The 133,791-nt window shown below is 31.9% G+C and overlaps 7 protein-coding genes and 2 long non-coding RNA genes across 10 annotated transcripts; 3 read left to right on the top strand and 6 right to left on the bottom strand.

The window, feature by feature from the left end:
* Nucleotides 1-20,709: 20,709 nt before the first annotated feature.
* Nucleotides 20,710-22,100, bottom strand: LOC109818656 (uncharacterized). The gene is made up of 2 exons (XM_020384185.2): nt 21,942-22,100; nt 20,710-21,642 (listed from the first exon to the last, which is right to left on the bottom strand). Exons 1-2 carry the CDS (start codon nt 22,098-22,100, stop codon nt 20,710-20,712), a joined length of 1,092 nt encoding a protein of 363 aa, XP_020239774.2.
* A 15,879-nt stretch (nt 22,101-37,979) lies between these two features.
* Nucleotides 37,980-39,961, bottom strand: LOC145955714 (uncharacterized). Its single transcript, XR_014432372.1, has 2 exons — nt 39,311-39,961; nt 37,980-38,386 (listed from the first exon to the last, which is right to left on the bottom strand). It is a non-coding gene; the product is annotated as an uncharacterized LOC145955714 (long non-coding RNA).
* Nucleotides 39,962-45,035: 5,074 nt separating this feature from the next.
* On the bottom strand, nt 45,036-48,286 carry LOC109818661 (aquaporin PIP1-2). The gene is made up of 4 exons (XM_020384191.3): nt 47,771-48,286; nt 46,616-46,911; nt 46,336-46,476; nt 45,036-45,384 (listed from the first exon to the last, which is right to left on the bottom strand). The coding sequence occupies exons 1-4, from the start codon at nt 48,102-48,104 to the stop codon at nt 45,292-45,294; spliced, it is 864 nt and encodes a 287-aa protein (XP_020239780.1). The 5' UTR covers nt 48,105-48,286; the 3' UTR covers nt 45,036-45,291.
* Nucleotides 48,287-64,149: 15,863 nt separating this feature from the next.
* LOC109818658 (uncharacterized) lies at nt 64,150-65,625 on the bottom strand. Its single transcript, XM_083071770.1, has 3 exons — nt 65,459-65,625; nt 64,378-65,255; nt 64,150-64,286 (listed from the first exon to the last, which is right to left on the bottom strand). The coding sequence occupies exons 1-3, from the start codon at nt 65,623-65,625 to the stop codon at nt 64,150-64,152; spliced, it is 1,182 nt and encodes a 393-aa protein (XP_082927896.1).
* Nucleotides 65,626-68,291: 2,666 nt separating this feature from the next.
* On the top strand, nt 68,292-86,615 carry LOC109818666 (protein NRT1/ PTR FAMILY 5.5). 2 transcript variants are annotated; one of them, XM_083070777.1, is made up of 4 exons: nt 68,292-68,419; nt 68,611-68,828; nt 76,585-78,055; nt 86,238-86,615. In XM_083070777.1, the coding sequence occupies exons 2-4, from the start codon at nt 68,661-68,663 to the stop codon at nt 86,303-86,305; spliced, it is 1,707 nt and encodes a 568-aa protein (XP_082926903.1). In that variant the 5' UTR covers nt 68,292-68,419; nt 68,611-68,660; the 3' UTR covers nt 86,306-86,615. The 2 variants fall into 2 exon arrangements, with proteins under 2 accessions (XP_082926903.1, XP_082926902.1); XM_083070776.1 differs by having other exon boundaries at nt 68,301-68,516.
* LOC145955713 (uncharacterized) lies at nt 83,767-84,686 on the bottom strand. The gene is made up of 2 exons (XM_083070775.1): nt 84,247-84,686; nt 83,767-83,926 (listed from the first exon to the last, which is right to left on the bottom strand). Exons 1-2 carry the CDS (start codon nt 84,683-84,685, stop codon nt 83,892-83,894), a joined length of 474 nt encoding a protein of 157 aa, XP_082926901.1. The 5' UTR covers nt 84,686; the 3' UTR covers nt 83,767-83,891.
* A 6,320-nt stretch (nt 86,616-92,935) lies between the features above and the next one.
* On the bottom strand, nt 92,936-95,715 carry LOC145956541 (uncharacterized). Its single transcript, XR_014432790.1, has 2 exons — nt 95,488-95,715; nt 92,936-93,123 (listed from the first exon to the last, which is right to left on the bottom strand). It is a non-coding gene; the product is annotated as an uncharacterized LOC145956541 (long non-coding RNA).
* Nucleotides 95,716-102,704: 6,989 nt separating this feature from the next.
* LOC109818660 (uncharacterized) lies at nt 102,705-103,172 on the top strand. Its single transcript, XM_020384190.1, has one exon. It carries the CDS (start codon nt 102,705-102,707, stop codon nt 103,170-103,172), a length of 468 nt encoding a protein of 155 aa, XP_020239779.1.
* A 9,308-nt stretch (nt 103,173-112,480) lies between these two features.
* LOC109808483 (protein NRT1/ PTR FAMILY 5.7) lies at nt 112,481-126,986 on the top strand. Its single transcript, XM_029273341.2, has 5 exons — nt 112,481-112,761; nt 112,856-113,075; nt 120,139-121,576; nt 124,258-124,398; nt 126,641-126,986. Exons 2-5 carry the CDS (start codon nt 113,028-113,030, stop codon nt 126,655-126,657), a joined length of 1,644 nt encoding a protein of 547 aa, XP_029129174.1. The 5' UTR covers nt 112,481-112,761; nt 112,856-113,027; the 3' UTR covers nt 126,658-126,986.
* The last annotated feature ends 6,805 nt before the right edge of the window (nt 126,987-133,791 follow it).

Genomic DNA, 133,791 nt, shown 5'->3' with positions numbered 1-133,791 from the left:
ATGAAATTAACCATAAATCCTCTTATTTTTTTTATCATATATTTCATTTTTTTTAAAAAAATTAACAGTAAAGTACGAAATGACTATTTTTTTGTAATAGATAACAAGTGAAATGCAACTGCCAAATTTAATGGTGGTTTATTTTCTAAATAAAATTATCCTTTGTTGCACACAAATAGTGATAAGAATATATTAGACCTTGAACAAGGGATTTATGACCTAACCTATTTAAAGTTTATACTAATCTAACCTATTTAATAAAAATGTTTGATTTAGACTTAAAAAAGTATTTATTTAAAAAGACTAAGTTTAAATTTGTTGTCTATTTATTTATATAATATAAAAATTAATATACATATTATATTATTAATAATATAATTTAATAAATAAATTTGTAATAAAAAAATTAAATTATTAATATTTTTGACATTTTTCACTATATTTAATTAAACGTTTCACATTCTCTATTCATACAAAATCAGAAAATAGAAAATAGAAAATTTAATAGTTACATCTTCACCTATTTTTTTTCTCTCATCTTCATGGTTGCTTATTAAGAATATTTCAAATGGTATATAAAAATATTTATAAAATTCCTTTTTTGATAAAATTATCTTTTTTTATTACACCTATGCATGATTGAACATTAATGTATATATGTATGAGCTTTGGCTTTTAAAACAAGACAAAAAATATGGGATATTTCAACTTGCCAAGGCAATTAATGAGTTGTTTTTTTTTTTCTTCCTCTTACCCCATAGTTTACCGTAAGAAACAAAGTTAAGTATCATTTTTTCTTTTTAAATATGCTTTTAGTCCATCAAATTTAAAGTAAATTTATTTTTAATCTCTCAAATTTAAAATAATTATTTTTAGTCTCAATAATTTAAAATTTCTTGTTTTAATCCATACACTCAAATTTGTTTAGAGAATCTGAAAAATATTAGAGTTAATCATCTATACACTGCGAGTGTAAAGTTTTTTTATATTGACAACCAATTATATCTTTTAATTGTGTCATGTCAGTGTAAACACATTTACTTTTAATAGTGACATGACACAATTAAAAGATATAATTGGTTACCGGTGTAAAAAAACTTTACACTGGTAGTGTATAAGTGATTAACTCAAAATATTATTGCATAAAATCTATCTATTACTATCTTTATTAATGAAAATATCATATTAAATTCAAACAATGTTGTATAATTGTCCAAATCTGCTACTTTCAGATATTTTATTGTTAATATGAGACTAAAACAAGATTTTAAAAAATTATAAGGATTAAAAATAATAATTTTAAATTTGAGGGATCAAAACATTTACCTTAAATTCAAGGGACTAAAAACATATTTAGGTCTTTATTTTTTTAACCATAAGAATTATAATGATAAAAAAAAGTTAGAACCTATAATTCATTCATGTGCATACTATCTAACCTCTATCATTAAGCCAACCTTAATGGTATAGTTTTTTGTAAAATTCTAATGTATACATGAGAATTTAGGTTAAATCGTACTTTTTGGTCTTTTTATTTTTGTCATCTCATAATTTTGATCTCTTTGTTTTAAAATAGAGATATTTAATCTCCTATTTTTAAAAATATATAATTTTGGTCCTATTTAATATTTGTTGATCATTAAATTTTGGCATTATTCATTGACTTGTTACCACTTAAGTGACATTATATTTAGTGATGTGACATGTAAAAAAAAAAAAGAATTAAAAATAACACAAGAATATTTGTTTGTATATATTTTAATAAGTGATTAATATTTATTTTATTAATAAATCTTATTTGTATAATTATTTTTAGTTTATTGAATTTTAAGTATCATATTACTAAATATCATGTTATTTAAGTGTGAATAAATGTTAAAATTAAATAATTAATAGATGTTAATTTGACGAAAAAATTAAAATTTTATATTTTTAAAATTTAAAAAATTAAATATCTTTATTTTAAAATAATAAAATTAAAATTGTAAATTGACAAGAATAATTTAACAAAATTTACTATTCTCCAATTTCAATGAATCACCCCACGTGGGTCTCATGGCTCAAAACCTTTCATTTATAGCGTTGCTTAAAGCCAACTGTGGACACATTATTGGCTGAGCCAATAAGTGCAAACGTGATTTATTTATTGCATTTTAAGCTAATTAAGTTGGCAATTTATTTATGTGATTCTTTTGTCAAAGTCACCTTTAAAGACCAATATCCTATGAGAACTACGTAATTTACTTCTCTAACTTAATTTTCAATTTTGTACATTAATCTATACGATAGACTTCATTAATTATTTCCACTAGAAGTTTCTTATATGTAATTTGCAATATATTCTTCTACTCCAAATAATTAAATAATTTAATAATTTAATATCAACAAATTAATAAAATAATAATAATTTCTTAGTTTCTCTATCATAACACCCTTCGAGACATAGACAAATGACATATAATATTTCACTTGCTTGCATAAACTCACTATCACGGAAACAAAATATGAATACATGAACTTAACAATCACATTATAACAACACAATAACTCCCTAATTTGTTAGTATGCAACATTAAACTTATCCATCTCATCTCATCTCATCACAATACTCATAATAATATATATCATCACATCTCAACATTTCATCACATTAATTCAACCACCCCTCAAGATAATTTTTTAAACAACATCATTAATACTTGCACACTGGAAGTCATCATTTTAATAAACTATTCATACATTATTACACATCAATTGGTTCCCTTAATTCTCATTCTTAGTCTTTCCTTTCAACTCCTCAATTATCTTTTAATTCATAAAAATAATATTATAAGTAAAGATGGTATGGACCTTGGTGAGGTCGGACTCACGGCTAGGTCAAGGACCACTTTGCCAAACTTATGCCTGCTATATATGAATAACTAATTTTATTTGGTTATTATTTTTAAGAAGAGATAAAACTTCTAGAAATTAAAAATAAAAATAAGAGAAAATAAATGAAGATAATATGAGGACTTGGTCTTCAAAAGATATAGTAGTTAAGGAGTAGCTGAAAAAAAAGGTTATTATTGGATAAAAGGTGGTTAGTTAAAAAAAAAGTGAAGATAGTGGAGAGAGATGCTTATAAACAAAATCTCTTATAAAAATAACACATACATAGAAGGGGGACCGAAAAAAGCATATACATATAAGAAAAACTAAAGAAATTCTACTATGCTCAAAGGGATTGCAATTTTATATTGGTATTGGTTTTTTTGTCAAATTCAAGGTGTTCTCATATGCAACATCTTTTGAGGTTCTTGTATGAAGGTTCTCATTTTTTTTTCTTTTGTCACTTCTTAAATGCACCACCTTTTATTCTTATTCAATCATTTTGATATATGTTGCATAGTCTTATTTGGTTTATTGTGTTGCTTTTATATTTAGGTGAGGAGAACCCCATGTGGGTTCTCTTCTCGGGTGCATTATGTCTTGCTAGGTGAGCCAACAAAAAGTCTACCATAAAGGTTTTTTCTCCCTAGGTGACAATCATGTTACTAAGCAAGAATGCAACTCTAAGCAAATGTTCTTCTCTTATGAAGGAATGTTAGGCGCCCTATATCATTTCGCTGAACATGAACAAGGTATCCATCCTAAGAAAGTCATTTTCTCTTTTCAAAATCAACCAACATATGATCCAATCTTGACATTCAACGTGAAATATAACATTTATTATGTTATACAACTCATAATTTACAAGAAAAATAACATGCATCAATCATGCATCAAGGATCAAAAAATATCATCACCTTCTCAACAAAAATCTAATATCCAATTTCAATTCAATACATTTCAACTCAAATTACCATTAAAGGGTAAAACAACATTGAAATAAACACCCATATCTTAGATATATATATATATAAAAAAAAGCTTCTCATACCTCAATTGCTTCAAAAATCAACAAAAGAGGGAGGAAAATTGATAAACTCGAACACTCGTATGGCGACTTCTCTCTTTGGTTCTCAAATCCTTAGCTTTACTCAAGCAACACAAACACAACTTCAGGGAAAAATATGAATGCTCTTGTGAAGTTGGGAAAAGAAAAGGTCTCCTTTGACTTTAAAGCTTATCTCTCAAAAAACTCAGAGAAATGAACTTATGGCATTCAAATTCTTGAAAAATCTTATATACCTTCCTCTGATTTCAGTAAACTTTGACCTCAACAAAAAATAACTCTAAACAATTAAACTCTAAGAATTGCTTAATCCTTAGAGTTTTAAAAACACCAAAAAACAACATAGCAACACAATTCATCACAGATATCACATAACATGCAATATATAAAAAACATAAACCTTACTACACAATGTTACAAGAACACCTTCTACTTAGTCCATGTGAGAAATGTAGAGGGTGAGGTTTTGGTGTTAGCCATAGGTGGACGGGTTAGAATTTTGTGCCTTTCACAAAACACTCTAAGACTCCTCTTTGATTCTCTCTCTTAAATCTGCAAAATATTTTCTTGATTGATTTGTCCAAATCAGGCGCAAATGTTATCCATTTAATCAAATCATCATTTAATTAAATTTTCTACTAATTAATTAAAAATCATAGCTAATTAATTAATTGATCCTCTAAATTAAACCATGTTTACTTTAATGTTTTGTCTTAAGCGTTTACTCTATGTGTGTCACCTCATAGGTTCTCACTTAAATTTACAATAATATTCAATATCACCATATTAAATTTTATAGATAAAGATTGACATATTTCACATTCAACTTTATTAAGAGGCTCGTAGTACTTATCATATATGGGACTAGTTGTGAGCTTTGAGGAAAGCATGTAAGTTCTCTTCCTGGGGAGAGTTACTAAGTAAGGCCAGTCTATTAGGTGATCTGGAAGATAAAGTGCTAATCTAATCACAACTCTTCTCTTATCCTCTCTATGTCACTCATATCCCCCACATGATTCATCGTAGGCCCAATTAATTACCTTTATAGTTACTCTATTACATATGACATTTTATATCAAAGCTTACAACTTCTACATATGCAGGAATCATAATGACTTCAAGTCAAATGACTACTCTATATGGTATATATTCATGAGAAATGTTTATAACACTTGCATAACGTATTATGAATTCTTCTCATAGTGGGTCCATATAATATAAATGTCTACATCCAATGTTTATATTTGTATGCTTGACTTAATATCCTCGTATCCATGACTTTTTAGATACGGTCATCAGTCAACTCATATAATAGCCTTAATATATTATTGTTGTCCTTATTAATAATAATACTCCACTAATACTTTTAAGATTATATTTGTAAGTCTTAATTTGATCAAAGGGATTATAATTTTATATTGGTATTGGTTTCTTGTCAAATTCAAGGTACTTGATACAAATTTTAATACACAATTTAAATTTCAACCAATTACAACAATCATACATGAGACATCACATTATGTCACTAACGAACAAAATTTGAAATACATAACAAGTGAAATTAAATTATTTTTCTTACTCTATGCCTTCTTCAATTTAGCCAATCAACTTATTACTACAAAAGTTGGTAAATAATGAGAGTAAGATTATCTAGAAAAATGTATTATGTGTTGTATTGTGCGTAATATCTTTAATTTAATTTAATAATTTATTATAGATCGAATTGGTTTGAGTTCATTGAGTAACAAACCTATTGACCTGTTATCCAACACAATTGTAATTAAGTAACATAAAAATTATTCAACTTAATCCGATGACTCAAATCAACTTGCAAAAATATAATTAGGTTAATTTAGATAGGTCAAATTTGTGAATAATTATCCACTTACACATCTAAAACCATTGATGGGCCAAAATTTACATAAATGACACCAAAGTTTATTACCGGCACCATATTGATCACATACCTCAATTTGTAGTACTATATTTGTCATAACCATCATACAGGATAGCGGAAAATTATTGATAACCTCTTTGCAAAAGAAAATGTACTAGAAGGCTAGACCCAATAACGGATCTACAATTTTTATTTATCATCATAATAACAATATACATAAACTGTTTGTTTTATGGGAATAAACACAATCAGTTTTATTGCTCTAATAATTCCAAGCGTTTGGACTTTGGAAACAGACTGACCATTAGAGAAAATCAAAGGGGATTTACTTTGTCCCTGTCCAATTTCAAGCATTCTTCTTGGATGAAACGGTTCCATCTGTTCCTGTGAGCATGGCATACTTGTCCTTGCTTGTTAAATTGGTCGATTCAAACCCCAGTATCTCTGCAATAACCATTTGAATATAATTTGCAACTTCAATTGCAGATTTCCCTCCCTTGCAGATTCAATTTATAAGGTTGACTCCTAATTCACTATTCTAAATTGGTATCAAATTACTCATTATTACCAAATTTAATAGTGTTATAAAACAATTAGAGAACAACTTTCACTTTATAAATCTCACATTTCTTAAGAGACAAGATAATTAAAAAATATATAAATAAAATACAACCTCATTTTACAAATTCCAGATCGAGTAAAGATAAAAAAAGGTATATAAGTTACGAATTTAAAAAAGGAAATTATAGGAATAAATTATTTAAAGTAAAGGAGAAAATTGAAAAAAATAACTTTTAATAGCCTTTAAAATGGTTACTAGAATTGCTACTAAAAAAAATAAGTTTTTCCGACAATTTAGTAGATCTTTATCAGTATTTTATATAAATGTCGATAATAATATTAGCGACACTAGATACACCAGCCTTTATTTAAATGCTGATATAAAAATAATAGTCATTTATATGGTTGCTAAATAATAAATTAATTACCACAAAAAATTAATTTTGGTGTAGTGTTATGACTCTTATTCCCATAAGCTTATAGTAGTACCAAGCAATTCTTAGTGGCTAAAGAATGTTAAGGCAGACCCTTAGGAGAGAGAATATAATATGGCATCCATAGGAAGGTCAAGAGGGCCACTAGAGGAGTTGGCCTCCGAACTAAACGCCCATCATGAAAAATAATTGGGTTTAGATGCTTGTTTCTTGGTGGCTCACACTTGATCCTTTGCACCATATATCCTTCCCACAGGGGAAAAATACAGTTAATAATTAAGGGATTGTGCATCGTAAGTGACCTTTTCGTTGAAATTTTGCTTGGATTTGGATTTGGATCATATTATGATATTGCTATATGTTAAACTTTTTCATAAGCAACTTAAGAAGGTAAATAAGTTAATTTTTTTATAGATTTTAATTAATTCATATATTTCAATTTTTAAAACTTAAATTACACTTTTAGTCTTCTTATAATATCAAATCTACAATTTTAATATCTTTATTTTTAATTATACAATTTTTACCCTCCAATTTTATGAAATCCACAATTTTAGTCTTCACATTGAACATTTATCTGTTAATTGTTAAAATTGTAACGTTAGTCATGATTTAACATTAATTATATAACATGATAATAAATATTTAATAAGATTTTAGGCTAAATTTTATTATTAATTATCGATTTTATCTCATAAAAGTAATAAAATAATATTAAAACATAATAAAATGAGAACAAAAAGTAAAATTAGCCTAAATATTATTTAATATTAATTATTGTATCATCTACATAATATTATGTCACAATCAACATTACAATTTTAGTAATCAACGAATCAATATTTAATAAGAGAAAAATTACAAATTTTATATGAAATTGAGTAATTGAAATTGTGGATTTAATATAGAAAGATTAAAAGTATAACTTAACTTTCAAAAAGTGAAATATATAAAAAATTCTAAATTATGTAAATTTGATATACATAATCATGAGTGTAATTTATATAATTCAACAGTTAAATTAATTAAATTAAATTTTATTTAAAGTTTAATATATATATATATATATATATATATATATATATATATAAATACATTAGCGCAAGAAAATCTGAACTGTATTTTATATTACAGGGAGAGAATATTTTAAATAAATAAATAAATAACGAGTGACACTTAAAGGTGATGAGAGAGGTTTAAAATTGTATGTTACATTGAAATAGAAAAAAAAAGATAATAAATAAATAAAAGTGAAAGTTGTTTAGATATAGTTATAAAAGTAAATTAGGCCAAAATTTTTATATACACAAAAATGACACTCCTTTGTTCATTTATTAAGGATAAAGAAGCACTGCATACCTGACTATCAACTCGTATATATTAACTATGAATTTTATTTATGAGAGTTTTTTTTTTAGGAGTTTTTTTTTTTTTGCTAATAGAGAATTTGTAGAATTTTTTTAACATTTTATCTAATTTTTTTATAATAATAATTTATTAATTAAATTTTAATATTTTAAAATAAATTATTAATAAATAAAAAAATATTTTTTTTACAATACAAATCATTTATCATAAATTTAAAATATAATTTATATGTTTAAAAATATTTATATATACTTATTTTAAATATAATTCATATATTCAAATATAGTATTTTTTATATACAATTTTATTATAAATTTTAATTATCTCTAGCTGAAGAATTTGAATTTTAAAATAATTATAAATAAAATTTTAGGGCATCAATTAAAATTAAAAAAAAAATTGAAAATGTCACTAAACTTGGTCTTTATTTGTTAGAGTTAGCATTTATTTAGGAACGGACGTACGTTAACAACTAGGGGGCCTTGCCCCTGGGGTTTTTTTTTATATAAATTTTATAATATGTATGAAAATTTATTATTATAGTATGTAATTTAGTTTAAAAGTCTAATTGTATATATATATATATAATCATATATTAAGTTTAATTTATTTATTTATTTTCTTATTTTCATATAATATTTTATTTTCTTTTATAATTTTTATTTTATAAAATAATATTCTTTTTTCATTATAAGTGTATATGTTGCTTTGTAAACTGCAAAAAAATATAATTGTACCGTTCAAGGCTTTGGCCGACCGTGTTCATTAACTTGGCCTCTAGTTGATCATGATTCGACAATCGAACCTCTTGTGCTACTATTAGAACAAGACTTGGTTGATGGTCATCTGCTTCCTAATAATAGAGGGGACAAAGTATTCAGATTTATAGGATCATTCTTGATAATAGTCATAATGATATGATTTGAGATAAAAGTCATAATAACATAATTTGTAGGATATTTAATAGTAGTAAGTAACGTTATGCGATTTGTGAGACCACATTAAAAAATAATGGACTCATTCATGAACCAAAGAATAGCTACCCAAAATCATAGTCCCGCTTAGTGACATAAGTGTAGTTCATCGAGAAAATGATTTTGTTGGTAGGCTCGTCCAACGAGACATGGAGCGCTTAACATATGAGAGAACCTACAAGGGATTCTGCTCACTCAACGAGTTATGGTTACCTAACAAGAGGACTCATTGGGGGATCTTTAACTGCCCAATGACAAGCTCTAGAGGAGTTTGGCTACCTAGCAACCCAAAAGCCTACTGTTAAGTCTCAATTATACTTCTTTTTGGACAAGACTTATTGAACAATTCTACTCATCCTTTGCACCATTGCAAAATAATTGTTCTCTTTTTGATTTTGTGTGCAGATATAGCTAACCCAGAATTTAGCTAACAATACCCTAATACACCTCATTTTTGTGCAGGTATTGAGCTAGAGAATTGAGGATAGAAGACCATAGGATTGTAAATTTAAGGAGCTAAGGAGCAGGGAAGAGTAACTGCGCCGGACGCAAGACTACCCGCGCTGGGCTTGAGCAAAACAGAGTGCCACACCTCTACAAGTCATAACTGCGCCGGGCGCGAGACTACCCGCGCCGGGCGTGATCGAGACAGAGAGTAGCTCAAACTCTCTGGAAGACATTGCGCCCGGCTTAAAAGGAATTGCATCGGGCGTGTCCTGAGGCAGAGAGTAACTAAGCTATCTGGAAGGATCTACGCCGGGCGCAAAGACTAATGCATTGGGCGTGTAACCCTAATCTGACTCCCCCAAGCTCGTATTTGAAGAAATCTTCGAGGTTTTCTCTTCATTCGCACATTGGACGCATTCTAGGAGCTGAGGAATGGATTCCTAGAGCTTGGGACCGTTCGTGTGTGGGTCTTTCTTTCGGTTCTTCATTCTCTCTTCCATCTCTATTTTTGTTTTCCCCTCATTGTTTTGAGTGGTTCTACCCATTATTTTGTGGGGTTAGATGTAACCAACGAACTCTATTGTAATCCTTACGTTTTAATGATATATATACATGTTGTTTCACTCATTGTTGTGTAAGTTTCTATTCTTAATGCTTGCTTTGGATTGATCCTCCTTTGCATGATATAGGTTCCATTGGGTGTTGGAAAATAACCATTGAAACTAGCTCTGAAACAAATACCTAGTGGGAAATGTATCTAGGAATGGAGCTTGACCCATTAGTAGTCTTAAACCCTAACCTGTAATGCGAGTGTAGGTATTGGATACTCAAGGAATTGATATTCATTATCCACACCTAGGCTCTTGCTCTAAGGGATTAGGTTTGAGTAAACTTATGGGTTGACTAAGCAATGGATGTAGCAAGAGATTAAGGATTCATTAGTGTGATGTTCGGTGATATCTGACCCCACAACCTTACAAAACCATAATACCATTTCTACCCTTTTCCAAACACAAACAAATATTTTTATAGTTTAACATTCTAGTAGTCATGACCTTTAATTCACATTTGCATAACAAACTACTAAATTGAAATTATTCTTTAGTCACGAATAGTCAATAAATGCTTATTTTACCTACTAGTTCTTGTGGATACGATATAATTTACTACTTGAACAGCCGGTACACTTGCCGTGTTTGAGACCGTTGATAGACTTAAACTGATTTATAATGATAACAAAAGTAGTTTCAATGAAAATCTCAACACCTACCCAATGAGGAAAGCCATAAAGTGCTTCCTTCGTGAGAAAAAGTAGTGTCACCCAATGAGGAGCTTCAGAGAGCTCAACTTGCCCAACGAGAATATCTTCATCCAATGAGAGCCTTGTTTCATGACTCTTTATGTTATATGCTTCTAAATACTATATTGAGATTGCAAGTTGAACTATTAGGAAGCTATGTTGTACTATATTGTTATAATTAATAAAATCATGTTGTTGAAAGTGGAAATGAAGCATGTTAAGTTGTCTTAAGTTGAATTGGATAATTCTACGAGTGTTGTATAAATTGTTAAATAAATAGAGATGATGAGTTGAGTTGTGCTATTGAGTTGAATGGTGTTGAGATGTGGCATGATGCATGTTGTTGAGTTATGTTGTTAGATTTAGGATTAATATGTTATTTTTGAAAGTTAAAATATATCATTGAGTGAATGTGTTATGATACTTTGAAAGTCTAATATTGAAAATCCTTCTTGAGTAAGCAGCTTCTTGAAGTAGAGTGTTGAGTCTCCTTTAGGTCTTTAGTTTATACAGTGTGGAGGCAAGGTTGAGTCATTATTTATGAAGTGACCAATTGAGTAAGGTATGAAGTCCAAGGGTAAAATCCCTAACTAATTGCTAAAGGTGCTCAATATTTGGTGGGTAGTCAACTGGTTAATTACATATAGGCTTAATTGATGCATACTAATATTTGTGGTAGGCCCATATGCAAGATGTTCTATTCCTGACAGTAGTATTGAACTTTTCTAGTTTAAGTGGGAAAATCTGATAAATCATTATTGTGTTGATAATGGATTTATATCCAAATTATGTTATATGACTAAAGATGAAAGGTCTTTTTGTTTTGTTGATTCAATAAGATCAAGCCACTTAGACTGCTCACTTGTATTGTAAGATAGCTCTTAACTTATATGTGTGACGACACATTAAGATATGTTGGTGTTGTTAAGATGTTTGTTCTTAAGATGATATGTTATTAAGTTGTTGTTTTGCTAAGTTGTATGTTGAGTTGAAAAGTTGTGATTTCATATGAATGATCACATGTATTGTTTTTGTGTTGTTAAGTTGAGCGTATTGTTGTTCCTGTGTTAATTTTTGTAAAGATGTTTATATAATTAGCTAGTGGCTTTTATATTATATGTTGTTTCATGTTGTTGGACTATGATGATTATATTATTGTGCGAGCAAATCAGGATTAGGTTGGAGGGCGAGTAGGATGCTAGATTATGCCGGAAATGGCGTGTTTTTGGTGGAGATTATTCTGATACAACTAATTATTTTTTGACCGATAACTTAGGATTTTTATTGCTTTCTTGTTTTGGAACTTGTAAATATATGTATAGGATTGTGTTGACCGATAACTAATTATTTTTTGACTAATCTATGTACTATTTTTTGACCGATAATAGGATTTTTTGACCGATAAGCAGGGACTATTTTTAAAATTTTTGCTCTTATACATATATTGTTGTATGAATATCTAGGTACTATTTGCATAAGAATCTTAAGTTTGATGATATTTATGTTTTTCGTTGCCAAGTAGTTGTACTATAATAAGTGTAGTGACTTGTCAAATCGTTACATTTTCTATAATCTAAATTATTATTATAAATACTTATTATTATTATGATTGTTGTTGTTGTTATTGTTGTTATATATAGACTCATATGTTTATTGAATGAAAATAATTTTTTTTATAGTAACATCATTTGCATTCTTGAAAGTCCATGTCGCTAGCACTTTAGTCCTTAAAAATAAGAAAATTATAAATAAATCTTTGAAAATTATAGTTGTGTCATTTAAGTCTTTAAAATTAATCATTTATTGTCACTTTAGCCCCTAAATATACAATAATATTTATCATTTAAGTTTTTTTTTTAATTTTAGACTAAAATGAGCAACATTTTAAACTTTTAGGAACTCTTTTTTAGTTTTTATATTTTCAAGAACTAAACTAAAGTATCATTGACATATACCTTTAAGGACTCAAATGATGTTTTATTAAAAAAAATTATAATTGGCCCCTCCTAATTTTTAGGTCTAACTATGATAAACCTACATTATAATGCGAGTGAACAGATGCATTCCATGACTTTGTTCAACTTATTAATGAATGTTTAAAACTATTATATTTTACACCTCATAATTCTATATATTAAATCACTAATAATTGTTTTCGACATTTATATTTTGATTCTTTGAATATATGATGGTGGTGATTATTATTATTAATTATTTATAAAAAAAAAATACTCCCACCAATTTAAGGTCTTGAATCTGCCACTTCGCTCTATCACTTTTTAGAAATAAAAGTTTAGCATATATTATGTACTCACCTGAGATCGGTCTAGGGACAATCTCCTGATGAAGTTGGGAGAGCCTCCTCTGCTTCGTACACTGGTTGCTCCGAGATGAGGGAGGTACCTACAAAAGAGACTCTGATGCTTAAGTTAGTTCTTGTAGGTGTGCGAGTCTCGTATATATAATTCACGTACCTTAGTGTGAGCTAGGGTTTTTCCCTTAGGCGAGAGTGGGATCGGTTATGATCCGATAAGATTGTGGACTTATCTTTTTATCTTGTTAGTTAGGGAATGATTTTATCTTCTCAGCCAATTTGGCTTGGTGTCCATGTTCCGAGGTGAGTTTTGGCACTGATGTCGATGTGCGGTGATATTGGGCCAAGGTGGCCTCGGTACCGATGTGGGTGGTACACTAGCCCCCCGAGACTCGGTACGCCAAGTTAGGTGAGAGAGTCTTCTTAAAGGGTCTTTCTGAAGCGTCGCAGGTTGGAGCTCGCGTGTGTCTGACATTTAAGCTGGGTTCCTTGGTTTTTGAAATTCCGCGCCCCTTCACAGTGAAAGGCGGTGCCTTTTAATGAGTGGCTGTGGCTCGTCATTATGAGGCTTATTTAAGAGGGTTACGTTTCCAACAATTCTTGTCGTGTAATAACTCTTAACATTCCCATTAGTGTTCTCATTTCTCATTTAGAACCCTTGGCTCCTATTACCATTTTCCTGTATTTGCGTTTGTGTGCTCTCTTAGTTCCGCTTGTCCTTGTGTTCTCCATCGCCGTCATTGTGGGCTTGTCTTAGTGTGCTCAAGTACTATTCCTTCACCTGTTTCGTTCCTTTTTTTGGTGTTTTTGTGTCGTGGTTATGGGGGGTGGTAAAGAGTTAGGTTCCTCTACTGCCTGCGCTAGCCCTAGGACTTCGATGGCCTCTGGTTTCGGGCATTTGGCCAAGGGTAAGGCCAAAGTCATGGAAGAGGGGGGGTTGGCCCCTCTAACCAAAGTCATGGAGGATGAGGAGCTAGTTTCGCTAGGGGTCGCCGTTGGTGATGACGATGGCTAGAAGAGGAAGATGGGAGGTAATAACTGGAAAGATTCCCATCCGGCTATCTCCATTTTTGGGTATGAGTGGGTGAGGGACGACGTAGGTGAGTTCGAGAGTCGATATAGGACTTTCCTCGAGGTGAATGGCCTCTGGAAGTCCTTGAAGATCTGTTCCTCATCTGTTTCCAAGCTTATCTAGGTCGAGCCTTGTCAGCCCGATGAGCGTGTTTTTATGGCCGGTACTGTGAACACCCCTTTCTTTTACATGTATCATTGTCAATTTAGGGATCTTGGGGTTTCCATTCCCTTTACTCCCTTCGAGTGCTCATTTCTTAAGCACGTAAATGTCACCCGCTATCAACTCCACCCTAACAGTTGGGGTTTCCTTCAAGCTTTCCAGGTCCTATGCTCGGCATTAGATATAGTTGCTACCTTGCCGATGTTCTTACATTTCTACCAGTTAAAACTGGGTGACCCCCATTTAGGTTGGGTGTCTTTGAGTGGTAGCAAGGTCGGGGGGTTGTTTCAGATATACGCCCAAAGTTATAAGAATTTCAAGAAGGAGTTTGTTAGGATTCACTCTGTTATCGTCGATCTGAGCAAGGAAGAGGTCTTTCATCTCAACAGGGAGTCGAGGTTCCCCTTCTTCTAGCAAGAAAAACCTGTCAAGTTCAACGGATCGGCCTGTGTTCAGTTGTCAGCTTCCGAAAAGGCCCATATAAAGGGTCTCAAAGGGCTTCCCCTGCCTTTGGATAGCAAGGTCGTGCTCTCTCTGGCCGATGTGACGGACAAGGACAAGGGTTTAGAGAGTGAGTACCTTGTGAATTGGTTTTTTCGCCGCATTTGCTAACTTTGCCTCATGATTTTTTGTTGTTCTATCCTTGTAGATCTGATGGGGAAGAGTAAATTGCGCGAGCTCAAGGCCAAGTTCAACACTGAGGAGTTTGAGGTCTCAGAGCTTGGTGAGAGGAGGTTCCAGCGCTTTGACCTCACCATAAGAGAAAAAGGGCATCGAAGGAGGTGGTCGAGGCCTCCACTGCCCTTATTTTGGAGGAGGTGACGTCAGCCATGGCCGGGCATGCGGTGACCATTGATTTAATGAGGAGTCCTAAAGCTGGTGACTCGGTAAGGGAACCCGTGACCGAGGTTGTCCTGGAGAGTCATGACCTATTGCAGCGGGTATTGATCCATGTCTTTGCTTTGAGAAGTTTGTTATTGGTTTTTGGGTTAAGGTTAACTTTTAACTTCTGCCTTTTCTTTTGTTTATAGGTGGCTCCTTCATCTGCGCCTTCCGAGGCTACCAATAACACTTTTGTTCTAGAGAAGCCTTCATCGGTTCCTCTTGCCAGGACTCCGACTAGACCCAAATCGATGTCCACTCCAAGATCGCGCTATATTTATCAGCATTTCGATGTGAATCGCCCTTTGGCGAGGTTGGACCATGTTAGCATGTCGCCTGACGTGCCATCGTGGTGGAACCCCAACTTAACCTCTGAAGGGTTCTACAAGGAAGATCCTGCTTTGGTGGCTGACAAAGCCATAATTGAGAAGGTCGGGTCGATCGAGGGGTTGGATTCAACCGAGGTCTTCATGCAAAGGTCCATTACCATAGTGGACCATTGGAGGCGCCGATGGGCGAGGAATCAGGATGATCTGGAGAAGGCACAGAGGGATCAAGTTGAGCTCCGAGATTTGAAGAGGGATCTAGAGAAACTTCAAAAGTCGCTTGCTGTGATAGTGAAAGCAAACGAGTCCTATGCGGTCAATATTGGTGAACTAATGGAGATTTTAAAGGGCGCGAGGAGCGAGGTTAGGACCACCCAGGCCCATGTTCAATCTTTGGAGGAGGACAACCGAGCTTTGAAGGCCAAGTTGCGGGCAGCCGAGGAGAAGCACCTTTTTGATGAAGTTCTTCTCGTTGGCAGAGGCGAGGAAGTCAGGACTTTGAAGATGGACCTTGAGGCTCTCTCATCGTCAAAGAAGGGTATGGAGAAAGAGCTTCTAGTTACTCAATGTGTCGTCTTGGTTGAGCATAAGGGAGGCTTTGCCAAGGCGGCTCGTCAGGCCAAAGTGAACGCGTCCGAGGTGGACTTTTCTGTGATGCATGTGGAGAAGGACGTGTGAGATGGGCAATTGGTGAATGAGGATGATCTATCCAAGAGCTCGAGCGAGAATGCCGTCGCTTAGGCCTTGAATGAATTTTTCTTTTGCTCTGCAACCTAGTTGTTTTGTCTTAGAGCTTTGGAGTGGCCCTACGATTTGTTTTATTGTTATGCTAAATCTGAGTTTGCCTAGGATTTTCAGGCTCAAGGTTTGAGGTTCGAGTTTGACCTTTGATCATAGAGTTCAAGGTTCAAATTCGACCTTAGATTATAGAGTTCGAGGTTTGAATTCGACCTAGGGTTTTAAAGTGCAAGGTTCAAATTCGACTTTTGATTTTGAAGTTCAAGGTTTGAATTCGACCTTGGGTTTTAAAATGCAAGGTTCGAATTCGACCTTGGGTTTTAAAATTCGAGGTTCGAATTTGACCTTGGGTTATAAAGTTCAGGGTTCGAATTCAACCTTGGGTTTTAAAATTCAAGGTTTGAATTCAACCTTGGGTTATTAAGCTTTATGATGAACGAGAGATATTTATATAAGAATGGATTTGTTTTATTGGTGTTTTGGGTGTGCCTCATTAAAACCTCCTCAGGAAAAACCCTTTTTTTTTGTTGGAAAAAAAGCTGAGGGGGAAAAAGAGTACAACACCTAGCTTTACAATTTGACTAAAATAAAATTTGAGGTGGTTGGCGTTCCATGTCCTTAGGAGAGCCTTGCCCCCGAGTTCCTCCAGTCGATAGGTGCCATTTTTAAGATTGTCAATGATTCAGAACGAGCCTTCCAGTTGGGTGCGAGCTTCCCTTCGGAGAGTTCTTTCCTCGTGTCGCCCTGGAGTCGCCATACGAGGTCTCTGACCTGGAATCCACGAGGTCGGACCTTGGTATTGTATCTTATGGATGCGCGGATTTTGCTAGCTTCTTCTTTAATCTGAGCTTCTTCTCGGATCTCATCGAGCAGGTCGAGGTTGATGGCCAATTTTGCGTTATTTTGGCCATTGTTGAAGGTGATCCTCTGATGTGATGTTTCTCTGACCTCTACGAGGATCATGGCATCGAACTCGTAAGTTAATTTGTACGGTATCTCTTGCATTGTTGATTGTGGAGTGTTGTGGTATGCCCACAAGATGCTGGGGAGCTCTTCTGCCCAAAGTCCCTTTACGCGTCCCAATCTATTTTTTAGCTCTTGAAGGAGTAATTTTTTTGCGGCCTCGGCTTGGCTATTAGTCTGAGGGTGCTCGACGGACGTGATGTGGTGTTTGATGCCGAGTCCTTGGAGAAAGTTTTCAAATTTTTGGTTGACGAACTGCCTCCCATTGTTGGTGACGAGTGCGTGTGGTAAGCCATACCTGCATATCATATTTTTCTACGTGAACCGTTGTCCATTTTTAGCGATGATTCTAGCGAGAGGGTTTGCCTCGATCCACTTTGTGAAGTAGTCGATTGCGATGATTAAGAACTTGACCTGTCCCTCGGCAGGGGGGAAAGGACCGAGTATGTCCATCCCCCATATTGCGAAGGGCCAAGGTAATTGTATTTGATGCAATACTGTGGGGTATTACCGAGGTACGTGGTCGAACTCTTGGCATGTTTTGCATCGTTGGATGAAGGCTTTGCAATTTTCCTTCAAGGTCGGCTAGTAGTATCCTGCTCGGATAACCCGGGCAGCCATGGACCGTGCTCCTAAGTGTAAACCACATATTCCATTGTGGATTTCTGCGAGTACGTACTCAGCTTGGGATTTGCCAAGGCATTTGTGCAATGGTGTCGAGATGCTTCGCTTGAATAATTTATCTGATTCTATTATGAATTGGGATGAGCGATTCTTGATCATCCGAGCTTTGACTTTATCATCAGGTAAGATTCCATCCCTTAAGTACTCCCAAATGTCAGTCATCCATTCTTTTTCGGTTACCTCAGTTGTACAAGCGACTTCACTTTCTAAACTGGGGGAAATAAGGGTTTCCTGGATGATGGTTTTGTGTTGGCCGGGACGTTTGGTGCTAGCGAGCTTTGAGAGTAGGTCAGCCTAGGCGTTATGCTCCCGTGGTGCGTGATGTACGGGAAATTCTTCAAATTTTGATGTCTAGTTGGTGGCTACGAGTAGGTACCGTTACAGAAAGGGATCTTTAGCTTGGTAGGTGCCTTCCAGTTGTTCCACCACTAGCTTCGAGTCGCTGTTCCAAAGGATTTTCCTTGCTCCGACGTCATATGCCAACCTTAAGCCTGTTAGGAGTGCCTCGTACTTGGCCTGATTATTGGTGGCTTGAAAGACGAGCTTGAGAGATTGCTCAATGAGGATGCCGTTGGGCCCTTCGAGTATGATGCCTACCCCTCCTCCCTTAACATTGGAGGAGCCGTCCACATGGAGGACCCATGTTTGTTTTTCCTCCGAGGTGTTGGGTGTTAATTTTGCGACGAAATTGGCTAGGCATTGCGATTTGGGCATTCCTCTACTTTCATATCGAATCCCGAATTTGGATAGTTCAATTGACCAGGCGATCATGCATCCGGTGAGCTCGGGCTTCCTGAGAATTTGGCAAATATGGTAGTTAGTTTTGACCACGACCTGGTGGCTTAGGAAGTAAGGTCGGAGGCACCAAGTTGTAGTAACGAGTGCTAAGGTTAATTTCTCGATGGTTTGGTATCTTGTTTTCGTATCTTGGAGGACACGGCTGATGAAGTATATCGAGTTTTGTTTCTTGCCATCGTCTTGTACGAGAGCTGCACTGATTGCGTGTTCAGTTACTACGAGGTATAAGAATAGATCTCCTTGTGTGCTTGGTCGTGTTAGGATTGGGAGGGTGGCGAGGAAGCTCTTCAAGCAAGAGATCACCTCCTTGCATTGCTCTGTCCAGGCGAACTCCTTTGGTTTGCATAGAAGGTTAAAGATTGGCTTAGCCCTTTCTACTAGTCTGGGTTTGAACCGAGAAAGGGCCGGGAGGCCAGGCGACCTGCCAGCCTTTGCACTTTCCTTCAACGTCTGGGGGCTCCTCATGTGTATAATCGCTTCATATTTTTTGGGGTTCGCTTTAATTCCCCTGTGGGTGATCATGAAGCCAAGGAACTTACCTCCCCGTACCTTGAAGGGGCATTTTTCTAGGTTCAGCCTCATGTTATGCTTTTGGACCTGTCCAAACACTTCGGCAAGGTCGGCTACGTGCGATGTGGCCGACATGGTTTTTACAACCATGTCGTCGATGTAAACCTCCATATTTCTCTCGTTTTGTTGATAAAAGACCTTGTCCATCAATCTCTGGTATATGGCTCCTACGTTCTTAAGGCCGAAAGGCATCACACGGTAGCAAAAGTTGGCTTGGTCGGTTATGAAAGTTGTGTGCTCCTAGTCCGGTGGGTACATCATGATCTGGTTGTAACCGAAATAGGTGTCAAGGAAATTGAGGAGAGCATGGCCGGAAGCTCCATCCACCAATCTGTCAATGCTTGGTAGAGGGTAGGCTTCCTTTGGGCAAGCCTTGTTTAAGTCGGTGTAGTTGACGCACATGCGCCACCTCCTGGAGTTCTTTTTGACAAGTACCACATTGGCTAGCCAAGTCATGTATCGTATTTCTCATATGAATCCCGCTTTTATCAGCTTTCAGGTTTCGACCGCAATGGCTTCTCGGCGCTCGCCTCTGACCTTCCATTTTATTTGGGCTACCGGTTTAGCCTCTTTGTGGATTGCTAACCTGTGACAGATAAAGCTGGGATCTATATATACCTGGCATATCGACGCTTGACCATGCAAAAAAGGTCGGCATTTTTTGCAATTTCAGCATGACTTGCTGCTGTAGCTTAGGACTCAATTGGCGGCTGACCTTTGTGCATTGCCCTGGTAGTGGACCAATCTGGAAGTCTACAAGGTCATCAATCGGGCTTGGTCGACTATCGTCAGCTCCCAACCTTGGGTCGAGATCGGTTACCACATCTTGGGTTATGTGGGCTACGGTGGGAGTGTCGTCATGGTGTCGTACGTCGAATGGGGGCAATACTTTCAGACTCTTCGTGTAGCATTGTCGAGCTATTTTTTAGTTTGCTTTGATGGAGATCACCTTTCCATGACTTCCTAGGAACTTCATTCTTAGGTGTGGGGTGGACACTATGGCTCTAAATTGGTTCAACGTCGGTCTCCCTATGATGATGTTGTATGATGTGTTGGCATCAATGAGGAGATATCAGACCATTATTCTTCTCGTGCTGGGGGGTGCCCCGAAGGTCGTTAGCAATTCCACGTAACCACGAGTGTTGACCCGTTCACCTACAAATCCCACTAGGGGTTCTGTGTGAGGTTGGATGAGAGTATAGGGAATTTCTAACCTTAGAAATGTTGGCCAGCATAGGACGTTAGCCGAGCTCCCCTGATCGATCAATGTCTTGCGAACCTCCTAGTTGGCGACTTCCACGGCGATGACCATAGGGTCATCCTGGTTTGGGCAGATGCCGGTGTAGTCATCGTCTGTGAAGGTGATGGGTGGTATGTTGCGCAGTGGGCTTATTACGCTAATGTTTATATTGTGGATGCTGCGCAACTGTCTTTTTCGTGCTGAGCTGCTTGGGCCACCCCCCGCAAATCCACCGATGATCGTGTTGATGACTCCTCTTAGAGGGGCTTGTTCCGTTTTGATGGAGACATTCTGTCTAGAGCTGGATGGTTGGTCAGCTTGGAAGTTGGAGCCTCGTCCTCGCCTGTGTCTCCTGCCTGGCCCTTGGTAGCCGCCTATGTGAGGTTGGGTCCTTTGAACATATTGTTTGAGGTTCCCACTTTGAACGAGTTCTTCAATTAGGTCCTTGAGCGTTCTACATTCTTCCGTGGTATGGTCATAGTTCCTGTGATAGTAGTAGTGTTTGAACATATTGACCGTGTTGGGGTTATGTCCAGGTAGTGGCAGGGTGATCAACTTTGCGTTGCTAGCTTCTTCTAGGATGTGTACTCGGGACGTGTTCAGGGGGGTGTAGAATTCGTACCTGCTTCCCTTGCTTGGTCTATTTTTTTTGAATTGGGTTTCGTGGGAGACTTTCAATTTATCCTTGTTGTGGTTTTGGTCTTGTTTCCCCTGCGTTCTTACAAGAATTTGTTCGTGGAATTCGGTGTGCTCTGGGGTTCTTCGACAAAGGCTATCAACAAAAGAGCCTGGCTTTAAAGCCATCAGCATCGCGTGTAGGGCGACCTCAGGGTTGAGGTTGCAAATCTGAATGGAGACATTGGCAAACCGCTCCATGAATTTTCTCAATGGCTCGTTGTCGCCTTGCCTGAGGTTAGCGAGGGCGGCGAATGTGATGTGGTGAGGCTGGCTAGTAGCATATTGTGCGGTGAATCGCTTTACCAATGTGTCAAAATTTTCGACCGATCCCACTAGTAATTAAGTGTACCAATTGAGGGTAGCTGCCTTTAGCAAAGTTGGGAAAAATCAGCACATTATAGCATCGTCATTGGTGTAATGATTCATCTGTGTGACGAACGCGTCGATGTGTTCATCCAGGTCGGTCGAGCCATTGTAACGATCGATGTTGAGGGGTTTCCAATCAGGGGAAGGGGAACCTCCATGATTCTGTCTACAAAAGGATGGTGCTGAACGCCTGCCCGATGTGCGAGGTTATAGGAAGGTGCGCGACTAACCTCGTTGGCGGAATGGTGTGTGGGTGTGGGCGACCGATGTGTAACTGGCGATGGCGAGGGGGATTGATGTTCCTCCTCGTGGTGATTATTTTGTTGAGGAGGTTGATTGGGAGGTTGCTGGCGAAGTTGGGCACGGATGCGCTCGTTCTCTGCGCGCATGGTCGCCAGATCGGCTTGGTGTTGGGCACGCATAACCTCGAGGACTTCGGCGTTCTGCTATCGCATTTGTTTGATTTGTTCGATCAAACGTCAGAGTGTTGCCTCTCCTTCAATCCTATGTGCGTTATGTTCGTCATTATTCATTGATCGTCTATTATGGCTTCGGGTAGAAACCATCAGTTAGGTCGTAGAGAGGGGATTTCTCTTCGACCCCACGGTGGGCGCCAAACGTACTCACCTAAGATCGGTCTAGGGACGATTTCCTGATGAAGTCGGGAGAGCCTCCTCTGCTTCGTACGTTGGTTGCTCCGAGATCGGAGAGGTACCTGCAAAAGAGACTCTGATGCTTAAGTTAGTTCTTGTAAGTGTGCGGGTCTCGTATATATAATGTACGTACCTTAGTGTGAGTTAGGGTTTTTCCCTTAGGTGAGAGTGAGATCGGTTATGATCCGATAAGATTGTGGACTTATCTTTTTATCTTGTTAGTTGGGGAATGATTTTATCTTCTCAGCCGATGTGGCTTTGTGTCCATGTGCCGAGGTGAGTTTTGGCACTAATGTCAATGTGCGCTGATATTGGGCCGAGGCACCGATGTGGGTGGTACATATTAATTATTTAAAATCACTTTAATAAATATTAAGTGAAATGTACATTACAAAATTAAAGCGTGTTTATGTTAATCTAAATAAAATTCGTGAGTTGTAGTCCATCAACGATTAATACGTTTAGTTACGAATCACATGAATCATAGTGGGGCATTTGTCCCTATTAACATTTTTTATATTTAATTAGTTTATATGTATATATATTATTAAGGTTTAAATATGTTTTTAATTTTTTAAATTTAGCATAAACTTATTTTTGATTTCTCAAATTTAATCTCTTGAGTCACCAATTATATATTTGAAAATAACAGATTGAGATAATAATGTAATTTCAACTGGATTTAACATGACACTTTTATTAATATAGACATCAGTGAATAGATTTTATATAGACAACAATATTTGATAGATTTTATAACAAAATTTGAGTATAAAGACTAAAACAATATTTTTTTTTGAAATTACAGGGATTAAAAAGACCAATTTTTAATTTGAGGGACTAAAAACAAATTTACCTTAAATTTGAGAGATTAAAAACATATTTAAGCTTATTATAAATTTATAATAACGTACTCACACTTTCCATGTTAAAAACTAAGTGCTCCCACTCTTTTCTACATTTTTATTTTGTTAAAAAAGTCAAAGTTAATATATTAACTTTTAGAAGTATTTCTTCACAATATATATAATATTATGTCTTTGTAATAAGAGTCATATTTGAAGAAAAAATAAGTTTTAAAATAAGTTTCATGTTAGCTTTTCAATATAAAATTAATTACTTTTTTTTTTCATTTATACCCTTCATAATCTTTTTTAAAAAGTGAATATTGTATTGCATTGTCTATACTAATTATTTATCACAAGATTTCTTATTTTTATCTGCTATAAAACAACCTAGAACAATACTTATTATAAGACAAAGAGAATATTAATTATAGTTAAGTCAAAGTCAATAAAAAGATTAAGAAATGATGACGGACCTAAACTCATATTATACTATTTTAAAGATGAAAAAAGATCAAAATTTTGATACGAAATGTAGAAAGATATTTTTAAAAAATGTTAAAAATGAAAAAGTCATTCAATATTTTTTAAAAATGAAATCTCATATAAAATAATTTAATTTATATTTATATTTTAAAAAAAATATAAAAGTATACATTTAATACTATAAATTGTGTAAGTAATGTCTACACTACTTAAAATCTCTAAATCAATACGTTTGTTTTCGCTTTTAAAACATTACAAGAAAATGGGATATTTGAGGTTCCTCTCAACGTAGTTTGCTGTGTGAAACAAAGTTGCGTCTGGTTTTCGTAAAGCTCTCGTGTACTCTGTATAGAGCAGAAAAATTTACTATTTTCCAATGACTAATGAGTCACCCAACGTGGGTCTCAAGTCATGGCTAAAACCTAGCATTTATAGTGTGGCTTAAAGCCGAGTATGGACACATTATTAGCCGAGCCAATAGGTGCAAACTCCATTTATTTGTTGCATTTAATTAAGCTAACTAAGTTGGCGATTTATTTCTGTGATTCGTTTGTCAAGGTCAAATTAAAAGCCTAACACCCCATAAGAACTAATTGTGTTCTCTAACTCAATTTTTCAATTTTTTATTATTAATTTATTCAATAGACTTCATTAATTACTTCCTCCAAAAGCATCCAACAGGTAGTTATCAGTGTCAACTAACTCTTCTCGATCCTCCTTTATATCTCTCTTGTCCACAAGTAACCGTTAACTTCACGACATTGATATGCGTCATGACAAAACTCAACAAATTAAAACACACAAATAAATAAAGGCAAACAATGAATAAGATAAAATAAAAATATAATATACAGTTGATGCTACTGTGCTTGTTTTGTAAGTTGTAAATTTTTGTCACCATTATTAGGAAATATAGGAATACACCATCGAACAAGAATTCTACAATAATTATTATTTTCTCAGCAACCCTTAAAAGCATATGCTCATTGGTTGCTTGAGAATTTGGTCCAAGTATCTACCAACATTCACTCTCTATATCTATTTATCTACTTAAGAAATTAGTTAACATAATTTAATTACATAAATTTTATTTTAAAATTAATTTATTCAAGTCTTATAAATAAAATAAAATATATATGATTGGAATAAGAGATTCTACTAGAAGTGATGAGTAGTTGCACTAATATAATGTTTAGTCCAATTTTTCAACCGATACTAATTATCAACAAGATTGAAAAATACTTCTAAAATAATATAATTTTTAATAAAATTTAAAAACTGTCATTAGTATGATTTTGAAAATAATTATTATAAAAATTAATAAAATTATCGTACATAATAACTTATATTTGAATCACAACATATATTGTGAGTGTACAACAATAATAATATTAATTAAGCAACTAGGATCAAATTAGTGGTGAGAATTGGAATAGTATGCACAAGGTCCATAGATTCGAATCCTAGTGCTATTATTGTATTCTAATGGATAAAAAATATTAATATTAATTACATTATTTATATATTTTATTTATATATACTAATAAAAAAAAGGTATTTTAATTAATATAATTGAGGAAATTATATGAAAAGTAATGCAACTAACTAATAAAAGTTTTGAATTATTATCTAATCAGGACATATAAGATTTAGGTGGTAGATAATTGAGAATATTTTATTTTCTTATCTCAAAAGGAATACTTTGAAATTAATTAATTATTATATATTATAATTTAAATTTTAAAGAGAGGAGTAAATAATAATAGTTGACTAGCTTTTACTGCAGGTATGTAAGAGTTAGAGTTTCGTGTTCCCTATATGTAGATTAGTAGTCTAGGATTGTCTCTCATAATTAACACTCATTCTTGTGCTATAAAGAGGAGAGACTGTCTCATCATTGAGAGAGAATTAATAACAACAAAGTAAGAGATATGCAAAGCGAGAAAATTGATTGTTTAGTTCACATATCCACCAACATTTTTCAAATTGAAACTAGAGATTTGTTCACCATTGGATCAGATTGATTTTTGGACGACGGTTCATGGGACATGATTTTTGCAGTAAAAGCTCTACTTTTGGGTGTTGTCATATTCTTGCTTCTCATTATGAAGGGAGAACCAGAGATGAGTTTGGAGATTCACACCTAACTTTTGACGTTCATTGAGCACTACAAGAATTTCGTGGATTAGCGAGGGATATAAATCCAAAGTGAGTTTCAATTGTTGAGTGAGAAAGTAGACGTTTGGGAATATAGTTTAGACTTAAGAATGACATAAAAATATTAAGGAATGACTGAGTCTCATGAATTAAAAGATGAACCTCATGTTTTGTGCATAAAATGTAATTAACCTACGTATGTTGTAAGCCCTTGCGAGGAGACTTAAATGGTCGAATTAGATTTTGTTAATATTCATGATAGTTGTAACCCTAGATATTAGCTTTCCAACACCATTGGAATAACTCAAAAAAATATTTAGAACTCAAGTTATGATCAAATAAGGGAACGATGTCAAGTTGTCAAAATTAGGCTAAAATGCTACAGTTTTGTAATTTTTAAAATTAATAGATGATAAAATTAACTCTTAAGGTCAACATAGAAGTTTTAGCTAATTGTCTCATCTTTCCAATAAAATTTAGATCAACTTGATACTATAAGTATAACTCCAAATATCATTTTTAAACACTATAATGTCGTAGAAGCTTAAGATACGAAAAGATAGTTAATGAGTTATTTTATCCTTTAAGTGCTTAATCTGGGAAATAATTGGAGTTTCTTATATCAAATGCTAAGAAAGATAAAGTATGAGAGAAGATATTTGTAAATAAGTTATGAGTGGGTAATGATAAAGGTATGAAAATATGTCTGTAAAATCGTGTGGTTGAGTCTTTGTGTCTGTATGAGATATGAGATGTTTCCATGTGATGTGCACCATACGAAATGTTAATATTTGACTTGACAATGTTGTGTGCAATGTTCGTGATGTTGGTGAATGATGATAATGTGTGATACGAAAATGAAACAATAATATGGTATGTGAGTGACTTGAGTTTGTGATAGAGTTACATGATGTGTATTGGTGTGATGATGATACGATGAGAATTGTATACATGAAGTCTTGTGTGTGAGACACGCATCATATGCATGAAATATTTTACAATCGTATCAAGATTTCGCCTTCAAGTTGTGAGCCTTTAGGAAGTGACCTTCAAGCGATCAATCTTCAAGCAGTGTTAAAATGTTTTACTAGTGCCACATGCATATAATTTAGAAGAGTCATGTCCATTATAGTATCATATCATAACCATTGTATCTTAATTGTCTACAAACTATGAATGTGATAAATGTTGAGATGTATGATATAGTGATATTAATGTATCTTGATATTAACTATAAAGGCATATTTGTTGTTTATCTATGTGAGGCTACCCGACCATATAACTCGCATCAACAGTTAAAGTGAGATGTTTCTCACTCTCCTTTCTTGATTATTTGTTTTAGCGTATGCTTGCAAATGAAAACTAATTATGAAAATGGTGAGGAGGTTTAGACCTTGTGCTGGGAGTGCCCTATTAGGATCTGACATCAAGGTAGTAGATAAGAGTTTATATATTTTCTGTTGATTATTTTATATTAGGACTTAAATTTTGTTAGTTGAATACGTTTTAGTATCAAACTCTTTTTCCTTGTAATTGCTTCCAAATTTAGTTTTTCTTATTGATGAATTTTGACTTGTAATGAAATACTTCTATCCAACTAGTTTAATTTTATTCAGTAAAATATCCTTTTTAAGAATTATCGAAATGTATACTATAATAGTATGTGGGGTAGAGAGTATCTATTAATGTTTTGAGATGTGAAAGTTACAAAGTAATTATGATGTATGTAATTTATTTTTAACAAATGATAATTTTTATTTAGATTAATAAAGTCAAATTATGAAATTATCCTCCATGGAAAAAAAAAAAGAAGTGTGAAGTTATCGTAATATATAAAGGATAAAAATATTTTAAATTTTTTTGTCTATGCAAAAATAATGAATCAATTATATATATATATATATATATATATATATATATATATATATATATATATATATATATATATATATATATATATAGGGAGTATATCAAGTGAGAGAGAATTTATTATGAGAGATGAGAGGGTTAAAATATAACCCTTAAATTAATTTTCTCTCAGTTGATTAAACCCCAAATTTTCTCTCACTTGATTAATCTAAGGATTATATTTTAACCCTCTCATCTCTTATAATAAATTCCCTCTCACTTATGTTCCCTATATATATATATATTATCTCTATTTACTGGTAAGTGGTAATGTACAAAAAAATTTATACAGATAATCCATTAGAGAATTATTATTTATATAAAAATAATTATCTAAAAATCAACAATTTTATCATCATTACATTTTGTAATTGAATTATAAAAATTTATCATCATTACATTTTGTAATTGAATTATAATATGTAACTCTTTAATTATACTATCTGTGTAATTTATTCATTAATATTCATCTATCCTTTCACCCTCTTTTGCTAGTGGAATTTGGACCCAATTATCACAATAAAATGTACTTTGGGCTTCAAAGATATAAAAATTATGTGTATTTTGGGTTGGTACAAACTGAAACTCACTCAATGGAGAAGTCATAACATGATATTGAATCCAAATTATGAATCAAAAAACTTATAGTACATCTCCTGGGATCTTGATTTTATATTGGGTTTAGTACAGCAGACTGCGTAAAGTGAAAATAAGATTTTTCTAGGGGCTTTATTTTAAAAAAAAAAGTAGGGCCTACTTTTTATTTTTTATTTTTTCCCTGAAAAGTAGGGTTTGCTTAGAGCATGGGAAAAAACATATATTACATTTATATTTAAAAAAACCAGATAAATTTAAATTTTAACAAATCAGTAAATGTTTAATGTAGTTCTTAAAATTGTGACTCATTATGACTTTAGTCTTCAAATTTAAAGAGATTAAAAAAAAAACTTTTAAAACCGTAATTCATCATCACTCATTTTAATTGATCTCTAAAAATACATATATTTTCTTTAATGAAAGTATCTATATACATAATAAGTGCCACACACATCTGGATTTACTTTGTCATGTATGTCACATGGCATATGGATGAATTTATAATTTGAAATATTTTGACGTTATATCATTTTAATTTTTGAAATTATAACATGTTAGTTTAATTTAAGAGATTAAAATAACATAATATTATAATATCAACTATTAAAATGACATCAAATTGCCCTTATATTATATGTTACAATCATATGTCAAGTGACACTTTATTACATGGACTAAAAGGATCGAAAAAAAAGGTTAAGACTAAAAAAAAAATTATAAAATTAAGAAATAAAAAATAAAACAACTTTATTTTGTAGTGAATAAATTTATGTTTAAATTAAATTTATAAAATTTAAACCTTTAAATATAATAAATACACTTATACGGAGTAAAAAGTTATTTTGTGTTTAATTTTTTATGTTCATTTGTTTTGTTTATTATTATTTTTTTTTCACATTGTAAGGGTGATTGAGTTATTGTATGACTTTTATAATGTTGTGCATTTAATTTTTATAAATTGTTTGTCTGTTTACTAATCTATACGTTATAAGGTTATTTTTACTTTATAGAAATGCTTTTATTATATTTAAATATTTAAATTTTATAAATTTTACTTAAATAGATGTTTAGTCCATCTAAAGTAAGAATCATTTGAATTTTAAATCTCTTAATTTTTTTTAGTTATTTTCATTTTAACCATCTTAATTTTAATATTATTTTCATTTTGGTGTTCTTTCAAATTTTGAAATTTTCGTTGATCTCTTAAATTTTAAATCTGTAATTTTTTTGACTTTCTTATTTTAGTTTTTATAATTTTTAAAACTTTTCTCCATTAGATTTATTGGCCAATTTAATGGTAGGAACCAGAATACTAAAAAGAAAATGAAAGGGACTAAAAGAAGAAGAAAAAAAAACTTTTACACAGACAATAAAATTTGAAGTTAAAAATAAATTACTTATCTTGAAAAGATATATAAAACCCATTTAATATTTACTGTACTAAGGAAATAAGAAGATTGACATGATAAATTTTTTTTTAGAATTATAGGTAACATCAATATCTAAATTAATTTTAATTACAAATTTTACATTATTAAAAATTTACAAATACTTATAATTACATTTTATATTATAAAAAACTTAAATTTAAATTTTGATCCAAAATTTTGATCGGATTGATTTTATTAATTCAAATTCAATTAAGATTGAATCATATATAAGATAAGATCAATTAAATATGGCTTAGTGACATAATATTAACCCTAATATTATATATAACTAGTATTTTAGATTGTGTATTACATAAATTAAATGTTTATTATATATAATTAATATTTATATTAAGACAAAATTTAATTAAAATTATATTAAATTTTATTTTAATAATAGATATGAGAAAAATTTTAATTAAAAAATGATACTAAAAAATTTATATAACTGTATATTAGAATAAAACTTACATACAATATTATACGTATTATTAATATTATGTTTTTAATAAAAATTAGAATTTTACATTAATAATGTATATAATAAAAACTCTATTAAATGTCGATATGTATTAATATGATAAAACTCGATTTATAAATGGAAAAAATACCCTAAAAACACGTATTCTACTGTATGTTAAGTTTTTTTTAGATAAAAGCATATAACTCACTTATTTGTCTCTTGCCAAAAAAACAAAATAGTAGACAAATAACTAATTTGTCTCTGGTCACAATTTCTAGTGCCGTTCCTAACATTTGGCCTTCTCACAACTAATTTGGGTGCTATTCCAATCCAACTATGACGTGCATCACATTCGCCTTCAGACAAAAAATATCAAGTATGAATTGTCAATGTGTTTAGACAGTTTGAAATTCTCTTTCAACCTATAACAGCATGCATGGTGCACAAACCAAGTTAGACTTCGGAACTGGATTTTTTGTCATCTGAATTTGTGATTAGCAAGTTAAGCCATAGTTTGATAATTAATAATTTCATGATTTTTCAAAGCTATAGTTATAGGTAACAATCCCTTTGATTGAGTTGTCCCTTTTAATTTGGTACTGATGTAGGTTGCGTACATGCCTGCTGCATAAATGATCAATGATGTGTCATTTTTTTGTAAGTAGCACTATGCACTAGGATAATGTACCTAACACCCTTCATATATATGCTTTTGATATTTTAGATCTATGTTAAGCTTTGAAATAAAAATTGTTTTTTTTTAATATATATTGTTTTTCGTAAGTTATATTTTAATTTTCTGAAGGAAAAAAAATATTGAAAATGTTTTCTTATCTTTCACCTTCTTCATAAAATATATTTAACTTGTCAAACATAAATTTTGGTTAAATACACTTTTTTTCTTAAATATTTCTTTTGCCAAATAAGGTTCTAGATAAAGAGTTTTTCTTGCTTACTACAAACAAATTTTTTTTTTTTTTATCAACATGAAAATGTATACAATTTAAAGATAGATAAAATTTAGGTACAATTTCTTAAATATAGTTGATATTATTTTTTAATTACGATTGGTGTTTTTTTCCCAATAATATACGTAAATGTATATTAATAAAATTTATATTAAATACAAATGGATATTATTGATGTAAAGTTCTAATTCAAATTGGTGAACAACAACAATTATATTTAAGAAACTATACCTAAGTTTTGTCCCTTAAAAATATACAAATTAAATAAGGTAGGTTTAATTTTGAATGAAATCCAATTCAAACCAATTAAATTTAATTGGTTCCAATCGGTTTTGCATTTCATAATTTTTTTTTAATTAACTTGAAACAAACCAATCCGATATTTATTGAGTTGGTTAGATTTGGGTCATGATGTGACACCCTTACTACCCCAACACATATATTGTAATAAATCTTTCTTTTACAGTAAAAAGGGTTCACATGAGAAACTTCGAACAACCACGTTAGCAGAAATATAACATATAACACACAAGAGTTTTTACAAATTGTTTTTAAAATAATATTACAGTACCAAATTCACACGAATATTTCGCTCCTAAAAATCCTTTGCCCCGATGTCACAATATCATAGCATTTCCCAAAATAAAACTGTTGGCATCCTATATGCCACTTGCAGCCGGATCTTCTCCACCTAAAATATCCACAATTTATACGGTGAGAAAAGAAGATATCTATATGCAAAGTACATCCAAACACACCATGTTAAAATCTCATCATATTTTCTTTATTTAATAAAATATTTACAAGCATGTATCATAATTTATCAATCCATCACAATCCATTTAAATTTTATAATTAACACTATCATTTTTACCTTTCCTCATTCACATCAATATAACAATTATCTCAACATCTATAATTCATGCCAATTTCACAATTAACACTATGCCAAGACCTCGCCATATCTGACACAAGTGATACAGGTTAATTGCCTCACTCAACCCACACCAGACCAGGGTCATGCCCTCCCTGTAGCATCACTTACCCAGGGGCCATGCCATCCCTAGTCTTTTGGTGTGAGGAAACACAATCACATTACAATCAATACAATCTCTTGCAATTAACCCCATGTCAGGGCTGCCATAAACGACATAAGTGGTGTGTGTTAATTGTCTTACTCATCCCACACCATGCTAGGGTCACGCCCTCCCTGTAGCACCACATACCCAGGGGCCGTGCCATCCCTAGTCATCGATGTGAGACACCACAATCACAATCAAAATCACATTCATACATCAATATCATTAATTCTTAACAAGTAATATAGCAATAACTTTCATTAATATAATAATCAATAGAATAATTAATATAAACAGTAAAACCCCTCATTATTCCAAAATCTAGCTCACCGCATTTTCCTTACAATTCATTCTTCTTCACAGATCATCATTCCTACACTTAGGCATATTTATAAACCTCAACACAGATAATTTTAATAGAACCAATAATTCTCCAAATCAAATAATTGTAAAATCAATCATAATCCTAAGGAATTCTTCCTCTACCCAATTCCCTCATGTACTATACATATAAATAATCCCCTTTTCCCCCGTACCTGAATAGATAGGAACTTGGGCAGAACCTCCTCCTCTCTTTCCTTAGACAGTAACTGGAACTAGGGCAGAACCTCCACTTCTCTCCTTAAACAATAACCGGAACTAGGACAGAATCTCCTCCTCAAGATTCCTCTTTCTCTCCCTCCTCTTTCTCTCTCTCTCTCTCTCTCTCTCTAAAATTTGTCACCCTTCACAGTTATAATTTTTCACCCCCCCATGCCTCCTATTTATAGGCAATCTGGGTTACCCGGAACGGCCCGTACCAATTTCGGAACGGCCCGTTCTGGAACCTTCGAATCTGTGCAAAATTTTCAACTGGAACGGCCCGTTCTAAAATTGGAACGGCCCGTTTCCAAAAAGCAGAACGGCCCGTTCTAAAACCAGAACGGCCCGTTCTCACTCTCAGCAGAACGGCCCGTTCTCCCTCCGGAACGGCCCGTTCTCCTTCCGGAACGGCCCGTTCTAGGCCCGTTCCCAACTTAAAATTTCAGTATCTTTTTATTGCTTGGAACGGCCCGTTCCAACTTTGGAACAGCCCGTTCCAAGTTACCCATTTACCCCTCAAACTTTAATAAAACTGCAAAAATGCCATTAATATTTACAAAAATACCCCTAAAACTTAATAAATTTACGAAAAGACTCAATAATAATATTAAAATAATAGGGTGTTACAATTCTCCCCTCCTTTTAAAAATTTCGTCCTCGAAATTACCTGAAGTAAATAAAAATGGATATGACGCTCTCATCTTCTCCTCTAGTTCCCAAGTAGCACTTTCTGGTGTAGCTCCTCCCCAAATAACTTTCACCAAAGGAATTTCTTTACCCCTAAGTTGCTTTACCATTCGATCCTCGACTCTCACAGGGGTTGCTTCCACCGTTAGATTCTCTTTAACCTCAATATGATCCGATTCAATCACATGTGAAGGATCATGGACGTATTTTCGAAGTTGAGAAATATGAAAAACATCATGAAGATTTGACAGATTAGGAGGCAAAGCAATTTGGTAGGCAACATTACCGACTCTTTTTAGAATTTGAAAAGGACCAATAAATCGAGGAGTAAGTTTTCTAGATTTTAATGCCCTGCCAACCCCAGTCCATGGAGTGACTTTTAAGAACACATGGTCACCTTCTTGAAATTCCAAATCCTTTCTCCTCCTGTCAGCATAATTTTTCTGTCTATTCTGAGCTGTCCTCATCCTTTCTTGTATCAATCTAACCTTTTCAGTGGTTTGTTGCACAATCTCAGGTCCTAAGATGATATTATCACCAGGCTCGCACCAACACAAAGGAGTCCTACACCTCCTACCATACAAGGCTTCATAGGGTGTCATACCTATGCTAGAGTGGTAACTATTATTATAGGTAAACTCTATCAAAGGTAAAAGACTATCCCAACTTCCCCCTTGGTCCAACACACAGGCTCTAAGCAAATCCTCTAAAGATTGAATAGTCATCTCAGTCTGACCATCAGTTTGAGGGTGGTAAGCTGAACTAAGTCTCAGTTGGGTTCCCAAAGCTTGTTGTAGGCTCTCCCAAAACCTAGAGGTGAATCTAGGGTCCCTGTCTGAAACTATGCTAGATGGTATCCCATGTAATCTCACAATCTCATCAATATACAATCTAGCCAATTTTTCTAGAGAATACTTAATGTTAATAGGTAAGAAATGTGCACTCTTAGTCAACCTATCAACTATAACCCAAATGGAATCATGTCCTCTCCTAGTCCTAGGCAAAGCAACTACAAAATCCATGGAAATGCTATCCCATTTCCACTCGGGTATACTCAAAGGCTGAAGTAGTCCTGAAGGTTTTTGATGCTCTATTTTAGCCTTCTGACACACTAAACAGGCACTCACAAATTCAGCTATATCTTTCTTCATCCTAGGCCACCAGAATATCTTTCTAAGGTCATGATACATCTTAGTTGCTCCTGGGTGAAAACTAAGCTTGCTCCTATGACCTTCCTCTAGGATCAATCGTCTAAGCGTAGGATCACTAGGCACACATACTCGGTCTTTAAATCTTACCACTCCATCTACACCCAAGGTAAATTCTCCTTCAATCCCTTGCCCTATAGCATCACGTCTAGCTACTAGAAATGAATCCACTATTTGTGCTTCTCCAATTTCCTTCAACAGCTCACTAGTCACCCGAGTCATACCTAGTCTCACACTACTATGAGTCACCTCACAAGTCAGACTTAAGTCTCTAAATTGTGCCAAAAGGTCCATCTCCCTAATCATAAGAGAAGACAACTGCAAAGATTTCCTACTCAAAGCATCAGCTACCACATTAGCTTTTCCTGGATGATAACTAAGATCAAAATCATAGTCCTTAAGGAACTCCAACCATCTCCTTTGCCTCATATTTAATTCCTTTTGATCAAACAAATACCTAAGACTCTTATGATCACTAAACACTTCAAATTTTGAACCATACAAATAATGTCTCCAAATCTTAAGTGTGAACACCACTGCTGCTAATTCAAGATCATGGGTGGGGTAATTCCTCTCATGTATTTTTAATTGCCTAGATGCATAAGATACGACCTTTCCTTCTTGCATTAACACTCCACCCAAACCCATCTTAGAAGCGTCACAATAAATCACAAAAGTCTTGCTAAGATCAGGCAATACTAAAACAGGTGCACTAGTCAATTTTTCCTTAAGGGCTCGGAAACTATCCTCACATTTACTATCCCATACAAACATAACTCCTTTCCTAGTCAAACTTGTCAAGGGTAATGCTAACTTAGAGAATCCTTCTATGAATCTTCTATAGTATCCAGCCAATCCAAGGAAACTCCTGATCTCACTAACTGACTTAGGTGTCTCCCAATTAAGCACAGCCTCAACCTTAGATGGATCCACTGCTATTCCCCCACTTGAAATTACATGTCCTAAGAAACTCACCTCCTCAAGCCAAAAGTCACACTTAGACAATTTAGCATAAAGTTGTTTCTCCCTGAGGGTTTGTAGTACTACCCTTAAGTGTTCTTCATGCTCCTCTTTAGTCTTAGAATAAACTAGTATGTCATCTATGAAGACAACTACAAATTTATCCAAGTACGGATGAAGAATCCGGTTCATGTAATCCATAAAAATTGCAGGAGCATTCGTCACACCAAAAGGCATTACTAGGTACTCATAGTGTCCATAACGGGTCCTAAATGCTGTCTTAGGTACATCTTCACTCTTAACTCTAATCTGATGGTACCCTGATCTAAGATCGATTTTACTAAACACACAAGCACCTACCAACTGATCCATAAGATCATCTATCCTAGGCAACGGATATTTGTTCTTAATGGTCACTTTGTTCAACTGGCGATAATCTACACACAACCGCATACTACCATCCTTCTTTTTGACTAGAAGTACGGGTGCTCCCCAAGGTGATACACTAGGCCTCACAAACCCCTTTTTCAACAAGTCTTCTATTTGTTTCTTTAGTTCCACTAACTCTATGGGTGACATCCTGTAAGGTGCAATAGAGATAGGTCCTGTTCCTGGAACTAAATCTATGGAAAATTCTACTTCTCTTCTGGGTGGTAAGCTAGACACATCAGAAAAGACATCCGAAAAGTCACACACAACAGGCAGTTCATTTACCAAAACATTTTTCTCGGAATTCAGAGAAGCTAACAACATGTATACTTGGGCATCTTCTTGCAAAGATACCTTAACTTGGTTGGCAGTCAAATAATCCTTACTCACTTTTTCAACAGACTCCCCAAAAATAATAGATTTACTAGCACAATTCAAAAGGACATGATTGGAAGATAACCAGTCCATACCCAAAATAACATCTAGTTGACTTAGAGGTAAACAAATTAAGTCAACCATGAAATCTCTACCTTCAATAGTCAGAGGACACTTTGAACAGACATCAGAAGTGATTACCGATTCACTAGTGGGTGTTTCGACAATTAACTCAAAAGACAAGGAAGAGACAGGTAATTTTAGTTTAGACACACACGCATGTGATATGAAAGAGTGAGTCGCACCAGAATCATATAAAACGGTTAAAGGAGTTCCATTAATGAAACACATACCCTGAATTAAGTCTTCAGATTGAGTAGCTTCAGCACCACTCAAAGCAAATACTCTTCCTGTGGTTCGAGGTTTGCTAGCGCTTCCTCCAGCCTCTGTTATTTCTTTCCTACTCTGAGGGCATTCACTAGCTTTATGTCCCTCTGCTTTACATTTGAAGCATATCATTATCCTTTGCATCCGACAATCAACTGCCCTATGACCTGGCTTTCCACATTTAAAACAGTTGTTGTGTGGAACAAAACCCACACTTCCCCTTCCAGAAGTTTGGCTAACCATTGGAACTTGGCTTCTTTGTTGCGTAGAACCTTGATGATTCACCTTAGAACTTGAGTCCCCTACAAACTTGGTATAAGGTTTATTCTTATTAGCTGAACCAAACTTAGTATTTCTCATCGGTCCTCCACTCTTATAATGAGTTACCCTAGCTCGGTTGTCCTCATCAAATACTCTGCACTTGTTTACCAATTCATGGTAGTGAGTAATCCCTTGATAATTGAACACTTGTTTGATCTCAGGGCGAAGACCGCTCACAAACTTCACGCATTTGTCCTCCTCATTGTCTACACCATCATACATAGGGCAAAATCTAACTAAGTCTTCAAATTTAGTCACGTATTCAGCCACAGAATTCTCTCCTTGTTTCAATTCAAGGAATTCCACCTGTTTCTTATGTCTCACATCTCGGGGAAAATATTTCTCCAAGAACAGCCGCTTGAAGTTATCCCAGTTTACTTGAGTTCCCGCAGCCATCATTCTTTGCAAAGCACCTTGCCACCAGATGCCAGCCTCTCCAGAAAGCATAAAAACGGCCAAAGTTACCTTCTGTATCAAAGGACATCCCATAGCTTGGAATATCTTTTCAATTTCAAAAATCCAATCAGCAGCTCCATCAGGATTATAGCCTCCACGAAAGCTTGGCGGATTATTTCGCTGAAATCTCTCTAGCCAATCTATCTCTGGTCGTTGGTTCAGATTACCAATAGCCTAAGCCATCGCTTGCAGAGCATCAGCGATTGCACGATCGTTTCTACCTCCTGCCATTGTTTTTCTGTCCTCCCAGAAAAGTTAACAATCATACTCTAAAACAACAAATTTAATCAATCGTTTATATCAATAAATTCAACAATCAATTTACTACACCATTCATCTACCAAACAAGCATAGCAGACTCATAACTTACGGCCGATTGAATCGACATGCTCTGATACCACTAAATGTGACAGCCTTACTACCCCAACACATATATTGTAATAAATCTTTCTTTTACAGTAAAAAGGGTTCACATGAGAAACTTCGAACAACCACGTTAGCAGAAATATAACATATAACACACAAGAGTTTTTACAAATTGTTTTTAAAATAATATTACAGTACCAAATTCACACAAATATTTCGCTCCTAAAAATCCTTTGCCCCGATGTCACAATATCAGAGCATTTCCCAAAATAAAACTGTTGGCATCCTATATGCCACTTGCAGCCGGATCTTCTCCACCTAAAATATCCACAATTTATACGGTGAGAAAAGAAGATATCTATATGCAAAGTACATCCAAACACACCATGTTAAAATCTCATCATATTTTCTTTATTTAATAAAATATTTACAAGCATGTATCATAATTTATCAATCCATCACAATCCATTTAAATTTTATAATTAACACTATCATTTTTACCTTTCCTCATTCACATCAATATAACAATTATCTCAACATCTATAATTCATGCCAATTTCACAATTAACACTATGCCAAGACCTCGCCATATCTGACACAAGTGATACAGGTTAATTGCCTCACTCAACCCACACCAGACCAGGGTCATGCCCTCCCTGTAGCATCACTTACCCAGGGGCCATGCCATCCCTAGTCTTTTGGTGTGAGGAAACACAATCACATTACAATCAATACAATCTCTTGCAATTAACCCCATGTCAGGGCTGCCATAAACGACATAAGTGGTGTGTGTTAATTGTCTTACTCATCCCACACCATGCTAGGGTCACGCCCTCCCTGTAGCACCACATACCCAGGGGCCGTGCCATCCCTAGTCATCGATGTGAGACACCACAATCACAATCAAAATCACATTCATACATCAATATCATTAATTCTTAACAAGTAATATAGCAATAACTTTCATTAATATAATAATCAATAGAATAATTAATATAAACAGTAAAACCCCTCATTATTCCAAAATCTAGCTCACCGCATTTTCCTTACAATTCATTCTTCTTCACAGATCATCATTCCTACACTTAGGCATATTTATAAACCTCAACACAGATAATTTTAATAGAACCAATAATTCTCCAAATCAAATAATTGTAAAATCAATCATAATCCTAAGGAATTCTTCCTCTACCCAATTCCCTCATGTACTATACATATAAATAATCCCCTTTTCCCCCGTACCTGAATAGATAGGAACTTGGGCAGAACCTCCTCCTCTCTTTCCTTAGACAGTAACTGGAACTAGGGCAGAACCTCCACTTCTCTCCTTAAACAATAACCGGAACTAGGACAGAATCTCCTCCTCAAGATTCCTCTTTCTCTCCCTCCTCTTTCTCTCTCTCTCTCTCTCTCTCTAAAATTTGTCACCCTTCACAGTTATAATTTTTCACCCCCCCATGCCTCCTATTTATAGGCAATCTGGGTTACCCGGAACGGCCCGTACCAATTTCGGAACGGCCCGTTCTGGAACCTTCGAATCTGTGCAAAATTTTCAACTGGAACGGCCCGTTCTAAAATTGGAACGGCCCGTTTCCAAAAAGCAGAACGGCCCGTTCTAAAACCAGAACGGCCCGTTCTCACTCTCAGCAGAACGGCCCGTTCTCCCTCCGGAACGGCCCGTTCTCCTTCCGGAACGGCCCGTTCTGGGCCCGTTCCCAACTTAAAATTTCAGTATCTTTTTATTGCTTGGAACGGCCCGTTCCAACTTTGGAACAGCCCGTTCCAAGTTACCCATTTACCCCTCAAACTTTAATAAAACTGCAAAAATGCCATTAATATTTACAAAAATACCCCTAAAACTTAATAAATTTACGAAAAGACTCAATAATAATATTAAAATAATAGGGTGTTACACATGATATCCAATGAATTTAAAAGGAAATAAATTAAAAAAAATAACTCTTCTCTCTCAAAGTAAATAGATTTTCAAATATTAACTAAATTGATATATTGTCAGAAATTAACTAAATTGATAAATTTACAATATAGTTCCTCTTAGTTTTCTTTCTTAATTTACTTAAGGATTTTAAATGCACTACAATATGTAAAAATAGCGCAATATATTATAATATAATTACTTTTAGTTTCTTTAAGTATTGGAGAAAATAAATGAAAAAATGCATATATTGTAACACAAAAATATTTTCAAAATGATACATATATATTAATTTTTAATCAAATTATAAATAAAATAATAATAATATATAATTAATTGGTTTGGTCTGGATTGATTTGAATTTTAAATTTGTAAATCCAATACTTGAACAAATTAACATTGAATTTAATTGGTTTGGTTCAAGTTGAATCCGGAAAAAAAAAATCTGAACCAATTTAATTGATTTCGTTCAAATTAATTGTTAGTTTTGTCAAATTGATATGATTAATGAATACTTTTATTTAAAAATAATAGTTATTGATTATTTTGTTGATATCATCATATGGATGACTTGCACCTCTTTATTTAAGAATTTAAGAATTTTTGTGTAGAGGCATTCATGGACCAATTTAGTTTGGATTTTGAATAAACTAAAGTCCAAATCAATCAATTTTGATTGGTTTAATTTGGATCAGATTTTTCAAAAAAAAAAATTTGAATCAAGCCAAACCAATCAACAATGAATAAAGATGATAGATATTTATCCTTTTTATAACTATAAAAGTATATTATTTTATTCTAAAATTTAAATAAAAGCTTATTATTAAAAAGGTGTAAATATCATTCAAGCCTAAACAAAAATATAAAATTAAAGTAGACAAATATAATGTATCATAGTTTAACATTTGAAATTAAAGTATTTCAACATTTAAAATTGAGATAATCTTTTGAACATAACTAAATTATCTAAGTTACAATCATCATCCAAGTAGTTATCATGTATTCTAATAAAATCATTATGTGTTATTAATAAAATCACAATATTATAAAATAATGTTAAGATAATAATTATAATAATCAAATAAAACAACTAATAATATTTTTAATTAGTTTGGTTCTTAGATCATCAAATTTGTAAAATGTAAATCTATGATCTGAACCAACTAAGATCAGATTTAATTAGTTAGGATTAGATTTGATCTTATCAAGAAAAAAAAAACTTAACCAACTTAATTGGTTTGATTCAAATTATAAGTTTTATTGAATTGTAAAAACAAACAAACACCCTTACTTTTGTGGTGTAAATAAAAAAATTACATGTGTTTAGTCCATTTGGAGGACAATAGGCGTGGATTTAGAAGATATTTAAAATTAAATTGAATTAGATTAATTAATTTCTATATATTAAACACATGATTAATATGTTTTTAGAGTTTTTTCTTCTATAAGAGAGATTTTAAGAATTTTTATATTTACTTATCTAATTCAATTTATTTATTTATTATATTATTTATAAATTAAATTTTAATATTTTTAAAATAATTTATGAATAAATAAAATAATTTACATTAAAATATAAATCATTTATCAAAAATTTAAAATATAATTTATATGTTTAAAAATATTTATTTATATAAATTTTAATTATAATTTATATATTCAAATTCAATATTTATTTATTATATATAATTTATCATAAATTTTAATTATATATAATAAATATTTAACTTATGCATTAGAGAATTTAGTGTTTATACTAAAATATTAGTTGATTTAGGTTCTTCAAACTTTGTTGACAAGGTGAATCAATTCCAATTCAACCAATTCTTTTAAGTGGAATAAAATGATTGAGTGTACCAATAAATTAAATTAAATAAAACATGAAAAATAAGAAAAATAAAAGAAAAAAATATAAAATTATTATAAAATAAAAAAGTTGATGAATAGTTTTCAAAGTCAGAATTATAAATTAAACAACATAAAAATTATAAAATTATAAAACTTTAAAAAATTAAATTTTCCTACAATAAAAATATAGGTTGGGTTTTATATATCCATATTTGATACTTAAATTGATATCATCATTAAGTTTGCAATTTTAAAATCTGAGCATACTTAACGGATGAGAAATTTTACAAATTCAAGGAATTTGAAATTCTTGGTATTTGAATTACTTTGATTTTAATTTCTATCATTCTTAAAATATTTTGTTTGGATAAGTCAATTCAAATTTCTTAAATTTTAAATTGTTAATTTAGATATGATAATTTGATTCTACCATGATAAAATTGATTTTAAAAATATATTTGTGTATTGAGATTTTTAAATAAAATTTTATAAAAATAAATATTAGCCAATTTTTAAATATTTAATAATTTTAAAAATTAATATTAGATAATATTTAATAATTTTAAAAATATTTTTGAATATTCGATAATTAAAAACATGAAGAGATAAGAAATAAGATAAAATATATAAGTGAAATAAGAAGAAAAAAAATATATGAAGAATATCAAATTCTTACTTTTTTTTGGAGAATTTGAAATTCTACTATTTCAAAGAATTTCACAAATATTTGAATTTTAAATTCCTTATAAAATTTCCATGTAAACAAAGTATTTCACCTCAAAAAATTTGAAATTCTTCAAATAAATGAATTACTCTATTTAAATTTCCCAACCAAGCACACTTAGTTCACGACCTTTAGGTTGATTTGATTGACTTGGGCTCGTGCCCAACCTTGTTAAATGACTTATCATTTGTTTACTCTCTGGCTGACTCAGACTATTTAAGTGACATAATCCTTTCACACTATGCATATATATATATATATATATATATATATATATATATATATATATATATATATATATATATATATATATATATGAGGAGGGTTCAAATGACACCGGTGTAACTTTTACTAAGTGTTACACCGCTCAATAACTTTATATTAAATGTGAATTTTGTAAATCCAACCGTTAGATTGAAAGTTCATATCTCTTAGATCATATATGTCAAATTTTGTTAAAATTGAACAACAACTTGAAGGTAATCAAAGTGTTCATATTTTAGTATATTTTGAAATGTATATATTACGTCAATTTTGTTTTACGAGAATGAAGTATCAAATCATCTTAGATTAATATAAAATTTGATATATATGATCTACGAGATATAAACTTTCAATCTAACGGTTGGATTTACAAACTTCACATTTAATATAAAGTTATTGAGCGGTGTAACACTTAGTTAAAGTTACACCGGTGTCGTTTGAACCCTCCTCTATATATATATATATATATATATATATATATATATATATATATATATATATATATATATATATTTAAACATGTATCATTTCAATGGGAGACAATCCTTTTAAATTGGGTAGGATTATTTTGGTGGTAAAACTTTGTTTCTATGTATAAATTTTATAAACTTGTATCTTTAATAATATTTTATAAATGATAAATATATACAAATCAATTCTTATATGTTAAAATTTTATCGTTGTGATCCCTATTCTAATTTAGTTACTTATAAGTAGAATTGTCAAAATGAGTCAGTCCGATTTGCTTGACTCGATCCACCTCAACTCATTTTTTAAATATGTTGACCCAGTTCAAACCACCAATTTTAAAGTCCAAAATTTTTTAATTCGACTCGGCCCACCACGGGTTAGTGGGCTAAACGGGTTGATCCACCAACCCACCTATTTTTTAAATTTATTTAAAATAAATTTTAATGTAAAATAATCTCTAATCTAAAGTAAAAATTGTCAAATTAAGTATCATGCATACAACATTAAACTTAAATTAAAAAGTGTATAACTTTAAATAATAAAAAAATAAAAATAAAAATATTTTCATAAGAGTGATTATTCATCAATATTAAATTTCATTGGAGGCTTGAGTAGATAAATTTATAGCAATTTTATATTGTTTAACATTGACTTTATCTTCATCTACAAAAAATAATGGTATCTTGTTAAAATAATACATATATAATAATAAATGGTTAAGTGGATTGTTAGTAAGTTGGGTTGATGGGGTGAAAGTGGGTCAGGTGAGTAGTTTGGCCTACCACGGATTCAATCTGGGTGAACTGGGTCGAAAGTAGATCGGGTTACATTTTTTGACCCATTATGATTTTTTCCTCATTTTTTGACCTAGTCCAACCATTTTCAAGGTGTGTCAAATTGGTCCATGAGACAAAACTCACTTTGACGGCTCTACTTACAAGTAAATACAAAAGATATTTACACAGACATAAATGTGCACCTTAGTATGAAGGCCTATAGATATTTTTATTTTATTATTTGTATTTATTTTATGTTTTATTTTTTATTTTTATATATTGTTGTTGAAGGTTATATTTTGTACATGAGACTAGTATTTGTATTCTACTTTTATTTTTTAATTTCTTCTATATTCTCGATCAATTTATCTATATCTATCAAATTATTTTAAACAACTAACAATTAATTTAATAACTAATAATGAAATTCATTTGAAACCAAAATTCACTAAATGTATTACTAGTCTTTTTTTAATATACTAAAATGACATAATCAAGAATAATATCCTCCTCCATTTCCTTTTTAATCTTTTCCTTTTTTTTCTTTTCATTTTCTAAGCTGTTGAGAGACTACTGGTTTATGGGGGAAAAAAAACAAAAACAAACAAAAGGCAGGCACCATTTTTAACTCTTAGTTGCGTACATTGACCGGCTAATGTATGTAGTTGAACTTAGTCTTTCAAATTTCATATTTCTATACTTAACTTTCCAATCATCAATTTACGGTAATTCGATTACATAATTCATCTCATTACAATGTTGAAAAATAATTTATATTCAAAATTTATCAAGATTTTTGCTAGTAATTTGCCTCAACTGAGCCCTCCAAAGTATGCTGGACTTACGGACCCGTAAAACTTAATTATAACATAAAATTAACTTCAAACAACGGAAGGTTGATTATTGAACATGATAACACAATTATACAACTTACTTGCATACACTATATTATACTCTAGCAAATATATCTGTTATTTAATAAAGAAAAATAAACCATGCATATACCATACTATTTCGGTAATTAATGAAGTTGGATTGCATCTCCAAATACATAACGGGTAAATTATATATAAATTAATAATAGTAATGGAAAATCATTAGCAGAAGTGATAGGAACATCTTTTACATGGGAATCCTGGCTTGGACTCAATTAGTTTCTACTTTATTTTTCAGGCATTGATTCAAAGTCATCATAAATGTTGCATCACTTCGACGAGAAGGGAATGGCCCTAATCACTACTTGATGGTACAGAGCTGCAAGTGCTGCCCCAATGAAAGGCCCTACCCAAAAAATCCACTGCACCGCAATAATGTATTGTGCGAAATTATAAACTTTTATTTTTCTCTTATGAATAATCAGTGTATTCTATCTTACTAGAGCTATAGATAAAATATATGAATATAACAGTATTTTTGGATAAAAATTTAAATGAAATAATTTTATAAAATTTTAAATATTTTGAGGTAAAATATCTTATTTAAACAAAAAATTTACAAAAAGTTTGAAATTCAAATATTTATAAAATTCTATAAAATAATAAAATTTTAAATTCTCCTTAAAAAGGTAAAATTTTAAAATTTTTATTTAATTTATATTTTTTGTCTCTTTTTCTTATTTTTTTTTATCTTTTATATTTTTTCTCTCTCTATTTTATCCTTCATACTCATATTCTATATTTTTTCTCCTTTCCCTTCTCTTCTCTCTCTCCCTATTTCTTTTCTTTCTCTCTCTCTCTTTCCCCTCTCTCTCTCACACCTCTATTTCTCTTTTCTCTTCGTCTCTCCCTGTTTTCATTTTGTCATCTCTTCTCTTTTTCCTCTTACCTCTTTCACCTCTTTTTAAATATCAACATAAAAAATATTAATAATTTTTTATTATTGAATATTCAAAAAATAATTCTTAAGTTGTTAATTGTTATCTCTAATTAATTTTTAAAACTATTAAATAATTTAAAATAGATTAATATTTATTTTTATAAAATTTAATCTTAATATATATATTTAAAATTAATTTTATCTATTATAGAAATAAAATTATCATATTTAAACTAAAAATTTAAAAATTTGAATTGATTTATTTAAATAAAACATCTTAAAAATGATGAAAATTGAAATCAAAGTAATTTAAATTTTAAAACTTTCAAATTCTTTAAATTTTTTAAATTTTTCATTCAAACACCATAAAGGAAATTAAGAAAAAGAAAAGGAAGAGAAAACCTAAACAAAGTTAAGAGTGAAGAAGACTCACATGGTCATCCCAAGCTTGGTCCTTGTTGTATACAATGGCTGCACCTAGACTTCTAGCAGGGTTGATACCTGTACCTGTGATAGGAATTGTAGCCAAATGCACCAGAAATACAGCAAAACCAATAGGTAGTGGTGCCAAAATCTGATCCATTCAGATTTATATGATTAGATTTATTATCATAACACAACTTATATTATAGCTCATCAATAGAATAATATGATATAACTTGATGAATTGAGAAGGTGCATATTAAGAAGGAAAACAAAAACATTGTGCTTACTGGAACATGGGAATCTCTAGCATTTCTTTTGGCATCAGTGGCAGAGAAGACAGTGTAAACAAGCACAAATGTGCCAACAATCTCTGCTCCAAGGCCATCACCTTTGGTGTACCCTTTACTGAGTGTGTTTGCACCACCACCAAGCCTCTCATACTGGTGTGGCTGGAACCCCTTAACTACAGCGGCCCCACAAATAGCACCCAAGCACTGCATAATTATGTAGAAAATTGCCCTTGTCAGAGAGAGCTTACGTGCCAAGAATAGTCCAAACGTCACTGCTGGGTTAATATGACCCCCTGCATTAGCAAATTCACACAAACTATATTAGGAAATGAGTTTAGGGAGATTACTCCATTGTCCATAGTATTTTCTGGATAGGCACACATGTAATTTAGTCGTGTAAAGAGGAAGAAGATGAGACTAAAAGATACACAAGAAGTCGTTAAATAAGATCTTATGATTAGTATTATACTTAAAACTTTAGCTTTTAACTGAGTGAAATAGTGTCGTATATGATTAATGTGAGTCTTATGATCTATGTGAGCATGTGTCAATAGGATAAGGCTTTGTTGTTGTACTCGTAATTGAATTCACGTTACAATTTTCTTTTTGTCTATTGTGAAAATCAAATTTAATACTTAAAAATTTATAACAACTCACACGTATCATGCTCAATAGTAATTGAGATAGATCCCTTTTTGAAAACATCACAATTTACAACTCTTATTGATCTCTTGGTATATGAAAAGGTATGCCTTCATGTTAAATTTCACATACATGAAATCATGACAAGTTTTTGGTTTATTCCGTTTTAGACATTTTAAAAACATTGATAAAATTTTACCTATTTAATATTTATTCAAAGAAAAATAAATATAGAATTTTGACTACTTTATGTATTTTACTCAACACAACTCTAAAAAATGTGTAGACTTTTGTACCTATGTATAGCTATTTCACTTAGCCCTTGAATTTCATCATATAACTCAATCCGACTCCTCAAGAGAGAACAATTAATTAAAGAGTCAAACGAGTAATCTTAGTAGCTGACAACGGTTATAGCAACAATCAATTTTCTCATTAATAACAAATATTACTTTCCAAAAATGATCAACTAGAACATGTTATAAAAAAACAAGACAACATTAAATTTACCTGAGATGCCAGCAGTGCAATAAACAAGAGCAAAGATCATGCCGCCAAAAGCCCAAGCGATGCCTTGGACACCAACGGTGGAACACTTGGTCTTGGATTTGGCGACACCCATGACAGTTAAAACCGTGATGTAAAGGAACAAGAAGGTGGCCACAAACTCTGCTATGCCAGCCCTATAGAAAGACCACGATGAAAACTCGCGAGGCTCGAAGAAGGGCGCAGAGGGTGGCTCTCTGTAGTCTTTGGCATGTTGGCCCTGTGCAGCGGTTCCTATGGGTTGCCTCTCTCCGTACCTGTTGGCTCCAACTCTCACATCCTCTTCTCTACCCTCCATTTTTTGGTGCAGCTATAGAAGGGAACCTTTGGTTAAGGCTTTTTGGGAAGTGGGGTTGGATGTGATCGAATGCAATGAGATGGTATTCACGAGTGGTGGAGTGTGGAAGGGTATTTGTAGCGTGAGGTTGGGGCAATAGGTTGGGGTTTTCTATAGTGGGATTAATGCCGTGGGTGACTTGCAAGGAAAATCGAAAACAGCAACATGATGAAACTGTGCATTAGCGTGACACTCCACCGACCAAGGACAAAAAGGGGCCTTATTGAGAACTTCGCTTCTCTTTCGAAACCATGGGAAAGTGCACTTTATGTATTATAGCAAGAGGAAGACCACATGTAATAAAAATTGTACAAAAATTTGTAAAATATTATTTTAATGTTTATTTCTAATTTCTATCATTAATAATATATATATTTTTTATAATAATAAATGAAATAATAAAAAGATTTTTTTTTTAAAATGGCCAAATAAAATTATATTGTGGCACTGGAGGTGCCATAATCCCATATTAATTACAAGGTATTGGTTAGGGGTAATTTAGATTAACTAACCAAATTATCTACTAATCAAATAAAATCTTACTATCTTACTTAAAAGTAAATTTGACCCAACATTGCAAAGCAAAACCATGAATCCCGAATCCGCCGTTAAGATAAGAGTAGTTGGCATTCACTCTCATTTGTTTTCCACCAATCAGTTAATGCCCTTGTATAGAACCCTTTTTTCCACTCAACCACTCAGGTTGTTACCTCTTGTGTCGTTCCTGGTGTCCCTTTTGTAAGTCTTCCTATCATTATCCTTCATCTTCTGTAATGCATACCCATGGTGTTGTCTACCACTGCACATAATTGAATGGAAAATCTTTATCCATTTAGCCATGACCAAGTTGTAAATATGATTTTCTACTCCAATTGTTGTATCAATTCCCAGCCCTCTGAAGATATTATTGTTTCTTGTCATCCAAATATTGTAGACAATTACCATCCACATTATTTTCCATCTTGATGTTTGCTTATTTTTGTAGCTGTGTCTTGGAAGTTGTTGGAAGTGTTGAATTGCAGTTGCTGGTAATACCATATTAAAATTGGCTCACTTGTAACAATTTCCAAACCTGATCAACCTTGCTATAGTGAAAAAATAAGTGTGTTGTTGTTTCTGTTTCCTCAAGATAGAACATGCATCTTTCCTCATTCTGAGTTATCTGTATGTTCCTCTTTTTCAAGTTATCTATAGTTGGTAGGCCCTCAAAGTACATTCTCCATGTTAGTATTTTTGCCTTAAGGGGGGGGGGGGGGGGTGGGTTTAAGTGACCACCACTCTTTTAGGAAAGGTACCTCTTTTGACCCAACTTTCCAAGATAGTAATTTACCATAGGTGGACTTCACAGTATATGCTTGAGTATTTCCTGGCAACCATTTCCAGTAGTCCTTTTTATGACTGTCAAATTGTAACCCTTGTAGTCTATTTTGTAGATCCTCCCACTGCTTAGAGTCCTTCCCTAACCAGTTTCTTCTCCACCCAAAGTCCTAGTTCCACTCCCCATCATTCCAATGTCCCATTGAATGTATTCTGGTTTGTTTTTTAGTAGAATTCAAATAGATTCTAGGATAGATTGCTGCTAGTGGTTCCTGGTTCGACCATGGGTCTTCCTAAAATAGAGTCTTTTGACCATCCATAACATTCAATTGGTATAATCTTTCATACCATTGTTCCTCATCCTTATTTTTGCATACTCTTCTTAAGTCCTTCCACCAATATGATTGGAAGTTATTATCCTCTCCACTCATTAGATCCCTCCACCCTTCGTATTTAGATTATATATATTATAAAGAGATAATGAAGAGATATAAATATAAAAATATTGTTACACAAATTGTTGTATCTATAATATTATTCTATGCATTATATTCCGTATTAAGAGCATTACTTACTTAGGTGTAACAATATTAAAAGTAATTTTGATAATGTATAAATTTTACATCATTAACTAATTACGAATTGTTTTTAGGGTAGTGTTTACAAAATTTAACTAAAAGTTTATAAAGTATAAATTAAAAGTTAAAAAATTAAAAACCTATAAATTAACCAATTAATCGAAGATATTTAATATATTACTGATAAATATAAAATGATATAAAAAAATTATATATTTGATAAAAAAAATTATATATATATATATATATATATATATATATATATATTTTAATATTTGAATTTTTTTTATACTATTGGATTGTCCTAAAGTAGTTATTATTAAAAATTACCTAAAACCGAGTTCAACCTAATAAGATGACCAACATATAACATGTCTAAATGAGTTGGATTATACTTTTCATCCCTTAAATTCATATAACCTATTGGTTAAATGACAAGTTGATTTGTCAAATTGACCCATTTGATTGACTTTTGTTTTTCTTATACATATTAGTTGTATAATTGATTTTCTTCCTACACTATAAAAACTTTTAACTTATTTTGAAAGTACCAAAAAATATTGATTATTTCTAAATGATTTTGTGTTGAACATACGAAATTGATTATGACATAATTGATGGTGGGCAACAATGTTGAGAGAGAGAGAATGAAGATGAAAAGAAGAGGGGTCTTATTATTTTAACAAGACATATGAAATCAATTATATATATATATATATATATATATATATATATATATATATATATATATATATTAACTAATTTCGCATACCACATTTAAAATTGTGAGCTAAGATGAGTGGGTTATTAACTCAACCCTTCAACTCCCCATGGGTTTTTAATTCAATAATAAAATAGGTCCAACCCCCTCCCAACTTGTTTTTATGCAAGTTGGGTTAGCTCGTTTGACACTCCACTAACTTATATATAACATATGTTTAAATAAAATTCTTCATAAACACTTTTAAGAAAAGTAAATGAGAAGAAAAAAAGAAATAAGCTTGTCAATAAATTAATAGAAATTCTCTTATATTAGCATTTAAAAAAATTAACCTATTTATAAATTAATTTTAAGTTATAGAAAAACTTACTTTATTTTTTCTTCATATTCTCTTTTCTCATAATTGCTTATGAAAAAAAATTATCAATAGTTACGTAGTATTTGTAATTGAATGCCATTGTAAGTGTATATTTTATTTTCTCTTAAAATGTATGATTCTCTCTAACAGAATGTGTTAACAAGTTTTTTAAAAAACACTTTTTTATTGGTTTAAAGTTATAAAAAATTAAATATACTTTTAATAAGATGGGAAACCAGTATAATTTTGTAATTCCAAAATATTTTCACTAAAAAGAAAGAATTTTCAAAAGAGTACCAAAAAAATATATTGTTACCATTTTTGTCGTCCCATAGATAAATTAGTGTTCACCAAAACTTCACAAGGAGTCAAGGAGAATGGTTTCATTCTTATCACAAGATGTAATTGTTCTAGTAACTATAGCTGAAGTGATTCGGTGGTGGAAGTTTTAGCAGATTTGGTGTCTTGTGTGTTTCTTTTACGTCACTTTCAACTAGGTTTAGGCCGATTAGTTGAACTTTTGTAAAAACTCAAGTAACAAAGATAGATTCGTGATTATTATTTTACCAATCAAAAAATATTTATGATTATTTTGAGAAAATGTTTTAAGCAGCTTTTGAAATAAAAAAAACTGTAACTGTGACTATTTTAAAAAAAAACATTTTTTATAATAATTATTAGGTTAAATTACTCTTTTGTCTCTCAATTTATTCAATTTGATCTCTATAATATTAAAAGTTCTAATTTAATCTCTTAGTTTTTTAAAATGATGTAATGTGATTATTTTCATTCAATTGAGACTTGCGGTATTAACATCTAAACATGTGACATAATAAAAAGAATTACATGTATCGTTATATATCTATATGAAAATTTAACATTGTTAGTCGCATCTGAATGAAAAATACTACATCGCATTTTTTTATAGAAAAATTAAGGGATCAAATTAGACATCTTAAGGAATCAAGTTGAATAAATCATATAAAATGAGAGATTAAAAAAGTAATTTGACTTAATTATAACTAACAAATGAAATAATATAAATTTTTACTTCCTTAATTTTTTTCAAAAATAAAATAAATAATCCCATTATTTGAATAATCTAAAAGAGCAATTTTTTCTATGCTTTAAAATCATGGTTCCTGAAAATCATAAATCATAATTCTTAAAAATGATTAAATCTATTTGATTGTTTATAAATTTTTTTTTGATATTTATAAATATTATTTAAGAATAAAATATTTTTTATTATATTAATTAACTACATAAATTGAGATAATGCAATAATTTTATTACAATAAACAATTCATTTTAATACAAGAATATTGGATTCCCACCAACTCCTATAAAAACAATTTGAAGAAAAACCCTCATTAAAAAAATTCTCATGAAATCGTATTTTCTAGAATTATTATTCTTTACAAGATAAATCAATAACATGGATAATAAATATTTTTAACTTTAAATTCTTAAAAAAGTAAAAATATTTAGCATATCAATCATCTGTAAATTCGGTGGGAAGAGCAGTATATACACTAGATAAAGTTGTTGTTGAATAATTTTACTTTTTTCTTTACTAGGTTATCCACTTTTGAGGACCAGTTTCTTCTCTTAAATGGTCCAAATAGATATGTACCATAAACTATTAATGGACGAGTAAATGATCTTTGATTTTTTTTTTTTTTATAAATGATCTATGATCTTTAAAATTGGAATATCACGTAAGTTCTCAAAACTAAAAAAAAATCAAATAAATATTTAAATCTTAAATAAAAAATCATACAACTTCAAAATTTAAAACAAATATATGTAATAATTAAAATAATAATATTGATATATAATTAAAAACTAAAATAATGATAAAATAATTAAATTTAAAATTTATTTAACATTTTAGAGAGTTTAGATATTCTTCTAATTTTATGAATAAGTTGATAGCACTTACATTTTTTAGAGTCAAAGTTACAGTTACTTTTAATAAACTTATTGTAACGGCTGTAGTTTGGTGAAACAGTAGAAAGTCGGCACCGTAAAGGCAAACTTCTTTTAAGAAGTAAAAAGCAACAACTTGATGAAGCAAAAGTGTCACAGTAAAAATAATTCTAAAATCTTCCTTAGCATCCCTCCTAATACGTTTTACTTAATAAATGACAAAAAATATTAAACAAAGAAATTATTAATCCCATAGTAGGACTTGTTTAAGGTTATCTTTATCTATTCTCAAAAATATCAAGAATATTTATTCTTATGTTTGTTCAAAGGTCATGTAATAACATTTTTTAATATCTTTTATTCTTGAGAAAATATATTCCTATGAGTAGGAGAATTTTTTTTTACATGATAGAGAGGTGAGTAAATAATATTCCTATAAAAATACAATAATTTATTTTCAATAATTGCAATTTTTTTATTTAAATTATTTTAAAATTTAGAAAATACTCTAAAGAAAATTCAAATAAACAAATTTTTTTATTATTTATATTTCTTGAAATAACATTTCAAATTATATTATCCCTATAAATATGATTCTTGGAAATATAATGTTATTCATTGAAATAAACGTTCCTATAATAATTGGTGTAAAAGTAGATTGTAACTTTGACTAACTTTATTTGTAACGTTAGGTTTGAATCTTGAACTTGTTATTATGGTAGAGTTTTACCTAATCACTTCTTATTAATTAAGGGTTATATTTATAACTTTATATGTTTGAATTAGCCCAAAGTGATGTGTAATGGAGCACGATGGAATGAAATTTTATTATGTTACATAAGTGTTCGGATTCATCAATGAGATGGTACATAATAGAATGTATTTCCTTTCATTTCATCTACTAATTGAACTAAAATAAGTTTAATTTTTCATAAATAATTTTTTATTATATTATGATGGGATAAAATATTGAGATTATAAGTTCATACAAAATGAATATTTTTCTTTACACAATTTATTTTATATTTGAAGTAAAAATTTAAATTTTGAACAGTTTAATTAAAGAATACAAGTCATTATATGCTTGTATCATTTGTGTGTTGATCAACAATAATTTACTTTTAGATTTTTAAACATATAAGAATTGTCCCTCAGTAAAAGGAGAACGAGCTTGAGCAAATACATACGTGGATGTGCAAATGTAACTTAACCATGTTACATATCTTCAACGGATTAACTTAGTTTCTGGGTTGGTGAGTATGTGATGGTTTTGGGAAACCCCTAAAATGTTGGGGAATGTAGAATGAAGGTGACTAGGTTAACTTGTTATGAAAAATAATTGACCAATTAATTTGTTTAGAAAAAAGTGAAAGAAACTGACCATTTAAAAAATAATTCAAATAAACATGCTATAGTCAATAACAACTACATCTGTCATTATCAAGCAGTGTAAAGTGAGTAAAATCAATTTTCACCTAGAATTTTTTATTCTATATCTTATTATCGTATTTTAGCTTGAAATTCTCAACATAGAGTATTAGAGTTCCCACACTAACAGGAAAAACACATTTAACAACAATATTTGACTTTTTTTTAAATATATAAAAAAATAATTTATTTATTTAAATAACTTAATTAGGCTGATTTTTATTTATCCAAATAACTCACTTTGAAGCCTAAGTGAAAAATCGGTTACTGAGTAACCGATTTCTCAAAAGGATTTTGAAATTTTTTTCAAAATTTCTTTAAGAAATCGGTTACCCAGTAACCGATTTCTCACTTAGGACTTTTTTTTTTTTTTTTTTTTTTTCTTCATTTTTTTGGGTTTTTTTTCAGATTTTGTAAAAGAAAAATTAATTTTTCATTTTTTGATTTTCATATTTTTTTAAAAAAGTATAATTAATTTTAAAAAATATATTTAATATTTAAATTAAATAATATATAAATAATAATACTTAATAATAAAATTAATATTATATTTATTTATAAATTATAATATTTCTGATTTGAAAATTTTTTAAAATAAATATAGTTAATTATAATTTTCAAAATTATATATAAAATTATAAATTTTTTAATAATATTTTAAATTTATGTTAAAAATAAAAAAAATGTTAAAACTTATTTATTATACTAAATTTTAGAATTATAAAATTCATTTAGTTATTTAAATTAAATTTATTAAATATAGAAAATTGAAAACTGTAATATAATAATAAATATATTGATTTTGTATTAATAATTAAAGATAATTAAATTAATTATTACATAAATTTCAATATTATTTTATTAAATATTAATGACATTATATATTAAGTACACTAATTATAACGGTTACATAATTAAAATGAAATAATTTAAAAAAAGACACAATTTAAACAAACCTCAAACATAATAGATAAATAACATAAAACCTAAAGCATATAATATTAGTTGTCTAACTTCATTGCTTGGTCAAGATATCTTTCAATCGCTTCCATCTCATGCAATATTTCAATATACGTCATGGTAACTTTCATTATAATTCTGTTGTTGTTCATTTTTATTTGATCTCCTATTTTGTTGTTGTTATTTTATTTTTATTTAAAGTTTTTCATCTAAATTAAAGTTATTTTTATTTAAAGTTGTGATTTATCATAATATTTTCATTTATTTAAATATCAATTTAAAATAATTTTATTATATTTTATTCTTTACAAATTATTTTAAATAGATTTTTATAATCTAAAAACAAAACTAAATAAATTTTTAAAATATTTATTATAATTTTTTTAATCTGAATATTAAAAATTGAAAAAGAAAAAAATAACAAATCTTAAAAAAAGGCCAAAAAAATGAAAAAAAAAAAAAAAAAAAGGCCCAAGGGAGAAATCGGTTACCAAAGGGATTTTGAAAAAAAAAATAAAAATCCCTTTGAGAAATCAGTTACCCAGTAACCAATTTCTCACTTAGGCCTCAAAAATAGGTTATTTACGTAAATAATCTTGGGCCCAGATTATTTAAATAAATAAATTTTTTTTTGATATATTAAAAAAAAAAGTCACAATATTTTACATTTATTGTAAAATCATGACTTTTTTTTTCTTAATATATATTTTTTTATTTTTATAAATAACCTCACCCCCATTTTATTTATCAAAATGACCCACTTACTATTTAAGGTGAGAAATCGGTTGGGGGAACCGATTTCTCACCCTCTGCTCTTATAAAATATATAGAGGCATTATGAGAAATCGGTTGTTAAGAAATTGATTTCTCAACAGCCTTACTTTTTTTTTTTTTGGTTTTTTTTTATTTTCTTTATTCAGATTTCTAATTTTTTTATTTTCGTATTTAAATTTTAAATATTCAGTTTTTTTTTTAATTTTTTTAGTATTTTTAAATAAAATAATTTAGTTAAGTTTTAGAATAAAAATAAATAATGAAATAATTATTAATTAAATAAATAATTAAATAAATATTAAATAAAATTTTTAAAAAAAGATAAAATATTTATATAAAATAATAGAAAACAAAATACAATATTTGAAAGGTTTGATGACATTTTAAGTTTGGTGACTTGAACTCCCTTGACGCTAAGGACATTTCTTCCTTGAGTGACCTACATTTCTACAGAGAGTACATCTTTTTGGTTGTCCTGCTTCAACCATATCCATTTCATTGCGTATTCTGGATGACTTTGGACGACCTTTTTTATTTCTAATCTTTTCCAGATTTGGTATGATTTGCAGTTCTTCACAATCCGGCCAATAAGATTCATTGGGCAGTCACTAGTGCAAAAAGACGCTTTTACGTCACCTAAATGTCGTCGGAAAAAGGCACCACCGACGTTATAAAAACGTGGTGGCAGAATGGTAAATAATGGGAAGCTAATTTACGTCGGACAAAGGGGGTCCGACGTAAATTAGCCAATTAACGTCGTAGCTTGCACTGTCCGACGTAAATTTACGTCGGACCCCCCTTGTCCGACGTAAATTTACGTCGCACCACCCCAACCCGACGTAAATATTCCCCTAAAATGGCCAACCTATCATTTTTTATTCCTGTGCTCCTTGTTTACGAAAACTATTAACCTTTTCTCTCATTTTCTAAGTCTCCCAGTGCATTTGTTTCTACATTGGACGTTTGTAAGTCTCTAAGTGTTTGCACATTACACGTTTGAGGTTAGTTTCTTGTCTATGCAAATTTTTTGTTTATTTTCTGCTATTTGTTCATCTGGAACGGGCCGTTCTACAAGCAGTACAGGCCGTTCTGCAAGCAGTACGTGCCGTTCTGCTTAAATTTTTTGTTTTGTAAATTGTTGATCTGGAACGGCCCGTTCTGATTTTAGTACGGGCTGTTCTAGATGCATTAAAGATGGACTTTTTTAGGCATTGACCTTTAGTTTACCATCGTATTAGTAGAAATATTTATGGATTTTATCCGAAATTACTATCGATTTTTTAGGTTTGTAGTTTAGGTTAGAAAAATTATGAATAACTGAGTCAATAGTTAATTTGTGTTAATATATAGATAATGAATCGAAGTTGGATGAATGCAAGTCGCATTAGTCAAGAGTACAGAAATGGAGTTGAAGAGTTCTTGGAATTTGCAAGAGAAAATGGGAAACCCATCAAAGGGGCATATTATTGTCCATGTGTTCGTTTTTTGAATCAGATACGTCAAGAAGTTGGAGAAATACGTGATCACCTATTTATATATAGTATTGTGAAGAGTTATACAGTATGGACATGGCACGGAGAAATATTAGACATTCCAACAGTGTCAATAACTGAAAATTTTGAAGGGATGGACGATAACTTAGAAGAGATGATACGTGATGTTGGTGAAGAAAATTTTGAAAGAGCACATGTGTATGATACCTTAAAGTCTAATTTTGAGCAACCATTGTACCCAGGATGCAGTATGTTTACAAGATTATCAACAACTTTAAGATTGTTTAGTTTAAAAGCAAGAAATGGATGGACTGATAAAAGTTTCACAGAATTGTTGGAGTTGTTGAAGGAGATGCTTCTAGAAGATAACACGTTACCTAATCACAACTATGAGGCAAAAAAGATACTATGTCCAATGGGTTTGGAGTATAAGAAGATACACGTGTGCCCTAATGATTGCGTATTGTATACAAATGATTTTGCTACACTGAAAGTGTGTCCAACATGTGGAGGGTCATTATGCATGTCCTATATGTGAAGAAAACTCAAGTTATACCCAATTAAAACATGGGCAAAAGACTGCATACACTAGGCATCATAAGTTTCTTGTTCGTAGTCATCCATACCGTAGATTGAAGAAAACATTCAATGGATGTTAGGAGGATGAAATTGCCTCGACACCGCGCAATGGTGAAAAAGTATATCAGCAGGTGAAGAATATTAACATTGTGTTCGGAAAGACGCAAAAGAAGTCAACTGAGAAAAATATCTGGAAGAAACGATCAATATTCTTTAATCTTCCTTATTGATGCAAGCTAGATGTTAGACACTGCATAGATGTGATGCATGTGGAGAAAAATGTTTGTGATAGTGTAATTGGGACATTGCTAAACATCAAAGAAAAGACTAAACATGGAGTGAAAGCACGACAAGATTTGGTGGACATGGGTATACGTTCTGAGTTACATCCTCAGTCTATTGGAAGACACACTTACTTGCCTCCAACTTGTCATACTCTATCAAAAAAAGAAAAAAAAAGCTTTTGTGAATGCTTACGCAGTGTGAAAGTTCCACAAGGGTACTCCTCAAGTGTTAAGAGTTTGGCGTCTATGCAAGATTTGAAGTTAATTGGTTTAAAGTCTCACGATTGTCATGTCTTAATGCAACAACTTTTGCCTGTGGCTATTTGTAACATTTTACCATCTTCTGTTAGAGTTGCTATTACTCGATTGTGTTTATTCTTCAATGCCATTTGCAACAAAGTAATTGACCCTGTAAAGTTAGATGAGTTAGAAATTGAAGCAATCACAATCTTGTGTCAATTGAAAATGTATTTTCCACCTTCATTTTTTGATATCATGGTGCATTTGATAGTTCATTTGGTTAGGGAGATTCGATTGTGTGGCCCGATTTATCTTAGATGGATGTACCCTGTTGAGAGATACATGAAGATCTTAAAAGGATATGTCAAGAATCAATACCGCCAAGAAGCCTCTATTGTGGAGAGGTACATTGCAGAAGAAGCCATTGAGTTTTGTTTAGGGTACATGTCGAAATCAGAACCAATAGGAATTCCCAAGACTCGACATGATGGGAAACAATTTGGTAATGGTAGTCGAAGTTTAAAGATTAGAACTGTGAGTCGAACAGAAGTTGACCAAGCACATTTGTACATATTGAACAACACTGATGAAGTAATTCCTTACATATCTGAACACATAGATGAAATCAAGATAGCACACCCCCGGATGAATGAGAAATGGGTATTGAATGAACATAACAAGAGTTTCTTAGCTTGGTTCAAGAAAAAGGTTTATGGTGAGGTTAATGCTTTTGATACACTTTTGAGACTCGCGCGTGGGCCTAACAATGATGTCATTACATTTGGTGGGTATGACATTAAGAAATATTATTTCTATACAAAGACAGAAGATGACAAAAGTAGAGTACAAAATAGTGGGGTTACAATTCAGGCTGAGGCTGTGCACTTTGCTAGTTCAAAAGATAAAAATCACATTACAGCATCCATGAGTTATTTCGGAGTCATACAAGACATATGGGAAATTGATTATGTTACGTTTAGAGTGCCTGTGTTCAAGTGTAAATGGGTTGATGGCAATACGGGTGTGCGGACAGATGATTTAGGATTTACTTTGGTTGATTTGAATAAGGTCGGTTATAAGGATGAACCTTTTATTATGGCATATCAAGCAAGACAAATTTTTTATGTCAAGGATCCATGTAATGAGAAATGGTCAGTGGTCCTCGAAGGAAGAACCATGCATGGAACTCACGAAGATGAGTCTCTAGATATGCATGAGACACCGTCTTTCTCTACCAGATCATTTGGTGCTATTGCGGACAATGAAGTGGACAAAATACATGCTACTCGAAGTGATCTTGATGAAGGAATATGGGAAAACATTCCAACCTAATAGGTTTCTGTTTGTGTATTATTTGTTTTTTTATTAGTTATTTTGTTGCTATATTGTTATTATCTTTTTTATTTTATTTGTCTATTCAGTTAATTCATTGTTTTAATAATGAGAGTTTAATTTTTTCAGGATTATGGAGGATTCTGGGTCTGGTAGTGGAAGGAGGGAAGGTAGATCTGTCACCCGATTGTCTGGGTTGATAACTGGACACATTGCCAAGGAGAGGACACTGGTTGAGGTGGATCCTCGTTTTGGCAAGGCATCAGGCCCAAATGCTGCCAAGTTTAAGAGCTATTTGGGAGTCCTAGCTCGACGACATGTTTCTATTATCATTCCATCATGGGATGACGTTCAGGAGGCTGACAAGAACCTCATGTGGCAGAATATTCAGGTATATACTTTTACATCTCTTCAATATTATATAACTTAAATACATTATTTATTATTTGTTGTTATTTTCATAGCAAAATTTTGACATTCCCAACACTGAGGTCATGAGGAGGAAGATGTTATCTGCCCTTACCACCAGGTGGAGAGACTTCAAGACTTTCTTGAAACGAGAGTATGTATTTGGAGAGCGACAAAATGAGACTCCCTGTCTAAAGTACCAGATCACTGATGAGGAGTGGATGCAATTTCGTGCCACTCGATTGGACCCTTCGTGGCAGGTTAGTTATTGATAACTCTTACATTGACACAAATACTTAAGGTATATTTTAATTAATCTCATTTTCTTTTTTGTATTATTGCAGGCCAAAAGAATAGCTGCCCAAGAACGACAGGCCAAGAATGATGCACCCCATCTATTGTCAAGAGGGGGATATGAAAGAAAAAAAAGGAAATGAAGAAGGCTAGGGCAGAGGCAGCAGTGGTTGAGTTTGCTGACCGTGTGGAGTCACCTCCCCGCCATGAGATGTGGATAGCAGCCCAGACAAAATCAGATGGGCAAATGACTTCTGAGTCTGCAAGGGTCGTTGCTGATAAAATAGTAAGTAAAAATATACAAACTAAGACTCTTCATTTCAACTCATTTAATTCATAAGTGTAGTTTAGGGTATACTTATTGTTAATATGTTGCAGGAGGGTTTAGTTGAGCAGAGCACCCAGGGCTCATTTGTTTCCCATGGTCGGGACGATATCCTCACAACGGCCATAAGAAGGCCAGAGCACGCAGGCCGTGTGCGTGGTGTTGGTGGTTCTTGGAGCCATCGAGATTTCTTTGGTGCACGATCATCGAGGAGCACTGTTGACTCTTGCAGTCAAGAGGCTATGCAGAGAATGAAGATGCAGTTTGAAGAGAAATTGAAGAACATTCGAGAAGAGTTAGAACAGAAGTTTGAACTTTTGGCTCGTTCTCAGCAACAGACTGCAGTTGCTCATGATGGTATTCGAGTCAGCACTAAAGGGAGTTGTGCTGCTCCAAATCCCTCACTGGAACAGACTCATGCTGATGTACCAAACTAGTGTGAGTTATATGTTGAGGATGCCCCCCACGGTTAGTGGCTATTGGCCGAGTATTTGAGGGTGGCTCAACCATCCATGGTGTCCCTCTACAGCCAGACTGGACACGGGTTGTGGTTGACCAAGTTCAAGATGCTGCTGCTCCAGTGCCTTTGCCCAATACAGTGGCTCAACTAGTGGGCAAGCAACCGACACATTCTTAGCTTGGCCAAAACGTTTGGTCATGCCACTTTCAGCACGGGCAAAGGTAATTATATTATTGCTCTTTTATATTCTTATAATTCTATTATTGTTTAACTAATTTTGATTATTTCTTTAGGATTTTATCAATCGTGGTAAAGAGGTCATGAGAGAACCTCATGTTGATCATGCTAATATCGTAGAAGCTGAGGATGATCCCATATCTAAGCTTCTAACCATATTACCACGATTAAAGAAGAAGCCAATTCAATTGCAGTGGGACATTAGAGTTTTTGGAGTTGATAGCTCTGATGTTCCACTATACATATCCCTGCCTGATGCATTAGAGATTGTTGGGGGAAACTTCATGTTAAATATATCTATCATACAACTGTGGGCCATGTAAGTCATATTTTCTTTTATGAGTCTAAATTTACAATAATTACATTTAACTTATAATAACTATTTGTGTTAGGTACATGGAAAAATTGAGTGTGGAGCAAGCACAAGCACAAGTATATGGATTTATTGAGCCTCAATCCATCCAAAAATCAGGAAACACTTAGGTCCAGATCCAGCAATATATGCAAACATGGATGAGTGACTAGGGAAGAGATATATACATGGCTCCATACATTGACGGGTTAGTTTTTTAATCATGGTAATTTTATAACTATTTTGTTTGTCATACAATGTAGGTCCCATTGGCAGTTAATGATAATCATTCGTAAGGAATACACCGTGGTGTAGTTTTGTTCACTACATCAAAAACGAAGCCACGAAATTAAATGCCAATTACAAGGGTAACTAAAATTTTTCATTATGTTTTAAAATTGTAATTATATATATTTCCTAACATCTGTTTTTATTTCAATTAATTAGAATCGTGTCTGGAGCTAATATTTTAAGTGGAAGAAGCAGATCATCAAAGACATTGCACTTCATATACCCTAAGGTTAGCAAATTAATTAATACAGGCAATAATATTTAAATTTATTGACTTTGTAAATAATAGTTATTTGTTTCTCATTTTAGTGTAATAAGCAACAAGACTCGTTTGAATGTGGCTATTACATCATGTATTGGATGAGAGCCATAGTTTTTGCGGGTATTACTGATTCTTGGGCGCAGGTAATTCAAATCAAAATTTATTTAAGTATATTTACCTTTAGGATAATTAACATTGCATATTAATGACACTTAAATTAATGTTTCAGGTCTTTCAAGATCCATCTCCATTGCCCGAAGATGAGATCATCAAGATAAGAGAACAATGGGCAACTTTTTTTCTTCAAAGTATATATTAGTTAGATTTCTAAGTTTAGTTAGTTAGATATTATGTTACTAGTTTGATAGCATTGACAAACATATGTTTTATAGCTTTTTTAGGATTATAGGAGTTACATTGTTATAATTTATGTTTTTTAACATTTATATATTATTTTCTTTGTCATTCAATTTTGAAATATAATTTAAATTTCTATTATGGACTGCCTGGTTTAGGTTTTATATTCTGGACTGTCTGGTTTAAGTTTTATATTATGGACTATATATGCAGGTTTTGGGTATATCAATAAACAACCAAAATTTTAAAAAAAAGCATCAATTTACGTCGGACTATACCTTGTTCGACGTAAATTTACGTCGTACCTAGAACAGGCCGACGTAAATTTATGTCGGACAAGGTATAGTCCGACGTAAATTGACGCCTCAGTTTTCCCCTTTCAAAACCCTTTTTTTACGTCGGGCTAAAGGCATCTCCGACGTAAATTTACGTCATCTTTTCTAGGCGACGTAAATTTACGTCTCCCGTATTAACGTCGGAGCCTTTTCTGACGTGAAAGCCTCAAAATATACGACGTAAAAGAACCCTTTTGTACTAGTGAGTTCACCAAATAATTCGTTATACACATTTGAAACATATTGTAATGTGTATACCGGATCTATGTAAGATTTATATTTGTGGTGAACATGCTTACATGCAGCAACAACATGGGAGCATGGCATGTGTAGCTTCTGGAATTTCCCACAATCACACCACTTGTCATGTAGTCTAACCGTGAATGTTCTAGTAGGTCATGTTTCCCTTGGGTTAATGGTCTCTTGCACCAGGAAACGTGTACTATGACGATCAAATTCGAGTACATGATGACTATTAGCCTTTGATTCTGCATCTCTCATGGCCCTATTCATTATTTCCATAAAAACTTGGCCAACCCTAAGTTTAGCATCGACTTCCTTCCCCCTTTGGATGAATAAGGCATTACATCTCTTATAAGTCGACATGATGATTGGAGAAATTGAAAAATTTCTTTTTTTTTAAGAATGGAGTTAATTGCCTCAGCCAAGTTGGTAGCAATGTATCCCCATCATCGGCCACCGTCCCATGCAAGAGTCCATTGTTCTTTTGGTATGGTGTTGAGCCATTCAATTACACCTTCAGTTTCTGGTTCGCTCCTTAGCATGTTGTAGTAGTAATTGAATCTTGGCTTAGTCATCCCATAAGCTGTGAAATCAGATTAGCAAAAAATGAACAATTTAGTAATGTTGAAATATGGTGAAACAAATAAAAGTAATTAATGATGCTAAGTACATACCCATATTGATGATTAATTTTTTTCGTTCTGTATTCTTGAAATGCCTCGTGAAGTTTTGAGCTATATGGCAAATACAGAACACACGCACCGAATTCTCAGGTGTCCAACCACTGTCCTGTCTAGCGTAGGCATTTTTGATAGACTCGTGCCTGTCCGAAATTAAGCAAAGGCCATCTTGAGGGCAAACATGTCTTTTGAGATAATGTAGAAAGAAAAACCATGCTTCTGCTGTTTCACCCTCAATAATTGCAAAGGCAATTGGAAAGATTTTGTTGTTACCGTCTTGAGCCACGACCATAAGGAGAGTTCCTTTGTATTTGCCATACAAGAATTTGCCATCAACTTGAACAATGGGCTTGCAATATTTGAACCCATCAATACAAGGTTTAAATGTCCAAAATACTCTATGGAATTGAACATAATGATGAACCATCTCACCTTGTTTGTTGTATAGTGGCCTTGTTTGCTTCTCAACAACAAATCCATTAAGAAATCCACTCATGGCACTGAGCAACTTGGGTAAATCATGGTAAGATTGTTCCCAGTTGCCATGTAAGTCTTCAATTGCCTTTTGCTTTGCCATCCAAGCTTTGCAGTATGAGATTGTGTACCCTTCAGCATTTTTGATGTGTGCTATTAATGTTGGAATAGAAATGGATGGATCACTCTCCACCAAAGGAAGAATACTTTTGCTAATATATACATAGCCAAGGTTAACATGATCTTGTGTAATAATAGGTGATGAGCAAGAATGTTCATCTGATAGCTTACGAAGCTCCCATTTTTGGCTTTTAGTAATAAAAGCCGCTCTGCACCTCCAATCACATGTATTGTTAACACAACGTGCGACAATTAATGTTGGTGATGATTTCTCCACCCTGTATTACAAACCTTTCTTTATATGGTATGCATTTAGAACATGTTGAACTTCCTCCTTTGTGTTGAAAGTCATGCCTTGAAATAGGTTGTCAAGAGAGTACTCGACGTCAATATGGTCAAGTGCATGTCTATACTCTAGGTCGCTGAAATCTGTTTGCAAATCAACATTATGCATGTGTGAAAGAAAACTGAATGTGCTTACGTGCTGAGATTGTTGTACAAGACGATCTTGTTCATCGTCTTGTTGGAGTCTTGCATCATCTTCCCCCTCACTAAAAGGACCAACTTCTTCTTCAGGAACTTTAGGGACTCCTTCTTGTTGTTCTTCTTGTTGGACTCCAACTGTAAGGAGGTTGGTAAAGGATCCATGTGTATGAAAATTGTCTAACGATGGTTGGTTTTCATGACAAAAAGGTTAGTTTTCATGGGAAGAAGGTTGGTTGTGATAGGAAGAAGGTTGGGTTTGATAAAAAGAAGGTTGGATTTCATAGGAAAAAGGTTGGTTGTGATAGGAAGAAGAAGGTTGATTTTGATAGATAGAAGGTTGGTTTTCATATGTAGAAGGTTGGTTTTCTTCTTCAAAAATAATTGGTGTGAGATCTGCATATAGTTGAGCAGAAGTAAGATGTTTAAGGGAATGAACCATTTGAATCATACCATGAACGTCTTCATCGTCAGTAAGCTTGACAGCCCGGAAATTAAGCATTCCTCTGCCTACCACTTGTGGATACCGAAAGTAAAGTTGATCAACTGAATGTGGTTGTGTTAAGTTTAGTCTTCTTTGGATCTTAGCTTTCAATGCATTAAGTGTGATACGTGAACTAATTGATAAAAATATTGGGTCAGAGGATACAAAAGTATCCCCTTGGTTTGTTTGAGTGATTTCACCATTGAAAAAGACTAACACAGGGAAAGAAGAGGAAGACATTGTTGTAGACAAAGACTAACACACAAAAACAAGAAAACTTTGCTCAATTGCACTTTGCATTTGAATCCAAGAATGGTATCATTTAAATAGAATATGGAGATAGGCGTCAATCAATTACACTCAACAACTCTAAACACTACATCAATGACACTTTGAAACCCTAAGCACTGCGTCAATGACATGCATGATAAAATGTAGTCCGTGTCCATCAATGTGTATTGCTAGCGACAATATGCCATGTGATGTTTTACTGGCGCCACATGCATGATAAAATGTAGTCCGTGTCCATCAATGTGTATTTTAATGTTATATGATAAATTAATATTTTTATGTCTTGAATGAGTGAGATGTGATATTATTACTAATTTATCTGTGTTATATATGTTTTGTTTGTGTTTGGCTATCCGGTGTATATTCCTATACTGTGAGCCAGAGTGAGATGTTTCTCACTCCCTTTTCTTGTGTTGTTTTTCCTTGACTATCTTACAGGTGATTATCAGCATGAGGCTGAGGATGTTGGTGATGAAGCTTAGGCTTCTATGTTGGGATTTGCTCTGATAGGACACGTGACATCGGGATGTAGATAGGATTAGATTAGTATGCTGTTTCTGTTAAATTATTTTGAAAATCTTATCCTTATTGCTTTTGTGATTATGTTATTTGTTTAAGTTATGAATATGGTGCTCTCTATCTGAACATGTTTGGTATATTAAAAAAAATGAAAGACTGTGTTATTTAAATTTTATTATTTGTATTATGATATGCAGGATAGAGGGTGTCACATAATGCACAAGAACACCAAAGGGAAATTGGAAAATTCATTGTGTGATTGGATCAACAATGGTGCAATTATGGAAAATTTCAAAAAGTGCACATGTCATGTTCACACGCAATTGCTACATGTAAACACGTAGAAATTGATTAAACAAGATACACACATCCAATGTACATGTTGGACTATACGCCTCTAATGCATACAAAGGATCATTCGGCCAAATACATCACCCAAATTATTAGCCAACCTATCACGCGAACCATAAATGTGTCACAATTCAAACATGTGAAGAAGTTTAAAAGGTCGCCCAAAATCAAGTCATATACGCACTATGGACTTAAGAGGAAAGGGACAATCCAAATGTTGTTCCCTTTGTCAAATCCCAAGACATTCAAAAAACAAATGTCTTCATCATCCACGGAGCTCTAATTCACTCCAATAATATTCACTTTCATTGTTGTATTTACACATTATTTTATTATCAAAAGTAAAAAAAAATTAAATTATAAAAAAATTAATATTAATATTTTGTTACAATATATGATTTATTATGTTGACAAATTATATCATCATTAATTAATTCCATTGTCAAAAGTATACAAATTAAAATTAGTTAAAATATAAAAAAAAATATTGACAAAAAATAGATATATTTTAAATAAAAATAAAAATATCATTAAAATACCAAAATATAATATATATATATATATATATATATATATATATATATAAATTTTTGTTAATTCAAAATATCAATTAATTCCTTCATCAAATTTATACGATACAAAAATAATTATATAAAATAAAAATACTTTTAAAAGAAGTGTTAATCTTTAATTTATTTATAATATCTTGTATAAATTATACTACAATATTTTGAAAAAATATATATTATGAGATGCTTAATTAAAATAAACTAAAAATATTTTATATACATATATATAAACTAAAATTAAATTAAAGTCATTTGATTTAAAATTGGAACACAAAAAAAAATTAAATATTTTTTTAAATTAAAACATATTTTATATTTTATCATTTAAATACTAAAATAACTATTTAAAAAATATTCTTTATTTTAAAATTTAAAAGTTATAATATAATTAATATATATATATATATATATATATATATATATATATATATATATATATTAATTAAAGTCTATGAGGTCAATCAAGAAAAAAAAAAATCTCACCGACGGTGCTCTATGAGTATGATGTTGAAGTGACGGTCTTCAAACGTTACAGCCCTTTTCCTTGCATGAGGTGTGTGGACTAGAGTTGGGTTGACTTGACTTGTTTTGTCTTTGCTTTGTCATCACCGCACTCAGTCTCAATAATGCACTTAAAAGTAGCATTCTGTTACCTCTATTTGCACTTTAGCTTCAAGATAATTGTCATTTGATTGTTGTATTCCCATCAAACTTGGTCATGGCACAGCAAGAACACAGTTCAGAAGTAAGCACCAAACCTCCTCCTAAGTCATTCTTGCACTCCACAAAAGCTTCACTCCGTAATCTATTCCTCTTCTCAAAGACCATACCTTTTATTGGCGGTAACCACTGTTGAAGAACGCAACTAATTGTGTTAATAATTTATGCATGGGAACTTATGTTTAACTTCACTATTTTTGGCGGATACATTTTCAGGTTTGGTTGTAAGCTACAATTTTTTGGAAATAGCGGTGCTGTCTACATTGATGGACTACCTCACAGATTTTATGGATGGTGACCAGCGGATAGCTGCTGTTGTTGTTAATCTGCAAGATGCTCTATCGTCTTTCTTTTTTCTTTTTGTTTCTCTAATCGAAGAAGCATACGTGGATTGTTTCACTCTGATCACATTATGCACTGCAGCTTCCATTGAGGTAAATTCATATTTCTATATTATACTTTTACTTTTTTTCCCCTCCCAATTATTATGCTTGCCTTGTAAAGTTGAAATCCGTTTGAGAAACCAAAAGTCATTCTAATTCTCAGCAAAATTGAAAAATCATGATAATTGAATAAAGGAGTGATGTAGAAGAAAGAAACATCCAGTGATATTCAGTAATACAGGAATTGAAGGATCTTTTTCATCGGTGAAATAGGACATACTGCATAAATTAAAGAACCACTATTGATGTCATTGATAGCTTTGTATAGTACTTAACTATTTTAGGTGTAGGTATATATATATATATATATTTTTTCTTTCAAATGATAATTTTATTTTTAATTATTCAACTTTAAAATTAATTTTTTAATTTTTATAATTTCTTTTTAACAATTATATTAGTCCTTATACTAAAATATATTAAAGAACAGTCAAATATAATTATTAAAAATTGTCTTATAGTGATATATACTCTATAGTGACATAATATATATCATTAAAAATTATTTTTATTCATACAATAAATATAACATACATTAATATATTATTTAAAAGTGTGGATATAGGCTATAATGACAGATAAAATATATAGTTAAATCTCATTTAAATTAATAATAAAATTGTGTGTAATATTTATATGTCAATTAAATATACGTTTATATATATTGTACCTGTAGGCTGTAGTAACACTTTTTTCAGGCTAGTGTATATAATATTTCTTATAGTATATTGACTCACAAAATCTACTTATTAGTATCCTTGTTAGTAAAAATATTCCATTAAATTGAACTAATAATATTATATAATTGTCTCAATTTATCACTTTTAAATATGTCATTAGTAGAGATGATAATAGGTCAAATCTTAAATAAAGGCTCATGGCCTAGCTTCTTTAAAGTTTCACCTGTTTAATAAAAATGTCAAGTTTAAACTTTTAAAAAAATCTATTTATATATATATATATATATATATATATATATATATATATATATATATATATATAAAAGTTAGACTTAGGTTTATAAAAAAACCTTGTAAAATATGATAGATCAGCCTATTTATTTATATAATATAATAATAAAATACTATATATATATATGTATATATATATATATGTGTGTGTATATATATATATTATTAAAAATATACATAAACAAATAAATTTATAAAATAAAAATAAATTAATATATAAAATATTCTTTATATAATTTTTTTTTTCATAATAGGTTTATAAGCTTACGACCTATGCATAAGTGTGCATCAACATACATGATTACACATAATTGTTCCTTCAATAATTTTAAAAATAATTTTGTTAATTTTTAAAAATTAAGTTTATTGACCTAATTAACATTAATAATTTAAATTAGTTTTTAAATAGACTAATAAGTTAAGTCGAGCTTTAAGAAAGGCCTATAAAAAAACCTATGAGAGATAATAGTCTACATTTAAACTTTTATTTTGTAGAACACGTTTGACATATATATTCAAAGTTTGGTTTGACCGGACTTATTCTCAATATCCCAAGTTATTGGTGAAAATTACATGGACTAAAAAGAATTTAAAATTTGAAAAAATCAAAAATAATTTTACGATAAGTTTAAATGTCTAAACATATGTAAGCTTATAAAAAAAATATATATATATATATATATATCCAACCAAATCACAATAACGATGGATAATAATGCAAAATCTTTCCACGTGGTGCACCCTCCAAAAGCTACCTCCTCTTCCCTTATTCTCGCGCTCTCCTTTACCCCCTCACATTTTCCTCCTCCTTATCACATGTTCCCTCCTTCCCTACCCCTTCCTTAGCCCATTGCTACGCTAACTCCTACCCATCCCAATCACTCCACAACCATCCGAAAACCAGAGTTTTTAACAATCTAAATACGATTTGTTCGTTATGCAAAAGTGAGGACATTATTACAAAATATCCATACAAAATCAAGATTAAAAATTGATTATAAGAGAATCGAATTAATAGAAAAGATGATGACATGTTGTAAACATTTTTATCACATTTAAAGTCAATTTCCCTTTAACTAATTTTAAAAACATTTATGAAATTGGTTATAAGAATAACCAATTCCATAAGCGACACTTACAAATCAGTTCGAAAGAATCGATTTCACGTAATACTCACAAAATTGGCTCTTAAAGAATTGATTATATGTTCCTAAAATTTCTAATTTATTGACTCATCCAATATAACGCCTAATTGTTCATTCCAATGATTTCGAAACACATTCATTTTGAACGCATATCTGTGGAGAAAAGATAGATACTAGAAGAAGGTTGAATAATGTGTATCAAAAACTCACATCTTTTAAAGTACATGAAGTAGTATTCTTTTATCAAATCATTTATGGCTCAAATAAGTGTTCTTTGATAGGCTTTTTCAAGCCACTACCCAAGTATTCTTTTTACAAACAAGCCTCTCTAGGCTTAACTCCAAGTATTCTTGTATAGACAAACTTCTCTAGGCTCTACCTTATAACAATGATTAGGAAGGTATTACAAGGTTGCAATTGTCGTCTCTTTTAAATGTGATTACAACAAATAATTTAAGTGCAAGAAAACTCTTGAAGAAGATTTTCTATGAGATGTATATTGTATCCTAAAATTTTTCTATGTATCACTATTACTTCTTCTTTTGAGTTCGAAAGTTTCTTATATAGTAGCTTTAAAAGAGATGACCGTTGCAACTTATTGAGTTTGATTAATAGAATTGTTTCATATAGAGAGAGGAGAATTATCTGTTTGTGCATTAAATGTTTCAATTAAAGTTTTTCACCTAAACTTACTCCTTATCTTTGATAAATCAACTACTTATTAGAGCAAAGTAGAAAAATGAGAACAACAAGAAGCAAAGTTAGCGTACAATAAGGATGTAGTCCTTTTCCAATGCCTTTTCTGTGAAAATTTAAAAGTGTTAGCCACAATAAATAATGATCGTTAAGAACAGTTTGTATGCTTCATCTGATTTGCTTCATTTTACAAACATTACTTCATCTTACAAAGTCTGAAACAACGAATTTTATAAAGTGTTTTCTTACTAAAATATGCAGGGTTTGTTATTATTAAAACTTATAAAAGCATGAGAGATCTAAGGTTGTCTTTTGAATTAACAATATCTTTGCAAGGTTCGCAATGTGTAGAGGGGTGTTCATAATGTATTTAGGTTGATGTCATTTCTCCATCCATATCCACACCTTATTTTCTTTTCTATTTTTTTTTTTGAATAAAGATTTGTTTTGGAATGGAAACAAAACTCAATGGAATATTTTTATTGTGTCATAGGAAGGTAGCTAAGTAAATGCACCTTCAAAGAGACCCTCCGCCTCCACCTACTAATCTCGCTCCTCCTCTATGAGACAGAGGAGGAGGCGATGGTCGCTGAATACTTCGTTTCTGAGGAGGCAGATACAAAGCATTATCTTGTCATGTGAATAGAGTGTCATCATTCTCTTCGTTTCTCATTCTCTCACTTGTCACTACATTAAGGTGTTTCAGACTTGGAAAACCATGAGATCTAATGTGGTCGTGGTGAATAGTTGTGGTGAAAGTGTCAAAGAAGTCTGAGCAATGAAAATGACCTGGTTCTTGGGGCAAAAGCTTTGAAAGCCCTTTGTTGAGACATGATTCTCTATTTTTTTTTTGAAGCTTGGATTGTAGAACTAGAACACTAAGGAAACTTGGAAAATCATTGGAAACCTCTATTGGATTCATGTTCACATTTCTAGAACATGCAACGGAGAACATTTGATATTTTGTAAACATATAAAATTGGTTGTTTTAACTCATTTTTTACATGTTATTTTCAAAATTAGTTGATACTTGATTTTAAATGTAGTATAATACAACACCAATGATAATAAAATTGATTAGACACCCAATTTTACAAATCCCCAAATAATCAATTTTGTATGTTTTTTTTCACTAGTGAGTGTTGTTGCACCACACATAATCTATGATTGTACAATCTCTGAATCCCTTTCATTACAGTGTATTCGATGACAATTTACAGAATTTATCGTTAGTTAGAACCCTCTATGAGTAGTCCTTTCTAAGGTGTCCATTCACTTTTTAGGATCCACGATTGATCCCACAAATCAACACAAGATTTTTCAGCGTGTTTTGTCATCACCTACATGTTTTTCGGGAAATTTTTTAGAAGGTCACCCATCCCTAAATTACTCTAAGTCAAATATGCTTAATTATGGAATTCTTATGAGATGAGCTGCCAAAAAATAGATGCATCTTATTAGTATAGATAGTACAAATTAATTATTTTAAGTCACTCATAACTATACAATCTCATACTTGTACAATCTCTGAAACTCTTTCATTAGTGTATTTGAATGTTACAAAAAGCATAAATGAAATAATTATAATAACATGAACAAAAAAAACTTTCTTTTCAGCTAGCATTGCCTTTTTGTATTCAATTGTAGCAATACTTATTTTGGCAAATGAGGAGATATATGATTTTATTTTTAATGCCACATATGTCTTAGATGAAATCTTCCTGACCAAAGATGAAACACACTACACTAGCGTAGAAGGAGGATTCAACATTGGTTAAAATAAGGATTCTACATCTATTATATGGTTGGCAAAAATCACATTAACATAAAATGGAATGCAGTTCTACATTGGTTAAAATTTAATCGAAGTAGAAATGAGAACAAAATAAAATAAAAATAAAAAATTTAATGCAAGTCACCACTTCACATCACTCCACCCATTTTATGCCCCTCCTTGCAGAAACACATACATAAAGAACGACCTCCATACAACAACACAAACCACACCCTATTCTCCCCAAAACCTCACAACAAACAAACCCACAAAATCCCAACCCTAGCAACACCTGCACCTTAAACCCACCTCACATTTTTCATCCCTTACTCATAAACCCAAAAACTTTGAATACACCACTTGCAAAAAAAAACTCAACACAACCCGTTTTACCATTCACCTCTTCCACAAACACAACCTCTTCAATTTATTGTGCGACTTATTCAACAAAACAAAAGGAGTTTTTATAGTCAAAAAAGAAAAAAATATAGAAAATGATACAAATCAAAGAGATGAAATTGAAGAAAAAAAAAAGATGAAGATGAAATAAAAGATAAATGCTATGTACATAGAAACTAAAAAGTTGATATTTAATTGCATCAGTTCTAATAAATTGCTATTAGTGTAAAATAGTGCAAGTAGTTTTTTTTGGGAAAAAGGGTAGTAGGGTTTGAAAGGGGTGCAGGAAATTTGTTGTAGTGGACACCAATCAAGATGTCCTTCGCTACCTGCAGATCCATTATCTTCTCCCCTGGAGCTATGTAAACAAGCATCGAGAGAATGGGTTGGGTATGTGTGCAAGTAAAAATTGTTGCAACTTCCTTCTCTATAAGCAACTTCACGGCCTGTTCAAAAACCATGGTTGGTGACCTCCAAGATGCATCCTCCAGTGGCAATGACATATGCACTAGCACTGCAGGTTACCTCTCAACCTTTGAAGGATATATGGATGGGGATGTTCTATATGCATTTATCGATGGGTGATTGAGTGTTGAGAAAATAAGGTGGTGGGGAGACAATGAGGAATGGTTGCAAAACTGATTTGTTTAAAGTCTAGGGGAGGCAATAGTGATGTGTGCAAGAGCGTGAAATATTTGTTGTTTGAAAATTTTGGAAGATAAGTTGATGAAAAGGTGTAAGGGGTTGTTTAGTGAAGGTGGCAAGGTGTTTCTTGGTTAAGGAAAGATTGATGGTAAGGAACTTATGGATGGATTTCATGGTTTGTAAGAGGTGAAGGTAATGTGCATCTTCTAGTATTTGTTGATTTACCAACCAAGTTTGCAAAGCATCTAGTTGAGTGGATATGACGCAAAGGTGGTCTTTCATGGGAGGTAGAGTTAACTAATGAAAATACCAATGTTAAACTTAGAATAAGAAAAAAGAGAAATAAGACTACAAAATAAATAATTAATGCTCAAATTTTTCATTCATTGGTAATCATTTTTAGAAGGAAAATATATTTATATAGACCTAAATTGACTCTAATCAATGGATAGTTATATATCCATGTGGCAACATCTCATTATTTTAAGAGAAATAAAAATAAACATTTGACTTCATCCTATAAAATCTTTTAACTAATTAATTTTTCTTCTTTTGGTTTTTTCTAAGCCCATCTTATCACATATGCAACACTAAGTGCAATAAATGGAGAAAGGGAGTTTAGGATCAAGGAATGTATCAAGTTGCATTGTTCCTAAGCTTCGAAATTGGGCTCATGTTGATAAGGTACCTTATCTTAATAATGTGGGTTTGGAGTCTAACTCTACATTATAAAATCAATTTGAAAGGTGAAGATTGCTCTTTATTCCCACTTATACACTATATTATGATCATATCTCATTATACATCATTCTCATGTTGATGATGTGACATCCTAATCAGCGAATTGCTCCTCAATCCTCGCTTATATACTATGCTATAACCATCTCATTAAACAACGTAGAATTTCTAACACAAAATAACTCAAATTTACAAAATTAGCTTGTAAGTTGAGAATTACTTTCCACTTTTATACTATATTATGGCCATATCTATAGGTGTTCATTGAATTAGATCAACTCAATGAATCTGACAATCCAAATAGAATCAATTAAATTATTTTGGATTTTTTGATTAATTTAAGAAAGAAGTTATAATCTTAATCTCAATTTTTAAACGACATATCAGAATAAAACTAAATTAACCCTAACCACAAACTAGACAACGTAGAATATCCAACGTGTTGATTGTTCCATCCACAAAATTGATACTTACTTTTCAACATTAAAACTCAGTTTCATAACTCTCATCCAGACATGATAATTAACTGCCCTTTTAACTTATTAAGTAGTTGAATCTAGTGTTGTTAAATTTTAACTCGAAAACTGTAACCTTTACTAGTTTGATTCCTTTATTATATTTGAATTGCAATACGACTTCGCTCATTTAAACTCATGTGACCTGGCTTAAATGGTGTCACAAATACTCTATAATCACTTTTTTGAGCACACTTTGTTGAGTATGTAGAGTTTGAAGAGTTTATTGGACACTTGACCCTTTTTTTTCTTCTTATAAATACTCATGTAATTATAAACATAATGATGAAATAGAAAATATCATCTAGTAAGATTGTGAATATAAATTATTCTGATTGAACCACGTAAATCTTTGTATCTTGTAAATTTACTTCTTTTCTTGTAATTATGTATGTGAATATGTTTATGAACCCTACAACATTGTGCGTGTAAATGCGTTTGTGATTACCAACACACTTACCAAGCAAGCTATCACTAAAGTGTGAACACCTCTGATTAGGCTGCCCAAGACCTGATCCAAGTGGCGTAAGACGGCTAAAATGCTCATTCACCAGCTTGCATCCTACCATTTGAATTTATAACAAAACAACCGTAAAAAAAATTTGGGTGGCAAAGCTCAAAGCTTACTACCATGCTAAAGTGATTTATTATTAATATTATGACAAAGTTAACTTATATATAGTATATTTTCTATAAAATTAACATATTAATAATTTAAACATACCAATTTAATTAATAATTCAGTGATTCGATTATTGATCCGCAAGTGCCTAAATTGAGTTAATGTCCGATCCTGTATTATGTAAATCAACAGCATTTATGCACTAACACGTCACTGTTTTTATTTCTCGATACTAATTACAGGGCTTAATGTTACTATGGACGTCTACAACAACTTTAGAGAATTTTGCATGCTATACAGCGATATTCCTCCTTACATTGGGGAAAAGCGGGCAAAAGCTTTCAGAAAATTTCCTCGAATATCAGGTAAAAGAGAAAATTGAGGAGAAAAAAGAAAGAGAAGTAGAACATGGAAGCAGGCAAAACAACAGAGCGCAAGACCACGTTGGTAGAAGTCATACAAATAATATATGGCTGCTATTCTTTGTTTCAATTGTTGGATATGTCATAACAGTTTGTATGGCCTTTACCATGAATGATGCAAGCTACGATTACACCTTCAGAGTTGCGGCACTTCTTATGGGGGGGACTCATCTGTTTTTCCTCTTTGGTTGTGTGGGGTATAGGCGCAAAGAATTGAGAACTGAAAGCTATCTACACATGATCTATAGAATCTGCAAAGCAGCTTTACGGAAGCGAAAATCAAAGTATCCAGCCACAGCGAATTCTTATCACTGGAAGAATTATAAACAGAAGCACTTGTATAAGCATGGAAGAGGACTAAGGTTATCCCCGAAAGTTCCACGGTTATTCAGGTGGTTGGACAAAGCAGCTATAGTTGAAGTTGAAGGAGAAGAGTGTAGTGATCATGAAATGCAAGAAAAGAAAGGGAAGCTTTGCATGGTAAAGGAAGTGAGGGAAGTGAAGAGCCTTGTTCCTATGATCTACCTGTACGTAGCCATTGTTGGTTACAGTTTACTCCTGGCCACCAAGAACACGTTCTTTGTTGCACAAGTAAACATCGTGACCCCTATTACAAAGAGTAATAGGGATATCTGGATTCTCTTTTTGATCTCGGACTTCATGATTTATGTATCGGAAGGGATCTGCTTTATTACTAGATTTGCATTTGGACGCTTGAAAAAATTCAAAAGTATGGATGGTAGGTCCAAAAGAAAAGCAGGCACACTTATAAGGATTGGTTTTGGCATGCTTTGTGGGGTTACTTGCTGCCTCGTAGCATGCCTAATGGAGACTCGTAGATTGTCGATTACTGATAATGAGACAGGGGACCTGAAACGAGGAGGAAGGAACTCGACAACGGCCTTAGTGCCACAATTTGCATTGGTAGGAACCACGGAGGGATTTGTTGAGGGGGGCTTAAGCAGTTTATTCGAGTGCCTCGTAGCAAATTCAATGTGGTCTTTCGAGGAATCGTTTACTGAAATAGTGATCGGTACTGGCAAACTCCTAAATATACCACTTGTCTTATTTTCCAGAAGCTGGATCCAGAAAACTATCGACACTAGCCATTTGAACAGATACTATCTGTTGTTGGGAATACTGAACGCTGCGTTCCTTGTCGTTTTCGGATACTACTCCATCAGATATGCATACAAGGAAGCATGGCCGGAAGATGAATTGAAACATCCTCCTCATCAACCACATTCACATCATGAAAATAATGATAATGAAGCACAACTGGTGGACCAAGGTAACAAATAACTCACTGTTTCCTCGGTTTTTCTTTTAATTAGCAAAAGAACTTAAATTAAAGAGATACAACGGTAACAAAACTCATACATAGCATAGAACATAGAACATAGAACATAGAACATAGAACATAGAACATATCATAAAGTAAATACTAATTCACTGTTTCCTCTGTGTTCTTTTATATCCTATATTATTGTTTTCAATTGTTTTTTTTTTTTCCCGAAGTTATCGGTAAGAGAGAATGCAAATTGTCAAAAACAATGATATCGATAAATTATCGGGTGATTTTTTGAAATAGTTCTTAATTAATCTTAACATAACACAACCAAATTTCAATTTTTTCTTACATTAAAAAATTTAAATGTATGTCATTATAAACACCATAAGCACTTGACAGCCCTGAAGTACATGATTATTTCTCTGCACAAACACTACATGAATAATATTATATATTAGCTAGGAATATGATCAACGTAGACACCATTTTTGAAGTAAAAGAGTAATAGAAAAAAAACTGTCAATTAAATTTAATAAATAATATGATAAGAAATGAAAAATATATTATATTAAATATAAATTTATTTTATATTTATTTATACATAATTTTAGTATTGATTTTAAATAAAATTTAACAATATGTTTTTTTATCATTATAATCTATATTTATATTTTTTAACAATATATAAACATATATTATACATACAATATTGATAAAAGTAATTTTTAGAAATAAGTATTGGTCACTATAAAGTGTGTCATTCATGACAATATTTTTATAGTGATCATCTTTGAAATTAATAATTAATAAAAGCAAACCTATGTATATGAAATGTATTGGCAGTTTGGCCATAAAAAAATATTAAAATAAATTAAATAAAAAAATATTTATCAAAATAAATTATTTTAACGACATAGAATGGAAGAGATGAAAAAAACGTCACTGTATATGACATTTTACATTAGGGGAGAGAGAAAAATTGAAAACATCATGATAATTGACATTTTTTTCATGCCTTTTGACTCTTATGCATGACCAACGACCAAAAATCATTAAAAATAAAATAATAGAAACGTCATGTAATTTGACGCTTTATATGCATATTTAGGGGTTTTATATGCATGGCAAAAATTATATGCATGTTTAGGGGTTTTAAACAATTAAAAAAAACTCCAATTTTTAATTTTCAATTTAATAAATAAAAAAATAAATTTTAATAAAATTATATTTTATACCACTTAAAAAATTTAATTACAAATTAAAATTATAACTAATAATAAAAAATATTTCACAAATATTTCACATAAACAAATCTATAATCTAAAAATATATGCAAAAAATCAAATATTATATAACCTAAATATATATATATATATGCAAATCATAATAATAATATATTTTTAGGTTATAGATTTATTTATGTGAAATATTTGTGAAGTAGTTATAATTTTAATTTGTAATTAAATTTTCTATGTGGTATAAAATATAATTTTATTAAAATTAATTTTTTTTGTTAAATTAAAATTTAAAAGTTGGATTTTTTCTTAATAGTTTAAAATAATTATATATTATTTTTTCATGTAAATTGTAAGTTTAACATTTATATACGTTAAAATTTGGTGATATTTAAATTTTTATATATGTAAAATACTTATTTTTATCATAACTTTAAGTCATTATAAACTAATTCTAATAATTCAATTATACTCATAAATTTTTATTTTTTCTATATTTTATATTAAAACGCATATTTTTTTTTCGTTAAACATAATTTTTTGCCATCCATATAAATTAAAACTCTTAAATATGCATATAAAGCATCAAATTACATGATGTTTCTATTTATTTTTAATGATTTTTGTTCCTTAGTTGAGGAGATCAAAAGGCATGAAAAAATGTCAATTATCACGACGTTTTTTATTTTTGTCTCTCTCCTAATGCAAAATGTCTACATAAATATTTCTCAAGGAATGTAACATAAAGGACGGAGTTATGTCTAAGGTGTGTAAACCGGTGAAGTCCCTCTTTGGTCTAAAACAAGCAAGTTGTGAGTTGGTACTTTTTTATTTTTATTTTTTGAACCAGAAAGTAATATATATTAAATAGGTAAAGGGTACCTAAAATCCATTTACAAAATTAGGAGAATTTAAGAACATAATATATATCTCAAGGTTAGATGTAATTATGTGTACTTGTATAAAAAATTGCTAGCTAACCTTGATTAATATAACCAAATAATATATAGTGAGCCTAACATTTTCACACATTGCTTAATTATCTCCTCCTTGAATACAATCCAATCTGCTGTTATATTATATGCATGCATCTCATGAAGTCTCCCAAACCCAATCAATTGTTGTAATTCCTCATAATTAATCATACTCGTATCCTTTATTATGACAAATATGACAATGTGACATACATAGTCATAAAATGTCGTGTATTGACTTGTTATAAAATGTATAAATATTTTATATCATCAGAATTTATGTCGTGTTTCAAATTAATATATAATATTCAAATACTCATAATGAGATGTTCATCCTATAGTAATGCTAGCATAATTCTTCAAATAATTTAAGCTATATTTCGGATATATATATATATATATATATATATATATATATATATATATATGAGGGGTATTATAACACAGGTGTACAAGTGCTGTTGCTGGATTTTCACTTGGATGAAGGTAGAGGTAACTATGCATATTTGGAGCTTGCTCTGATGCATCATTCATGGTGGTAAAGAATAGAAAGAACACCAAAATAAGAGTGCGCAGCAGAGCTCTTCAATTGAAGAGCTCTGATACCATAATAAGAAAAGTGCAAACACGGAGAGAGAAAAATAGCACGTAAATGATCAAAGACTTGCATGCTTATTATTAACCATCTGTACAGTATTTATATACAAACCAGCTAACAGAGGTGAATAACAGAAATGAAACAGAATAACAAAAAGGTCTAACAGAAAAGTCAGTGCAGGTTAACAATAGCTAGTTGAGTAAAAACTAACTATAGTAAACAATAGCTAGTTGGAACAAATGTTATTAAAAACAGCGGGAGAAAGAGCCTTCGTAAAAATATCAGCAAGTTGAAGAGAAGATGAAATGGGTAGAAGTTTGAGCAGTCCAACATGAAGCTTTTCACGAACAATATGACAATCTATCTCGATATGTTTCGTGCGTTCTTGAAAAACTTGATTCGAAGCAATTTGAATAGCAGACTGATTGTCACAATATAACAAAGCAGGTTGGACAAAAGAAACGCCAAGATCAGTCAACAGATAGGTAAGCCATTGAAGCTCACAAGTAGTAGTTGCTAAAGCACGATATTCAGCTTCAGAAGAGCTGCGAGAAACTGTGGATTGTTTCTTTGAACGCCAGGATATTAAAGAATTCCCAAGATAAACAGAAAAACCAGTGATGGATCTTCTAGTGTCAACACAGCCAGCCCAGTCAGAGTCACTAAATGCTTTTAGTTGAACAGAACTATTAGCATCTAAAAATATGCCAGAACCAGGAGCACGTTTTAGATAGCGAAGGACACGAAAAGCAGCCTGATGATGAGCTGACGTTGGGTTGGAAACAAATTGACTCAAATGTTGAACTGCATGTGTAATGTCTGGACGAGTAGTCGTGAGGTAGATGAGACGACCAATTAAACGACGATAAGTAGATGGATCCGAAAGGAGTGTGCCAGAAGAATCATGAAGACGTGTGCCATAGTCCATGGGAGTCGAAGCAGGACGAGATGCCAGCATCCCATTATCAGAAAGAATATCCAAAACATACTTTCGTTGAGATAAATGAATACCTGACGCATTACGAGCAACCTCTAGCCCAAGAAAGAACTTCAAATCCCCGAGATCCTTGATCTTAAAGGTTTGATCAAGGAGAGAAGTGATATGAGTAATTTCATGAATATTGTTACCAGCAAGAACAATATCGTCTACATAAACAAGGAGAGCTGTAACCGTAGTGGAGGAAAACTTGAGAAAAAGAGAGTGATCAGACGTGGAGTGTTTGTACCCATGAGAAAGCAAGAAGGAAGAGAGACGAGCATACCATTGACGACTGGCTTGCTTGAGGCCATATAGAGAACGCTGTAAACGACAAACTTGACCTGGTTTCGAAAGAGATAATCCAGGAGGAGGCTGCATATAAACTTCTTCATGAAGGTCACCATGAAGAAAAGCATTGTTGACATCAAGCTGTTTAAGATGCCACTTATGTATAGCAGCAAGGGCAAGAAGAAGACGCACAGTAGTAAGCTTAGCCACCGGAGAGAAAGTATCAAGAAAATCAAGGCCTTCTTGTTGGGTATAGCCCTTGGCAACGAGACGTGCTTTGTAACGTTCAATGGATCCATCTGCATGATGTTTTACTTTATATACCCAACGACACCCAATGGCTGTTTTGTGAGGAGGAAGATCGGTGAGAACCCAAGTCTGATTGGCTTCAAGAGCAGTGATCTCGTCGTGCATGGCTTTAAGCCAACAGTCAAGCTTGGAGGCCTCAGCATATGTTTTAGGTTCAGAAATAGATGAAATAGACATAATATACTGACGAAAAGATGGAGAAAGACGATGATAAGAAAGAAAATGATGAAGGGGATAACGAATACCTGGAGCAGAAGTGATCCCAGTTGATGTAAAGGCGGTATGAAAGTCTCTAAGGTAAGCAGGAGGTTGGCGTAAACGGGTTGACTGACGAATTGGAGAAGGAGAAATATGAGATGAGTCATCTGAATGAGACGTAAGGGGAGAAGAGATGGGTGACGGGTTGGGAGAGGAAGTAGAGTTGTCTAAAGGATAATCAGGTATAAAAGAGGTAGATATAGGAAGAGAAGGAGAGGTAGAACAAGATGTGGGTGAGGTGTCGACGTAGGGAAAATAATCTTCATAAAAGATTACATTTCGGGAAACTGAAAGGGTACGAGAATGTAAATTATATATGAGATATCCTTTTGTATGTGGTTTAAAGCCAAGAAATATAGAAGGATGAGCTCGGGGATCGAGTTTTGTACGATGAGCAGTAAGGGAACTTGTGTAACACAGACATCCAAAAATGCGAAGAGTAGAGATATCACATGGTCGAGAATATAGTTTTTCGAAAGGAGAAGTATTATTTAAAAACGGAGTGGGAATGCAGTTTATGAGATACGTTGCATGCAAAAGAGCGAAACACCAAAAGTTTAAAGGTAGATTAGATTGAAAGAGCAATGCGCGTGTAACGTTTAAAAGATGCTGATGCTTTCGTTCCACGATACCATTTTGTTGAGGTGTTTCTATGCATGTAGTTTGATGGATGATCCCTTTACTCATGAAGTATTGATGCATGGAAAATTCAACACCATTATCAGTACGTATGATCTTTATAGGTTTTCCAAACTGGTTTTCTATTTGGTTAATGAAACTATGAATGTGAGTACGAGTCTCACCTTTTGAAGACATAAGGAAAATCCAACAAAAACGTGTATGATCATCAACCACTGTGAGAAAATATTTATGTCCATGCATAGAAGTTGTGGAACATGGACCCCATATGTCCATATGCATAATTTCGAAAGGTTGAGATGCATGCGAATTACTTAAAGGAAAAGGAAGACGTCGTTGTTTAGCGTGATGACATGTGTTACACATAAAATCCTTATTACTTATCAAACAGGGATAATATTGTTTCATGCACTGCATACGATCATGAGATATATGACCTAAACGAAAGTGCCACAAGTCAATAGGCATTTTATTATATCGAGGATGAACAACGCTAGTACAGACAGAATGAGAAATGACAGGTTTAAGTGTAATTTGGTAGAGACCACCATTTACATCAACTGTACCAATCTTCTGCTTGTTGGTCATGTCCTGAATGACACAGGAATTGAGAGAAAAAATTAGTTCACATTTGAGAGAAGAAACAAGTTTAGAAATTGAAATGAGGTTAAAAGTAAAACTAGGAATGTATAGGACATCAGTCAAAAAGAAAGACTCTGTGAATTTCACCGTTCCAGAATGAGTAGCAACAACGTGTTGTCCTGTGGGAAGTTTAACTACAATGGGTTTTATAGTAATATATGAAAGAAAATTTGTTAATGATGAAGACACGTGATCGGTGGCTCCTGAATCTAATATCCAAGAAGTCGTGTGTGGTGTAATTGCAGAACAAACGACGGAAGATCATTTACCTGGATTAGAAGAGGAAATAGAACTGATCTGATTAACATGTGAAGTGTGTGATGCTGAGTTTCCATTACTTGGCTGTTGTATTAAAGCTAGCAGGGCTTGAAACTGCTGAGATGAGAAGCGGAGATCTTGGTTCTCAGAAGTCTGTTGATCATTATCAGTGACCTTGCCATCACCAGTCACAGTGCTATTCACACTAGCGTTCTTAACATTATATAGCCTATGTCCAGGTGGGAAACCATGTTTACGGTAACAAACGTCTATCGTATGCCCACTTTTTCCACAATGTGTGCATACCTTTCCGTTGCGATTGAACATTCCTTTACTACCTTTATTATCATTATTCAAAGGAAATCCGTGTTTGCGATAGCAGACGTTTTCATTGTGACCAGCTCGTCCACAATAAGAACAAGCATTTGAAGAGTTAACTGCATTGATCATTGTTTCTTTCTTTTCTGAATTAACCTGTATCATAAAATTGTTTCCAAGAAGTTGACGTTCTTGTTGTGCAACATATGAGAAAATTTTAGAGAGAGGAGGCAATGGATCCATGAGTAAAACATGTGATCTGACATTGCTGTATTGATCGTTCAAACCACGGAGAAACTGCATTGCTCGGTCTTCTAATTTGCGTTGAGCAATAATCGAAAGAACATTACACGTGCATCTTGTAGTACAAGCACAAACAGGATCTGGCCTAAAATTTTCAATTTCATCCCAGACAACACGTAGCTTAGTGAAAAACTCAGTTACAGAAAGATCACCTTGTTTTATGGAAGATGCTTCAAACTGTAAATCTGAAACTCGAAGAAGATCTCCTTGTGCGTAGCGTGACTACAAATCTTTCCAAATCTCATCAGCGTTTTCCATCCACAAAATACTATGACGAATTGAGAGTGAAACTGAATGAACGAGCCATGAAACAACCATGTTATTGCAACGGCGCCATGCAGTGTAAACAGGATCCGATTTCGATGGCTGTGGAGCACTTCCATCAACGAATTCAACTTTGTTCTTTGCGCTGAGTGCAGTTAATACCGATCGACTCCATGAATGATAATTCGTTGAGTCAAGTAATGGAGATACAAGTGCTGTTGCTGGATTTTCACTTGGATGAAGGTAGAGGTAACTATGCATATTTGGAGCTTGCTCTGATGCATCATTCATGGTGGTAAAGAATAGAAAGAACACCAAAATAAGAGTGCGCAGCAGAGCTCTTCAATTGAAGAGCTCTGATACCATAATAAGAAAAGTGCAAACACGGAGAGAGAAAAATAGCACGTAAATGATCAAAGACTTGCATGCTTATTATTAACCATCTGTACAGTATTTATATACAAACCAGCTAACAGAGGTGAATAACAGAAATGAAACAGAATAACAAAAAGGTCTAACAGAAAAGTCAGTGCAGGTTAACAATAGCTAGTTGAGTAAAAACTAACTATAGTTAAGATATATTAAATGCAAATTTTGTAAATCTAACTGTTAAATTAAAATTTCATATCTCTTAGATTATATATATATAAAAAATTATATTCATTTAAGATGATTTGATACATCATTTTTATAAAATAAAATTGATGTAATATATTCATTTCAAAATACACTAAAATATGAACACTTTGATTACCTTCAAGTTGTTTTTTAATTTTAACAAAATTTGATATACACGAATAAAGTGATATGAACTTTCAATCTAACAGTTAGATTTACAAAATTCACATTTAATATAAAGTTATTGAGTAGTGTAATATTTAGTAAAAGTTACAACAGTATAATTATAACTCCCCTCGTATATATATATATATATATATATATATATATATATATATATATATATATTATAAATTAATTATTGTTAGATGGTTGAGTACATTGATTTGTCTTTTTATTAATTTATTTACTTAATTCTCTATTACCATATACTATGAAATAATAGTTTACCTTACCCCTCTCTTTTTTTGTTGTATACAAATGATTATCATCTATGAAGAACCATATGAAGAAAACAACGAGAATGTAGACGTTTCATGGGTTGATTTTCTAACTCTTGATTCCTGATCCACTGCTTGTATTCTAGTGTTTGGACAAAAAAGTCGGCTTGACTTTAGTATATATTTCAATCAACGATCATATAATATATGGATTAGATAATGTGGCACAGACAAACAATGTTGTTAGATATTTATGTCGCTCACCTTGAAACTTAGGTGATTTTGTAAGGATCAACGTGTATTTGTACCTAATTAACTTACTATGTATGTATAATACCTATCTAATTCTAATCTATATATCTAGACCTTACTGGTCTAAAAGTGCTGCTAGATCTGCTTCAATTAAGGTGGTGATTGGCACCGTTACTTTAGAACAAGTATTTGAAGGTGAAGTAACTACAACAACATATGGTATAAATGTATAATATATACTCAGTTAATTGCACGAATCAATTAAGTGACAATATATAGAAAGTGTGTACGTACATAGTGACTCTGAATGTTTTATAGGGTCATGTAAGTGATCCATAGCTAAGGCATCTCAACATGGCCATGATGTAAATCTTCTAAAACATGAATTTCCTTAAGCATTGAATAGTCTACAACATGAATTTAACATAAGGGGTGTGATTGGATGTTGGGAATTTTCTAGCTGAAGTCTATGGAGTGCATTGAATAGGCCTAGAGAGGCTACATAGAAATACTTACTCTTTTGTAGGCTTGGAGAGGTCGCGTAGAAATACTTAACGGTCAGTGAGAACCGATAATCCTCGTCCTGCCTAGAGAGACTCAGCTCAAGAAATACTCAATTTTCTAGGCTTGGAGAGACCGCGTAAAAATACTCACCCCCTTTGTAGGCCTAGAGAGGCCGCATAGAAATACTAAACGGTCAACGAGAAGCGCTAATCCTTGTCTAGCCTGGATAGGCTGAACTCAAGGAATACTCAACTTTGTAGGCTTGGAGAGGCCGCGTAGAAATACTCACCCCTTTGTAGGCTTGGAGAGGCCGCACAAAAATACTCATCGATCGATAGGAACCGCCAACATCTAGCCTATAGAGGTTGAGCTCAAGGAATACTCAAACCTTCAGTAGACTTGGAGAGGCTGCATAGAAATACTCATCGGTTGACAAGAACTACTAATCCTCGTCCAACTTGGAGAGGCTGAGCTCAAGGAATACTCAAACCTTTAGTAGGCCTGGAGAGGCCGCATAGAAATATTCATCGATCAGTAGGAACTGTCAATCCTCGTCCAGCCTAGAGAGGCTAAGTTCAAGGAATACTCAAACCTTCAATAGGACTAGAGAGGTCGCATAGAAATACTCACCGATCGATAGGAATCGCCAATCCTCGTCCAGCTTGGAGAACCTGAGCTCAAGAAATACTCAAACACTTAGTAGGCTCACTACAAGAAAAATGCTGATTTCTGACAGAAATTTCTGACAGAAATAGGCAAATTTCCGACGGATTTTTCTTTTTCTGACGGATTTTCGACGGATTTCAATCCGTCGAAAAAAGTGGCGTCGGAAAAAAAAATCTGTCAGAAATAATTTTCCGACAGAAAAATCTGTCAGAAAATTCTGTTAGAAATTTCTGACGGAAAAATTCGTAAGAAAATTCTGTCGGAAATTGCTGTCAAAATTTTCGACGAAAAAATCCGTCGGAAATTGTAATTTTTTTTTAATTTTAATAAATTTATTAATGTAACAACTCTCATATTTAGCCTCTCAAGGGTTCTATTTCACAATATTTCATTGTTTAGCATGTTTTATCCTTAATTGTGCAATTTCTGAGAGACTTCCCAGAAGGTCACTCATCCCAGTACTACTCTAGGTCAAGCACGCTTAACTATGAAGTTCTGATGAGTAAGCTACCGAAATGTCTATGTATGTTGTTAGTATAACTTGTACAAATTAATTCATTTAAGTCATCCTCAAATATACAATCTTATATTTGTACTATAATAATAATATATAATAATTTTATATTACAAATAATAATAATAATAATAATAATAAATTTAATTATTCTTTATTTATATGTACTTACTTTTATAATTAACATCTACTTATTTTTATTTAAAATTATAATTTAAATTATTTAATTTTATAATTTATAATGATAATATAATTTATAAAATTATAAATATTTATTTATTACATACTTATAAATTAAATTTTAATATTTTAAATAAATTATTAATTAATTTAACATATTTATTTACCTTAAATCAAACATATAAAATTCAAAAAATGTATTTATCCTTTTTTTTTCTTCTTCTAATTATCAACTATTAATAAAATACTAACTTAAAATTTTATCTAATTATATATAACATTTTGTATATATGATTTAAGAGTAAAAGATTTTCAATTTAACAGTTGAATTTACAAAATTCACATTTAATATAAAGTTATTGAGCGGTGTATATTAAATGTGACTTTTACAAAGTATTACACCGCTCAATAACTTTATATTAAATGTGAATTTGGTAAATCCAACTGTTAGATTGAAAGTTCATATCTCTTATAGATTATATATGCAAAACTTTATATTAATCCAAGATGATTTGATACTTCATTCTTATAAAACAAAATTGATGTAATATATTCATTTCAAAATACACTAAAATATCAACTCTTGGATTATCTTCCAGTTGTTGTTCAATTTTAACAAAATTTGATATACACGTATAAAGTGATATGAACTTTCAATTTAACGGTTGGATTTATAAAATTTACATTTAATATAAAGTTATAGAGCGGCATAATACTTAGTAAAAGTTACACCGGTATAATTATAACCCCCTATATTATATATATATATATATATATATATATATATATATATATATACATACATATATATACATGGACAGCTGCACGTTTGGAATAGTGAGGCACTTGCCCTCACTACTATTTGACATATACAAAATTTTTTATCTAAAAAAATAATATATTTTAAAAAAATAAAATTATATTCTAATAATAGATTCAGAAAAAATGTTTATTTATTTGATATCTGTCAAATTTTTGAAGAAAATTAATTCTCATGTGATAAAAAAAATTTCTTAATAATGAATTAATTTTTTAAAAAAATTTAATTATAATATATATATATATGTATATATATATATATCTTAATATTCACATATATAATGTAATATATTAAAAAAAATAATTTTTTGATAAAATAAAATTTGTAGCATGCATGTTTCTCTTTTATTTTTTTTATTTATTATATACGTTGATTGAAAAAATCAAAATAGTAAAATTGTATACATTGATTAAAAAAATCAAAATAAGAAAAATCATAAGATTTATATTCCATTTAGAATTGTTATTATAAGATATATTTTAAAATAAATTATAATCTAAAAATATATATTAGATATTAAAAACATATTTATATCATAAATAAATTAAACTTTATTTTTATAAATTTAGCATATTTATTTTTATATTTTTAATAGTGTTAAATTATTATAAAATAAGTATTTATGATTGTAGTTTTACCCAAATATTTAAAAATTGTTTATCATAGATAAATAAATCATACTTAAAATATATGTTTTTAAAGAAAATTAGGTTCAAACCAAGTAAATTATAATAAAATATAGTATGACCTAATTTATTTTCATCTTCAATACTAATCGTAGATATAAAAAACTTGTAATAAATAATTATAATATATATTTATACCTTTAAAAGATATATAAAATTTTTAATACTACAAATATATATAAGAAATTAAAAATAAAAAAATTAAAAAAAGAAATTAAAAATAAAAATTAAAAATAATAATTAAAAATAAGATTTTCGACGGAAAATTCCGTTGAAAATTTTCGACGGAATAAATCTGTCGGAAATTTTTCGTTAGAAATTTTTGACGGAATTATTTTTCCGTCAGAAATTTCTGACGGAATTTTCCGTCGAAAAGTTTCTATAAGAAATTTCTGATGGATTTATATTTCTGGCAGAAATTTCTGACGGAAAATTTTTGACAGAAAATTCTGTCAAAAATTTCTAACAGAGATATAAATCCATAATAAATTTCTGACGGATCCATATCCGTCAAAAATTTTCCGTCAGAAATTTACGTTTTTCTTGTAGTGGCTTGGAGAGGCCTTATAAAAATACTCAGCATCCTTAGTGAGCTTGGAAAAGCTCGGTAAAGATGAACTCAATCGCTCAAGCTGCAAGACATCAATAGATCTTGCTGAGCAACATCTACACCCAGCCTAAAGAGGCTGCACAAAATACTTAGCCTTTAGAGACCTGCTAGCGTCAGATATTTGAAGGGTTGAATGAATTATACGTATATATCTACATCTTTACATGCCTTCCCAAAAGAAAGCACATGGTATTTTCTATCCAAAGGACAAGTAAAGAAGGGCATCTATAGACACCAATTTTCTTCCAAGATGTAAATCTGAAAATGGGAAGCTTCTAAAGCAAGAGCAGTGGCCCATGGAAGACATTAAAGACTCTAGAATGCGTCAAGCTGGAGCAAGAAGCCTCTGTAAGACACTTCGGGGTCGAAAAATCAATAACTAAGAAAAATGGTTTGAGAATGGCCGTTTTGACCATGAGAACAACCGTTCCTGTGCCAAACCAGAATAATCATTCTGAGCATAGGAACGACCGTTCCAAGCTATTGTTTGCAATGCATTTTTAAGGCTGAGAATGGTCGTTCAAAAATGAGAACAGTCATTCCACGCCTCTAACACCTAATTAAGCATGTCAACCCCTCTCCCCATTTAGGAGGACCTCATTCTCTCTTTCCCCCTTGACTCCTTTTAGAGCATTCTGAGTAAAAACTCATTGGGAGCCTAATTAAGAGATCTCTAGTCCCTTTGGCTGAGATTTTGGAGTTCCCAATCAAAAATTTATTCTTGAGTGTTAGAAAGACTCTTGTAGAGCAAGGAGCCTACCAAAAAGTGCCTCCGTACGGTTCAGGAGAAGATAATATAAAAGTTTGCTTCATAGGTTTCAATCTTTTTTGCATATTTATTACTTTCATTGTATGCTTAGACTAGTCACATGTAGACAATAAAGCAAAATGCAATAAATAGGAATCATGTAGAAATAAATAGCCATGTATCCTTAATAAATAAAGGGGTAAAAACTTAACTATGTCGTTATAATGCTAGAATTGTCATAGGGTACCAAAATCGGACGTTATGGGATACCTAACACCTTCCCTACACGTAACCAACCTCGAACCCGACTTTGGTTGTGAAGGCTAAAGTGAAATTTGCAAAAACACTTTTCTTTTTAAAGATGTTTTGTGTAAAATATCATTAATGACTCCTTCAAACAATTTTCAAAACCATGACATAGGAGACTAGTCTAGTCTTCGGACAATTCGAAGTGATGAGATTTTCAAATGAAGGTCCAAACCATCTGGTGGTTAATGTCAAAATTTTTTTGGGTTTCGACAAATATTAATTTTATAATATATAACTATGTTAGTTAGTTAGAAGAAAAGTTTTTGTCATTGATTATATTAATTATATTCGATTTAAATAAGAGATTGAAATTAATGATCCAAATAAACAGCATTAATATTTAACTCTTTAGTAACATTTTATTTCTTACATTGTTAAAATGTTACTATATATTAAATAAATAGGTTAATTATTTTAAAACATTTTTTTTAAAATGTCATTATAGATAGAGTAACATTTTTTAATGTTATTTTTTTTAATTATTTTTAAAATCAAAGTCTCATATCCAGTCAAAAAAATATCACATAGGTTATTTTGTAACATTTTCTTGAAAAATGTTACTATAATTGCTTCTAGAATCAAAGTTTCACATCAAGTAAAAAAAATTATATTTCTCTCATCTCTAATTGTTACCTATAATTAAAGTCTCACATCGAATAAATGAATGACTCATAAAGAGTATATATAATCATATAGTTATACTTAAGATAAATGAACTTTGATATTTGATATATAACTAACAGTGATTAATTAAGAATGTCTTTAATCTTCTCTTGAAGAACTCCTAGGGATTTAGGAACCATAAAAATATAGTAATTTAATTTAATTTTAAAAGAAAATAAAATATTTTCTCTCTCTTATTAACTTCATTCACTAAGTCATTTTTTTTTCTATTAAATTCCTTCTCCAAAATTTTAAATATTTTCTCTCTCATATTAACTTTATTCTCTAAGTCATTTCTCTCTCCTATTAAATTGTTTCTCCAACCCATTTCTTTTTCCTATTAATTTCTTTCTCTAACTTATTTTTCTCTCTCCTATTAAATTTCTTCTTTAACTCATTTCTCTCTCATCTCTCATGATGTCTCTCCTCTCTCTCTGAAAAAATAAAAAATTAATTAATAGAAAAAAAATTGGAGAATGAAGTTAATAAAAGAGAGAAAATATTTTATTTTTTAAAAATTAAATCAAATTACTGTAATATCCTTTATACAAATTAACCAAATCAAAAGAAATGAGTGGTTTTCTTGTCCTAAAATTTTGTAGGTTGCTAACATACTCCAATTAAAAAATAGGTGGGAGTATATTAGCATTCTCCATATATATAAGCATTCCCCATATATATATACACTACAAGAATGTTTCAATTTAGAGTTGGCCAAAAACCGACTCTAAATCATAAAAGCCGACGCTGTAACGACCCAGCTGGTCACTACACTCGGCACAGCACACCGGAAATACCAGACAGATAGAACAAGTATATAGATATAGGATCTAGAATATAAATATATACAAAGTTCCAATCCGACTAGAGTTAGAGTGTGCACAAAATACAACAAAGCTATTACACCCAGTAGCTAAAACAACAAAACATCTACACCAATCAGCTCCGTCTGCCAGCTACAGACCTACCGCCAGCCACCAACCTATCCCTGCTCTGCTCCCATACATAGTATGATTATCGCAGTCCAAACATCATGGAAACAACAAAGGGTAAGCTAGTGTGAAGAAGTCAACATACATATATAAATATGTGAATAAAATAAAATAATAATAAAAAAACATCTACAGTTATCAGCACGTCTGCACAGCTTACATTACACCACAACAATTCAGCAATATCAGCACGGCTCAGCGGCTACAACAGCACCACAATAGTGGCTAACAGCACCGACTTAGCGGCTATAACAGCACCACAATAGCAGCTAACAGCACCGACATAGCGGCTATAACAGCACCACAGTAGTGGCTAACAGCACCGACGTAGCGGCTATAACAGCACCACAGTAGTGGCTAACAGCACCGACGTAGCGGCTATAACAGCACCACAATAGTGGCCAAACACAACATATAGCTCAGCAATAGACAGCACAACAAAACACCTCACAACGCAGCACAACAAAAAAACAGCATACGGCACAGCTAAGTAGTATTCAAAACAGCTTACTACTCACAACTCAGCTCATCATTCTAGAGCACAATCATATTATAAATCAGCATTTAAAATCATCAATAACAGCCCAGTTCAGCACAGAGATATACATATATTACAGCTTAACATCATTTTTCAGCTTTTACATCTAGTCAGCACAACATATTTATCAATTACATCTCAGCTCAGCAATTTCAGCATAATTCAACAACTATCAGCATATAATTCAGCTCGACTCAAACAATAAAGTTCAGCATTAGCATCACACAACACAACTCAGCGTTACATCATTAACAACATACAGCACAACACAACTTTTCATCACACGACATTGGCAACATTAATCAGCATAAACAACATTCAGCACAGCTCAGCTTGATAACACAACCTATCAACTTACAGCACATCTAAGCATCTTACAGCAATATACACCTAACACAGTTCAACATCATCAAACAACAATTTCAGCTAGTCATCACATCATATTCATCAATTTCGGCTTAGTTCAGCATAAAATAATATTATCATCAAATTTGGCATATAACTTCACATCCTCATAGACGTCCGGCGCACTCATGGTCGCGCCCGGCGTGGCACAACCAGAGGGCTCCAGGGCCAGCGCGCCCGGCGCAAGCGTGTCTGCGCCCAGCGAGACTTATCCAGAGAGTCCAAAGCCCTCTCTCGCGCCTGGCGCAATACCCAATTGCGCCCAGCGCAGGCCAGGCAAAGACTCCAAGGACTCTCACACGCCCGGCGCGCCCCAACCCGCACCCAGCGCAGGTAAGGCAGAGACCTCCCTTGGTCTCGCGCCCAGCACAAACCAAATTGCGCCCAGCGCCCTCGAGGCAGAGACTCCCAAGGAGTCTCACGCCCAGCGCGACAAAGGTCACGCTCAGCGCAGCACATCAATATCATCATTCAGCTTAATAATCATTCATCACTAACAGCTTAAAACAACATGATCAACACCTAATACGGCCCAAACATCTTGTTTACAACTCATCTATCTTGTCAAATTACTCACCCAAACAACAAGAGTACACCTAAGCACCTAAAATAACTTTCAAGTTAACCAAATTCACTAAATGTGAAATGGCAACCATCACAGCAAACAGCGCATCAGGAGTTATACTACTCCTATCATGCTCATCCTTATCTCATATGAAAGATAATCAAATTTCCTACAACTCTCATGAAGACACCAAGTCTTAATTCCTTCGTCTACCATGCTAAAAATGATAAAAACTGCAACAGCTATAAACAAAGCTAGCAGCTCGACCCCTCTTCACTAAAACAGCCATATCTAGAGTTCTAAAACTCCTTTTTGAGTGATTCCAGCGCCATTGGAAAGCTAACATCCAAGGCTACAACTTTCATGAAGACTATAAAGTCAAATTCTGAAAACAAAACAAATTCGCGCCCGGCGAGTTAAAAGCGCGCCCGGCTCAATTCTCAACCAGAGACATATAAAGGTCTATTGCGCCCGGCGCGGTTCTCCACGCGCTCGGCGCGATTCACCCAGAAATTACCCAGTTCAAGTCGCGCCCAGCGCGAAGAACTGAGCCCAGCGCAAATTCAAACGGAACCCTTACCAGCTTCAAAAATTTCATCAAAACCTGCGAAAAATACTAGGAAAACAACATGCAAACCATCCAAAAGTTTACACTTCCATCAAACCTCAAGAAAAACAGCTCATTTGCAACATGCATCCAAAATCAAGGGAAAACCCCAAAATTTCACCCAACCCCGAAAAACCCCGAAAACTAGTTTTTCTCAAATCACAGCCAAAGATCAACCACCAACGAACAACGGATGAGTTTCTAAGACACATTCTCAACCAAAAACAGCAAAGTAACTAGCTTCCCTTACCTCAGTGCGAAGATCCGAGCTTCCGGGAAGAGAAACGGAGAAGAAGAAAAGAAAGCTCCACGAAGAAGAAGGAAAGAAGCTCCGCACAGTTCAACACGAAATCTAACCTTCACTCAGCACCTTCAATCCAAAAGAGCACCACCCAGAGAACAAAATCAGCCACAGTAGAAGAGTAAAGGAGAAATGGGTGAGAGTGAAAAGGAAATCCGGGAAGGAAGAGAAAAGGGGGAAGGGTCTCACAGACGCAATATTGTCGGTTATTCGTCGGTTTTTGGCCGACGCTAAATAAGTTGACACAATTTTTTTTGTGTCGGCTAAGCTCTCACTAACAAATTTATTTATTTTAATTTTTTATTGTCGGTTAAGCCGATACTATGTTGACACAAATTTTATTTTATTTTTTTCTTTATCTTTTTTTTAACGCTTATCATTTATTCGTTCGTATTTTTAACATTCCTGGGACTCGATCCTTGAACATTGAGGTCTTAAGTGAACTTGATAACCAAGTGTACTAGAACACATTATGCGTATATAACATTGGAAAAATTATTTTTATCTCTCTGAAAGCACGTATATTATTTAAATACAGTGTCGACTTTTCCGACGCTAAACTTAAAATAAATTTAATTTAAATTTATTTTAAGTTTAGCGTCGGAAAAGCCGACGCTATTCTTTAAATATAGCGTCGGCTTTTCCGACACTAACTATATTTAAATTTAAATTAAATTAGTGTCGGAAAAGCCGACGCTATATTTAAAGAATAGCGTCAGCTTTTCCGACGCTAAACTTAAAATAAATTTAAATTAAATATTTTAAGTTTAGCGTCAAAAAAGCCGACGCTATATTTAAATAATAGCGTCGGCTTTTTCGACGCTAAACTTAAAATATTTAATTTAAATTTATTTTAAGTTTAGCGTCGGAAAAGCCGACGCTAAATCTTAAAAAAGCCGACACTATTTTCGTCAGCTATTAGCCGACGCTTATTTTTCGCCGCTTATTCAGCGTTTTCTTGTAGTGATATATATATGAGAAATGCTAATATACTCCCACATATTTTTTAGTTGGAATATGTTAACAACCTACACTAAAATTTTAGGACAAAAAAATCACTCATTTGAAAAAAGCTAACTAGCTACGACATACATATTCCTTGGCCGATTATATACAATTTCAACATCAATGAAAATTGCTAACTCTGAACACAACTAATTACTTAGAAGCATTGCGTGATACATGCCTCAAGAACTGAGAAATACCCTCACCAATTTGGACCAGACCACACCTGATTAATTACATAACAGATACTATACTCTAATTAACCTCAGTTTAAGTAGAACCTCAATGTAGCTTAATTACTTCATATCGAGCAAGAAATATTCTTTACTCTTGTGCTGATATCATTACGAGGTTTAGCCGGATATTAATTAATTAATAATAAAATACAATTATTTAACTTATTATATTCACTTGATGAGAATTGTATAAACATATAATAAAAATTGGATACACATATATACAAGTAACTAATATAATAAAGTTTTGAATAAATTTAGATTTAATCATTTTAAATAAAAATAAAAATACCTGAGTAAATATTAGTGAATCTGTTTAATTTATTGCATATATATATATATATATATATATATATATACTTTTTAAATATCAATAGACAAGACTAAAAATGTATTAATATTAGTGTAATTACATTTTTAATATAAAAAGTGTACTATATTATTTATATTTCATTTAGAATTAATATTTCATATGAAATAACTAATCTTTTATAAAAATAAATAAAATACAATTAATTAACTTATTCAATTGAGAATGAATTGTATAAACATATAATAAAAAATAGATACACATATATACAGTTAACTAATATAATAAAGTTTCGAATAAATTTAGATTTAATCATTTTGAATAAAGTTTCAAAGTTAAATTTTGTGAAAATAAAAATCTAAAAGGTGGTAAAAATTTTGCTATAATTGTAATGTTTCATTTAAAATTAATCTTTGATAAAAAAAAAATATATTAAATTTTTATGTAAAAATTAATTTATCTAGCGTTTTGGAGAGGTCCCGCCCGCACACTTCCACTCTTTCTCAGTTCTCCTTCTTTTGTATTTGGGAGAAGTCCGTACCCCACATTCTTTCTCCTTTCTTCACTCTCTAGGGTTTCGCTCTCATTGTCTTCACACTGTAGCCACCTCACGCTAGTGCGCACCGTCGGTCACGCACTGTCGCCGCCTCACGTTGCCACACTGCCAACTGCTTTTGCAATTGTAATTTAATTATATCCATTTCCTAATTGGTCGAAGTTGTGGCACTCTGTTGGTCTAATTGTAAGCCTTTTTAATTAGTTTTTGAAGTTCAATAATACGTATGATTTTCAAATGTTTTATATTATGCATGGGAATTCTATATTCTTGAATTTTTCCTTTCTTATATCCAGGATCACTACTCTTTTTTATGCACACATAGGTAGTTCCTACTTCTTACCCATGTATTTTTGTTCGGCATATTGCTAGTTATTGTGGCACCCTTTATCCCAATATATATATAAAAACATATTCTTGGTTTAAATAAAATCTTTATAATTAAAACAATAAATCCATTAACATAAGAGTAAAGAATCCACATTCGTATACTTCAAACATGGTCAAATGTGAAATTTATAGCAAAATGAATATTTTCCAAAACAGAATAATAATTAGAAAATCCTAAACTAATCTAGTTATGCCCCAATATCACATATCTTATTAGAGTATGCCCAACTGAAGCTTAAGCCTCGTCACCAACATCCTCGTGATAATCATCTACAACACAATTTAAACATATACAAAGAAACAACAAGGGAGTGAAAAATATTTCACTCGGTTCCAGGTGTAGAAATAACAGTTAGGCAACACACACACGAATCATAACAATCACAGTCATAGCTACACATTATTTAGTGTAAATTTAAATTATACATACAATAGTAACACATGCACAGTCATTCATCATGCAATGATCTGATAGACTTGACTCATAAATGCATGTGGTGCCAGTCACGTGTCTCATAATCACATTTCTCATCATTTCATCACTGGTGACCCAAGGTACACCTTGTTAGCTTGTTACATCACTTGGTGACCCAAGGTACACCTAGTTAGCTTGGTACATCACTTGGTGACACAAGGTACACCTGGTTAGCTTGTTACATCACTTGGTGACCCAAGGTACACCTTGTTAGCTCATAAATGCACATGATGCATGTCACACATTCACGATTTCATTGACTCAACATTTCACTTATCACGTCTCATCATATCTCATGTCACATTATTTCACAATATCATATCACAGATCATACGTTCACCTTTCACATTCTCACATCATGTTCATATAGTCTGATGCAAGAAACTTCTCGTAGTCATATACATCAAAATAGTACATAAATCATACCAAGTAATTATCCAAAACATGAAGTGATAAGTGTCTGACTAGTCTGATGAAATATAAATTTAAGACACTTATCTAGCACAATTTTTGTACATATTGATATAATTTTGACCAATATACTTAGAATCAAAGAGAGACTCTTAATTTACGTTATTATAGGGAGTGATGAGTCTTTTGATAAGATTTTGTGCTTATTTTGTAGGTTTTGAAGTCTGGAGGCAAAGGCTTAGCCCTTCAAAAGGGTTGAGCACTTTCAAACCAAAGAGCTTAACAAGAGCACCAAAGGAGAGGCGCTCAGCCACTCACAAGCGTTGAGCGATTTTGGCCTTGGAAGAATGAGTGCCCTCTACCTCCTAGGTGCTCAGCGGATCTGAAGCGCCCATTCCCTTTTGCTTGCTTAATGGTGAAGAATCATCTCAGGCGCTTAGCGGATTTGAGGGCTCAGCCCTTTAGATTACTTCATGTTGAAGAATTATCCAAATCGCTCAACCATTTCAAGACGCTGAGCAGTTTCTTCTCTTTCTTGCCTACTCTATTTTAATTCCAGTACCTATAAAAGGGCAGAGGTGGCACAAGAGAAGAACAAAACGAAGGAACAAAATAGAGCACCTTGGAGCTCGCGGGAACACGGTTCTTCGGAGGATCTCTTTCTTCTACCTTTCTTCTTGTTATTTTGTGATTTCTTGTACCATGGAGAGCTAAAGCTTTAGGGTTGGGATTGATGTAGTCATCGAACTCCTGTGTATTCCCTTTTGATTCTTATATATATATATATATATATATATATATATATATATATATATATTATCTATTATTCAGTGTCAGTGATTTATATTCTGTTCTTAATGCTTAGATAAACTGATCATTTATCTTTGATCTTGGATTTAGAATTTGGTTGGAAAATGTTTTATGAATCTTGATTTGAAACAAATCACCTATTAGTTTTGAAAGCCAGGGATGGTTTTGAAATTAATAGTTGCAACAAGTTCTGATTCTTAATGCAAGACATTTAACTGAATGAAGTGAGGAATCATTTATTGAGTTAAATATCTTAGAATTTCTTATGCCAAGGAATTAGGTTTGAATGAATATAGAGAACTCAATGGAAATGAGTAATGGAATCATTTGCAAGAATCATTAGGAATACATAGGAGAAAGATTGATGAAATTTAATCCCAACTCTTTCTCATATCTGTTTTCTTAAACTTTTACTATACTACAGAGACTTGGGTGCACTTGCTCAGAAAACTAACAAGTTTCTTGGCGTCGTTGCCGGGGACTTGTGTCAAGATAGTTTGTGATTTCTATTATTCTTGTTGTAGCTTGTTTGTATATATTTATTTTATTTTCTTTTTGTTAAAATATTCTTTAACTGATTGTTTTAACTTTTCTGTTTAAGTCACTCTTTGTATGTGAGGTAAAGTTCTTGCTGAGCATTTGCTATTTGATCCAGAGATTGAGAAAACAACTAGGAAAAATAATAGTAAACGAAGGCGGCAAAGGAAGCTTGAAGAGGAAAGGCAGGGACAGGAAGGTACCTTCACCTCAGTTTCAGCTCAACATTCTACTCCTGAATTAATGGCTGAAGAAGGACCAGGTGGTGATAGACCACATCATCATCCCCCAAGGAGACTCTTAGGAGAATATAATCATCAGTTGTGTCCTAGGCACTTCTCTAGTATTGTCAGGCCAACCAAGGGGGTGGAAATGAAACCAGCATTATTATCTCTCATAACTGTCAATCAATTTGCAGGGATGGATCATGGAGATCCCTACACTCATCTGTCTATTTTCTATGAGCTCATTAGCACTATGGGCGTTCCTGGAGAAGATGAAGAAGCGGTATTTCTACGATTGTTTCCTTTTTCTTTGACAGGTAAAGCCAAGACATGGTTGCAAGCCCACCCAAATCAGAGTTTGACCAGATGGGAGGATGTAGAGCGGAAGTTTTTTGCTAGATTCTTTCCTCTGTCCAGATATATAAGTGCCAAATCAGAAATAAAAACTTTCTCTCAAGGCACTGATGAACCTTTATGTGAAGCTTGGGAGAGATATAAGTCCTTATTGAGAAAATGCCCAAATCACGGGTTTGATGATGTTGCACAACTTAAGATGTTCTGTAATGGGTTAATGCCACAAACAAAAATGCTATTGGATGCTTCTACAGGTGGTTCTATGATGATGAATGATTCTGAGGAAGCAATCACTATTATTGATGCTTTAGCAACTAGTGATTACCAAGCCCACCATGATAGAAGCCAGCCCACAAAAAAAAGAATTCTGGAATTAGATACTCAAAATGCAATTCTAGCTCAAAATAAACTTCTTTCTCAACAGATGGAAGAATTAAAGAAATAGATGTCCAAGCTTCAAGTGGGATCATCTTCACACCCTCAACAGGTAATGAGATGTGATTTTTGTACAGGTGATCATCCAAATGGACATTGCAGCATAACTGAGTCAGACTAGGAGGAAGAAGTGAATTACATGAACAATCCAGGAAGGCAAGGGAATTTCTCTGGCAATTACAATCAGAATCAAGGTTGGAGGAATAATCAAAATCAATATTCTGGTTGGAAGCAAGAAGCAGGGCCATCAAAAAGGCAACCTCCACAAAAGCCATATCAGAATCAACATTCTTATCAACCGGATAAGCTAACAAAAATGGAGGAAGCCCTTACACAATTCATGCAGGTTTATATAACTAATCAGAAAAATACTGAAGCTTTTATTAGAAATCTGGAAGTACAAATAGGGCAGTTGGCTAAGCAATTGGCAGAGCAGCAAAGCAATAACTTTTTAGCCAATACACAGGTCAATCCTAAAGAGTATTGTCAATCAATTACAACCAGGAGAGGCACTATGATAGAAAGAGGGATAGGTGATAATTTGAGAGAAAATAAAGATGAGCAAGATAAAGAAAACAGTGTAGTTGAGTTTGAAAGTGAGAAAGAGGTGGAGTTGAATAAAGAGGCAGGAAAAATAGAAAATAATAAAAAAAAGAGTGAAAAAGATGAGAGGAGTAATGGAGCTGTGAGGGAGAAGAGTAAGAAGAAAAGGAAAGAAGTTAATAGACCTCCTCCTATGAAGAATTTACCTTACCCACATGCTCCATCAAAGAAAGATAAGGAACGACAGCTTCCAAGGTTCCTTGATACAATCAATAGGTTACAGATCAACATACCCTTTGCAGAGGCCCTAGAACAGATGCCATCTTATGCAAGATTCATGAAGGAGCTTTTGATAAAGAAGAGAAAACTTAGTGAGGATGAAACAGTGGAATTAGAGGCAGGTTGCAGTGCTATAATTCAAAGATCACTTCTGCAAAAATATAGAGACCTAGGGAGTTTTACCTTGCCAGTCACCATTGGCGATCTCTCTGTGGGCAAGACATTATTAGATTTAGGGGCTAGCATCAATCTTATGCCCTTATCTATGTTATAGAGGATAGGTGATGTGGAGGTGAGACCTACTAGGATGACTCTGCAGCTGGCTGACAAATCTATTAAGTACCATCATGGTATTGTTGAAGATCTCTTGGTTAAGGTTGATAAATTTTTCTTTCCAGTTGATTTTGTTGTCATGGATATGGAAGAGGATTCTGAGGTTCCTCTCATTCTAGGTCGACCATTCATGAAGACAGCTAAGGTCATTATAGATGTTGATGATGGCAAACTCAAGGTCAGGGTGTAGGATGAGGAGGTGAATTTTAATATTTTTGAAGCTATGAAACACCCAAATGAAAAAAAAAATTATTTTAGAGTGGATGTGATGGATGTAGTGTGTTTGGAAGCTGAAAGAAAATTTTCATTAGCCACACCAGTAGAGAAGGCATTAAATTTTGATATGAAAGCTGCAGGTGAAAAGAGGAAGCTTCAATTACATAAACTTGAAGAAATGCATTTGCATGCTTGTGAATCCTCAAAATTTTACAAGAGTAAGGTAAAATCCTACCATGACAGGAAAATTGTGCAGAGAAACTTCCAACCAGGCCAGCAAGTGTTATTGTTCAATTCCAGGTTAAGATTATTCCTTAGAAAGCTCAAGTCCAAATGGTCAGGTCCCTTTGTGATCAAATCAGTCAAACATTATGGGGCAGTAGAGTTCGAAGAGCCAAATTCTGGAAGATCTTGGATGGTTAATGGTCAGAGGATTACGCCATATCTGGGTGGTGAAGTTGAGAAACTTACCATTGTCATTCATCTTAATGACCCACGATTGAGTGAAGTGTCAAGCTAATGACAATAAAGAAGAGCTTACTGGGAGGCAACCCAGCCATTTTGGTTTGAATTCTATTTTTCATTTTAAGTTTAATCCTTTACATATGTAGTTAGGCTTTTGAAGAGTTGAGTTTGTGATTTGATGTTTTGATTGTGCATTCTATCAAATGTTCCTTCAACATTCTCCTCTCTTGTGTTATGTTTTTTTATAGTTTATTGAAGGTAACTAGAAGTGGGAGTGTGAAAGGAGAACAAAATGTACTTCTTCCATGTACGTTCACAAAACTAAGAAAAAGGCTCAGCCCTTTGGCTGCCACATCTAATTGTTAGCTACATTTTCCTCCCAGGGGGAAAACGACTCAGTCCTTTTTAAGGGCTCAGCCCCTCATATCAACAAAAAAATTTAGTTGAGATTTTTGCATCAAACGGCTGAGCGGTTTCAAAGCGCTCATCATTTTTCTTGATATTGCTCGCGTCACCCAAACAGATGAGCGCCTAAAAAAGGCCCAGCGCTTCATGAATGAATTTTAAAAGCAACTCCTGGAACAAAGGGCTGAGTGCCTAAAAAAGGCTCAGCATTTTGAGTGGAATGCTCGAGGTGGCTAAAGCGCCCAGTGCTTTAAAACCGCTGAGCGATTCAACACGGGCCTTGAAAATTTTTTTTGAGAAAGCCCGATCCAAGAACAGTTTTAAAAAGAAATTGTCCCTCTATTTGTCTTTCATTCTCAATGCTTTCAAGGTAAGCCTTCAAGTTTTCTCCTTTTACTCTCTCTCTCTCTACTTTCTCTTGTTCTTCAATGCAAATATTGTTATGCATGCCTTAAGTTCATGGATCAATTTTTATTATTAAGGGTTTATGGTTGAATGATATGAAAAATTCTTGTTTTTGCTTCATTGATACAAATTTGTTGTTGTTGAGAAAATTAATTTGGGGACTGTAGTGAATAAATATGGAAAATCATTTTGTGACTTGAAAGGAATGATTCTGTGAAAAAGAGAAAATTTTTAGCCCCTACACTCAAAGGGCTCAGCCGTTTTAAACGGCTGAGCGGTTTAAGGGCCGCATTCAATTTTGGCCAAAGGGCTCAGCCCTTTAGGTCGAAGTGACAAGCCTTAGCCAAAGAGTCTGTTTTGATCTGAACCTCGATCTCTATATTTTACTTACTCATCACAATACAAAAGATAAATCTCCTATATAAATAATAACTATTCGTAACAACATCACACTCTTTAGCTGTCGTTAAGCGGTTAAGTAGGAAGGATCTTGAAAACTAGCTCACATGGAAGCTCGAAAAGGGTAAGGGTCAATGCAACTATAGGGAAACATTTTCTTGCAGTCACATGTACTGTTGTTCAGTTTTATTTGGCCTTTTGTACTGCTTTCTTATTCCCTGACTTCTTGTCTAATTTTTGGGTCACCTCATGTAGATGGTAAAGACCAAAACCACCTCTCACACTCATGAAATCCCTACAAAGAAGAGGAAGGTGAGGTAGAGGAGCAGTCAAAGCAAGAAGAATAAGTTAAAGACGATGAGGAAGAGAGAGATGATGAAGGAGAAGATGATTGAAGGATCTTTTGAAAACTTACTTTATTGCATTTCAGTACTTTAAATTCTAGTTTTACTTCTTTTGCAGCACTTTACTTTTTAGTCTTTTGGTTGTTCTCTTATCCACTATTTGGTAAGTACTTTTGGTGGCTTTGTTAATTAGTTTACTTGGATGTTTTTTGTGGTTAAACTTGTGTTTGGTTCATGTTTTTGAAGTAAGGTCTTGTTGGACTAGTATTCTCTTGTTAGTGTTTGTTGTGCAATAGTCCACTAATGGTGATAAAAAAAAATTTGGAATTAGCATTTTCATGGTTCAAGTTTTCAATGAGCATTGTTTTCTAATCTGGAAGTTTACTTTGTTGCACAAATGGTTGTACATTTTTTACTTAAATTGTGTGCTTCAAGCATGTTCAAGTGAAATTGAAATAGTATGAAGTTGTTGATATCTAGGGAACTTAACCAAACCATGTGAGTGAGTGGGCCAAACAGTTAAAATTCAATCATTGGGAGTCATCACTGATTCATGCAGTCAGTTTTGTTTGAGTCTCCCATGAGTTATAGTTAAGCTATATATGCATGGAATTTACTAAGGCAATTCTTCATTATACTTAACCCTATAGCCATTAAGCTAACCCATGAGTTACATTGACCCTTGAGCAAACAAATTTGACCCTAAACAGAACCCTTAAGCTTATAAAGAAAAATCATGATTGTCCTTTAGCCTTGTTGGTAAGAGACATTCTCATGAAACAAGTGGGTTTAAGCCAAGTTGGGGGTAAATGTATGTAGTCTTCATGTGGTTAGAGTTGTACAGGCAAAGTATTGTTCTCTGTATATATATTACTAAAAAAAAGGTTATAATCAAGGTTCCTTGTTACCATTTTATCAATTGAATGTAATATTCTAAAAGAGAAGGAACCAGTAAATACAACCAAAAGAGGGATGAGACATAAGAGTCAAGAGAATTCAAGAAAATGCAAGAATTTGGTATTAACCCATATGAGTGAGAATGTTCTCTTGTCAAACAGGCCTTTAAATTCCCAAAGGAAAACCAAGTCTCTTATAGCCAGGCCACATTAAAACCCTCTTAAAGTCCTTAGTGATCCATCTTTAGTCCTAACAACAAACTTATGGGAGATAGGTAACAAAGCAGACTTAGTGTGTTTTGGTGCATGAAAAGAAAGAAACACTCACCCTTCACAGCATATTAAAGAGAGATACACAATTGTGAGAAAAATTTTAGTGCTCTTGATTGAAAGCAATGGAAGAGACTGGATATTTCCCTTGAGTATACTTGATGTTCATAATTTTTGTTATCATGTGGGCACCATTTGTAGTAACATGTAAGCACCGGATTTTGCAAACAAGTTTTCATTGGACTCCTTGAAACCATGTAAGTGCATTAGCATATTTTTTGGGTGAAACTTGAAGTGATTCACTGGGTATATAAGTTAAGTTATATTATTTTTTCAATCAAGACTTTTTGTTTGACGACAAACAAATTTCCAAGTTGGGGGTAGCTTGATAAGTGTCTAACTAGTCTGATGAAATATAAATTTGAGACACTTATCTAGCACAATTTTTGTACATATTGATATAATTTTGACCAATATACTTAGAATCAAAGAGGGACTCTTAATTTACGTTATTACAGGGAGTGATGAGTCTTTTGATAAGATTTTGTGCTTATTTTGTAGGTTTTGAAGTCTGGAGGCAAACGGCTTAGCCCTTCAAAAGGGCTGAGCAATTTCACGCCAGAGAGCTTAACAAGAGCACCAAAGGAGAGGCGCTCAGCCACTCACAAGCGCTAAGCGGTTTTGGCCTTGGAAGAATGAGTGCCCTCTGCCTCCTAGGCACTCAGCGGATCTGAAGCGCCCAACCCCTTTTGCTTGCTTAATGCTGAAGAATCATCTCAAGCACTCAGCAGATTTGAGGGGCTCAGCCCTTCAGATTACTTCATGTTGAAGAATTCTCCAAATCGCTCAACCGTTTCAAGGCGCTGAGCGGTTTCTTCTCTTTCCTGCCTACTCTATTTTAATTCCAGCACCTATAAAAGGGCAGAGGTGGCACAAGAGAAGAACAGAACGAAGGAACAAAGCAAAGCACCTTGGAGCTCGTGGGAACGCGGTTCTTCGGAGGATCTCTTTCTTCTACCTTTCTTCTTGTTATTTTGTGATTTCTTGTACCATGGAGAGCCAAAGCTTTAGGGTTGGGATTGGTGTAGTCATCAAACTCCTGTGTATTCCCTTTTGATTCTTATATATATATTATCTACTATTCAATGCCAATGATTTGTATTCTGTTCTTAATGCTTAGCTAAACTGATCATTTATCTTTGATCATGGATTTAGAATTTGGTTGGAAAATGTTTTCTGAATCTTGATTTGAAACAAATAACCTATTAGTTTTGAAAGCCAGGGATGGTTTCGAAATTAATAGTTGCAACAAGTTCTAATTCTTAATGCAAGACATTTAACTGAATGAAGTGAGGAATCATTCATTGAGTTAAATATCTTAGAATTTCTTATGCCAAGGAATTGCGTTTGAATGAATATAGAGAACTCAATGGCAATGAGTAATGGAATCATTTGCAAGAATCATTAGGAATACATAGGAGGGAGATTGATGAAATTTAATCCCAACTCTTTCTCATATCTGTTTTCTTAAATTTAATCTAACTTTTGGGTACTTAACTTTAAAGCACTGCTCATCTCAATTATTTAACATGTGTGAATACTCAGCTTCTGAAATTACAAGTAACAATTAGCATAATAGAAATCAAGATCTACTTCACAAGTCCCTGAGAATCGATAACCTTTTACTATAATACAGAGACTTGGGTGCGCTTGCTCAGAAAACCAACATGAAGCCGTCATCAATTTTACATATATTGCCTCAAAATCATCCAAAGATCATATTCCTAATTTTACTTCATAGGGATTCCCACAAGAACCCACAAAGCACTCTAATTCATATCAAAATTTGTCTATTTTCAAAATTAATCACATATTCATACATCTCATTCAACAAGGAACACAACAGAAGAATCAGAAAGAAAAACAGAAAATATTCATATTTTTCCTGTTTCTCATAGGGTTCTCTCAAGAACCCACAGAACACTCTAATTCATATCAAAACTTATCTATTTTTGAAATTAAACACATTTTTACACTCAACATCACACAAGGAACACAACGAGACATTCAGAAAGAAAAACAAAAAACATTCATATTCACTACAAAAAAGTGGCATTTAGTGACCACCAAAATTAGTTGCTAAATTGCTAAAATCGGTATCTATTTGCCTTAGCGACCAAATTTAAGTAGTCGCAAAAATCTTGGTCGCAAAGCTATATAATGACCGAAAATTTTGGTCGCAATATAACGACTAAAACTTTTGATCGCAAAATAGTTGCAATGATTTTGGTCACTGATGTGTATGGGGACCAAATTAGTGACCCAATAAATCGGTCGCTAAAGATTTATTTTTTATTATATTAAATTTTATAGACGTCGCAAATTTGGTCATTATGAAACACTCATATTTGGCCTCTCAAGGATTCTATTTCACAATACTTCACTTTTTAGCATGTTTTGTCCTTAATTACACAGTTTTTGAGAAACTTCGCAGAAGGTCACCCATCCCTATATTACTCCAAGTCAAGCATGTTTAACTATAGAGTTCTGATGAGATAAGCTACCGAAAACATATACATGTTGTTAGTATAGGTAACACAAATTAATTCATTTATGTCATCCTCAACTATACAATCTCAACTTATACTATCTTTGGATCCTTCTCATTTCGATGTATCCGGACCATTATAATATATAATAATATATATATAATAATTATATTACTAATAATAATTATATTATATTTAATTAATATTTATTTATATATATACTTAATTTTATAATTAACAATCTACTTATTTCTATTTAAAATTAATATTATGATACAATTTAAATTATTTATTATAAATTTAAAAGTTTAAATAATAATTTTTATATTTTAAAATGAGAAGGGTTATAATAATACTGGTATAGCTTTTACTAAGTATTACACTACTCAATAACTTTATATTAAAAGTGAATTTTGTAAATCTAACTGTTAGATTGAAAGTTCATATTACTTTATATGTTTATATAAAGTTTTGTTAAAATTGAACAAAAACTTGAAGGTAATCAAAGTACTCATATTTTAGTATATTTTGAAATGTATATATTACGTCAATTTTATTTTACAAGAATGAAGTATCAAATCATCTTAAATTCATATAAATTTTGTATATGATCTAAGAGTAAAAAACTTTAAATCTAACAGTTAAATTTATAAAATTCACATTTAATATAAAGTTATTGAGCGATGTAATACTTAGTAAAAGTTACACGTGTTATTATAACCCTTCTCATTTAAAATATTATTTTTATAAATTAAATTTTAATATTTTAAATAAATTATTAATTAACTTAATATATTTATTCATCTTAAATCTAACATATAAAATTCAAAAAATATATTTATCTTTGTTTTATTTTCTAATTATCAACCACTAATAAAATACTAATTTAAAATCTTATAAAGTTATATCATAATATTTTCATATCAAGTTTAAAACTAGATATTAATTAGTTATAAAATATGTTAATTTGTGTTGGGATTTTATTTTAACACGAAACTTTAAAATAAATGTGCAAATAAAAAAAAACTGTTCAAACGGTCACATATTCTATTTGATAGAGAAAAAAGCAACGTAACTCATTGTGATGTATTAAAAACTGATAAAAAGGAACAAGTGGGTGGTTTGCCCAATTAGTTAAGGGGGAAGACTTAAGATTTTCTCCACGTAAGTATGTGTGTGGATTCAAGCTCTATTGTTAGCAATTTTAGCCTTTTTAAACAAAGGAGATGTATATATCATAAGTTAAATATTATGAACATCTTTGAGTAAATTAAAATCAAAAGATAAAATGTTTTTAAAATTACTAAAGAATATTTCATTTTATAATTGTTTCACAAATTCTTATTAATTTTTGTATAAGTCAATTACTTTTAAACGATGAAACTAACTCGATTATATCAATTGAATTGAATGGTTAAGTCTAACTTTTAAAATAACAATTGAAATAAAATAAGATTCATGAAAATAATTTCAAAATATATTAGGTAAATATTTTTTATATATAATAAAACTAAAGACAAGGATTAAAATAATCAATGGAGTTAATGTAATATTCATTTATAAATATTTAAATAAATTATAAGTAGCAAGGTATTATTTAATTGATGTTTAAAATAAAATATTTATAATATCTAAATGAATTGTTTTTTAAGATAAACTATTATATACATATTTAATTAATATAATTTTAAAATATATATGTATAATTAGATATATTTTAAATAAATATTTTTATATTAAAAATTAATTTATCATTAAACAAAATAAATATATTTCAAAATATGGTTGTTTTTGAATTAGTTTCCCATGGTGGGATCATATTCATATATAATAATAGAATCATGTCTCTTCAAAGAAGCGATATCTACCTCAAAGTAGTACGAATATAATCGAAGATAGATGGTATAACGTATTTTAAGTAATTGATCTCATGTGTTATTGGTATATATATTTATATATATAATTTATTTATAATTTTTATTTATTAAACTAATGGATTATTAATTATATTTTATCAATTTTAGATTTGTTTGATAAATTTTTATTAATCCTTATATAAGCCAATTATTTTTAATTTGATGGAACTAACGTGTTTATATCAATTGAACTAGATGTTTAAGTCAATTTTAAAGTGTGAGCGTGTGTGCGTGTGTGAGTGTGTGTGTGTGGGTGTGTGGGTGTGTGTGTGTGTGTGTGTGTGCGCATATGTGTCTGCGTGTATGTCTGTGTTTGTGCGTGTGTCTGTTTGTCTATGTGTATTTGTGTGTGTCTGTGTGTTTGTATGTGTCTATGTGTGTGTGTGTCTGTGTTTGTGTGTGTGTCTGTGTGTGTGTCTGTCTGTTTGTGTGTGTCTGTGTGTGTGTCTGTCTGTGTGTGTGTCTGTCTATGTCAGTGTCTGTGTTTGTGTGTGTTTGTCTGTGTGTGTGTCTATGTGTGTGTCTGTGTGTGTCTGTGTCTGTGTCTGTCTGTGTGTGTTTGTGTCTGTAAGGGGGTCGGGTGGAATGCTAATATACTCCCACCTATTTTTTAGTTGGAGTATGTTAGCAACCTACACCAAAATTTTATGACAAGAAAATCATTCATTTCTTTTGATTTGGTTAATTTGTATAAAAGATATTATAGTAATTTAATTTAATTTGTGTCTGTGTGTGTCTGTATGTGTCTGTGTGTCTATGTGTGTGTGTCTTTGTGTGTGAGTGTCAATGTTTGTGTGTGTGTGTCTCTATGTGTGTGTGTGTGTGTCTCTGTGTGTGTGTGTCTCTATGTGGGGCGAGGGAGGAGAATGTCAATATACTCCTACCTATTTCTTAGTTGGAGTATGTTAGCAACCTACACCAAAATTTTAGGACAAAAAATCATTCATTTCTTTTGATTAGGTTAATTGGTATAAAAGATATTATAGTTATTTAATTTAATTTTAAAAGAAAATAAAACATTTACTTTTTCTTATTAACTTCATTTGTCTGTGTGTGGGTGTGTGGGTGTATGTGTGTGTGTGTGGTTGTGTGTGTGTGTGGGGGTGTGTGTGTGTGGGGGTGTGTGTGTGGGTGTGCGGGTGTGTGTGGGTGTGCGTGCGTGTGTGTCTCTATGTGTGTTTGCATGTGTGTGCGTGTGCGTGTTTGTGTGTGTGTCTGTGTTTGTGTGTGTGTGTTTGTGTGTGTGTGTGTGTGTTTGTGTGTGTGTGTGTGTCTATGTGTGTTTGTGTTTGTGTATGTATCTGTGTGTGTGTGGGAGGGGGAATGCTAACATACCCCCACCTATTTTTTAGTTGGAGTATGTTAGCAACCTACACCAAAATTTTAAGACAAGAAAATCATTCATTTCTTTTGATTTGGTTAATTTGTATAAAAGATATTATAGTAATTTAATTTAATTTGTGTGTGTGTGTGTGTGTGTGGGTGTGTGGAGGGGGGGGGGGAATGCTAATATACTCCCAGCTATTTTTTAGTTGGAGTATGTTAGCAACCTACACCAAAATTTTAAGACAAGAAAATCATTCATTTCTTTTGATTTGGTTAATTTATATAAAAGATATTATAGCAATTTAATTTAATGTTAAAAGAAAATAAAACATTTTCTTTCTCTTATTAACTTCATTCTCAAACTCTTTTCTTTTTTTTATTAATTAATTTTTTATTTGTATGAAGATAAATAAGAGACATCATGAGAGATGAGATAAAAATGAGTTAAAAAAGAAATTTAATAGAAGAAAGATAAATAAGTTAGGCAAGAAATTTAATAAAAAAGAGAAATAGATTGGAGAAAAAATTTAATAAAATAGATAAATGAGTGTAAAAAATAATGTTAATAAAAGAAAGAAAATATTTTATTTTCTTTTAAAATTAAATTAAATTACTATAATATTTTTTTGTATAAATTAACTAATTTAAAAGAAATAAGTGATTTTCTTATTTTAAAATTTTGGTATAAGTTATTAATATATTTTAATTAAAAAATAAGTCAAAATATATTAACATTATATATATATATATATTAAAGTGGGTTAATCGAGGAATAAAAAAATTCACCTATGGTGCTCTATGAGTAGATGTTAAAGTGACGGTCTTAAAAAATGATTATTGGCGATAACGTGATAGCCCTTTTCCTCGCACAACGTGTGTTGACTTGACTTGACTTACCTTCTCTTTCTCATCGCCTCACTCAGTCTCAATAACGCACTTAAAAGTACCATTCTGTTACCTAATGTACTTTAGCTTCACTATCATTGATTGTTGTATTCCCATCAAACTTCGTCATGGCACGGCAAGAACACAGTTCAGAAGCAAGCACCACAGCTCCTAAGTCATTCTTGCAGTCCACAAAAGCTTCATTCCGTAATCTATTCCTCTTCTCAAAGACCATACCTTTCATTGGCGGTAACCACTGTTGAAGAACGCAACTAATTGTGTTATTAATTTATGTAAGGGAATATATGTTTAACTTCACTATTTTTGGCGGATACATTTTCAGGTTTGGTTGTAAGCTACAATTTTTTGGAAATAGCGGTGCTCTCTACATTGATGGACTATCTCACAGATTATATGGGTCGTGACCAGCGGATAGCTGCTGTTGTTATTAATCTGCAAGATGCTCTATCGTCTTTCTTTCTTGTTTTTGTTTCTCTAATCGAAGAAGCATATATATGGGTTGTTTCACTATGATCACATTATGCACTGCAGCTTCCATTGAGGTAAATTCATATTTCTATATTATACTTTTACTTGTTTTTCCCTCCCAATTATTATGCTTGCCTTGTAAAGTTGGAATCGATCCGTTTGATAAACCAAAAGTCATTATAATTCTCAGCAAAAATGAAAAATCATGATACTTGAATAAAGTATCGCAGTAGAAGAAAGAAACATCGAGTGATATTCAGTAATAAAGGAAGGATCTTTTACATCGGTTGAATAGGACTATGGTTGTCATTGATATACAATAGAAGTGGCTTTGTATATTACTTAAATTTTAGCATACGTAGATATATATAAAAAGAGTTTAAATATATTTTTTTAAAAATTTAAGAAAAAAATATTTTTAGTCATTTAAAATTATTTTTTTAATTTTTGCAATATTTTAAAAAATTATTTAGTCAAATTACTCAAAATTTATTAAAAAATCTGTCAAATATCAATATAAGAAAATTGTCATATAGTGATACATATTTTATAGTGATAATATATGTTACTAAAATCTACTTTTATCCACACAATAAATATAATATATGTTGATATATTGTTCAAAAGTGTGAGTATAAACTATAATGCCAGATAAAATATATCGTTAAATCTCATTTAAAATTAATAATAAAATTGTGTAACTATATGTGAAATAAATATATACTTATATATATATTATATTTATAATGATATTTTTTCTATGTCACTATATTATATATTATATATATATATTATATATATATATATATATATATATATATATATATATTTCTTATAGTGTATTATTCCATAAAATTTATTTATTAGTGTTCTTGTTAGTAAGAACGTTACATTAAACTTAACTGATATTGTATAATTGTCTCAATTTATCACTTTTAAATATGTTATTGGTGACCTGAAAGACTAAAATTAATTTAAATTTAAAGAACAAAATGTAATTTTACCTTAAATTTAAATCTAAACATATTTAAGCCTATAAAAAATAAAAATAAAAATCCAACCAACTCACCATGACTCCCCACTCTACCTCCTGTTTCCTTGCCCTCGCACTCTCCTTTACCCGATCCCACATTTTCCTCCTCCTCCTCCCTCACACACTCCTTCCTTCCCATCCCCTCCATATCCCATTGCTTCGCTAACTCCCACCCATCCTAATCACTCCACAACCATCCCAAAACAAAATTTTTTTGACCACCTAAACACGATTTGTTCATTATGCAAAAGTGAGGACATTAGTACAAAATATGCATACAACTTCAAGATTAAAAATTAATTAAAAGAGAATCAATTCAATAGAAAAGATGATGACATTTTGTAAGTACTGTCTCCACATTTAAAGTGCATTTACCTTTAACTAATTTTAAAAACATTTATGAAATTGGTTATAAGAATAACCGATTTCATCAGCAACACTTACTAAATCAATTTGAAAGAATCAATTTCGTATAATACTCACAAAATTGGCTCTAAGAGAACTGATTTTATATGTTCCTAAAATTTTAATTTTTTGACTTGCCCAATACAACGTCTAATTGTTCATTCCTATGATTTTGAAACACATTCATTTTGAATGCATATCTGTGGAGAAAAGATAGACATTAGGAGGGGTTGAATAATATATATCAAAAACTCGCACATTTTCAAGTATGTGAAGTAGTATCTGCAACAGGCAAAGGGTTAGTAAGAATAATCGATGAACACAAAAAGTTTTTATAATGGTTAATCTCAATCATTGAGACTACGTCTAATTTTCAATTTAATTAGATTGAGTTCTACTAACTTTCAACAAAGTTACAAATATTCTTTTTACCAAGCCACTTATGGCTTAAGCAAGTGTTCTTTGACTGATTTCTTCAAGTCACTACCTAAGTATTCTTTTTACAAACAAGTCTCTCCATGCTTAACCCCAAGTATTATTTTACAGTTAAACCTCTCTAGGCTCTATCCTATAACAATGGCTATAAATGTATTACAAGGTTGCAATTGTCGTCTCTTTTAGATGTGATTAAAAAAAATCATTTAAGTAGAAGAAAATTCTTGAAGACGATTTTCTATGAGATGTATATTGTATCTCAAAATTTTTCTGTATTACTACTACTTTTTGTCTTGAGTTCCAGAACTTTTTATATAATGGCTTTGAAAGAGAAGACTATTGCAACTTCTTGAGTTTGATTCATAGAACTGCTTCATCTTACTACTTCATTTGATCTAAAGAGAGAAAAAGTATTCGTTGGTGCATTAAATGCTTCAATTAATGTCTTTGACCTAAACTTACTCCTTATCTTTGATAGATCAAGCTATTTATCAGAGTAGAGTAGCAAAATATGAACAATAGGAAGCAAAATCAGCGTACAACGAGGATGTAGTCCTTTTCCAATGCCTTTTTCATGAAATTTGAAATCTTTGTCCTTTGTTCTAATATTCTACATGCTTTTATACATTTTTAATAGAATGAGTTCCAAAACAATGACTTTTGATTTGTTAAGGTATAAATTATTAATTTCAAAATTTAAAAGTATCAATCACAATAAATAATGATCATTAAGGATAGTTTGTATGTTTCTTCTGATTTGTTTCGTTTTACAAATGCTACTTCGTTTACAAAGTCTAAAACAATGACTTTTACAAAGCATTTTCTTAATAAAACATGTAGCATTTGTTATCATTAAAACTTATAAAACATAAGGGATCTAAGGTTGTCTTTTAACTTAACAATATCTTTGCAAGGTTCGCAACCAGTAGAGGGGTGTTCATAATGTGTTTGGATGTTGTCATTTCTCTATCCACATCCACACCTTATTTGCTTTTTTATTTTTCTTTTCGAAAGGATTTGATTTGGAATGCAAACAAAACTCAATGGAAGATTTTTATTGTGTAATAGGAAGGTGGCTAACTATACAATCTCATATGTTTAATACTTATACAATCTTTGAATTCCTTTCATTCCGATGTGTTCAGGCTGTTACAAAAAGCATAAAGGAAATAATTATAATAACATGAACAAAAAAACTTTCTTTTAAGCATTGCCTATTCAATGTAGTATACCAATAATTATTTTGGCAAATGAGGATATATATGATTTTATTTTCAATGCCACATATGTCTTAGATGAAAGCTTCCTGATCAAAGATGAAATACATTACACTAGTGTAGAAGGAGGATTTAACATTGGTTAAAATAGGGATTCTACGTTTATTATAAGGGTTGGCAAAAATCTCAATACATAAAATAGAATGCACTTTCTACATTGGTTAAAATTTAACCGAAGTAAAAGTGTGAATAAAATAAAAATAAAAAATAAAAAATTTAATGTAAGTCACCACTTCACACGTCACCTTGAACCCTTTTCTCCACCCATTTTACACCCCTCCTTGCAGAAACACATACATAAACAACCACTTCCATACAACAACATAAACCACACTCTATTCTCCCCAAAATCCCACAATAAACAAACCCACAAAATCCCAACCCTAGCAAAACTCGCACCCTAAACCCACCTCACATCTTTCATCCCTTACTCATACCCAAAAAATTTAAACACACTATTTGCAAAAACAAACTCTCTACACGACCCCTTTCACCACTCACCTCTTTCACAAACTCAACCTCTTCGATTGATTGTGTAACCTGTTCAACAAAACAAAAAGATTTTTTAGATTCAAAAAAGATTAAAAAAAAAAGAAGAAAAAGAAAATGATACAAATCAAAGAGATGAAACGAAAAAAAAAGGATGAAGACGAAATACAAGACAAGTGCTATGTATGTAGAAACTAAAAAGTTGAAATTTAATTGCATCAATTCTAATAATTACTACTAGTGTAAAATATAACATATACATTAATTAAAACTACAATTGACATGTAAATGTGATTTCTACGTTAATAATGCAACACCCAACATAGAAAACTTTGTTAAAATTTTAAAAATATAACCACGCTAGTTTTTACAACAAGTATTAAGGAGTTGATGTAGATCCAACAACATTAGACATTGATATTACACTAGTGTATTACACAAGTGTTTAACTCAAAAAAAAATGAACCACATACTACATCAATTGATATTCAAATCAATGTAAAAAACCTTTTTACATCTATTTTAATTTCAACCAATATAAACATAGTTTTTTATATTGATTATTTTAGAACTAATGTAATAAAATTGCTTTAAATTACATAAATGTCATCACATATTGTTAGAGACCTAATAGCTAAAAATGCTCATAAATTTAGAATAAGAGAATTCATTCATGGATAATTATTTCTAGAAGGGCAATACATTTATATAAACCTAAATTACTGCTAATCAATGAATAATAGTTATCCATGTGTAAACGTCCTATTATTTCAAGAAAAATAAAATAAAAATTTAACTTCATATTATAAAATCTTTTAATCATTTAATTTTTCTTCTTTTGGGCTTCTCTAAGCCCATCTTATAATTATTGTCGAGTTGAAAGAAAACCTTGCCCTCAAGGTTATGTAAAAAATAGTGAGACTCATGAGTATTAATTTTGGATGGTTGATATTTGTTTGTAAAAGTAATATTTTGAATCGATGGTAGGATAAGGGCAAGGAAACATGTGTAAAGGCCAACTGACTTGATAGGAGGAGAAAAGCTATTAGTTTGTAGATGACAAGTGGTGTGTAAGGAGAGATAAAATTGTTAGTTGATTTTTTTTTTTTTTTTGAAAAGTTTCAATGAGTGGGTGCAATGTTGCAAGTAGTTTTTTGTGAAAAGGGTAGTGGGGTTTGAAAGGGGTGCAGGAAAGTTGTTGGAGTGGACACTAATCAAGATCTCCTTCGCTACCTGCAGATCCATCATGTTCTCCCTTGGATCTATATAAACAAGCGTTGAGAGAATGGGTTGGGCAAGTGTGTAGGTCAAAATTGTTGCAACTTTCTTCTGTACAAGTGACTTCACGAACTGTGCAAAAACCATGGTTGGTGACCTCCAAGACGCATCCTCTAGTGGCAATGGCATATGCACTAGCTCTATAGGATGCCTCTCAACCTTTGAAGGATACATGGATGGGGACGTTCCAGATGCATTTGTGGATGGTGATTGAGTGTTGTGAAAATGACGTGGTGGGGACACAATGAGGAATGGTTGCAAAACTGATTTGTTTAAGTCTAAGGGAGGCAAAGGTGATGTATGCAGGAGCATGAGATATTTGTTGTTGTTTGAAAATTTTGGAAGATAGGTTGATGAAAAAGGTGTTGTCTAGTGAAGGTGGAAAGGTGTTCTTAGTTGAGGAAAGATTGATGGTAAGGGACTCATGGATGGATTTTATGGTTTGTAAACATCTAGTTGAGTAGATATGTTGCAAAGGCGGACTTCCATGGGAGCTAGAGTTAACTAATAAAAATACCAATGTTAGAGACTAAATAGCTAAAACTACTCCTAAATTTAAAGAAAAAAAGAGAAATAAGACTACAAAATAAATATAATGCTCAAATTCTTCATTCATTGATAATCATTTCTAAAAGGACAATATATTTATATAGTCCTAAATTGATGCTAATCAATGGATAGTAGTTATCCTGGTATCAACATCTCATTATTTCAAAAGAAATAAAAAACATTTGACTTCATTCTATAAAATCTTTTAACTATTTAATTTTTCTTCTTTTGGACTTCTTTAAGCCCATCTTATCAAATACGCAACACTATGTACAATCAATGGAGAAAGGGAGTTTAAGATCTAGGAACTCAAGTTGCATTGTTCCGAAGCTTTGAAACTGGGTTCATGTTGATGAAGTAACTTGTCTTAATAATGTGGGTTTGAAATCTAAGTTTACATCAGAAAATCTGCTTGAAGGTGAGGATTGCTCCCTGTTTCCACTTATACAATATATTATGGTCATATCTCACTAGGTGATGTACAATATTCAACATCTTAACACAAAATAACTCAAGTTTAAAAAGTTAGTTTGAAAGGTGAGAATCATTCTCCACTTTTGTACTGTATTATGGTCATATCTATGAGTGTTCATTGAATCAAATCAACTAAATGAATCTGACAATCCAAATAAAATCAATTAAATTAGTTCAGGTTTTTTTTTGTTCAGATTAAAAATCGAACTAAATCAGTTAAACTTGATGTTGGTATTTCAAGTATTAGATTTACAATTTTAAAATCCTTAGCAATCTAAATTAAATTAATTAATTTATATTTTTATTTAATTAATTTAAGAAAGAAATGTATTTATAAACTAATTTTATTCTCAATTTTCAAACGACATATCGAAATAAAAACTGAATTAACCCTAACAACAGAATAGACAATATACAATATCAATTTAGACAATATACAATATCTAACGTGTTGATTGTTCCAACCACAAAATGATACTTATCTTTTGACATTAAAACTCAGTTTCATAACTTTCATCCAGACATGATAATTATCTCTAGTCAACGTCAACGACAATGTCAATGGAGATTTACAATCACCTGTGTGGGACTCATCTAGGAAAAGATAATAGGGAGTCAGGAGATTCAATTAAGCATGAGTGATTCTAGGAACATTCTGGCTCGAACCAGAACCAATGTTGTGGGAATATCTTGTCATCCTGACACAACAAAGCTCTTGATACCATCTTGGCAAAAGTGGAAATTCATGATAAATGAGAAAAAGTGGCAGAGTAAAAGAAAGAATCATAGTGATATATCTATGTTGACCAATGCATGGTTAATAAATCCCATAATTGACTGGATCCAGTGATGTCAAACGCGGATAGATCAGTCCGACCTTTTAACTCTGAAAACTGTAACCTAAACTAGTTTGATTCCTTTTACAGAGATTGCAAAACTCAAAGCTTACTACCGTGTTAAAGTGATTTATTATTAATATTATGACAAAGTTAACTTATATATAGTATATTTTCTATAAAATTAACATATTAATAATTTAAATATACCAATTCATACAATTGAATTAATAATTCAGTGATTTGATTATTGATCCGCGAGTGCCTAAATCGAGTTAATGTCCGGTCCCATGTATTATGTAAATCATCAGCATTTATGCTCTAACACGTCACTGTTTTAATTTCTCGATACTAATTACAGGGCTTAATGCTACTATGGACGTCTACGACAACTGTAGAGGATTTTTCGAGCTATGCAGCGATATTCATCCTTGCATTGGGGAAAAGCGGTCAAAAGCTTTCAGAAAAGTTCCTCGAGTATCAGTTAGAAGAGAAAATTAAAGAGAAAACAGAAAGAGAACTGGAACATGGAAGCAGGCAAAACAACAGAGCGCAAGACCACGTTGGTAGAGGTCGTATAATTAATATATGGCTGCTATTCTTCGTTTCAATTGTTGGATATGTCATAACAGTTTGTATGGCCTTTACCATGAATGATGCAAGCTACCGTTACACCTTCAGAGTTGCGGCACTTCTTATGGGGGGGACTCATCTGTTTTTCCTCTTTGGTTGTGTGGGCTATAGGCGCAAAGAATTGAGGGCTGAAAGCTATCTACACATGATCTATAGAATCTGCAAAGCAGCTTCCGGGAAGCGGAAATCAAAGTATCCAGCAACAGCGAATTCATATCACTGGAAGAATTATAAGCAGAAGCACTTGTATAAGCATGGTAGAGGACTAAGGTTATCCCCCAGAGTTCCACGGTTATTCGGGTGGTTGGACAAAGCAGCTATAGTTGAAGTTGAAGAAGAGAATGGTAATCATGAAATGCAAGAAAAGAAAGGTAAGCTTTGCATGGTAAAGGAAGTGAGGGAAGTGAAGAGCCTTGTTCCAATGATCTACCTGTACATAGCCAGTTTTGGTTACGATCTACTCCTGGCCACCAAGAACACGTTCTTTGTTTCACAAGTAACCATCATGACATCTATTACAAAGAGTAATAGGGATATCTGGATTCTCTTTTTGATCTCGGACATCATGATTTATGTATCGGAATTCATCTGCTTTATTATTAGTTTTGCATTTGGACGCTTGAAAAAATTCAGAAGTATGGATGGTAGGTCCAAAAGAAAAGCAGGCACACTTACAAGGATTGGTTTTGGCATGCTTTGTGCGGTTACTTGCTGCCTCGTAGCATGTCTAATGGAGTCTCGTAGATTGTCCAAAGGAGGAATGACCACGACAATGACCTTAGTGCCACAATTTGTATTGGTAGGAACCACGGAGGGATTTGTTGAGGGGGGGTTAGGCAGTTTATTCCAGTGCCTCGTAGCAAAATCAATGTGGTCTTTCGAGGAATCGTTTACTGAAATAGTGATGGGTACTGGCAAACTCCTCACTATACCAGTTGTCTTATTTTCCAGTAGCTGGATCAAGGAAACTATCAACACTAGCCATTTGAACAGATACTATCTGTTGTTGGGAATACTGAACGCTGCGTTCCTTGTCGTTTTTGGATACTACTCCATCCGATATGCATACAAGGAAGCATGGCCGGAAGATGAATTGGAACATCCTCCTCATCAACCAGATTCTCATCAGGAAAATGATGATAATGAAGCACAACCGGAGGACCAAGGTAACAAATAACTCTAATTCCTCTGTTCTTTTATATCCTATATTATTTTATTTCATTTTTCTAAAGTTAGCTGTAAGAGAAAATGCAAATTGTCAAAAAAAAAAAAATTGATATCGCGAAATTATCGGGTGACTTGTTGAAATAGTTCTTAATTAATCTTAACTTAACATAACTCAATCAAATTTCAATTTTTTCTTACATTAAAAAATTTAAATGTATGTCATGTACGTACAAATTGACTGTGATTATAAATACCATAAGCACTTGAAAGCCCAAAAGTACATGATTATTTCTCTGCACAAACACTACATGAATAATATTATATATTAGCTAGGAATATGATCAACGTAGACACCATTTTTGAAGAAAAAGAGTAGTAGAAAAAAATAGAAAAAGAAAGTCGAATTGAATTTAATCAATAATATGATAAGAAATGAAAAATAAAATAGAAATTAGATTATAAAAAATTGTAATATCATATAACGATATATTATAATATTAGGAACATAATGGTTACTAAAAGTTTAATACCCGAATTTATGAACGAAAAGCTGCTCGAGGTAGATTTTCACTAGTTTTCCTAATTTTATTTATCTTTTACCAATTAGCATTACTCATAATATTAATGGATTCTACTAAAAATAAAATGTACATATTGAAGAAAAAAACATAATTACTTATAATTACATAATATTTCTAGCTTTTAGTTTTTACTTAAAAGTTTTTTAAGTCACACCAAATTTAGTGATCGATATTAATTTACTCCTCTCATCCTCATAAATAAATAAATAAATAATAAACGTAACACTATGTGTGTTTTGTGAAACTTAACAAAACAAATATTTGCATAATTTGGTAATTAATTTTTGGTTGACTGCATCAACAAAAGAATGCTGAAAATTTGGCATTCACGAATTCTATCCAATGCTATTTATTTAGATAATTAAATTCTTTCTTCAAAAATATTTGTTTGGTCAAAATGCTAACAATTTGAGCTATGAATGTTGTCATGATTTCCAACCCAAGCTACCAAAATGAAACTTGGAATGGATGACTTGTCTCCCTTTAATGCAGTAAAATAGGTTTTGTTTTCCACATAATTCTAGCTTTGTTTGTGTTGAAAGTTGTGTGAAATTTGGTGGTATGTCGTAGTGAAGTCAGCGTTAACAAAATCTATAAGGACTCATCCACATATGAAAATTTGAGTACATCCTCTTATGATTTGTAATGAAGTTTCTGTTATATGAGTTTTGCTAATACAGTCTTGGTAACTGTGAATATGATGCTCGGGTAAATATATAAAAATTTATTTTATTATAAGAAATATTATTATAAATATAATATATGTATATGTAAATTTATTTTATATATATTCATACATAATTTTAGTGTTGATTTTAAATGAGATTTAACATGTTTCTTTTGTCATTATAGTCTATATTTATATTTTTTAATAATATATCAACATATATATTATAGATAAAAATAATTTTTAGAGGCAAATATTGGTCACTATAAATAGTGTTATTAGATGACAATATTTTTATAGTAATTGTCTTTGAAATTATTCATTAATAAAAGCAAACCTATATATATGAAATGTATTGGATGTTTGGTTTGTATAACTTCATGATTTTTGTACATTATTGTATGTTTGCATGGACAATAGCTTATTACAATTTGATTACAGATTATTTTAAGACTTGCTTCTTTGATCAAATTATGTGAGGAAATGGTGTATATCCATTGTAACATAGGAAAAGGACCGAACAGTTACAATTGCATAACTTGTATTTAACTTTTTACTAGGAATGACAAGACTTATTAAGTGGTGTGGTTTTGCGGGAGTAATGGAAATTAAAAAAAAATGAATATAATTGCAAAGGAAGATAGAAGAATGAAAAGGGAAAATGTCTACATGACTATTTCTCAAGGAGTGGAACATAAAGGACGGAGTAAAGTCTATGGTGAAGTCCCTCTTTGGTCTAAAAACAAGCAAGTTGGGAATTGGTACGTAGGAGAAGCTACCTAACTAGTCTGTATTGCAACTTGGCTTCAAATATGCAACAACTAATCATTCCCTACTTTGAATTAAGGATTTGGAGGGCTCCTCAAATTATTCTTTGGGTTAGAAGTTAGTCATTCATCTTGTCGCATTTCATTATGTTAACAATACTACCTTGATATCTCGAGTGATGCTAGCTACTAGCCTACTAGCTAGTACTCCCTTAAACCCCCACCTTTCGTCTCTATTAAGATGATAGTGGCCAATTCATTGAAGTAGTTGATTACAGGAATTTGACGAATTAATTATTATCTTACACCTCCTTTGTTTATTAAAAACAAATGATCATGATTTATGAACAAAATGTACTTGCTTCAATAGGTTAATTTTCAACTTAATTTACCGTTCATAATGCAGCATGATTGCTTTCTAATATCTAATATTTGGATAATAAAGTCATCTTGAGTTATAAGTATATATTTCAATTGGGAATCATGCATCTTTTGTTACATGATCCAAATAATGATTAGATATTATTTCACTGATAAACAGTGTATTTAGATATATGTATAGTGTTACATTGATACGTTCTTAGGTTATTTTGTTATTAAATAAGGACGTTGTGTATTTATCCATGATTAAATTACTACATATACTTATTAATCACACCTATCAGATTTAGTTGAGTCCGTATTGGAAGAACCTCAGGAGGTTATAAAAAATAAAGCGGAGCAAACATTCAAAGATTTTCATCAACAAAACTCACAGGATTCTTATTCAAAAACTGATATTGAAGCTCAACAGATGGTGGACCAAGGTAACAAGCTTATGACTCATTGTCTCCTCTGTAATTTTATATTCTATTCTATATTTGGTTTTATTAAAGTTAATGGGAATAAAGTATTGTAAAATGTAAAAAATAACGAATATGCACTAATAGTGTTAGCAACTCTGAGAATAATACCTTTAAAATCGATTTTTTTTTATATAGAATACAAAATTGATTCATTCTAAAATCAATTTTTGTAAATTATATATGAAATCAATTCTTAAAGAATTAATTTTAAAGGTAGCATAAATGACACTTTTTAAAATTTGTTAAATTTTAGTCAATTTTAAAAGTGGTAAAATCTTTTACAAAAATATTATTACATTACTTTTAAAATTTGTCTCCAGTTAACTAATTTTTAAAAGTCAATTTTAAAAGTATTTTTTTTTTTACACCAGTGCAATTTAGCATACCACATACTAAATCGGTCAAAGATTTAATCGATTTTGTATGTTATACATTAAATTAGTTATTTGATAACCAATTTTAAAGATAATGACTATATTTTCAAAAATGTCATGGAAATCAAATCAAAACAAGCATTAATAAAAGAATATCAACAATTAATGAAATAAAATACCATTAAATAACAGTACGTATGAAGAATTACATGGACTCAAACTTAGCTACATCAAATCTCAATAACAAATGAATTCCTCAAATCTTTCTAAAAATATACAAAACGTGAAGAAATTTCTTCAGAGTAGAAGTTTTATTTATAATTGAATAATCTTCCTATTTGACATACTGTAAATGAGTCTTGTTGATAATCTTTCTTGATAATTCATTTTATAATTTTATTGATAATTCCTTGTGATAATTTTTCTTGAATATTTTGATAACACTTCGTGAAACTTCTTATCTTTTGACTATAGCTTCGTCTTCCTTCATGCATTTCCTTCCCTGCATCTAAAACATTAACCAAAACATTAAAATACCTAAAACTTAAAGAATCCTATTAAAATAATTAAAACTAATTTTTAATATGTATTTTTTACATGAACATGACTCAAAAGCATAGAATATGCTTGGTAATTTCCTAAATTAATTACAAGATATACATATTTGATAATTATCATGCATGTGAAGAGGGAGAGAATGACCACAACGACAATGACAGCAAAAAACAAGCCAAGGATAAAGAGGAGAGAGATAGAGAGAGAGAGAAGAACTTGTTAGAGGAGAAAAACTGGTAAAAAAGAGAAAATGAAAATGAATCAGCAAAAGTGCAAATGGGTTTCTATGACTCGTCAACAAACATAGAAAATACTTTTTATATCAATTATTTTTCAATTGATATAGAAAATTTTTTGTCAATTAAAACACAACTAACCTAAAATGTGTGGTGTGATTTGCAAAAATACCACCCTGTTTCATTTAAGTCAATTTATGTGACACTCAAGTTGCTCTACACATTGCAACATACTGTAAGAAAAAAACACCAAAAAGATCACACTTTGTATGCATTTAAAATATTGATTTAAATTATACACTTACTTGTTAAAGATATGATTAGCAGTACCTTTGAGAATTCTTTATGTGTTGTTAAAGTCATTGAAATCAAGAAGTCAAGTCTTCCTTTATCTGATCACACATTCCAACATTCTAGGTTTTCAATGGAGCAAACCTAGAAAGTAATTGTTTGTTTTCATGATGATAAAGGGACCTAACCACATTATTTAATTAACTCTACGCACCTCTCATTATGAGTCTTTAGGTTTAGGCCTACACCATTTTTCACACAAATTAGAATTAGGTGCTCACAATACATTATATTTGATCACATTATTGTTGAGCTTAAGTATCATAAAGTGAATCATAATATTAGTCTACTTTTGACAAACCAAAAATACAAAATTGATTGCACCTCAAGAATTTACAAAAAATTTCCAACACAATTGCATCTTCCATGAATACATGAAACATATATAAATGGATTGTAATGTCATCCAGAATGTAATTAACACCCCAAGATTTTTGCTAATAAAATTAATTAGTTTTTAATTATTAATTGGGTTGGTTTTATAAGCATGCTAGCTTTGTTTATATGAAATACATGATTTTAATTAAATATATGTTTTATATTAATATTGAGGGAAAAGAAGTGTAATGATGGGTTACTAATTTTATTGTTGGGTTAAACGAGGGTTAAGAGTTAAGAAGGGAGTTATGTCTATTTTCTTTCTTACACTTCTCTCATTTTTTCTCTCTTTATGCTTGGACTTTGAAGAATTGGGAGAACCATAGTTTTTGGGAGATCACCTCAGAGAATCATGTCATTTCTAGCATTCACTGAGGTAAGGAGAAATGAGTAATCTTACTTTAGGCATAAGATATATGTTGGTATTGAGATTGACCCTCAATCTCTTCATTGTTGTATGTGTCATATGAAGGGGGAAATCTCAAATTGCTACTTGTGTTTTTGCCTTCCTTGTGCTTCTTTAGTGCTCTAATTGATGTTATTGACATGTATGTACAATTTTACATACTAAACTAATCTTATGAATCTTGGATTATTCATGGTTTCCTATGGGAACCCTAGAAAACAAATGTTTTGACTATGTGTGTATTAAATAAGGTTTTTATGTTCAGATGTGTAAAGGTTGGCTTATAGATGTATTTTGCTTACTTTAAGAACATTTTTACCTATTGAAACCTGTTAAAATGTTGCAAATTTCTAAATTCTAGAAACGTATAGAAATAGAGAGAAGCATCAGGAAGCTATCCATTTTATATTGAAAAAGGTTAGATAATTTTAGAAACAAATGTCTAGAATGAAGTAAATGATAAAAAACTCAAAATCACTTTTTGATAGTCGGTGGTTCAAAGCCTATAAATAGGCATAGCTTCCGTGCATTGAGTGTACTTCCAAAATTACAATCTAGCTTAAGTGCCTTTCACCTAAATACTAAATCTTACATTTTACACTATTTTTCAAATTAATACAAAATTTGTGCCCTGTTCCTTCAAATATCCTTTCTTTTTTACTTAATTATTTTTTCAACTGATTCCACCTCATTATACATTTGTTCTAAATCTATCAGTGGTACCAGAGCTACGTTCAGTCATCTACAGGATGTAAAAAAAATCATTTAACTACTTCTAAAATTCCCTTCTATACTTATAAACATCTTTCTTTGATCTATGGCCTCCAATACCGTTAATTTTTCATCTGTCCCTTTACCAATTTTTACTGGTGAAAATTTTGATCTTTGGAAGCTCAAACTAAAGACATATTTTATCTCACAAAAACTGTGGGATATCATTCAATCTGGTTATACAAGACCAGATTACTAAAGAGGAGCAAAAGAAGCTAGAAGATTGTGAACAAAAGGATGCCCAAGCACTGTTTGTTCTTCAACAAGTTTGTTCTTCAACAAGCTGTGGGAGAAACTATTGCTAGAAGGATCATGGACGCAGATACTGCAAAAAAGGCATGGGATACTTTGGAAGAAGAATTTGAAGGTAATGAACAGGTACGCTCCGTTAAACTACACTATCTAAGAAGAGAATTTGAGACCATTAAAATGAAGGAATCCGAGACCATTGAAGAATACTATGGAAGAATAAAAGAAATAGTTAATAAAATGAAATTATATGGAAAAGAAATTAAGGAGAAGAGAGTGGTAGAAAAAATTCTTATCACTCTCACGGAAAAATATGATTCCATTGTAGCTTATTCCATAGAAACTTCCTCGGATCCATCTTCTCTACCGGTGAATAAATTAATTGGTCTCCACGAAGCGCACGAAGCGCACGAAGCAAGATTAAATAGCCGTGTCAATATAGATTCAATTGAAAATGCATTTCAATCAAAGCTTAAATTACAGCCTAGAAATAAAGAAGATGGAGGAAAGAAAAATGTCAGAGAATGTTCTATAAACAAAAATTTTAGAAATTTCTCTGAAAACAAAAAAGATAAATATTCTTTGTGTGGTATTTGCAATAAGCCAGGACATGCAGAAAAGGACTGTTGGCATCATGGGAAGCCAATATGTCATTATTGCAATAAATCCGGCCATGTGGAGAAGTATTGTCGTAATAAAAATAAGCATCAAGAAAACTTTGCCGAAGAGCGTAATCAGGAGCAACATCTATTCTATGCTAATCAATAATCTCCTAGCATAGAAGAAAGTTGGTACTTGGATAATGGATGCAACAATCACATGGCCAAGGACCAAAGCATCTTCAAAGACATTGATAACTCCGTCAAAGTCAAAGTTCGACTAGGAAATGACACCATGGTGGAGTCTCAAGGCAAATGCACTGTCATGGTGGAGACAAAGAAAGGTATGAGACTCATCAAGGACATTTTACTAGTTCCTAATCTTAAAGAAAATCTTTTAAGCATTGGTCAGATGATGGAAAATAGGTATTTTCTTCTCTTTGAAAGAGATATATGCAAAATTTATGATAGTAAAATGTTAGAGGTTGGCCAAGTAAAAATGGAGAAGAGAAATAGAAACTTTCCCATAAGCTTCAAATTTGGAACTAATATTGCCATAAAGATAGAAGTTGACGACTCATGGCTTTGGCATCAGAGATTTGGCCATTTTAATATTCATGCTTTAAAGCATCTACATCAGAAAGGTATGACGAGAGATCTACCCAGCCTAAAGGAAAATAATGAAGCTTGTGAAGGATTCCTTCTCGAAAAGCAACATCGATTGTCGTTCTCGACAAGCAAAGCATTGAGAGCCAAGGACTTGTTGGAGCTAATTCATACAGATGTTTGTGGACCGATGAGGACACCATCACACACCAACAACAGGTATTTCATCCTCTTCATTAATGACTTTTCTAGAATGACATGGGTCTATTTTCTAAAGACAAAGTCAGAAGTCTTTGGAATATTTAAGAAATTCAAGGCTCTTGTTGAAAAGCAAAGTGGAAAACAAATAAAAGTACTTAGAAGTGATCGTGGCAAGGAGTATACATCTCGTGAGTTTGACAAATTTTGCGATGATGAAGGCATAGAGCGACAACTTACAATCGCATATACTCCACAACAAAATGGCGTGTTAGAGAGAGAATCGTACCGTCATGGAAATGGCAAGATCGATGCTGAAGGAGAAAAGACTGCCAAATACATTCTGGGCTGAAGCAGTCTACACTATAGTCTACCTGCTCAACAAATGTCCTACTAAGGCAGTTCGGGATAAGACTCCAATAGAAGCTTGGAGCGGGAAGAAGCCATCAGCTAAGCACCTAAGGGTCTTTGGATCTATCTGCTAAATTCATGTGCCAGATGAAAAAAGGCATAAGTTAGAAGACAAGACTGTACGAGGCATATTCTTGGGATATAGTTCACAGTCAAAAGGCTACCGAGTCTACAATCTTCAAACAAAGAAGCTAACAATCAGTAGAGATATTGAAGTAGATGAAAATGCTACTTGGAATTGGGAAGAAGAGCGAATCAAGAAGAATACTATATATATGCCCATCAATCAACCAACTACATCAAGTCTGGAAGACAACAATCAATACATTGTTATCTCTCCAGAATCTCCAAGGATAGTTCCACAACAAGAAGAATCATCACCTGAGTCTACTCCGAGACGAGTTAGATCACTGGTAGATATATATGAAACCTGTAACTTGGCCATACTTGAACCAGGAAGCTTTGAAGAGGCAGCAAACCAAGAAGTATGGGTCAAGGCTATGGAAGAAGAGATTAAAATGATTGAGAAGAATAATACATGGGAGCTCGTAGATTGCCTTCATGGAAAAGATATCATTGGAGTAAAATGGGTATATAAAACAAAGCTTAATCCTGATGGAACTATACAAAAGTACAAAGCAAGATTGGTCGCTAAGGGTTACTCACAACAACCAGTAGTGGCCTACAATGAGACATTTGCTCTAGTAGCACGCCTAGACACAATAAAAGCTCTAATAGCTCTTGCAGCACATAAAGGATGGAACATTTATCAACTGGATGTCAAGTCTGCATTCCTCAATGGCGTACTTGAAGAAGAGATCTATGTGGAGCAACCACCAGGATTAGTGATGAAAGGCCATGAAGGCAAAGTATTGAGACTGAAGAAAGCTTTATATGGCCTGAAGCAAGCTCCTCGAGCATGGTATAGCAAGATACTTCACTGATCATGGATTTAGGAGGAGTAAGAGTGAGCCTACACTATACATCAAGACTCAAGGTCAGCATACTCTCTTACTTTCTCTATATGTAGATGATCTTATTTATACTGGAACCAATACAATGATGATGATGGACTTTTTGTGATTTCTCTTGCTAAGCACATTATGCGTCGTTGAGCGAACTCCTCAACAGAGCCACCACAAATTCATTTTCTCATGTAGCAATGTTCTCATCACTTAGTGAGAATACGAATCTGGGAGGTTGTTTTTTCTCTATGCATGCACACTAATCATATTGCTCATCTCATTGGGTGGGAGCGTAAAGTTCCACCTAAGAATTTGTCTCCTCTTAACTTTTCTAACTAGGGTTGTTCAAATAGTTAAACTAAACTAAACTAAACTACATGTGAACTAAACTAAACTATAATTGTAGTTTGATTAAATTGAATCGAACTAAAAAATAGTTTCAAAAAATTTAACTAAACTATTTTATATTTTAGTGAACTATAGTTCTTAAGTTTGAATTACACTATAATTTATACTAAAATAACTTATTATTATTATTATTATAAATTGAATTCAAATGCATTCTAAAAAAATGTCTTTTCAATTTTAAATTTATAATTTCTTTACGGTCAAACTTATGCTATAAATAAATAAATAAATTTATCATAATCTATGATTATTATGTTATTTTTTAGTAATTTGATTTTTTCACGAGTTCATAAACTAGTTCGATATTATGGAATAAAGACTATGAAAAAAAAATAAAGTATTTTAATAAAGACTCTAATTTTCAATGAGTTTACTGATCTTATTAATTATTAAATAAAAAATTTAAAATAATATTTAAATATTACATTTAACTATTTTTTTAGTTAATGCGTTCTTTATAAAATAGTATGACTTTTAAAAATTATTATAAAAATATATACCGTTATTTTTATAATGTTGCAAACTCAATCATTAAACTCAACTAATTAATATTATAATTTTTTTATTGAAATAATAATATTTTTTAGCATCAAAAATAAAATTATTTGGATAATAAAGAGATAAGTTTGTACACATATATAATACATTTTTAAATTTTTATAATAATTATATTAAAAATATAAAAAGAGTAATAATTACCAAAAATATATAAATTTTTATTCAATTAATAAATGAAAATTAATTTTTTCTTTTAATCCTATAAATTAAATTACCATAGAAAAATTCTATAGCCAAAACAAAAATGTGTAGTTGTGCACAGTAACACTAAGTCACTAGTATACTGACTCAAGAGTGGGTAATAGACGAAATTGAAAAGTTATGAAAAAGGTATTAATAATGAAAATTCAGTTATATTAACATTTTGGTCTAACAAACTATTCTTTAGAAAATAGTTTTAGATTTATAAAACTGAACATAAAATTTATTTTAGTTCAATTTTTATAAAAATAATTTAGTTTTTTCTAGTTTAATCCAATTTAGTTATTTATTAGTTTAGTTCTAATTAATTATTTAGAACATTTCCTAATTATAATTTTTTATAATTAAAGTACACTAAATTACTTTTTATAATAGTTTAGTTTTTAAAAACTAAACTTAAAATATACTTTAGTTTAATTTTTTATAAAAATTAGTTTAATTTTTTATAATCTAGTTTAATTTAGTTTTTACAATAGTTTAGTTTAATATAGTTTTTTGAACACCCCTACATTATTTCCACATTCAACTTTGGAAATGCTATACCTGCACTTTCCACAATACAAAAACTACTAAAATAAACAACAATTAACAACAAAAAAGTGCAAGATCATGAATCATCTTCAACATAAAATAAAAAAATAAAAAATAAAAAAACTAACACCCAAAGACAAACACTTCTAAATTCAACACAAACTGTCCCCAATGGGTAAGACAACTTAGGAATCAGCATCAACAACACAAGATATAACGAATTAAAAAAACTTCCCTAACCTCAATCACTTCAAAAACAAAGAAACTCAAAAGGAACCACAAATTTTCTAGTGGCAACTTCTCTATGATTCCAAAGCACTTCTTTCTAAAAACTGTAAAAAATAAACTAATAAAATTTATCATTTTCTAAAATCTTATGTACCTTTTCTTATTTTTATCAACTTTGACCTCAATACAAAATATACAAAACAATTCAACTTTTAAGGATTCTTTAACCTTTAGAGTCCTAAAAATAACATGTAGCTCAACATATCAACTTAAAATATCACAAAATAATATAAAATTCCAAATAACACATCATTCAATAAAGCAAATATTGAGGTGATACATGTGGTATTGTCATGCTAACTTAATAATCACTATTTTTTTTTCTAGAAGGCACTTATATTTATGCTAACTTATTTATTTTAGCCAAAGTTACTAATTTTAGACTTACTCTAAGACAATATTACTAACGAATAAGTTAATTCCTAAAATTTAATTTTTAACTTTAAAATTTTAATTATGATTATTAATGTATTATTATAATTTTTAATAAGATAAGTTACTAAATTGGTGCCTAACTTGGTAAAGACTAAGTAATTTCCTTTAGTTTTTGGTAACTCCAAATTTTCTTAGGCACCTAATTAATTTATATAGTTAACATAATAAAAAGTAAGTTATACTTGGTTAATCAATTAATTTTTATAAAATAAACTAATTAGTTTATGAGAATTTAAAAAAAAAAATTATATAAAAAAAAGTACCTAATTAATTATAAGTTTTATTGATCATGCATTTATTTATAACTTAGACTAGACTATAACTTGATAAGTTTTAACTTACTAGTTTTTAGCTCACTTTCTTGAAATTACACTAAAAAAACAACAATTGCAACATATAAACACAAGCATTGCATATAACTATAAAATAAAAAAAAATCAAATTCATGCTCGCATCAAAAAATAACGAGGCTAGTCAACCACAACCATAACATATAACAGGTAACCGGCAACAAACACAAAACAACATATGATCAAATTCAACCATAACACAACATATAACCAGTAATCAGATTCAAACACAACTTTTGAAAACACAACATATAACAACTAAGACCAACCACCAACACATTGCATTTTAATCTGCACTAACGTGGCCACACGAAGATGGGTGGTAGCGGCAAAAAGAGTGGCTGAAGGCGTGAGCACCAACGTGGTGAAGAGAAGAATGGTAGGCACAATGGATATACAATGCGAGAAGGAGGAAAGTGCGAAAGGGAGAACGGTGGCAATTAGGACGGCACTTCGGCGACAGGGTGGGGGCGGGAGAGAGAAG

The sequence above is a fragment of the Cajanus cajan genome, chromosome 3 (genome assembly GCF_000230855.2).
Source record: "Cajanus cajan strain Asha chromosome 3, NIPB_CcT2T_4, whole genome shotgun sequence".
NCBI classification, from domain to species: domain Eukaryota; kingdom Viridiplantae; phylum Streptophyta; class Magnoliopsida; order Fabales; family Fabaceae; genus Cajanus; species Cajanus cajan.
The sequence above is the reverse complement of the archived record's forward strand: the minus strand, read 5'-3'. Positions and strand labels throughout refer to the sequence as shown.

What these genes read in the sequence shown, in the direction of transcription:
- LOC109818656 (XM_020384185.2), bottom strand. Translation starts at nt 22,100, where the DNA reads ATGCGCGCAGAGAACGAGCGCATCCGTGCCCAACTTCGCCAGCAACCT. An exon ending in CACACCATTCCGCCAACGAG is followed by an intron (nt 21,643 to 21,941) that starts GTTAGTCGCGCA and finishes ACATTGGTAAAG; the next exon opens with CGATTCACCGCACAATATGC.
- LOC109818661 (XM_020384191.3), bottom strand. Translation starts at nt 48,104, where the DNA reads ATGGAGGGTAGAGAAGAGGATGTGAGAGTTGGAGCCAACAGGTACGGA. An exon ending in TTGCACTGCTGGCATCTCAG is followed by an intron (nt 46,912 to 47,770) that starts GTAAATTTAATG and finishes TTGCTAATGCAG; the next exon opens with GGGGTCATATTAACCCAGCA. An exon ending in ACCAAGCTTGGGATGACCAT is followed by an intron (nt 45,385 to 46,335) that starts GTGAGTCTTCTT and finishes ATTGCGGTGCAG; the next exon opens with TGGATTTTTTGGGTAGGGCC.
- LOC109818658 (XM_083071770.1), bottom strand. Translation starts at nt 65,625, where the DNA reads ATGGATCCTTTACCAACCTCCTTACAGTTGGAGTCCAACAAGAAGAAC. An exon ending in TTGTACAACAATCTCAGCAC is followed by an intron (nt 65,256 to 65,458) that starts GTAAGCACATTC and finishes TTTGTAATACAG; the next exon opens with GGTGGAGAAATCATCACCAA. An exon ending in AAAATTAATCATCAATATGG is followed by an intron (nt 64,287 to 64,377) that starts GTATGTACTTAG and finishes CTGATTTCACAG; the next exon opens with CTTATGGGATGACTAAGCCA.
- LOC109818666 (XM_083070776.1), top strand. Translation starts at nt 68,393, where the DNA reads ATGGCACAGCAAGAACACAGTTCAGAAGTAAGCACCAAACCTCCTCCT. An exon ending in GACCATACCTTTTATTGGCG is followed by an intron (nt 68,517 to 68,610) that starts GTAACCACTGTT and finishes ATACATTTTCAG; the next exon opens with GTTTGGTTGTAAGCTACAAT. An exon ending in AGCACAACTGGTGGACCAAG is followed by an intron (nt 78,056 to 86,237) that starts GTAACAAATAAC and finishes TCATCTATGAAG; the next exon opens with AACCATATGAAGAAAACAAC.
- LOC145955713 (XM_083070775.1), bottom strand. Translation starts at nt 84,685, where the DNA reads ATGATCAATGCAGTTAACTCTTCAAATGCTTGTTCTTATTGTGGACGA. An exon ending in TATTTCCTCTTCTAATCCAG is followed by an intron (nt 83,927 to 84,246) that starts GTAAATGATCTT and finishes TGTGTCATTCAG; the next exon opens with GACATGACCAACAAGCAGAA.
- LOC109818660 (XM_020384190.1), top strand. Translation starts at nt 102,705, where the DNA reads ATGGATGTAGTGTGTTTGGAAGCTGAAAGAAAATTTTCATTAGCCACA.
- LOC109808483 (XM_029273341.2), top strand. Translation starts at nt 113,028, where the DNA reads ATGGGTTGTTTCACTATGATCACATTATGCACTGCAGCTTCCATTGAG. An exon ending in GCACTGCAGCTTCCATTGAG is followed by an intron (nt 113,076 to 120,138) that starts GTAAATTCATAT and finishes TACTAATTACAG; the next exon opens with GGCTTAATGCTACTATGGAC. An exon ending in AGCACAACCGGAGGACCAAG is followed by an intron (nt 121,577 to 124,257) that starts GTAACAAATAAC and finishes CACACCTATCAG; the next exon opens with ATTTAGTTGAGTCCGTATTG.